Raw genomic sequence first — 126,737 nt, forward strand, 5'->3', positions numbered from 1 at the left:
TTCTTACTTTACATTTATATTTTTCAGTATTGTAACCTTAGAAACTGCTATACTGAAGTGCATCCATGTTAAAAGGAGAAGACTGTGAATGTAGTTTTCATGTAATAGAATTCTGAAAAAAATTAGTTCTGTTATTTGTTAATCATGAATTTTCCTAGTCTTAGTACAAAATTTAACAGCTAATTGACTAATAACTAAGAGAGAATTTATGGAGTTATTCTAAATTAGCAATTTGTCCTTGAATAATTTTAATACTAATTTTATGTTGTTATTAAACTAGTATTATGTATAAAGATATACACTGCAAATTTTTAAAAAATATGAACTGATTAATTGAATTGCACGTAGTGATGTGAGATTATTTCTTTTTAGGGATGATGTCATACGTGAAAGTAATGATCATATGGAACATACTTTGCGTACCCATGGTGATCCTTTCACTGTCCTTGATTCAAGAAGTGTCTTCTGAAGGTACTGTAACATATAACATTGAAGGGAGGGTGTCTAGGATATCTGACAAATACTAAGGATGCTTCAAATGCATCTTCATAAAAATACTAAGTTCTAGAACTTTATATTTATTCAGACAGGCATTATGATTCAGTTTTATCATCACTGAATATTTTCATAAATATATTTTGGTACAGCATGGTCCTCTTTTTGGAGGAAACAACACATAAATATGAATATAATACAAAATGTGTATGAACCTACTTCCTTTTCTGTAGACATATTCTACAGATCTTGTTGCCCTCGGACTGACATATTTAGCCCAAGTGATTTGTAGTATGATTCAAGGAAGAATCTAAAATTACAATATCCACATCATTTGGTTAAAAATATTTAAATACAACAGGCTCAGGGAAAGGAATGTCTATACTGTGCTAAGTGCTTTGCCATTAAATGCACTGTTATTAGCACCACCAAGGCCAATTTTGGCAATTATTTGTCTAAAACTACAGCTTTTTATTTACTCTCAAAGCTCTGTAATTGATTTCTAACTAAAGTAGCACTGTTATGAAGAAACAGAAGAACTTGCAGCCTGGGAAGTCCTGTGCTGTCACAGTTGTCAGGTAGCTATCAACTTGTTCTAGTGATAAGATTGTGTATTACTTGCTGGTAGAAAATAATATATTACTACTTGATAGGAGAAGACATAACATTTGTATATCTGAGCAGCTCATCAGGGCACAGCAGATGTCAGATTTGACCTGCAGGGCAGAGCAGTCTGACTCTGCACCCTCTATAGTTGATGAGAGCCTTCCCACTATTTTCAGCAGAAATCAAGACTCTTGCCAACAGCAACTAGAACCATTTAGGCATTTTCCTTAGAAGTAACTTCAAAACTTACAAGTCATAAACTTAAATAAATGAACCAAAAGGTGTTACTTTTTGGACTTAATTTCTTCCCATAAGGGAAGAAAGGTGCAATATATTGGGCACATATCCATAAAGGAAGATGTCTAGCTTCTCTTTTCAACTACTGTATTAAGAGCCCATTAACTCAAGTCCATTCACTTCTCCATTTATTCCCTAGTCCCACTTCATTATTTGTTAAGTAGTGGTAAGAAACATTATATCTAACTGCTGAAAATCACAATAGATATAATTATTTGTTATCCCATGGTCTTCCTTCGTACACACACACATGGAGTGTGCACTGTTAGAAATTGTCTTTGGTGTTGTGTTGTGTTACATGTTATTTCTTGTTATTTTCTTGTTGTTCCTCAATGTTTCAGCTGATTATCTAAACTCTGTTTTAGCTTGCTGATTGTTCAGCTTCTTTGTTTGTATTTAGGGGCACTTCACTTGTGGTCCCGCATGTTTCATTTCCAGAAGAAGCTGTTAGCGTGTTACGTTAGTAGTGATTTCACATAGGAAGGGGAGTTATTGCAGGGCGAATATCTGATCTGGCAGTAGAAGGTAACAAACCACTGCCGAGCTTGAATGCTTGCAGTTTGAAAGCAGACCTCCTGATATCTTGCTTAACAGCTGTAACCTGCACTATTTATTATTATTTAGCATTTTCCAACACTACAGCACTCTAGCAGTAAAGCCACTGTGGGATAAGCTTTTATGCTAGTCTGCTAATAAGTAATCTCCTAATCAACAGAAAGTACTTTATAGAAGATTGCAGGACTAGATCCCAACTGTTCCCAACCTCAGAGTTGATACCAAATTCCTCTCTGACCTCAGGGAAAAAAAAACTAATGTAGAGGGCAGGCAGATTTTGAAAACTGCCAATAAAAATGGCTCCAAGGACCTGTATTTATTATGACAGTGCTCACCAGTTTGCAAGCTAAACTGATTTTATTTGATTACTACAAAGAACATTACCAAAAGTAAAAATCAGTCAAACCTAACAGGTCTGTCAGGTACAGTTGTGCAGACGCACATCTATAATCATACGTAGGGTGAGTTAAGGTGGAGAATAAGTCTGCAAAACAATATAGTACCTGGCTGATACACTGCCTAAGTTAAATCTGCATGGGCTAGTTCGGATGCCAGAACTGCTGTGGTCATACTACTGAACCACTCCTCAGGGATTCATTAATCTTCAGGAGAAACAGGCTAAGTTAGCCTCAGCAGAACACCCCCTCTAACCTGAGTGTGTGCTGCTGGTCCTCAGGCTGGCTCAGAGCAGACCTCTGATCCGCACGCCTTCAGGAGGGGTTGCACCGGGCCCACAGTCTCTGCAAGACTGAGTGAAGAAATGGCATTCTGTAGAAAAAAAGATAAATCTTATTACTTCGCCATTCAGCATTTCCTTATGTACCATTTTGGTTTGGCAACGTTTACACCAGTGTTGTGTGATTTTAGATTTATCAAGCTGTACAGGGAGATGTGGGGAAGGGTATTCTAGAGAGCATGACTGCCACTGTGATTTTAACTGTCAACACTACATGGAGTGCTGCCCTGACTTCAAGAAATTCTGCACAGTGGGTAAGTTCCCAAAGACAGCCAGTTCCTATCTGCAAGACTTCCCCTCCCCTTTGCTCCAACTCCCTACCACACCAGTGTCTCTCCTCTGAATGCTTAAATGTCTCTTTTAGTTCACTGTGTCCTTGCTCTCCTCTCATACATGTATCGTTCTCCCCCTCAAAAACTCAGTGATAACCTCTTGCAAACCATTCAAAGAAAACTGTGCATCCACAGGTTATCACTGAGAATAGGATTTTGCTTTTCAGAAGAGCAGAGCTAGGCTAGAGGGGGGGAAATGGTTTACCTGCTGCTTGTTTTCTTCTCCTTAGTGCGTTTGTACTATATGTTTGTCTCTTATACAAAAAATGGGTAAAAGCAAATTCAGGGTTTACCAGGAAGAAATTTTGGGACATTCCAACTCAAATTTAAGAAGTGTGGAGGCTGTAGGGTCTACTCCAAAGTCAGAGGGTGTCCTTCCATGCATAGAAATTGACTCTGGATCAGAACCACATCAAGTTTGATGGAGAAGATGGTTGGATAAGTATTATTTTATATGCTTTATTTATGTGCAAAATTGTATAGCATAAATAAATACAGGTATTTCAAACTACTGAGAGTTAAAAAATATTTTCTCATGAATCACCAATGTAAAAAATATCAGTGATTTAGATAACTGCAGTTTGTTACACTACACTGTAGTTCTAGTAAGATTACAGGTGTTAAGATAAGACTTCTTAGATCCAGCAACACAGGCCGAGTGTTGTTCAAAATGCAGACACAGCACTCCCTAAAATGCCAATTCTGCTGCTTTGACACACACACTGGAAACAATTGCACTTCGGTCTTCCCCATCCTGATTTTGATTTGTGAGGGGACATCATAGCTGAAAGTACATACCGAGTTATTTTAATTATGTAGGCTATTTATTTATTGTGGACCAATTTCTAAAGTTATTTTGGCATCAACATAACATTTAATAAAATGTTTAAGGCTAGAGGAAGTCTTCCCTGTTCTACCCTAAATCACTGAATTCATGCAAGCACAGTAGGTGCCATACTTAAAGCATGCAGGCAGTCTGACTAAGGACTGTTGCCCAGTTAGTGTGTAATCGATGCTGCCTAAATTAGAGAAATGCCAGACATTGTTTATGAATAAAAACTGCCCTAACATCATAAAATAAAAACAATTCTCACCTGTGTATGTGGGATGAATCCTCTGGCATCAACAGACTCACTCCACATCCACACTGGTCAAAAGATGTTCAGAATCTGCCTATACAGTTATCTTAATTTTGTTAGACAGTGATTTAATTGTAAAATATGATTTTATGCCCTGTGTGCGACAAAGACAATGACTTCAATAGAGACTTATGTACAGAAAAGATACGGGACAAGAATAACAGGTCATACGGCAAATTCTGGAAATACCAAGTGATAGCTAATTGTTGGCTCAATTCTGAGAGATACTAAGCATCCTCAAAAAATATCCACTTCAGGTCTAACATAATCACTTCAATTTAACAGTTAACTAAGTACCTATTAAAGGTACTACTGAATGTTAATAAATATTACATTGTAATGTGATGTAAATGTTCAGGTTCAAATTTTGTCCTTGAAAAATACAGCATGCGTATTTTGCTGAAGTCTGTAACAGCTGTGCACACACTTTCCCAAACAATTCGGTAATTTTTTGATATGAAACAGAAGTACTGTAGTGACTGAAGTTGTCAGAAGTTAACCAGTAATGCAACATTAAAAGCATGTGGTTATTAATCATGTCAAAACATGGTAGATACTCCTTTAGTACTATAAATTTAGGAACTGTATTAAATAGACTGAGATAACATTTCAAAAATAGTCACTCTGTGTAACTTCGTTAACTCATTCACACAATTAAGTTGCAGTATTTGCCCAGAGACATCAGGTACACTTGGTCATGACATATTTAGGGAAATTACTTTTCAGAAATGCTCTGGTAGACACATCACTCTTGATACAAAGTAGTACCCTAATGAATACCTTTTTGAAAAACCCAACCCAGAATTTAAATACTATTCTTGAGATAACTGCTATTTGATTAGGGAAATGGAAACCTTCTATGATGGGACCTAGCTAAAGTGAATGCTGAGGTCACATTTTATTCCACTATAAATTCTAAATGGTCTCAATACACTGCAATGGCAAAGTGCAGTTCTGGTTGTATGGCCTGATCTAAACCGCACAATTACACAAACGAGTTCTGGATCAGACCAGAATAACCACCCGATTTTATGAAGCTGTTCTTTACATCAGCTTAAGCAAATGACTTCACTGTAGAAAGGTCCCAGTGTTAAATGTGAGCTAGCCAAAAATACTAATGCTCTTGTTCTGCCTTATGCAGCACTCTCCTGCAAAGGACGTTGCTTTGAAGCCTTTGAAAGAGGAAGAGAGTGTGACTGTGACGTAGACTGTGAAAGATATGGCAAATGTTGCCCAGACTACACAGAACACTGTAAAGAGGGTAAGAAATTTCTTTATCACTATTTTTTTCATAGATATATTTAAACAGAGATGCTTTGCATTATCGTAAAACATTAACCGTGCAGGCTTCTTAGAACACAAGAAGTTAGCTACTGAACAAAAAAAACAAAACAAAACCAACAAAATCTGATTTCAAATATAAATTGGCCATTTTCTCAAGCATGAACACTTTATGGACACATACTAGTAGATAAACTGGAAGCCATCACAAAGATACAAATTCTGAGGGTAAAGTTTTATTTTGCATTAGCCTCTTTTGGCACTAGCTGTATTCTAATTTACTATCAGAATTGTCACCCAGAATAATACATGTAAGGCCACATTTTGCACATGCACTTCCACTCATGCTACTTAAGTTACATCAATAATAGGATTCAAGGACAGAAGCTGGGGGGAATGAATGACATTTTGCAGTAAAAAGCCTAGTTCATCTTACAAAAAAAAGTAGTAATGAAGGAAGGTCCAACTCTCTTAAATTCCCCACCCATCCAAAAGTGGAGAATACCTACTCCATGCACTGAGATAGCACTACTTGCTTTGGGTTACTGCAGTCACTGGCAGCATAGATTGAGAGATGTCCTAGGTCCTCCCCACCTCGAATCCAAAATGGGAAGACCAGCCCAACACAGAAACCCATCCTCTGGGGCAAGAGGGAGGAATTGCAGGATCTGCCTGGTTAGAAGTGGTTACACATTCACACTGCAGCAAAAGGAATTTTAAGAAGATGCACATCTAACCTCTAGGCTGCAAATTCAGTTCAGGGAAGAATTACAGTGACCTACAGTCACTTTTGTTTATTCTGTCTTTCACTACAGAACCTGATGGGGTTTTGTTACTTGAGCACAAAGGCACAGACCTGGAGGTGCGGTTTCACCTTCATGTAGCTTTAATGACACTAGCAGTGGAATTCTAGTCTAGAAAACACTAACAGAATATCTTTAATTTCATCATGTCCTTAAACTTTCTGGTACTTACGGACCTAAATTCATTCCTGTGAACTTGGCAAATATGGCTTGGCACCGGGTTGCTGCATTCACAGACCAGACAACTTCCAAGGCAGCCAATTTCCAAAGAGTGCACTTTAAAAAACAAGATGAGTTACAGATTATCATTTGGTTCACTTTACCAAACCACTCCCAGTCCCCAAATGCTGGTATAGCCGCTTGGTTTTGTCACTCAGTTGCACAGTATTTTATATTGAAATAGACTCTGTATTCAGCAATTTTTGACTGGATGTCTAGAGGAGGATAAACATCTTGGAAGTGTCTTGAGGTGAATTTGCTGCCTTTGAGGTTGCTTAACACCTCCCCCTTTCTGCAGAGTTTGACATGCATGAATGCTCACAAAAGAAGCCGTTTCACTTGTTCTTCAGTTCAAATATAATGAAAATTTAACCAACTGCTCCTCATCTTAAGAGTTTCTTCCAGTATTTTAATTACTTAGCTTTGCTATTAATTTTTGTAAAAAAAAAACAACTATCAAAAAATCCCCCAAACCCAAACTACCACTGTACTCAGTATTTTGGTATTTTTGCTATGTGTGAGAACTGAGAAACCTGTTAAACCTCTTGGAATAATTTTGCTGTTTCTGCATCTCCTGAACACTTTGCTCTGTACAGTGAAGCTAAGTTTACAATGTATATCTAGAGAGCATTTTTATCTTTCCTATCCTCCAGAAGCCCTATATCCCCTGAATACACACACACACACACAGAGTTAAGGACTGATCAAACATTTTTGCCTCCACTACTGACTCTGAAAGCTGATTCAGCTCCCAAAGTGATTTTATTCAACAATTACAATTTCTCTCTCTTTCTCAATAAAAGCTTCAGGGTATAGTCCAACACCCAACCTTACTTGCTTTGAGTACTAGCTTGCTATGAAGGTAAATCCTTTGATACCATGGTCGTCACCTTATGAGACAAAAATGCCGCTCCTTTTGTAAAAAGCTTATTACACATACCTATGGCAGTTACCAGCTCATTTAGTTGAATAAAAAAAAATTCTGCATGTTCACTGAGCTCCATCATGCTTTTTTCACCACTAACAAGATCCTTCTACAAGGCTATGCTAGTGGGAAGAGATGGTCTCACTTCCAATTGTACCATTTGACCCAACAATTAATTTAAAAATATTTTCTGGCTCTTACTGGATGCAAGTGAAATCCCATGCAATCTTCAGAGTTGGAAATTCTGCACACAAACCTCCAGTTTCTCCTAAAACTCAGCCTACTAGATGTTAGCTTAATACTTAGACCTTGCATTGTTTCTTTGGTCCACGCCTGCTTTGTAGGTCCTGTCTCTTTCAAGGACACTATTGCTTTTAAGATGTCCCTCCAAAATGATCACTTGTGTAGAATTATCGTGCCTGAAGAACTACAATATAACTAAATCTTCAGGAGATTGTCAAAGTAAATGCTTGGCTAATATGATAGCTCCCAGAGATCCACTATAGTGAGTCAGTCCCAAGTCATCTGTAGTCAAAAAAAAAAAGCTGACAAAAAAAATTAAGACAGATTTTCAGAACGCAGAACTCCACTCAGAATTCATCTTTTCCCCACCTCAAAATTGCCATTAGCAAAGAATGCCTCACCTCAAACTTCTTGGAAAAACATTTCTCCTATCTGTGATGAAACACTTAAGGATCCAAAGGGTATTTTTGCCCTTTTCCCCTGAATAAGGCTATAAAGAATCCTATAGGTAGGAAGAAACTTAGATTTATATGGAAGATGGTCACTGAAATTTTGTAATCACTTTCTTCTTATACAGTTGACACCCAGCACCTATAAAGAAAAATGCTCCCATTAACAGATTATTTTATTTCTTTCAGCACACACAGAAAAGGCATCACCAAAAACTCCTCCAGCAAACAAATCAGCATCTAAAAGGTCATCCAAAAATGAGGAAAAGAAGCCAGAGGAAATAACGCAGCCCCATGAAGTTATGGAAGGTAGGAAAGTATATGAATGAAACAGGATGGGTGTTACCTGAAGGAACATTAAAGACCATTTTCCTGCTCTGGAAATAGAAAGCCTATGTGAGACATTACCAGACAGTTACCAAGCTTGGAACCACTCAGTTTATAAACTAATTACCTCACCTAGACCTCAGGATACTGACTTTGGAGAGTTCACTTAGCACAGATGTTAAAGTGTGGTGATGTCTCCTGCGTCCCTATTGGATTTTCACACACATCTTCCAAAAATACGTTACACACCATTGTCAGTTTTGGACAAACTCCACTGCTGAAACAGGAAGGGTGCTGTATTTTGGGACAGTGATGAATTGGCAGGACCAAGACAGGAAAATCTCCTAGCAGGTTTCTCTAGCTTTAATCAAGCCAGGCCTCATGCAGCTTCAGAAACACATAATTTATTTTTTCTGAATGGAAAATATGTTGCTTTCTTTGATATTCTGTTCCAGCATTTTAAGTGATAACTCAGGAGATCAGTTTGAACTTGAAACCTGAAGTAACAAGAATGAAATAAGACTAGAAATCAATTTTGGCCAACATTTTAACACCTACCTTTTTTTTTTTTTTTTTTAATTTTAGATTTGGAGTGCTTGCCTTTCTGCTGTGGCAATTTCCTATTAGAAAAAAATCGATATAGGGGGTTAAATGAAATAAAATTAAGGAAATACAAATAACTATTGACAGGATCCCACTTGGCTTATGGTATTTCAGACACATTGGGTGGGAGGAAAACCTGTTCTGTAACACTCAGCTCATACCACACTGTTTCTACAATATATTTACACAGGGATTATTTCTCACACTGCAGTATTGTAAGTTCTTCCATTCTGCTGGGAGACACACAGCATCAGTGCTGCTGAGAGTCATCAGGCCATGACCATCAGCAGTAGCTCAGATCTTTTTATATTTTTAGATTTGTTCAAAAGCTGAACATGGCCCCAAACCACATGATGCTGCACTTGTTTTTTTCAGGTTTTCAAGAAACAAATGCTTATTCAGTTGTAACAGTAGACAGCAACACAGCAGGAATCCTAGAAAACAAAACAAAACCTATGTGAAAACAGAACTAAAGGCAAAACTTCAGAGAGATAATACTTAGAGATTAAACTGCAGAAGCATTTACTGTTGCTTTCTACTGAATATAGCTATATTAACAATTTGACTCAAGTCAATGTAAGTATACATACAAGTAAAGAGAGTCTTAAAGCTGTAAATAACAAAGAGGAAAACCATCTGAGATATAAAGATACAGTAGGAGATGCAGTCAGGTGTCTGTATTCAGAAAGTTTCTTTTCTTCCCATTTCCCTACCTCTCTCCTTAAAGCCCAGATCACCACTGCAGACCATTTTACAGTTAAGGTCAGAGTAATAAATCAAAAGAACAGACTGAGAAGGGAAGTGTCTTATTAGAAGGACTATATTTTATAGCGTGGTTCCCCTTCCATGAAAAAGGATGGAAACACCAGGTGGCCTCACCTACAAACACCAAACCAAAACCCACAATGCTGCACTCAGAGTTGCGACAGCTGAGCCAAAAGGAGTACTTAAAACTTAGCTAAGCTGCTGCAAAGTCCTATGCAGACAAAAGGAATTCACATTTAACCCAATCCAAGTTAGTTTTGCTCTTCTAAATTATTTATCTTTTGACAGTTACCTAAGTCCATAAACTGGCATTTTACTTAGGTTTCCACATACCCTTTTTTTTCACCAGTATAAATAAATGTTTCGACCACTTTAAAGCTAATTAAGTGCAATTTTACACAGAAAGCTTTTAGAGCAAAGACCATAAAAACAACTATTGCTATTCAAAAGATAAGCAGCTCTTTCTAATTGGTATGATAAATTAATATGCAATTGGTGCATGCACTGCAATTCCAATGTCTTAATTTAATATATATTTGTTTTCTCATAGATAATGGCAGTGGACTGGAAAATAAAGCGACCAGTCCTGCTCCAACTACAAAACACCCTGATACAACCACAACAATCAAAGCAACTACATCAGGTCCAAAACCCACTTTACCGCCTACTACAAGTACTACCATAAAAGCAACAACTACCAAAGAGACCACAATGGGTCAGAAAGATGCCCCTGCGACAACAGCAGCACCAACAACCAACACAGACTCTCCCACCACCCAGAAGCCTGAAGACACAAATCCTGAAGCCACAGAGGCACCATTGACAGAGGCAGACTATCCTACCACCGCTAAGGTTGAAGATATGACTGCTGAGGCCACAGAGGAACCGATGACCGAAGCAGACTCTCCCACCACACCCAAAGCAGAAGGCACAACCCCTGAAGCCACAGAGGCGCCAACAACAAAGGCACACTCTCCCACAACTCCTAAGGTTGAAGATATGACCCCTGAGGCCACAAAGGAACTGATGACTGAAGCAGACTCCCCCACCACCCCCAAACCTGAAGAAACAACCCCTGAAGACACAAAGGTGCCAACAACCAAGGCAGACTCTCCCACCACCCCCAAACCTGAAGACACAACCCCTGAAGCCACAGAGGCACCAACGACCAAGGCAGACTCTCCCACCACCCCCAAGCCTGAAGAGACAACCCCAGAGGCACCAACGAATGAGGCAGACTCTCCCACCACCCCCAAACCTGAAGAAACAACCCCTGAAGCCACAGAGGCACCAACAACAAAGGCACACTCTCCCACCACACAAAAACCTGAAGACACAACCCCAGAGGCACTAACGACCGAGGCAGACTCTCCCACCACCCCCAAACCTGAAGACACAACCCCCGAGGCACCAACGACCAAGGCAGACTCTCCCACCACCCCCAAACCTGAAGACACAACCCCTGAAGCCACAGAGGCACCAACAACCAAGGCAGACTCTCCCACCACCCCCAAACCTGAAGACACAACCCCTGAAGCCACAGAGGCACCAACAACCAAGGCAGACTCTCCCACCACCCCCAAACCTGAAGACACAACCCCTGAAGCCACAGAGGCACCAACGACCAAGGCAGACTCTTCCACCACCCCAAAAGCTGAAGACACAACCCCTGAAGCCACAGAGGCACCAACGACCAAGGCAGACTCTCCCACCACCCCAAAAGCTGAAGACACAACCCCTGAAGCCACAGAGGCGCCAACGACCAAGGCAGACTCTCCCACCACCCCAAAAGCTGAAGACACAACCCCTGAAGCCACAGAGGCACCAACGAGCAAGGCAGACTCTCCCACCACCCCCAAACCTGAAGAGACAACCCCTGAAGCCACAGAGGCATCACTGACAGAGGCAGACTCTCCCACCACCCCAAAAGCTGAAGACACAACCCCAGAGGCCACAGAGGCATCACTGACAGAGGCAGACTCTCCCACCACTCCGAAACCTGAAGACACAACCCCAGAGGCACCAACAACCAAGGCAGACTCTCCCACCACCCCCAAGCCTGAAGAGACAACCCCTGAAGCCACAGAGGCACCAATGACCAAGGCAGACTCTCCCACCACCCCAAAAGCTGAAGACACAACCCCAGAGGCCACAGAGGCATCACTGACAGAGGCAGACTCTCCCACCACTCCGAAACCTGAAGACACAACCCCAGAGGCACCAACAACCAAGGCAGACTCTCCCACCACCCCCAAACCTGAAGACACAACCCCAGAGGCACCAACAACCAAGGCAGACTCTCCCACCACCCCCAAACCTGAAGACACAACCCCTGAAGCCACAGAGGCGCCAACGACCAAGGCAGACTCTCCCACCACCCCCAAACCTGAAGAGACAACCCCTGAAGCCACAGAGGCACCAACGACCAAGCCTGTGACTCCCACCACTCCGACACCTGAAGACAGAACCCCAGAGGCCACAGAGGCATCACTGACAGAGGCAGACTCTCCCACCACCCCAAAAGCTGAAGACACAACCCCAGAGGCACCAACAACCAAGGCAGACTCTCCCACCACCCCCAAACCTGAAGACACAACCCCAGAGGCACCAACAACCAAGGCAGACTCTCCCACCACCCTGAAACCTGAAGACACAACCCCAGAGGCACCAACAACCAAGGCAGACTCTCCCACCACCCTGAAACCTGAAGACACAACCCCTGAAGCCACAGAGGCACCAACGACCAAGCCTGTGACTCCCACCACCCCAAAAGCTGAGGAGACAACCCTGGGCGCCACAGAGGCACCAATGACCAAGGCAGACTCTCCCACCACCCCCAAACCTGAAGACACAACCCCAGAGGCACCAACGACCAAGGCTGACTCCCCCACAACCCCAAAAGCAGAAGACACAACCCCAGAGGCCACAGAGGCACCAATGACCAACGCTGACTCTCCTACCCCCCCTAAACCTGAAGACACAACCCCGGAGGCTCCAACCACCAAGGTAGACTCTCCCACTACCCCTAAACTGGAGGAGGCAGAGGCAGACTCTCCCAACACCCCTGAGGTTAAGGGGACTACCCCTGCAGCTACTGAGGCTGACACCACTGCCATACAGAAAACAACACCTCTTGAAATGACAACTACTGTCCCTGGATTAGTAACAACTGCTAAAAAAGACACAACCACTCAAAGCCGTGAGGTGGTCACAACTAGGAAGGAAACACCCATACCTGAAGCAGACACGACAGTTTCAGAAACAATAGCAGAGAAGAAAATTACAACTGCACCCAAAGTAGCAACCAGCACAACTGCAAAAGACACAACTACAGCAGTAGAAAGGATAGTGGTGACTGCAGCTAGGACTACTGAGATTGTAAGAATACCGGACAAAAAAGACAAAACAACAGCTAAAACTGTTACTACTCCTATAACCAAAGAGACAACAACTAAAATAGAAATAACCACCGTGAACAAAGACATAACTACACCCAAGAAAGACAAAACTACTGTCCTTAAAGACATTTTAACAACAAAAAGTAGGAAATACACAACTACTGTAACTACAGTTATAACAGCTAAACCAGATGACTCTCCTAAAGTTAAGGATGATATTCCCAATACAACTTCTACAGCCAAGGAAGCTGTCACTACAGGAGCTGAATCAGAAGCAACTACTGCAGACAAAAAGACTACAACAACGGCTGCAGAAAAAGAAGCAAGCCCAGCTAAACAAGACAAGACTCCCATACCAAAAGAGACTTTAACAGCTAAAAAAGAAGAAAACCCTGTGGGAACAGCAACTGTAACAACAGCAGCCACAGCAGCTACAACTCCATTGCCCAAGCCCACTGTGTTGGCAACAACTGACAAAACAGATTCAACTCCTAAACCCAGGGAGATTGTAACAACAAATAATAGAAACACAACTATGGAAACTAAGCAGACTGTAACAGCAGCAGCTAAAGAGAGCACAAGTAGTATTTGTGTTGTAGAGACAACAACAGCTGGTAAAGACATAACAACCATCAAAAAAACTAGCATCACACCTGAAAAAGAAATGGGAGATGACACTGAAAAGGCCCCTACTATTGACAAAGGAGGGGAAACTACAGTTACCAAACAGACCACTACAAGAGATAAAAAAGACACCATAGAAGAAATGCTTATTGTTTCTAAAGGGACATCCAAGCCAACTATACATTTCCAGGAGGTTACTGACACGAGAGATGAGCCTCATCCAGCTGACCCTGAAACTCTGCCAATAAAAGAGGAACCCGACACAAACAACAAGCCTTTAATACAAACTGTGGACTTGCCAATTCTAACTGGAGAAACACAAGGTAATTGCATTCCAGTAGGTACAAAAGCACCAATAACTCCACCAGAGAGCACAACAAAACATGAGAGTAAAGCACATGCAAGACCTTTCTATCTAGTGCCACAAGAACATGGCACTCCTGTCCCGATGGTCAACCATAACCACGGTGCTACAGCTGCCAGCATCCTGAATACTGGTACCTCGGTTTTCAATTGTGTTGTTAATGAAATTCTCCATGTACTTTAGAGAATGATCTTGTTTCAGTAATTGGTTTCAGTAATTGGTCCTGCTGAAAAATGTTTGCTTTAGAGGTACTACCCACTTAGGTACTGTAGAAGATGCAAACAGAAAAAAGTCAATGAAAAAGAAGATAAATTTCTAAGTCCCATGAAAACATTGCTAGGGAGGAAAACATTGCTGAATATCCACTGTTACTCATGGTACCTAACCTAGCATTTTGTAGTCACATACAAAAAATGTCACATAAGATAGACAAGAAGTCTCTTCCTTGTATTCTCTTTCCTCTGTGCTTTTTGCCACAATGTTTTTCATGTCCTCACTATTTATTTTAATCAGATATAGCCCGCAGGTTCTTGGGCATTTTTTTTTTTTTCAATCATATACTGACAGATATTTCAGAGAGAAAAAAAAAATATGTTTTTTAGATGGGAAATACTTGGAGTTTTGTCCAAAACAGGTTCATCCTTCCTTTATATTTAACTGAAAATAAATGTAAATGCTTTTTTTAAGAAATGAGGAGGGGGAAGTGAACCCACTAGCGTAGCTTGGAGAAACATCAAGTAAACATCCCAGAGTATGAAGAAATTAAATGAGGGATGTAGCATACAATGCATTTATAGGTCTTTTTCTGAATTACAAGTACTTAGGTAAGCAATAAACAAAGATATACCTAGTCATGTAAATGGCTGGTCTTGCACTCCTGGGATCAAAACACGAGAGTCAAACTCTCCAAGAATGTATCTCAAATGAGTAATTAAACCCTTTGCATGAGAAGTGCCAGGCAGACGCCTGAATGGCAGAGAGCCCCCGCCATCACCTGGCACAAGCGATCACATTTAACAGCCATAGTGCTACTGGCGGTGGGCTGGGGAGGTAACGCCATTTTTTGTGAATGTTAAACAAACCCGAGCCACTGTGTTTTGCAGAGAAAGACCTGTGCAGCGGGAAGCCGGCAGATGGCATGGTGGCCCTGCCGAACGGCACTCTGGCCGTCTTCCGAGGTAGGTAGGTCGGCCGGCCGGCCCCGGCCCTCCTCCTGCCCTGCCGCCCTCACCTGCTCCGGCCCGGCCCCAACCCCCCGGAGACCCTTCAGCGCTCCGAGGCCCTCACGAAGCGACGCCTGAGCCCGGTGGCCTTCCCCCCCCTCTGCGCCGCGCACCCGAGGGCAGGAGGGACGATCCTCGCTTCTAGCGCCTTCCTCCCTGCATCCTTCTGTCTGTCTGTCCGTCCATCCGTCGGTCCACACGCGTTTCATTGTGTCTCCTCCCACCGCGCAGGTCACTACTACTGGCTGCTGAACGGCAGGAGCCGGCCGACCACCAGCCCCCGCCGAATCAGCGACGGCTGGGGCATCCCGTCCCCCATCGACGCCGTCTTCTCCAGGTGCAACTGCGATGGCAAGACCTTCTTCATCAAGGTGGGGAGCGAGCGCGGCGGGAGGCAGCCGAGAGGGTGCGAGGGGCAGCTCAGCTGGAGGGAGGGCGCAGGTTTTGAAAGGCAGCCCCGCCGAAGAGGAGCCTTGCCGTGCTCTGGGGCCGTGTTGCTCATTTTATAGAGAAAACGGCGTTTTCCAACAGCGCGGTGGGTTTGAAACTCTGTGGGTGAAGTTCAGTGTCTCTTCCCCAGCTCCCCCCTCTCGTCTGCCTTAAGATGGTGCTTATCAGGGAAAACCTCAGTTCAGTGGGTTTTTCCCCTGTAATTGGCTAGGAGACAAAGCCTTGGCAGAGTAACAGATCCTACATATGAGCCACACTTCAAAAAAAAAAATCCAACTCTTTAAAATACGGGTATTTCATGGTGTCCTTTCCCTTGCCCAAACATGGCCTAAGTTTGTTCCTAATACATTTCCCTTCCTGAAAGAAGATTATTAAATGCACACACCTCATTACAGACATTATATGGTTATTTCCCAATTAATCATTCAGTCCTGGAATTCAAGCAGCTTTTTCTATGTGTGAGAACTTACAGATTTAGAAAGCAAACCGCTTTGTTCGGTAACCGCTCTTAACAGTTCATTTCTAAGATATTCTATCCCTACTCAAAGGCAGTGTTAAAAGATTGCAGGTGTTTTACGAAGTTGTAATATTTTTTTCCTGTTTTTAATGGATGTAGGAGTGGTTCCAGTCAGTTTTACAATGTAGTTATCAAAATGCTAGTGTTATGATTATTTTTCACATCTGTGTCGAAGCTCAATTACCAAGAATGAATTTCCTCTAAATGTCCTTTTTTCCTTAAATCATTAGGGTCCCCAATACTGGCGTTTCACTAATGGTGTTATGGATAAAGGCTATCCCAAACCTCTTGCAAACGGATTTGCAGGCCTACGTGGGAAAATAGTAGCAACCCTCCCCGTGGCAAGATACAACAACAGACCAGAATCTGTTTATTTTATCAAAAAAGGTACATCTCATATTTCAGAAGTTCACAGATGATCAAAATGTTCTTGAATTGCCTTAGGAATAAAACACTGTTTCTCTTGAGTGAAAGATGTATTTCTTTCAAAAAACAGAAAAGTAAGTGATGTCAGAGCATGCTAGGTGGTCAAAAAATAGTTGGAAGCCTTAAAAATTTGTGTTCATACTTGCAGATCTTTTAAGTGCATTTTAAAATTGACAGGACTGTAAGGGACAGAATCCAGCATTGTAGGAGACAAACATTAAAATAAGTTTTATGTGGTGGTAAAACTATTTTGGTCTCAAGTTAATTACAGAAGGGAAGGCTTTAATCTTACTAGTTCATGACTATGTATGGCAATCTCCCTCCCTATTTCATATTTTAAATTAATGTAATTTCCTTATATGAATGATGTACTGCCAACATAAGAATTGCTATCTGAATTTAAAAAGCAGAGGTTAACAAAACACAAATCCTTTTCTGGACTCTAGCCCTCCTCTCATGCAGCCTAAAATGATGGTCTTACCGTCTCCTTGATAAATCGGAATGATGGCAACAAAAACAGTTCCCCTGGAATTGTACTTAGAACAGTAACTGCAATGAGCCTGCAGGAGGCATCATTACATCTAGAAACACATGTTGGGTTTAGGGAGCAAGGCTTTATCTCAAAATGTAGGAACAGATACAAAAAGCTGAAGGCTGCCAGTTGTAGATGTATTAAAATGATGCTATTGTTCTCCTGCATGTAAGATGGATATCAATGACATTTTCATATCTGATCTAGCTGGTGGTTTGGTGGTTGTTTTTTTTTAACCAAATGAAACAAATGTCTATTTTAGATGGCAATATGCAACAGTATGTGTACAAACAAGAACCAGCCAAGAAGTGTCAAAGAAGAACCCAGGTTACCATAAGATACCCACCTTATGTCCCAAGACTTGTAATAAGGAGACGCTTTCAACGTGCAGTAAGAATGCCAACCGTTATTCAGACTGTTAGAATCAACCCGTATCCATCTGGTAACTTATGTTTATTAAGTTTCTTTTATACAACCATTTTACTCTTAGTAGTTTCTGAAACACAACATTCTGTTCCATTTTTTTAAAATATAGTACTTTTAAAGTTTTTTAATCCAACAGATCTCGCTTACTGTAGATTATACAAGCAAATGATAGCTTACAGCAGACACACTGTGACACCTCCTAAGTGAAGTTTTCTTTTGCTTGCAGGAGTTTTGCATGAGGAAATCAAAATGACTGCCTACTGGAGAGGGCTCCCGAAAGTTATTCATTCAACTGTATCACTACCCAACTACAATAAGCCAGATGGCTACGATTATTATGCCTTCTCTTACAGTAAGTTAAAGCTAATACAAGTTACTATGTATCTCAAAAAACTAGGGGATGGGGAAGAAAGAAGCCCATGTATCTCTCAGCTTTCCAAAGCATGAAGGTTACCACTTGTGGTTCTGCAAGACTGATTTTAAGAACTACTAAAAAGTCCTGAGAATTAAATTGTTGCCTGTCATCAAGAGATGTTTCTATTAAAAAAAAAATAATCAATAGTTATAGGACAACTAGCAGCAGCCAGGTACAATGATTCAAACTAGCCAGTTGCAGAAAGCATTGCTGTAAGAGTTCAGGCTTATAAAGTGACAAAAAACCTGACACTTAAATGCAGAATTGTATTAATGATAGATTGAAATCCTTTGGCCACTATACATCGATAGTTTTTTCACTGGCTTCCATGGAACTATGTTTCTGACAAAACAAAAACAGGAGGGACAAGGACCATTTTGTTTTACAGGAAAAAATTATTTATGATTCCAGATTAGGTAGATCCTTTCCCTCTAGTCAGGATCATGTAAAAGCATTCCTCAGAATTTTCTGGATGATTCAGAAAAAAAAAGCTCTAAGAACTAGCCATATCCACATACAGGATATTAAAGTAAGTCTCTACCGGTATGATCTAATTTCTAACCTTAACATAGGCCAATTCACACTCATGGACCACAGAGTTCCCACTGTAGACAGTGCAGGATTGTTTTGTTTCCAGTTCATTTGATTTCCAAATTCTTAAGACTATTTCTTGTGTTCTAGCAGTATAAGGTTATTCTTCCCTACTCCCTGTTCTTGGGACAGATTTAATTACTAGCAGTACTGTAAAACTTAGCTAAACACAAAGGACATGTAAAAAAGTTGAGGACAGAAATTCATTGTTAGCACCTCTCAACTCCATATATGTACGTGGAATGAAAAATCTGTTACTCTTGCCTAAATGAAATTAAAGGAAGGTTTTAACTTCAAGATTCTTTCCGTGTACTAAATGTAGTTTCTGGAATTTAATTCTGACATACCTTCTTTTCAGATCGGTACTACAGTTTGGATGTTGGCAGAAGAATAGCAAGACCTGTTACCGCTCTCACAGGAAAGACTGTATCCAAAGACTGGTACAACTGTCCTAGCAAGTGATGCATAGTAGAGGATTTTAAAAAAAGATGCCATTTGAATTTTGACATTTTGTCTAATTTTATTAATAAAGACATTGAAATGTGTGCACACAAATCTAAGTATAAAATGCTGCTTTAAGCTCTGGCTTCATTACACTAAAGCAACCACAGGCAAACTGGCACTTTTGTATATGCAGCTGTAATTACTTTACAGATCATTTAACTAATATTTCCTCTGTTCAGGCCTCCTCTGCCTCCCATTGCATGAGTTACACCTGCGTTGGGAAAGAAAACAAATGCATTAGTGTAAATCCTTTTCACCCTTTTAATCAACCATTGGTACATGTGATGCTTCATTCTTCTGTAAGGAATTGCTACTGCAGTGGAGCACTTCCTTTCTGGTAAAATTCAGGGCTCCCCCTCCCTCCCCTACATTACACTCCTGTCATCTAAAAGGGTGCTGTTGACTTGTGATCCTATCTCAGGCCCTGTGCTGAAAGAACAAGTACAGCATTCTTACACCATATTTGAAATCAGTTGGTCGATCCCTTTTGTTATTAAAGAAACTGTGATCAGCTAGAAAGAAAAAATCTATCCCAGGTCCACCTCCTCACCTTTTTTTTTTTTTCTTTAAAATACCAGATACCTCTATTTCAATGCTAGTATCAAGTCTTCTACAATGTTAATATAATGCCAAACTAAACACAATTCATGTAAGGATTTTTCTTAATACAGAAGTTGCAAACAATAATTTATTGTCATGGTTCAACTGTATATTGCATTACAAAAGTCTGTAATACTTCCATAAACTTTTTTTGTTGTTTTTTTTTAAATCAGTGTAAGACTTAGTGATATAACTGGAACTCTTCATGTACCAAATGGGAAACTGATATGTAATGTTAAAGATTTCTAAACTTATATCCTAACATTTTAAAAAATCTTTTAAAACCTTGCAAAGTTTAAGAGCTACTGCCATTTACTTTCTCTCCACTGATAAGAACCAAGTGCCACATAAGAAGAAAGTTTGCCTATTTAAAAAACGCTCAGACTAACATACTAAAACAAAACTACAGAGCTCCTAGGGTAACATATTGAAAGCTAGGGCAGGGATGCTGTATTAGTCAGGTATCTTACAAGCAAACACAGGCGTATAAAGTAGTACTTCATATATGGTCCCCACAGGAAGAAAGTACTAAAAACTTGTTTGAAAAAGTCTGAATTTGAGCAACCATGAACACTTACCCCTCTGTCTGTTGAACTGACGACCACGAACACCAGTTCTTAATGTTGGTGGCTGAAGTCTGACACGTCGAAACGGCTTAGGCTGATTACTGCTTGTGTCTGTGAAGAAGTGGAAATGCAAGAAAGAATGTCTGTGTATAGTACAGTTTCTCACTGTTAATGTTTACATGATTTGATACGCATTATGCTCTTGAATTTAAAATTATGGAGGTGCATCCTTACTTCATCAACATCTTCTCAGATATAAATAAAAGCCTCAAAACAAGTAAGTTTGGGACTTCTTTCATTACCTATGCTAGGTGATAAACTGGTAACTCGAGTAATTTACTTACTCTTCTTTGACGATTTAATTGAATGAAAATGTATTTTTAAATCTGACATCAAACATAACAGTGGACAGAATCACCAAAGTATCAATAACTTCTGCTCCTTGAAGCATTATTCTTACTACAGCCTACTCTAGTTACCACGGTTCAAGTAAAAATTGTTTGCCATTAAGACTATAGGCATCAAAATGTAATCTTGCTCTAAGAGTTCTGTCTTATTTTGTGTATCTTGGCTATCAGCAGTGCGTGATGCTGGTCCAAAAAGTTCCCACACTTCATGAAATGGTATGAAATAACTTTCCAGCAATTAACCTCACCTGCAGATGAACTAGAAGGAGGATCCTGACTAGTCGAAGGAAGATCTGACTCATCAGATGCTTGAACAGATTCTTCTTCTTGCTGGCTATCAATTTCTAGGCCTGCTTCTGAAGTAATTCTAGAAGAGGAAGAGGGGGAGGAAAAACATTTTAAGTGTCTTCAGATAGTTTCAAAAAGGTCACGAAAAAAAAGATCATCTTGGAGCAGAAAGATTCCTATGCAAATGCCTTTCCCCAGAAATTCTCACCTGTTTTATTGTTTTGTCATGTCCCCCCTGCCCCAATCATGAAAGATTTATATGGCTTTTAGAAAAACAACAATGTAATTTCCTTGATATGCAGCCCAACTCCAGATGCATATTCAACATACTAGTTGTCTTTCAGAGAAGGTCAGAGAAGCTATTTAGTAACGATAACTAAAAAACTTAACATGATGGTTGGTGGTGTTTATGTTTAGACAGGGGAAGAATGAAGTGGAGGGACCGCACTGACCAGTTATGCCTAAATATCGCTCATTGTTGCAATACCTAAGTTATTTGGGCTCGGTCTTCAAAAGACAAAAACCAAAAAAGCATTATAGGGCTGGAAAAAAAATTAAACATTCAATTTAGTTTAAATGCAGCTCACTTTTTGGTATACATTTTATTTACCTTGACTAGTATATAAAAACTGTTAGAAGATGATAACTGAAACTCAAAAATTGTCAAAATACCTGTTCTCTACTATCAACACACTGACTTGCTCTCCTATCAAGCTAAAAGCCTGTTCCGAACTACAGATTGTTCTGTGAACCACTTACTTCCTCTATGGATATACTTCTCATTCACTAAAGATTAGATGGTTTTGTAAGAAACAAATATGAGACCTTAACATTAGAGTACCCATCCTATGTTCTATCTACGCATAGGCAGACTATTGCAGTCCAAGTTGGTGCTGCATCAAGAAAATTGTGTGGCATATTTAACTTGCAGCATTAATATTTCATTTTCTTATGGCCAAACCTCCTACCTCCTGCAATCAGTAGATAAAAGTTTAGGTAAATTGTGAACTACACATCTTTTATTATGCAACCAATAAAAATCAAGAGTAAAATGTAGCATTAAATGATAACCTATCCCCTTTTAGATTTGTAATGTATTTGGATCATAATACAAAATGCAGCAATTATTATAAATACTAAAAATTGCACCTGCAAAGTGGAAGACAAAATAATTTGTCTATCAAATTCTTAAGAACTGCTTATTCCCCTCCCTTGTGCTACATTTTTTGTACTTGCACTGCCTTAACTGAATGACGTCATTATACATGCTTGCTTTGTAATGAGGAGTGATTTTCTCTATTAACAAACAGGAATGCTTTAGCCTTTATTCTATAAAGCCCAGTCCTTCAAACTGAGGTCTTTACCATCAGTATTTGACTACTACAGAGCCCTCTGCATTCTGAAAAAATACAGAAATCTTTTTTTTATTTTGTGACTTTTATATTAGCTATGTTAAATCAGAAGAAGAAAACCTTTGGGTTTAGATGGAAAGGTCAGATTGTACTACTTCACAAAATTACTAAATCCTGTTTGAGATGTCCTTTCTACTAGAACAGGTTAAATTGAAAATGAGTCACAGGCACACTTAGATGAAAACAAATCCTTAAAACTAATATGACATCAAGTCTTAGTGAACCAAACAAGTCATAGTTTACCCTTCAGATTCTGCCTCTGCAAAAACTTCATCCCCATCATCACCCGCTCCAGCCTCTGTAGTGGTGGACAGATTGCCAGTAGATGTTGTAACCATTGGAACAGACTGAGAAGCATGCTCTGAAGCGTCCGCTGATGCGCTTTCAGTAAAAACTGTTACTGTACAGGAAAGGTAGTTTCATAAACATCAAGTTAGTTTGAATCTCCTACAGAAAATCTATGGAAATCTTAGGCACATCAGGGAAAGGTCTCCTGAATACTCCTGATGTAGCAATAAGCACTATAACGGCAAAAATCTAACTCTCTTCTGGAACGTCAAGGTTTCCAACCTTTACTTCAGCCTGAAAACTTCTTGCCACTTACCTGGTGCTGCTACTTGTAATGGTGTTGTGGGAACGCTACGACCACCTGATTCTTCCTCATGTGCAAGGAATAGTGGGGTTTCATACATTCCTAAACCTGCAACACAAAGTTTTATTGACAATTAGAATAGCCAGCTAAAAACCAGATTAACTGTCTTCTCTGTACACTTGATGAAATCCAGTGATTTGTACATAAACATGGAGATTTTTGTTATTTTAAGCTGATCTGACTTACTACCAAAGCTAATTATAATTTATTGAAAGGTAAAACCTTGCTAAAATATTTCTATTTGTTCTACTTTCATCCTTTTCTTATGCCATTGTTTTGCTGTGAGCTTTCTTCAAAGAACAGCATACTGTTCCATGCTGACAGGGATGCAGGGGAAAGGGACTGATCCAGGACAACAGCAAAAACAATATAGACAAACTGCCTGGCCAGCTCCTAGCAGGTAAGGATATATCCCAACGATTTCTTTGCATTTGCTGTTTTCCCCTATTACGTTACTTCCGGAAAACTACAATCAACAGTAAAATTAAAGTTAAAAGCCATTCCTTCAATATTTCATTTTTCCTTAAATGAAATTTCTTGTGCCCAGTAGGCAATTTGTCCTACATAAAATTTCATCTTCTCTAGTTCACAAGCCTGTTGCTACTACCTACAGAAGCATTGTACTTTTTAAACCATATTGCAAATAGAAGTGAAGCAGCTTGAAGGAAACACCTTTTTACTTTGTTAGTCTCTCTCTGCTGACAATTAAGAGTCGCAGGTTTCCACACTTCAACAAGTACCTGAAGCAGAATTGCGTTTTACTGACTGTGTTATTTGTTTTCCACTCTAGCAACCACGGAAAAGAAAGTACAGAAATGGTTTACCTCCTTGTGATGCAAGCTGACCAAGATCAGAGTGACTTGAGCTAGTTTGTGGCATATCTTCAGGGGGTCCAAATCTGAATCTAGGAACTCCAGCTACCTGGGGGGAACTATCAAAATAAAGACTTCAGGAATTCTGCAATTTTTCTAAGGATTGGGGAGGGAACGAAAAGAAAGACAAGGCAAAAAAAAAAAAAAAAAAAAAAAAGACAAGGCAAAAAAACCCCCAGACAGCTTTCTGACCAAAACAAGAGAACAAATTATGCATGACACAAAATGAATTAATACTGACCATAAAAATCAGCTAAACTACTGCTAATTAAATAGCAATTAGTTTCTCAAAAATATTTGGACTGCATCTGAAGTTAGTATAAACAGTCCTGAAGAGAATATTCTTTACTTATTCATTGTATGAATTCTCACAATTTTAAGTGGATTGCTGAACATGTCCAGAACTGTCCCAAATCCAGAAATGGAGATAACTTTTCCTACTTTATTGTTAATATTAGGGGGCAGGGGGGGCGATGACATGGGACAGAGTGGGGAAGGAAATGAAAGAGAACAACCTTTTTTTTTTTTTCTACTTAATCTCTTCTTAAGTCAGTCACAATACTGTCCTGCTTCAGCTGGGATAGAGTTGTCTTCCTAGTAGCTGGTACAGTGCTGTTTTTGAGTTAGGTATGAGAAGAATGTTGATAACACGGATGTTTTCAGTTCTTGCTAAGTAATGTTTAGTCTGAAGTCAAGGATTTTTCAGCTTCTCATGCCCAGCCAGCAAGAAAGCTGGAGGGGCACAAGAAGCTGGAACAGGACAGAGACAGGGCAGCTGACCCAAAGTGGCCAAAGGGATATTCCATACCATGTGATGTCATGCCCAGTATATAAACTGGGGGGGAGTGGGGGTGGGGGGATCGCCGCTCGGGGACTAACTGGGTGTCCAATGGCGGGTGGTGAGCAATTGCACTGTGCATCATTTGTATATTCCAATCCTTTTATTATTACTGTTGTCATTTTATTAGTGTTATCATTATTGTTATTAGTTTCTTCTTTTCTTTCTATTAAACGATTCTTATCTCAACCCACGAGTTCTACTTTTTTTCTTTTCCCAGTTTTCTCCCCCATCCCACTGGTTGGGGGGGAAGCGAGTGAGCGGCTGCGTGGTACTTAGTTGCTGGCTGGGGTTAAACCATGACAAATACATTGGAAATGATCTGTCTCCTACTTTCCTAATTTGCTGATAAGTTTCATGATACACAGTTCAAATAATGATTACTTATCTGTAGATGCAGTCATCTATCATACTACTTAACATATTTTAGCACGTTACTCCAATTACAAGTTCATTTAATTTGAATTTATTTTCATTCCACTGAAAAACAGAAAGAAATAAGTGCTTTTTTTTTTCCTTTACATCTACTTACTGAATGGCTTCTGCAAACCCATCTGTACGATGTGGAACTACAAGAGTTGGTGTGCTTGGAACTGTTCTGTCCTCATCATCAAAGAAGTGCTGCTGCTGGAAAAATAGAGACCGATATGAGACCCTATAATGTATTTCCAGTTTCTACCAAGCCAAGTTAAAGGTTGGTTTGCTTCACCACATTGTCCAGCAAAACAAAGATAGATTTAATTCTAACAAAATTCTTGTCTAATTTCAGACATCTAAATCTGAGCTAGTTATATACATCACCCTTGCAGGCAATAAAGAAACCCAAACCAAACGAAAAACCATATACTTGCAGGGCACCCATCTTTCAAAGGATTTTTAAACATCTACTCCATGGGATCATCATACCAAAGTGCCACATCTCCCCATTGACTACAAAGGAATCTTAGGGTGACTTAGGTAGGAATCATCTGTCTCAATCTGGATTGCTGTAATGTACCTACCATAAGGGATTTTTCACATATCAAATCATCTCTTCCCCACAGATGTGTGTCCTTTGTTCCTGTATTGCCTATAAAGCCAGAAACCTCAGCAACCTCTCCTCTCATCCTTCACAAGGCATTCTCTTCATCTCCCTGTCTTCCTCCTGTATCTTTCAAACCTTTCTCTCCAAAATACTCCTAAGCTCCCTCCCGTGTGCTCAGCTACTGTCCAAGCAAAAATCAGTAGGTACTGAGACCGGTTCCAAGCGGAAATCAAATGACAGGTACATGCAAGCCAAGCAGAATCAAAAACTGAGCTGATGCCTTTGATCTCAGAGAAGATACTTTTTTAGTCAGTGAGTCTTTCTCCCCTCCCTTACTGAACTCACATTCGTTCTGTCAAATACAGTTAAAGCTGGATAAAGAGTTCAAAATTAGCTGAAGGAGACAGACAGAAAGCATAAATGAATTAGCCTTGTTCCCTTAGGATGAGGCTGAAAACATTTATATTTTTTTCCATTAATATATCCACTTTAAGGACTGATTCTAAAAGCAAGTAATTAAAACTGACTTGGACAAAACCAACTCAATCTCTTTTGAAGCGCTTTAGCTTCCTGGGACTTTTCTAGTATTTGCCTTCCATTAATACAGAAATTAACAGGACTAAGGCATTATCTGCAAGGCTAGAGAAACCATCCCATGTCTGAAGTCAGTAGCTAGACTTCTTTAAAAAACAAAATAAAACCCAAGATTTATGAATGTTCCTTCAATGCAGGTTTTTAGTAGTAGACTTTCATATACTTATGTCCTGGTTTCAGCTGGGATAGAGTTAACTGTCTTCCTAGTAGCTGGTACAGTGCTATGTTTTGAGTTCAGTATGTGAAGAATGTTGATAACACTGATGTTTTCAGTTGTTGCTCAGTAGTGTTTAGACTAATGTCAAGGATTTTTCAGCTTCTCATGCCCAGCCAGTGAGAAAGCTGGAGGGGCACAAGAAGTTGGCACAGGACACAGCCAGGGCACCTGACCCAAACTGGCCAACGGTGTATTCCATACCATGTGACGTCCCATCCAGTTTAGGAACGGGGAAGTGGAGGGGGGCAGGGATTCACCGCTCGGGGACTGGCTGGGTGTCGGTCGGCGGGTGGTGAGCAATTGCACTGTGCATCATTTGTACATTCCAATCCTTTCATTATTGCTGTTGTCATTTTATTAGTGTTATCATTATCATTATTAGTTTCTTCTTTTCTGTTCTATTAAACCGTTCTTATCTCAACCCACGGGTTTTGCTTCTTTTCCCGATTTTCTCCCCCATCCCACTGAGTGGGGGGGAGTGAGTGAGCGGCTGCGTGGTGTTTAGTTGCTGGCTGGGGTTAAACCACGACAACTTACCATCCCACCTACACCAGGAGTTAGCTGAAGTCCACGCCCCACTGACTGTCTTCGAGTCATCTGGATTCTCTTTATAGTAAAGAAAAAATGAAGTAGCGTGAATGCTTTCCTGGAATTCTAATAACATACAATTGTTCAATCAGAGCCAAGGATAGTGGCTAAATGACTAAGTGTAACAATCACATGTCAGTGTAAAACACTGCTCAGTACAGGCATCATACCTTCTTAAAGAATAGACCATGGCAGCAGCTACTCCACATATCGTATCTGCTGCCTGGTCTAACCACGAAAAAGAATCACGTAGGTTTAAATTCTGGTTAAGTGACATAACTATTTTACTCAATTTTCTACTGAGGACAGAAAACTTGAACACAGAAATATTGTGGCCACAAGCCTTAGAACAAGTCAGTGGTAAAGGATAATTTCAGTCAGGATATTTTCACAAAATTCAGGTTGTGATGTTTTTATTTAAAAACTCTATAGGTCTACGTCAAAGCATAACCATGGGCCAGGCACTAACTGTGAAAGGTTTAACTTAGAAAATGAATGGCAACAATCCTTTGCCCAATCTGCATTGGGGCAGAGACTAATAAAAACCCCTGCCGATCTGTCTGAGTTACAACCTGTTCAAGAACAGCTTTTGTAGTGGAAATATTAGCAGTCACTGACTGAAACAACACTGGTATAGTAACTTCAAGATACAAATCCATCATGACTGCCTTACTGCTTTTAATGTTCCCTGTCCGGCCATAATCTGCAGGATGAGACATGTTAAGTCAGTCTGCTCAGCTACCATTTTTAGGATGCTAAATACATGTAATCTATTTTTACAATAGGCAGAGTACTTAGGTTTTATTTAGAAGAAATCATACAGTAATTTTTTAAAAGTCTTCTGAACCACTAGTTTATACCTGTACTGGGGGACCCAGTTCTTGAGGAGGAGCGTGAATAGTTAGTCGTGGGGGCAGTGGATGTGGTGGTCTGCGTGGTGACTGTGGGGGCCGAGGGGCCTGCCTCTCTGAGGCAGATGATGGCTGCTGTTCTCTTGAACTTTCATGAGGAAAAGTGGTCTCTGCAGCACTTGTACTCCCTTCTCCTAAAACATACAGAAGTATAGGAGTAAACCCATGCTCTCCAAACTGAGTTGAAAACATGAAGGCAAGTCTTCAAATTCTGCTATCACATTAACACAGCCATTTTTACTCTTGCAAGAGTGGGGACAGCTCAGTACTGTTACTTAAAATTGCTTAAAAGAGGACTTGTGCCAGCTACATCACCACCAGCATGAAAACAAACTATTGATTATTCAAGTGCTGACTTAGAGAGAGATTAATCTACTGAGCCATCAACAGCAGTTTCCATAGCAACCAGAGCTTGCAGGGTTTTCAAAGGAATGTAGAATATATCCAGAAGAGAAAATTTCAAAAGAATCTACATTTCAGGTTAAAATGGTCTTTAGCATTTCACCTTATATTCTTACCTTTAAGTGCATATTTTAACACATGCAGAACAGCTTCTACATTTTCCCCCCTTACAGACACAGACTTTGAAGAAACATGGAATAACCATACCACTGTTTTGAGAATCTGCTGCCCTCTGGTTGCTTTCACCTCCTCCCATGCTTTCCTCAGTTTCTGTTCCAGGATCTGTACCGTCAGCACCCTAAAAAAACCCCGCATAAACATAGTATGACTTAGCACTAAACAACTTATAGGCTGTAAAGAGAATATAAAAGCAGTAAAAAAGTATTCAGAAAGTAAACAGTCAAATCTATGAAAATCTTAAAATATTTCTGTAAATATCTACAAAATCATGTAAATGTGTACAACTGTATGAAATTTCAGAAGTTTTGCTTATCTGTACATACAGAAACATGAATAATGTAGCCATCATCACTTAATAATAATAGACAATGAAATACTGAGCTTTTGAAGAAACTGCCTTACTAGCTTTGCAACTACAGTATTTGTTGCTGGCTCCCGTACTTTGCATTTTCATTCAGCTCTCTTAAACATTCAAAGTTGATTTTTCTTGTGAAAACACAGAAATTACTATCACCTGCTAGCAACCTCAATTTTCTGAATTCATACTAAGAGTTTCTCTTTCAAGTACTCAAATCTGTGCAGATACATTACAACACTAATTTATTCCAAGAAATTTAACAGGCTATTAAAAAAACGTACACATCTTACCTCAGCATCATCTGCTTCATATCCATCATTACCATCAGCACTACCAGTTCCTTCATTACTGTCATCACCTTCGTCTCCCATCCCTGTGTCTTCATCATCATCTTCGTCTTCCTCTTCCTCATCCTCATAGTCCTACGATAAGACCATAACAAAACCTTAGGGAAGTGCGGAAAGGGCAGTGGAATAATTTCACATGCTGAAGTGGTAGACTTCGCTTTGTGGTACACAGACCATGTCTGTCTGTGGATACCTTTCTGAAAATGTTCAGCATTTATTACCCACAGAGGAACTGTATGTATTTTTCGCCTGCTGTGGTAGGTTGACCTTGGCTGGCTGCCAGACACCCACCCAGCCACTCCCTCACTCTCTCCAACAGGACAAGGGTAGAAAATAAGATGGAAAAGCTTGAGGACCAAGGTAAAGACAGCCAGATCACTTACCAATTACCATTATGGGCAAAACAGACTCAACTCAGGGAAAATTAATTTAATTTGTTGACAGTTAAAAATAGAGTTGGATGGTAAGAAACAGACAAAAACTAGAACACCTTCCCCCTACCCCCTTCTTCTTCCCAGGCTTAACTTCATTCCCTCATTCCCAACTCCTCTTCCCTCTCCCCCAACCCAAGCAGAGCAGAGGGGACAAGGAATGGGAGGCTGTGGTCAGTCCATAACAGTTTCTTTCTGCTATTCCTTCGTGCTCACACTTCCCCCCTGGCTCCAGCATGGGTCCGGTCCTCTCCACAGACCGCAGTCCTTCAAGAACTATTCCAGCAGTGGGTCATTCCCACTGAAAGGCTGCCATCCTTCAGGATCAACCTGCTCCTGCATTGGCTCCTCTCCATGGGCCACAGCTCCTGGGAGTAAAGCCTCCTCCTCCATGGGCTGCAGTTTCCTTCAGGGAATATCCACTGGCAGCACCATGGTCCTCTCCACAGGCTGCAGTGGAATACCTGTTCCATTTTGGTCTCTTCCATGGGCTATAAGGAATATCTGCTCCGATGCCTGGAGCACCTCCTCCGCCTTATTCTTCTCCAACCGGGGTGTTAGCAGGATTGTTTCTTACATTTCCCCCACCCCCCCTCCTCACACTAACACTGCCATGCAGCTTTTTGCCCTTTCTTATATACGTTTCCACCAGCTGATGGGCTCAGCTGTGTCATGCAGTGGGGCCACTGCAGAGCCAGCTGCAACAGGCTGTGTCTGGCATGGGGAAGCCCCCAGCCTCTCCTCACAGATACCACCCTCTTATGTTGAAAAACCTGTGTGTTAATATTCAGAGATAGTCTAGAGGCACTGTGGAATTTTATGACTTAAAAAAAAACCCCCCCAAAACCCCCACGCAAGCTCAATTAGCAAGTATCTTTAAAACACTAGAAAGTCCAGACTACAAAAATACAGACCATTTATACAGTAAAAAAAAAATAAAATTAAATTAGTTCTGCACAGTGAGCTTTACATCTGATCAAAGATAAAATCATAAATTAAGTAGTTAATAAATAGAGTAATTCCAAGATATACGTACTTCCTGCTCGCCTTCATTTTCTTCATCATCATCATCTTCGTCATCACTATCAATTACAATGACATCATCTCTCTTGGATTGACCATCCTGAGATGAAGTAGTATTTTGTTGATCTGACTGAAGAGGTCCAAGATCTATTGGAACAGACTGAGAAGTTTCTTCACTATCCTCCATGGGAGTGTACTCTCCCTGTGTAACACCCTGTAAATATAAAGGCAAATTACCAGAAGAAAAAAAATTAAATGTGGCATACACAATTTTTAAGTGTACATCAGGAAGGTGTCCATTGTACTTCTAAGAGCTCCTAGCTCTCAATCTCAATCAAATGGAGGCCTGCACTACAACACAAGTGTTTTATCCTTCACTACCAAATCTGATTTGGGATGGGTGCCATCACTAGGGATACTGTATTCATATATGATGTATTTGAATGCACGTCCATGAAAATCTGCTGTCTGAATGTTTAGCCATCTACTCTGGATAACCAAAGAGCTGTTGCCAACACCTGCACAATAAGTAAATACAGATATATGGAGCATTGTTGACAGCTGAGGCAGCACTCTGCCCTTCACATCCAGCCAGAACAATTGCCTGGTTACTGAGAGGGGCACTCTCTGAGCACTCCACCAACACTGCAGTTACTGCCAGTGCACAAGACTGGTGATGGGACAAGAAGAGAAACAAACTCCGATGCTTACAAAAGAAACACTAGTTATCACTGTTTCTTAATAACTAACCAAGACAGGAAAGGACAAAAGACAATGCTACAGTTGATTGTTACCCATCAACTACAGACAACTAAAAGTCTCCCCGGGATCAATCAAGGAACAACCATCTCTCTTCTAAGCATGAACTCTGAGCTGCTGTTTTAGAGTTCTTTTGGTCTGGAGGAACAGTAATGCAATTCACATGATAGCCAGACACAGAGGTAGCAAATAGCTCTCTTTCCATTCAGCATGTATGTATATTCAAAACATTTGAACCAAACCTGACAAGTATGACTAGAAGCGTTCAGAAAAAAAAACACATCAGAGAGAGTCCCCCACAACTTCTTATAAACAAAAAAAAAAAAAAAATCAGGACTCTACCACATACATTTTGTAGCATTCAAGACTTTCAGTTTAGGTACGATAACTAGGTTCTGTTATTTTCTGAACAACATGTCAGTTTAATGTTGCAAATGGATGTCTGGCAGCAGGATTCAAATAATCACATTGAGTACTAGAACTATTAATTAAATAAGGTTTAAAGATACCTGTGGAATAGAAAGCACACAGCTGGGCTTTAATGGCGAGATGTTCGTCATGCCTTTTAAACATGTGAAGGATATGAGGGGAAAAATGACTGACTAAAGACTCAGTACCCACCACTGCTTAAACAAAATAGATTCCACACCTCAACATGAGGTTTTGCCAAGTGAAAGAATTACCATAACACTTTTGCTCGTTTCTGAGGTGAAAGGAGATTCATGGTTTTCACTTACATTTGGCTTTCCTAACACAGCTACAACAGGCATTTTACAGAACTAGAAAAAAACTAACTTTTTTTTCCTGTTTATCACATCATGATCCATCTAACACTAAGCTTGCTCAAGGATTTGTCAAATCTTTCTGCAAAAGAAAAAGCCAGAAACCAAAGACAGTACTCCAAAGGAGTAAGCGAAGAACTGAAAACTCAAATTCTGTTTTAAGACTATGACTCATTTAACCTTTACATTTCAGTTTCACTACATAAAACTGGGGTTAAGGATACTAGATTTCTAGATCAACCCATCAAATTAAAATTCCAAATTGCAAAGCTTCATTAACATTCTGGATTTTACTTATATAGATATGTGTAGAGTGCAACAAGAATTGAGTGTCTATCGTTGAACACAGCAAGTCTAAACTTTAAATTGTTATAAGTGGTTTCCACAGAAAATCTGCAAGATCTGATTTGAGATTTCATTTCTAAAAATCTTGAGAGTTTGAAATAAAAAAAAGATAGCTATTTCTGCTGAAATGAAGATATTTTTCTTTTCAAATATGCTTACTTCTCCAATTGAGTCTTGTGAGTCTTGATTGTATGTTTGAGCTTCTACTTCACCATCAGTGCTCTCTTCTGCCGTCACTTCCTCCTGAAAGAACATGTATTTTTCTCATTTAAAACACATCATTAGCCCTAAAGTTTGGTTCTTTAAGATGTTTGAGATTTTTTTTTAAACTTTTTTAAAAAAATTATCTTTTCCCCACAAAGTTCACGGGCAACATTTTGTTCCCCTTTTACTATCATTCCTTAGCTCTGCTTTTATCTAGCACCCCAGCTTTCTCTGCCCTGGAGAAATACAATTTCCCCATTCCAGTCCACTGGACCTGAGCATCTCTAAGTCTTTTCAGGACCAAAAAAGAACCCTCAAGGTTTCCCATTCCACCTCCAGCCTCTCAGCTCATTAAGTGGTAATGTTCTTACACAGTCTTGCCCTCTTCTGTTGTGAAACATTCCTCTCGTACAGAGTGAATAAAATATCTTGACTTCCTTAACATTTTTTGTGAGTTGCCTGCTGTGAGGTTCTGTCTCAAGTTCATTCCTTTTTTGCAGGACATCTCAATTCCCTCACACCAGTATTTCACATGCATCTCCTGTAAGCTTTTCCATGGAACTCATTTTTGCTTCCTTGGCATCTCCTCAAGTGCACTATATTTTATTCCAGAATAACTGTAGATAATGACCTTCCAGACAACATTGAAAAATGTTTTAATTTCTTCCTCCTCAATGCTAGGATATGGCCCTCTCTCTTCCATCCTACAGTTTACTAAGATTTGCATCATTCACTGCAACTGGTATAACCTCTGCCTTTTACGATACCCAAACATAATTGCTGCCTCCACAATAGATGAAAAAGTGATGTTAGAAATTAATTGACTTGCTCTGAAGTAATATACTCCCTCTTCCCATTAAAGTCTTCCAAAGGGACAGATTAAGTAGTAGCCTTTTGTGTTCTGACAAACCTCAGGTCCAACTCTCTGTACGCTTCTCAGTTTCTTTGGAAGAGGTACATCCACTGTTTCCTCTGAAATTTGGTCCGAGTTTTCCACAGCATTATCCTCCTCCTCCTCTCGCGGACGTTTAGACAGTGAAGAACTTGGGGTAGCTGAAACTTAAAAGAGTCTCTGTTATTTTCAGAACAAAAATGTACAAACAGAAAATCAAAAGGTTTGGTATTTTACTGTGGAAGATCGGCCTCTGTTTCTGCATTGAACGATAACAAGTAGAATCATATAGAATCACTTTGTGCTGTTTCCTAGGACATGAAAACATCAGCCCCTTTGGTTACAAGTCTTATGTTCTTGGACCTATATTCATGACCTGATTGAACTCAAATGTAAGCTTTGGGGCACAATTAAAATATTTTTTCCTCACATCTTTCATTCTGACAAGTTCATCTACAAGTCTAACAGAAGGAAAGATCAGCTAGGAAATCAGCTAGGAAGCAAAAAAAGCAGTTTACAAAAGTGTATTTTGGGGGAATAAACATTTTACACCAAAATCTGTACTATGGAGGGCAAACAGATGTGCAGTGTATCACATTGAGTAGCTTTAGTGTTCATCTCTATATTTTATATTACAACTTAAGTAGCTTACTCATGACTCCTAAAATCAACTTTGCTGCAACAGTACCATGGAAATAGAGGCAGTAAGGTTTAACGTATTAAACCCCAATGCTGCTCTGAATAGATAAACACATGAGTTTTTATCTTCTACTTTAAGAAATGCAGTGACAACAGCATTTCAGGGGCACCATTTCTGAAGGTTCAAGAAAGAAGCCTAACCTCAGAAGTTTGTGAAATGTGCAATAAACTAAGGGGGGAAGGGGTTAGGGAAAAGAGCAAATTCTTTTGCCTGGTTTGATAAGGGTTCAAATGGAGCTACTTAAAAGGAACTATTCAAAAAGGTAGGCTTATAAAATGAAACCAACCTGTGCCAAACACTGCTGTAGAAGTGGAAGGTCTCTCTATTTGAGAGCTCTGTACAACTTCTACAATGGTAGGGGATGGCTCCTGATTAGCAGGCTCAATCTGAGGATGACTTTGCTGAGTGGGCTGCACAAAAGCAGTTGCTTGAGTCTGCTGCTGAACAGTCAAGATGGGCTGAGAGAGAGATGTCTGAACATTAGGACTGGTGGAACGCACAGACCCACTAGTGCTTCCAAAGACTGGAACATGCTCAACAGGTCCTTCAGATTGCATAGCTGAAAGGCAAACAGTAGCACATTCAACTGTCTTCATATTATCTAGTACAGTTCACATTCATCATTTCAGAATGCCCTAAATAAGCAATTCAATGTTTTGCAGATTGAGTTAACATTGCTTATACCCATCTTCAGTTGATGAATCGTGAACTTCGTTGCAACAGAAGTGATCATGAAAGTGCAATATTGAAAGAGATACAGGGACAATAAAACTATTTGAGGTACTGTCAAACTAATAATTACTGAGATTTCAAGGCAAAGGTAGCATTTATGATTACTGTAGATCCTTATACTATACTAAAATGCTCACCTTCCTGAGTCTCCACCTGTGTTGTAGGCATAACTGTGGCTGTTGGAGTAGTGGTAGGATTAGTGACTGTAGCAGGAGTAACCATTGGACGGATACTGGCTCTTGGAGTAGACTTATTCCCAGCTATTGCAGCAGCAGTCACTTTACTTGGAGTTGACACAACAGGAGTTGGTTTAATATTAGCTGTTGGTGGATCTGAAGTGCTAGCACTGAAAAACACGATATTGGTTTCATCATGGTAGTGCAGAAAGCAGATTTTAAAAATACCAAATGTAAATATATTATCATAGCCAGAAATACTGATTTTTAAAGGTTAAAATTTAGAAGCCTGACAAGGGCATAATGAATTATCTTCCAAAATTTGTTTATAGTTCACAAAGAAAAAAAGACAGACCCACTATGCCATCAGTAGCATTTTATCCAGCTCAGAGGTTTGACAGGTTTCTTCAAAGGTAATCAACTAGAAATTTGTAAGCAGGTCAAAAGGAGCAGTACGTAGCTCATGCCATTAGCTGTGCTGGGCCTTTATTATGGTGAGTAATAAATCTTACATTAAAACTAACTGATTCACTCAATCCAGAGCAACATCACCTCTTGGTTGAGACAATGATCAGCCAAATTTTAAGAGGCATTTTTGAAAGCCTTGCTTTCAAAAGGATGCTGTCATAAAAACTGAAAGGGAGTTTGTTACCTAAACTTAGTAATACAGTAGTATTTCCCATTTTAGAGCTTAGTCATTTGACTATTTTCTCTTTTGTTAGAGTTGCCATCTATTTAGTCTTTCTCATGTTTGAGATTCTTGCACAAGTAAGATCCCCCACAAAACCAAAAAGGTTAAAGGTAATAATCAAAACTGTACAACTTCGAGAATCTTGTGGTCTGAAAACATTTTAAAAATCTTTTATGTTTTCCAGACACCATGTTCCTGGTGGTTAATATGACAATTTAACAGCTTAAAAGCTTTATTGACTAAATGTAGCTGAGAAAACAGGAGGAACGTATGTCAATCAATATCTTCAAAGTTGCTTAAGAAAAACTGTGAAAAGCCAGTGGTTTACTAAAAAGAAGAGCAACTAGATGAAGACAAACCCAAAACCCACCAACCGTAGAAACTCTGCAAAACCCCCAAACCCTTCAACTCACATTCCTCTTTCACCTGAAGCTGGAGTAGACTTGAGTGAGATTTGCCTCTGCTGTTCTGGGACCTATTAAGAACGAAACAAGTATCATGCCATGTAAACATGAAACAGAGCGAGTAATTTCGTAAAATACTTCAGCAGACAGATCTCTCTACTAACAATCATTTCTCTAACAGATTTGCTAGCATACCTGGTCAGGCTCCATGATTATTGCAAATTCTTTAAAACAAATCATACCAGTCATACCAAGCATGTAAAACAATGCAGTAATTTCTCAGGTATTTTCTGAAGCTATTGAGACAATAGCAGCTAGAACCCATTATACTGAATGCATGGATAAAAATACAAAAATAGAGAGCAGAGTGCAAACAGGTCATTGGCTAATTCACAGTGAATGATACAACTGTACGCTTGTTACCACTGGGAATTCTGACTATGGCATGAAATAAGGTTTAAATTAAGTTCTGAATCCTTACTAAAGCCAACTTGTATACTTCCAAAACCAGGGGACTTTGAATAGCGCACAGTTTGTTGGGCTCACTGATTTTTTTTTTTTTTTTTTAAATGTAGGAGTCCTATGACAAGAATTTCCATCTGCTGTTTAGGATGTTTAGAGAAAGCACCTTCACATACAGCAGTCCTGAGCATTAACTACTGTTTACACAAAAACAAACCACGTTGGACAATGGTGCTCATACTGACAGCTGTAGTTCTCATTCAGTCATGAGACGTGCAAGCTGTTTATTTCCTCTCACACAACTAGCTAAAAGAATTTTGTACCTTGTTTGTAGACTCTGGTGGCTCATCTCGCTGTTCATGGTGTCGCTCTTGTTGCTCTCTAAGCTCTCTTTCCAGACGGCAGATTCGACCTTCATACTGTGATTTGAGTGCACTCATCCGCACCTCCAATTCAGTCTTCTGCTCTTCTAATGAGCTGCTCTTTTGCTTCCACTCTTCATTTTCTTTTGTTAGCTGTTCTTTTGTACCTAATTGAATAGGAAAGAATTCAGTGTTGCCACTGTAAAGCTGCTTACTAAGGCTCTGCATGCTGAATACCTGGCTGTTTTAATAGGTTACTGAAGTATTTTGAAATCTTAAAACCATTAAGATATCAAAGGAGCTCTTAGAGGTAATTTTAACTTTCACATGCTATTTTTTCTATTTAATTGCAATTAAATAAAAATAAATGTAAAATTATATAATAACTATATATAAGTAATGAAATGAAGTAGTCACAAAAGAACAAGATGTTTTCAGCAAGTTCTTACACCATCATTCCTCATAACATCAATTAAAAATAGAGAATGCAGCATGTTTTGCACCTGTACACTTAGGGAAGGCAAAAGGGAAGGGGAGAATTACCCTAGTTGATAGAGCAGATTGACCCTACTAACAACAGAAGGATAAAAAATGGGGGTTACCATGTTGGCTGGCCAAAACTAAGCAAAACTTTTTTTAGCTCCAGTCTACAGCTAGTTATATACTTTTATCAACTCCTGAAGTAATTAAAATTTAAGTTTTAGAACAATTCCTGTAACATCTAATCTAGAAAAAACTTTTAAGTAAAATATAAAGACCTATTTTCCAAACCATCCTTTCTAAATGCTTTTCCATAGGAATAATCAGAAACCCAAACAGAAGAAAACACCTTAAGGACAGTAAAAAAATACTATAATACCAGATAACTGTGCAATTTTCTGCTTGGCTGCAAGCAAGGTCTTTCTAGTTTTCTCTTCCTTCTCGGTGATCTGTTGCCTGAGCTGTTCTTCCTGTGTAGTCTTCTCTTGCAGATCTTGATGAAAACGACCAAGTTCTGATTGTAGCTGTGTTATCTGCTCCTGAAGACTTCTAACTTCAGTTTCCTTTTCTGCTATACTCTAGAGAGAAAGAGAGAGTGCAACTATTGGCCACAACTCCCAGCTACTTTGGCAAATATATATTCCAACAAGATCCAGGGACCTAGTATTAGCTGACCACTGTATTAAGGTTAAAAGGCTTCTAACCAACAAGAGGGGAGTGCAAGCCCTCTCTGAATGCAATAGTTGAAAGAACAGCATTCTTTCCCACTTATCGATTCCAAGAAACAACACGAGACATGCTAGACACAGGATTTAATCCATGTTTGAAGTCCCTCTTTCCCAACAAGGTAGAGGCACAAATAGGTCACTTCAGATATTTCTGTGCATACATGCACGCACGCACACACACACACAGAGCAAAACACCCCCACATTCGTCACAGTTACGCATTTAAGATTGCGGCAGAGTACAGTACTCTGAAATTGTTCACTGTTCTTAACTTGTTCACTCTGTTTTTACCTTTTGTAAACTTTCAACCTGAGCCTCCAAAGCCTTTGTCTTCACTTCAGCTTGACTGAGAGTGTCTTTCAGCTCTTGTACTTCCTGGACAGAAACTTGTTCTTCTTGTTGTTCTACAAAAGACTGAGTTGATGCTTCCGCAACCATCTGAAATACGTCAAGTGGTATCAGGCTAAAGGGTACTATCTGATTAGAACGTCATTATTTCCACAAGTTGCTTTTGCATGCAAACTGATTGTTTAAAAAGTTCTGGGCGAAACCTAGGAATTCTAATGAATGCTAAAATTCTGTTAAGAATACTGCAAAATTTTAAGAGATGTGCAGCTCATGTTTTGTGGTAGTTTGAGGTAACTGCAGAATAAACTGTGATTTTCTGCTTTTCTCTTCACAGGTAAGTACTCATACAGTACTATACTAAGGGAACATGAAGATGGTTACCTAGATTATACGTGACTCTAGATGAAAACATATTTATTTAAATGCAGTTTTTCTTCATTTGCCAAGAAATTCCGTCTACCTTATCATGCTGTGCTTTCAGCTCCTCGTACTGAGTCTTGTACCTGCGCCCAATTTTCTTGACCTGTGTTATAGTTTTCACTTTTTCTTGTATGTCAGCCACTTTAGCATTTAGTTCTTTCTGCAAAGTATCCTTTTCCGTTCTTATTTTAGTTACTTCATCCTTCAGGCTCTGAACGAGATTCTGGCTTGTAGTCAAGGATGCATTAGTTCTAAATAACAAGAGATTAGAGGAAGATGCAAATGAGATGTTTGAAATAATCAATACATTTCAATATTGCTCATTTATGCAATATCACAAGCTTTATCTTTAGTGAATTGTTTTCTAGGATTTTGCAATACAAGTGAGTATTTGTAGAATAATACATTAGTTTAGAATAAGTTCAGCTAAAAGACAGCTTCCAAAACAGTTCTCACTTCATTTTACCTGCATATTATCAAGCTACAGTAGGAATACCAAAGGTTTCATAGTTACATGGAGACAGTTAAGAAATTACACTTCCAGATACAGCTTTATTTAAAATACTTTGCTTTGCAAAACACTTTTTACTAATTAACTTATACCACACCTGGCTATTTCTGCTTTAAGCCTGCCTGTTTCTTCACTCATCTGTTGTATACGCTTGGTGTTTGCCTCCTTCTCTGAAAGCAGCTTCCTATACTCTTCGAGATCAGTGTCCTTCTGTTGACTCAATAAATGCTGAAAGGTTGAGAATTGCATTTTCATAAGATGATTATACAGTTATATCCAGAAAATCTCTCTGAATTAGAGCTACTGGTTTTGCATTTTGATTTGGAATGCCTATGAATTAGAATAGCCTATTTTGAAGCTGCATAAACAATGCTTTATAACTCAAATACATTTCTTAGTTTGTCGTTGTTTTAAAGAAAATTTAGTTTTTTAGTTTGGTTGTTTTGGGTTTTTTTTCCCCAAAATCTTCTTTGAAAACATGCATTCCCCACCTGAGTCCGGGCTTTCCAGCGCTTAACATCTTCTTCCAACAGCTTTTTCTCCGCCTGCAACATTCCACTTTTCTCACTGAGTTCAGCATTAGACTCTTGGAGAGGTAGAATGTCTGCCTCAAGCTTGCGTACCTGAAAAAACACAAATGGGGATTAAACTCTCTGGATCTTATGACACTGAAGGAAATAGAATATGGTAGGCCTTGAACAATGACAGTAAGAGGGACAGAGAGAGCAAAATCAACACCCTCAGGAAGTCATGGCATAGCTTCTCTTCTGACTCTCTGCTTTTCAGTGGCCAGCTAGGGGCAGGGAGAAGGATGAGGAGCAAGAGCAGGGGATGATCCTACAGAGAGAAAAAATACCCCTACAACTTCACAATCTTAGATTCTCACTCTTTGTACTTTGGTACAGGAAACAGATTATTCATTACATGTTAGAAGCCAAGCAACACTGCACCAGATTCCATTAAAATAACTGGTGTGTAGGAATGGGAAGAGGGAGTATCTCCCTTTTAAACTCTTAATAAACGTGTTGTCTGCTTTGCATGTATTCCTGTGCCATTTTTCATTTATCTGCTGATAATATCGTTGTTACTGGTATATCTCTAGCCAAGGATAAATGCTGATTTTCAGTTTCATTTAAGCAAAACTGAACTTTAAACTTTCCAATGTTCTAGGTAGACCAATGTCTTCTAAAATTCTAAATGAAATATTTCCTCATTTGTGCATGACGTAAAGAAATAATCACAATCTAAATCACGTATTTATTGTAATTAGCAATGGTATGTCCAGACACTAACTCATCAGTTTGAATATCGAAAAATTTACATGAACCTCAGGACTAACCTTTGCTTGAATTTGTTGTAGCTCTTGTTCTAGCCTCTCCTTCTCTTCTCTCAGCATCTTGTTGGTTTCTATCAGTACATTCATGGTCTCAGTTTTTTTCATTAATTCTTCATGCTGTGCAATGGTTTTTGCTGTTACCTTTTGAAAAGATTTAACTCAGTCATTTGTTTTGCTTGCACATGCACATATACTTACTTGGATCTGGCATAACACCATCTTGGAAAGCTACCATGGCATTGATTATCTCACATGTACATTTAAAACAAGTAAATATCACTTAAGAAATGGGAGATGGGGAAAAAATTGAAAGAAATTATCTTTATTTTCCCTATTTATGTGATTTTGGAATTGCCACACTGCTTCACAGGACTCAAAACAAGATACTCCATTTGGCTATATAGCAACCCCAGTTTAAAAGCTCCTGATTCTTCCAAAACTTCATTTTTGGGCACAGGCAGCAAAGACAAAGAGTAGAACGTAGAGTACACCCCTCTCTACTTATTGAAATCATAAACAATAATATCCAACCATACCTGCACCTTCTCTCTCTCAGCATTGAGACTGTCCTGCAGTTCCTGGAGTTCCCTTTCCAGGTACTCCACTCTCTGACGGTAACGCAAACTCTCCACCTGGGCCACCTCAAATCTAGTCTCTGCAATCTCCTTTTCTCGACGTATAAATCTGCAGTAAGAAAATGAACAACACATCATGTCAATGAAAGTGCAAGACAAAGCATTTTAAGTTGAAGCATCTTATATCTGAAGGTCTACTGAGTATAGAAATTGGTTCAGAAAGTTCAAAAAGAAAATCCTAGAGAAAAATTCTTGAAAATCTACATCAAACCCCTAAAAACCACAATGAGAAAAAAATCACCTCTATGAATCTTTCTTGCCAATTACATTTGCTAAAATCTGATTTAGCTTCCTGTCATAATTGACTCTCAGTTTTTTCCTAGGAGTAGAACCTCCTCTATTAGTTACCAATGTAGTACAACCACCTCCTACCTTGCAAAAAAGCACTTAAATTTTATACATTATCCTCCAAATACAAAGTAATACAGAACTATTTAATTTGGCAACTAATTTATCATCACTGAGAGAAGGAGTCCAGAGCTAAAATTACCTAAGGATTTCTAAGATTTGTTCCTGGGATTTGCCTTCCTCATTGAGAGAAACATTCACAGCAGTTGGCATGGCTTCCTTCATAGAAGTCACCATCTTATCACTCAGACTTTCCAGCTGTTCATGTAATAATCGATTTTGTTTTTCCAAATCTTCACAGCGGGATGCAAGTTTTGAAGCTTCATCCTACAAGACAATTGTTTAATGGCTGTCAATTCTGTGGCTGAATTTCTGTTAACTGAAAAAACCCACTGAAACCATAAAAACAATAATACCTTCATCATTCTCTCTCTCTCTTCCCAGGACGCTTTGCACTCTAACAATTCAGACTCAGCTTTCCGAGCGGCTTCCTCTAGCTGCTGCCTTACTGCTGCATTCTTGGCAACTTGGTCTTTAATAGCCTGTAATGCTTCAACATCGGCAGCATGAAGCATTAATTCCCGTTCATATTTATTTTGAGCTTCAGAAGCCATCTTTGCCTGCAGAAGAATATAAAAAATAGATTGTTACCTTTAATGTTACATGTTTGACATGTACAAAGAGATTCTCAAATTCTAGACAAAATCAGTGACCGCTAATCAAAAAGAAAACCATTGGCCAAAACCTCTTCATTCTCAAATACAATAAAGATTGATAAGCTTAGAATGGTTCCCTTAAAGAAATTATTGTTTTTAGGAAAAATTAGAATTTGAAATAATTTTCTTTGAGTGGCTAGCAGGAGGACACACTCTATAGTTACTCAACAATCAAACCTCTTGCTGTAGATTCTGCACTGATAACAGGCAGGTATTAGTCCAAGAACATCCAGTGGTTACTTCTACATGTGAATGAGCAAAGATACTTACTGCATGAGGTTAAAAAGCTAAGGACAGACTATAGTCACAGTATTAGCTGAAAAAAATGGAAATGCCTGTCTACTAAGTTTTGGGCTGATTAAACAACAGCCAAAAATTTTTCTGCATCCTTTACACTGATCAGTGTTGCTGGAATTCTCACCTGCAGAAAAGTAGATTTCCTTTAAAAAGCAGTTGGTAACAATACAGTCTTATCAGGTGCTACTAAACGTCATATTGCCCCATAGTCTTAAAAGATGACAATTATGTTTCGGTTAGAAAGATATTTTCTCCATTGTCTTGTTGTGAGACTTCTTGTCGTGAGGAGTTTTTTGCTCCTCCCTCAGGAGACTGAGGTAGCAATTCATTAAAAACAGTTAATTGCATTCCCCAATAAAATTTTTTACATAATGAAACAGACCTTAGAAACAGTAAGCCATTGTATCTTCTGTTGTTTTCTTAAATGTGACACAAACTGTGCTTGCAGCACAACTTATATTCAAAGTCAGTTTAGTTGATATTACCACAACGTTTGATCAGGTAGAAAAATGAAGCATTAAATAAGCAGCTGTTTACAAAATAGAGAAAGTGCTCTTACAGCACTTCTCTTGCCTCCACAAGTCTCTGATGAGCAGCACTACCTTTAAAAAATGTTTTGAGTTCAACTGAAAAACAATGAAAAACTAACATTAAGTTTACTACCTCTGGCTAAAATAGGCAAATACTACAAACATACTTGTTCCTGGCAGTCACGTCTGGCTTGTTGTTCGTTATTTAGAGCTGCGCTGGCTCTCTGAAGAGCTTCCTGAACTTCTGACTGCACGGTTGACAGACTCTTCTTTAGTTCCGATAGCTACAGTGATGGGGTAGGGGGAACAACAAAAAAGCAAAAGAAGAACAAAACAAAGACTAAATGGCAAAGTATTTTACAGAGTATTGAATGCAGCAAGGCTTTGAATGTAGACAGTTGTGAATAGTGTAGAACTGAAGGGTGGTTATTTTATTTTTTTAAATACTAATTTTAATCTAAAGAGAAATACTTTCAAGATTTTGACTTATTAATATACAGAGCTCTTTCCTCGTAAAAATCTATTACTGTTCTTTCAGAGTTGGACCTGCAGTAATTCTAGTTGCAGCCACCTTGTTTCTTTCAACCCCAGTAAGAGCCCAAGTATAAACTAGACAAACAAGGTCATAGACCACTCTAGTTTTAAAAGATGTGCATGCTACAAATTTGGTTTTGGCTCATGTTCCAAAAGGGGTTTTCTGAAACCTCTCTCAAAGGCTTTTACTCATGTTTTTCTGCAAACTCTGCTCAAAGTTCAGGAAGATAGTGACAGCTTTAAATACACAATCACCCTAGAAAAGTTATAAGGTTAATGTACTACTCGTGTTTGGAAACCTCTCACAAATTTAGTTAGCCTTTTGTACATTCTAGAAGATTTAGTTTTGCACACTACTATACTGTGAAAACAAACTGAAGTTTAGGCAATTATGTAAAAGCACATTCTTGTGGACTCTCTACAAGGGAGTTTAAGGGAGGGGGCATTCAGCACACACCTGTTGTTCCATATTCTCCACAGCTTTACGCTTCTCCTCTTGCAGTTCTTGCTTTTCTTTCTCTGACTCCATCAGCTTCTTTTCTAGCTGTGCTTGATACTCTGAAGACTCCTTCAGACGTGCTTCAACTGTTGCACGAACTTCCTCCGTCACCTTCATTAAAAGCCACCATAAGAGATCATTTTTTTTCCCTTTAAATATGGTATTCTGATATGAAACCAGTATTTTATTACCAATTCAAAGCCAGAATAGGTATTCCTAGCACCTCATGTAAAATAACAACACTGAAAATGTTGAGAATCACAAACAGCTTTGAATTTTATTTTTTTTTCCTTCAAAGCTGCAATACCTCATGAAGTACACATAAGAAACGTTTTAGGGGACTGCACTCAAATGTGCAGTAGCCAGCATATCTTTTTATCACACACTAGAATCTGCAATATTGTTAAAGCATATCAAGCCACAATGAAGTTTTTACAGTAACAGAACACAGACAGGCAGAGAACTTGGATACTAGACAAACAGCACTCCATCATGTACTGATACTGTAACTTCCGTAGAAGATGAGAATTCTGTTTCCCCAATTTATCTTATTTTGATATGCTGAACAGCTTGAAAGAACAGGCTTCATTTGCTATTAACATGGTGGAGTGTATGACAGATCAGAAGGTCATTCTTAAGCTTTTCCCATGAATACCACATATAGAGTGTTCTTTTGCATCACTGAAGACCTTACTGATGCAGAAGGTGTAAATTTAACTGCTTTTGATTGAGAGCTAATTAATATTTTTAATCATCGATCACAGGGTTATAAGGAAGAGTTTTTAAAAGTCAATTCCCCTCTTTCAAAGGAAGACATTGGCAGAATACAGCTTTGAATCAAATTTACAATTCAACATTTTAAAACTATTCTCCAAAAAGATTTAATATTTCCATGATTAAAAGTGTTTTTAATAAAATTGTCTAAAATATGGTCTTACTACATTATCTTCTAATGCCTTCTAAAGTACCTTTAGTTTTTTTGTAATTCCTCCCATAGTCTTACAGACTGTACTGTAGTACAAAAAAAAAATCTTTCATTTTGTTTCTGTTTTTGCTCTAATAAACAATGGCAACTACTTACTTGTTTTTCCTTATTAAGGGATTCCTCTAGACTAAGAACCATGGCCCTGTACTGTTCCACATTACTAGAACTAGTCTTGAGTCTTTCTCTCAGGTCATTAACTTGTTCATCAGCTTGTCTTAGTCGACTTACAAGATCATCCACATCTTCACTTGTACTAGGCTGACCTATAATATTAGAACACATTCATTAACTGATGAAGTTTAATTCAGTTTTTCAAACCACTGTTCTGTTGAAAACTGAAGTCTTTTTAGGATAATAACATGGAAAAAACAATCACTCTCACAAAGCTTTCCTAAATAAAACTGTTAGCCCTAACCAAAATAGTGGCTTACAATAAACATTGTTGATTCAGACAAAAAAAAATTGGCTATTTAAAAACAAGTTACCTAACAGACTTAAGTTCTTTCAAATAAAAATAAAAGGGATCCTTTTTGCTTTATTTTTCCCCTTTGTCAAAGACTGCTTGGACATTAATTTAACAAATCACCCTGGTTATAATTGGTTGAATATGTGATTGTAATAATGAAGAGGTTTATTATTTAGTGTACTGTCCTCCTAAATCTAAGTTATTATGAATTATGAATTTTACCATTCTGCAGACAGCATTGTTTAACAAAGAGAAATTCAACATAGAAAACCATCTTACCTTTCCCTGGAGCCCTCTGTGATGACTGAGATGCTAGCTGAGCCTCTGTACTGTTAAGCTGCTGTTTCAACATAGCAGTTTCTTTCTGGGCATTCTTTAAAAGTTCCTTTGTGTTAATGTGACGGTTTGTCTCAGTCTCGAGTTGCCTCTTAAGATCCAGGATATGAACCTGAAAACACAAGGTTCTTAAACTTGTAATTATTCACAAATGGCACAAAGACCAAATAAGTTTATAAATTTCACGTATGAAAAACAATGCACTGTAAGCTGGCAGAAGCCACATAACTATTGCTTTATTTTCACTAAAACAAGTTTAGCATATTTATAATTATACTTACCTCTTGATTTTTGGCAAGGGAATGTCTTTGTTCCACCTCACTTTCTAGTTTCTTCTTCAGCTGAGATATCTCACGCTCTAGCTTTTCTATCTGATTATTGAGTCTTTGTTTTGTTTCCGTCTCAGACCTCTCCAGTATTCCCTGATAAAAGAGCACAATGCACTATGCTTACAATACACTTTAATAAATTTCTTCTGAATTACTGCAGCACTTCATACAAAGTTGTCACACTTCTCCCATCACAAGATAATTACTGCAGGGAGCAAGCAATAATAGGTAGATATAGAAAATTAGGAAAAGTAGCACTTACAATGTATGACTTAGTTCTGAAGGATTTTTTAATAATATTGATACAATAAGTATTATTAGAAGAAAATCTATTACCCATGCAGTCTAATTCCAGGGATTAATAAAACCCAAAAGATCTACTACAGAAATAGAATTCAGTCACATAATAAAGTGTGCAACCTTAAATATATATATAAAAATAAATATATACTCTAAGAGTCAATATACCTTATAATAGAAAACATAGAAGTATAAAAGTAAATATACCTTAAAACAATAGAAAAATAGACTACCAAGGCAGGCACTGGTATATTTTGCCTTATTAACATACAGATTTTTTCTTTTTACTTTGTTCCATGTGTTATGTTCCCATTTTATCGTGAAAACCCTTCTCATCAACTCAAAATTATCAGGACTTTGCCCAGGTAAATAGTAGAGTATCATAATTTAGGATACGAATAACAAACGTGCTTAAACGAGTTGCTCAAGTATTTTAAGTTCAGTGTCAATTTGTAACAACAACAAAAAAGAAAATCCATTTTTAAGACCCTATGCCATGATTGTTTTATTCCATTTCATGGGTATTTATTGAAAACTCTGAAAGACAGACCAAACTTGGACATAAGAATAATACCACATACCTGAATAGTTCGCAAATTAGTAAGCAGCAAGTTCTGTCCTCTTTGTTCAACTAATAAAGACTCACGTTGCTGAGTCAAACGCACATCTGACATCTTCAAGATATCTTTCTCTTTTTTTAAGTTTTCTGCTCTCACCTTTAAGACAGCAAATAATAACAAGAACTTTGTTATGAATCCCAAATCTGTCCATTAATTTTAATATTACTTTTTATGATTAGTTAATAGTGTTTTTAAAAAAGAGCTTTTAAGATTATAGATTGTAAATTAAAATTCATGCAAATTAAGCCAAGAACAGTAAGAACACAACTGTTTGACTAATCAAATTCCGTTTTCTCTGTAAACTGAAACGCCTTCGGAATGTTGTTGCATCTTCACTCTGTACTCGAGATATTTTGTGGAATGTTACAAATGGACGCACCAGATATACATGCACACAAGCTTTTACAGATTTAATAGCTGATGCACTCAAAAAGCCACACATTCAAGTTCTGACAGCTTTCAAGATAATCGTAAGAAAAACTCTCCTGCTAACGTGGAATATCTAGCAGTATAATACACTGTATTACTAACCTCTGCCACTGCCAGTTTTTCATTAGCTCCCCTCAGGTCTTGAGTCATAGTGTTAATTATCTGCTCTTGCTTCTGAGTTGTTGCTGTGAGTTTCTGGGTTCTTTCATGCAGAGATGTTATTTCTCTACGATAACTTTCAACGTTATCCTGCAGCATTTCATAACTTCCCATGGAACAACAAAGCAAAGTTTACGTTTGCCACATTAAATTGTTTAACTGCAAGAGGTATATGAACACAGCTGTATGTTTCATGTTCTTGTGCATCACTTTTCACATATGTGGCTCACTCAACTATAAGGTATATTCTTGATCCCTCCTTCACTATTTCCTTTGTGTTCTTTAACAGAATAGACAATATTAATGTTTAACTGGCAACTCTTCCTGAGCAAATGATATCAAGCAATCAACATGATTCTGTTGACAGAGAACACATAAGGCAATGAAATTAAATAACCAATTTACCGTTTGGAGGCAAACTCCAGCTGTGTGGATATCTTTGCATTTTGTGATCTCAAGTCTGTGACCTGCTCCTGAAGCTTTTCATTTTGTTCATTCAGCAACTTGTCATTCTCTGCCTTCTCTCTTTTATAGTTCTCAAAAACTTCCTGCAACTACATCAAAGAACAGACATTAAAGTGCTTACAAGAGTAAACATAGTGATAGCTTTCTACAGTGTTTATTGAAAAATATACCTGCTTAAGTGCAGCCTTAGCCTCCACAGTCTCCACTGACTCAGTCACTGACAATGGAGCAGGAGTTGATATGGCCTGAGGTAAATTTGGGCGCTTTGGAGTAGATGTAAGAGAAATCTCCTCTGGTAATACACCTGAAGCTAAAAAAAAGATAAAGGGAATTTTAAAGGCAACAATTGAATGAATACTTGCCAAAGCAGAAGATCATACAGTCACACTGAAATATGGCTAGAAAAATACTGTATTGCTAGGAAAGTCTTGGGCTCTCCTGAGTAACTCATTCTTTATACCTACAGTATGCTACCAGAACACATGTAGTCACCACTACATGTCAGTCATTATGTAGCAAGCTATTATACTGTAAAAATAATATCATGTGTCTAAATCCAAATTCACGGGTCTTCCAGTGAGTAAGGGTAAAAGTTGAATACTAGATTAACAGAAGTTACTAGTACCATTACAGCACCATTACTGAAAACTCATAACAAATGACAATTTTATTTTTTTTTTCCAATGGTGCAGAAACGTGAAGCTTACCTTGCAAGGGAATGATAGCTCCTGTGGTCTGTGCCAACAATATGCGGAACATATCACGTTGACGAACTATGGACTCAACAAGCTGCAACTGATGATGACGCGATTCACGCAGTTTTTCCAGCTCATTAAGAGCTTCCTCAAGCTGACTCTGAAGCTCAGAAATTCTGAAACCAACAACAGTTGTTTTCAGTGACACACACAGTGAGGCATACCAAGATGACACAACCCTTACATTTTGTCACAGTCCTTCAGTGTACATTTATTGCATCTTTGAAAGTTAAGCACCACTGAGGTTTTTGAGCAAAATTATAAGAAGACTGGCCTTTGGGCTTGCCATTTTGTAGATGACAAAGGAAGTAGGCCTCTTCCATGAAAAGCAGAATAGAGACAATTCTATTCACGTGAATAACTTCAAACAACAGTCAGTAGCATAAGCAGAGAATCAGGCTGCTGATTATTTATTTTAATACAGAAATACATTATCTGTGGGCTTTACAGCTAGTGAATTAGACATGCACATATGCAATTTTTTGTTCAGCTAATGGGAATGAAAACTTCTCTTTTTCGAAAAACAGCTCTGTTGTGTGAAATCACATTCACTAAAAGACCGACAATTATTTTTACTTTGGATTTTGATGAGAGGACCTATTACAAGATATATAGCTATGAAGCCATTTCAATCTAAACCTGAAGACAGTGCTGCTTAATAACAATTTGCCTTTATGAATTACATAGCTGCTCACGAGCATATGTGCACTTACATATGCAGATGCACACAATTAATAACAATCAGAAGCAAAAAACTGAAAAGTGTTTGAATAAATCCCTGTTACTATTTAGTATAAACAGTTTACAAGAAGGAACAGATAGCCTACTTTGATGATGTTGTTTCTTGCTCCTCTTTTTCTCTAGCTTCTCCCAGCTCCCGAAGAGCCACCAAGAGACGCTGATTCTGCTGCTGAAGTTCTTCAATATTTCTGTAAGAGACTAGATGTTGAGATATCACTTCAGAAGAGCTACTGATGTCAGCAGAGCTCACTTCTTCATCACGAATCACATGATTGCCTCTAGCTTCTTCAAGTTCCATTAAAAGCACACGAATCTGAAAGAGAACATTCCAGTGTAAGACTTGCACACAGACTCAAAAGTTCACTCTGAAAAACAATAATTAGAAATAAAGTACTTGGAAATTAAATATTTTTTTCCTACAATATACAAACTATTACAATCAATAAATTCTTGTAAGATAATTACATTATAGGAAAAACAGTCTGACAAAAGGAAACCACATCAAGGTCAGAAGTAGATAGTCTGTGTTCAGTTCTGCAAACAGATCACAGGACATTCCAATCAAACAAAGAAGTTATATAGCTATCTATCTTTATCTGAATTTTCCATGTCAGATGTTTAACAATATTATCCCAAAGCAGCAGCACTTCTATGCAGCTAAACTTACTCTAACTTTGTAAACAGAAATGTAAATACCATGTTGCCCTAAGGATAAGCTTTTAACATCACTAAGGCTTTTATGACAACCAAAGTCTACATGACTGTGGTTGAACACAACTTCAAAGTAAACTTCAGAAATACAGCACCATATTAATAAATAAATTGCAAATAGTACATTTAACTATAGCAACATTTGTTCTACCTGCTGTGAAAGATCTTTTACTTGTATTTCCAGTCTCTGGTTTTCTCTTTCAAGCAGAGACGCATGCTTATTGGCTTTATCGGCATCCTCCTGCAATCGTTGGATTTCCTGTGAGGATACAAACATTAAGAAACACGTAGCAATTCAACTCCGACACATTCCTTTCCAGAGAGATAATGTCATGTAGAGACATGCCTTGCGAATCAAACAGCACTTCACTACTTTGAAGTAACACTCCAAAGGATAAACTCCAAATGTTTAGGAATCAAAAGCCACACTCTTTCATGCTGTATTAGTGTATGTATTAAAGTTAATGGGAAGTGAGCACCGAAGTCTGATTTTATTTCTTTGGACAAATACTAATCTTTGTTTATAAAGAATTCTACTCTCTCAGAAAATCAGAGATTATAAGTCACCACATTTAAGCCTTCACTGTAAAAAACTGTGAAAAATGTTGGTTCTGTAAAATTCTTTGCACAGCCCACTAAATCGCAAGCTAGAAAGTTCAACAGATATTTTCCCACAATAAAAGTTGACTAAAAGATCCATTTTATACATTTATTGACAGCCATTAGGATTAAGGAATTAAAAAGACATTTTTTCCAGAAATTTACATGCACTTTTATTTTATACTGACCTTCATAGCTTGTTCAAGCTTTGCAGACAGACTAGCAACAGCTTTTTGGGAACGCTCAAATTCTTCACGCTGACGTTTTAAGATGGGTGCTTTGGCTTCTACTTCCTGCACTATTTCATCCAAATATTTATTGATTCTCTTATTCTCCAGCTTTTCCAAAAGCAACTGATCCTGAGTTTCTACGTATGCATTGTACAGCTGCAACAAAAGATTTTTTTGGTTTTGTTTGTTTGTTTGTTTTTGATACACCTGGACAGACCTCTTAAAAAGGAGCCACTGGTAAGTATACAATTCATACCTTAAAGCAGTATAATTTCATACAACTCTAAACTTGTTAATTCAGAGAAACAAGTTGGACTTTCAAAACAATGTGTTTTTAGGACTCATACCATGGCAAAGCAGTTACCCCTATTAATTTAAAAATGGGAAACTTTTATAGTTCAACTGTGTGCAATAGAAGAATTCTATGTAAAAGGGACAAATCTTACGCAAGTTTAAGACAATAGAAATATCAAAACTAGTATCACAAAAGAAAGCAGCAAGCACAGAAGAAAGTAATTTAATGGCTGGACAAAATGACCAATAATAAACAAAATGAAAATACAAATTGCATAAACAGAAGTGTAAAAAAACCATGGAATACGTACGACCTACCAACATAAGACGATTCCCCCACTCTACTCTGCTCTCATGAGACCCCACCTGGAGTACTGTGTTCAGCTCTGGGGCCCCCAGCATAAGACATGGACCTGCTTGAGTGGGTCCAGAGGAGGGCCATGAAGATGATCAGGGGGCTGGAGCACCTCCCCTATGAGAACAGGCTGGGACAGTTGAGGTTGTTTAGCCTGGAGAAGAGAAGGCTCCAAGGAGACCTTATAGCAGCCTTCCAGTAGTTAAAGGGGGCCTACAGGAAAGCTGGGGAGGGACTCTTTAACAGGGAGTGTAGTGATAGGACGGGGGGGGTAACGGATTTAAACTGAAAGAGGGTAGATTTAGGTTAGGTATTGGGAAAAAAAATTTTACTGTGAAGGTGGCAAGAACTGGAACAGGTTGCCCAGAGTGGTTGTGGATGTCCCATCCCTGGAAGTGGTCAAGGCCAGGTTGGATGGGGCTTTGAGCAACCTGGTCTAGTGGAAGGTGTCCCTGCCCACGGCAGATGGGTTGATCTTTAAGGTCCCTTCCAATCCAAACTATTCTATGATTATGTTAAATTTTTCTGCAAGTATAAGCCAAATGTGCAGCTGTACAGATTAAAAAATTATGTAAATAAGGAAAAAAAAAAAGCTCCTGCCAAAATTGCATACAGAAAATAAGTTTATGTGCACAAAAACCCCCGTATTTCAGAAAAAGAACTTAAAGACCCTACAAATGTTTTGATCTACTAAAGAAAAACTCTAAGGTACATTGAAAAAAATCCTAATAATTTAGCCAGTAAAGTCTGCCTCAAACGCAAGAAAAGATTTTGTCAACTTCAGTCAGGCATTACACCAAATCCAAGAGTCAATGAAGTCTGCACCCTTATATGATTAGCGTCTCTCTGTTGGCATTTCAAGGGCCTCAAAACCAAAGAGTTTCTTCTCACTTACCTCAGTTAATTTCATTCCAGGCTTGACTACTTTAGCTACTGCTGCAGCAGTGGGAGACATAGCTGCCAGTTCCTCCTCAGACAATATGGCTCCTGAAGATATAATCCCACCAATTACCATTAAAAAGCTGCAATAATTCCCATCATAAATATTCTTTATTAATACAAAGAATGTCTTCATTCACCTTTGTGCTTTATAACTACTGTATTTTAAATTACTATTTTAAGCCCTTAAAGTTACTGGTTTAAGAGCTTTCTGTAATCTATAATATACAGACACACGTGCAAGTGACTGGTATTACATACAATATTCCATGTCATACATTATCAGTGTCTCTTACTAGTTTAATGTGAAATGCTGAAAAGCTTTTGCTATTAGACTCTTAAAATATAGATCATTTCTGAATGTAAGCAACTGAAATAGCGGGAGCAAAGCTTAACATCAGATTTCTCAGCAAACTGCCGGGGGTTTAGAGTGGCAGAGCACTGGTTTACTTTCATAAATTAACATAGGGATACAGCAAACACACTTCATGCCTCTCCATTCCTTTGTGCTCTGCTCTCTCTTTCCTTTAGAAATTACTTATATATAGCAAACAAACTACTCTTTTTCAACATAAAAAGATAGAACTATAACAGCGAATACTGAGCAAGATTTAATGTTAGATAGAAATTTAAGGACAGAGCTTTTCTGTTGGTTTTTTCTTTTGTTGTTGTTTTTTTTTTTTTAAGAGGAAAACAAGAATAGTTTATCATCCCTACTCCCCTCTCTAGATAATAATTAAAAGCATGACGATTCAGCCTTAAGGAAATGTTTCCTCTCCCTTTTCTTTAAAAAGATGTCAGATTAACAAATGAACTTAAAAAACCATTTTGATAGAAATGCATTTTCCGGTGGGGGAAAAAAAAGTATATATTTTCATATATATATATATACACACATACACACACATGAAAAAGCTTCTAAAATTCATGATTAGAAATGACCAAAGATGAGTTAAGATGAATGCACTTACTTCCTACAGAAATTCGGCAGAGTATTTTCATGCAAGATGATAGAAAGTCTGAGGCTTTCTGTATTTTAGTTCCCAGTGTTATCCCTACCTTTGCGCTTTGTAGCGGACAGTAAGTCATTAGCATTCTCCAGCTCCTTTTCCAGTTTACTGATCTTCTCTCTCAGTTCTTTTTCCATTACAACTTTTGACTCTTCCACCTCGGCCAAATGCTCCTGGGTTGCTTTATTAGCTAAAATTAAATCAGACAAGCAGCTTGCTGTGTTGTGGTGGTTTGTTTGGGTTTTTTTTTCCTTCTAAAAAGATCAGAATTTGCATATGTACCTTAAATTTAACTTTGTATGATCTGCAGAGGTTCATGCTGATAAGAAAACTCAGTAGCATGACAGAAGCATGAACTGCTGCCTATCACCTTTGCTTAGGACAGGGCTAAAATATGAACTGTCCTTTTATCAGTGAAAAGGAATCTAAAACAAGAAACTAAAATTAAGACATACCTTGCAAAATTAAATCCTTTCATCAAAATCCAAAATAAAATTCCAGGTATATTTGAAAATAGTTCCTCCCCCAAGTAAATTCAAATAGTCACATAAAATTTTTGTTACAAAGTAACTGATATTTCCACCATCCCAAAAGCCTGATGAAGTTCCTTCCATAAACGCTCAATACTTATTTTTCAATGGATCAAGACAGTTAAAGGAGCACAACTGTTCTGTTCCATTTGCCGTTTCTTACTCACAGCTTACCTTCACCTGCTTCCTTCAGGAGCTTGTGCAGCTCTTCTACAGCTCCTGTCAGTTCATTGCTCTTTGCCTCTGAGTCATCAGCAGCACTCTAAATAAAAGCATTTTATTTACCTTTTAGTACATAGCAACTATATTTTTATAAGAAAGCTCAAACTGACCAAAAATTATGAACATGTAGTTTTTTGAGTAAAATCTAAAAGATTCACCTAGACTGGACAATTCTCTTTCCACTTGGATTAAGTCTCACCTTGATGCAAACTGCCCATCTGAGAGTAAGAAGTGTCAGACAGATTTGATACGACGAATCCAAATAAAATGTACGCCCTTTAGCTGCTTTATAGCTGGTGCTGACTTTGTTCCTTCTCTTCACTAAAGAAAATTTGGAGCAATTTTGAGTACTCAATTTTAATAACTCTGAAAAATTTGGTATTTTTAGGGAATCTTGTATAAACTTGCTTTGCTTCCAGTTAGTGATCTCACAAGTGCAAGACTGTACAATACTTTAGCAATTCCGCAAGTCCATTAGAGATAACTGAAATAAAGTTGATTCAACTTCTGCTAATCAGCGAAGTCTCAGAAATGCTCCCATGGCAGGGCACTCAATCTCAATGCTGTTAATATCAGGTCAGACAAATACATCAGAAGCTACAAGTACATAGCAAACCCTATGTTAAGTGGAAGACAAATCTTTAAGCTCCTTCAAATCAGTGATTCTATAATAAAAGCATGAATGAGTAGGAGTAAAAAAACCAACCAACCAAACCAAAACCAAATTAAAAGGTAAATGATAATGCATTATGCTCCAGAAAAGTTAGTTATTGACTTGCTGTTCAATGAAGGGACATCAGTTTACATCTAATCAGACAAGTATTAATGTAGACCTCAGAATTAAACAGGGTAGAATGTTTATGTGAGTTATCTATGCAAGAAACTCAGGAAACAGAGCTCATTAACCTATGAATCTAATATGTGTAAACTAAAGAGCAATCAGTTGTCCTCTTTAGCTGACTTTGTCTTAGTCAATACGCTACAGGATATTTTTCAGTCTTTGAGCCGACAAAACAAACAAAAATTACTTCTTTGGATGGTGCTTATTTGACACAATACATGACATTCAGCTGTGTCTTAATCAGATCGCTAACACTTGCAGTGTTATTTGAAATGAACTTCTACTAACCAAACTCAGAAAAATCTCTTGCATAGTCATATTTTACATACAAACCTTTACCTCCCAACACATCACTTTCATCCAACATGAAGCCTCAAAACAGTTAGCATAAAATTACCATTTTAACCCCAGTTTTGCTTAATTTACAAAATGATCCAAGCAACATAAGATTTCAAATGCTGCCTAAGACAGCAGCAAAGAAAACAATGTTTTGGATGTTGCACAGTGTTTTGCAATGGAAAGTAGTCTTCCCACACCCACATTTTGTGGGGAAAAAAACCCCTGAAACTGGCCTGCATTACATTTAATGCTAAGATTCATCCCCAAGTAATACTAGTATACACTTATAACAGACTCAATAAACTCACCTTATATAAATTGGATAATTTTATGTGGGCATTCAGTTCATTGTGGAATCTTTCCTCCATACTACCTTGCTGTTCTTTTGCCTAGTAAATTAAAGAAGAGACAGGGTGGGGGAGCATTCCACTATTTCTGTTTCACACATTTTGGTTTTTAATTTGTAGAAGCAACTGTAATGCTGTTTCACGTATACTTCAAGTCATCTTACCTCCTTCAGTTTATTCAAAAGGTCTTCCACATGCTTCTGAAGATTTTCATTTGACTGTTTTAAGCTGTTTACCTGTTCCTCCATTCTGGAAACCTGTTCAAAGAATAAATGAGAACACTATGTATAGATTTGTCTTTCTAGTCCAGTTTATTTTGGAAAATACCCATCTCATTGTTTTTTACTTTAAAAAACCCCAAAGTTCCAGAAAGAGCATAAATGGTTACATTTTCTAACAGTCTTTGCTCCCACGCATTCAGCTAAATGAAAAAGTGAGAGTCTCCAAATTGCTCCAATTATGCATAACCAAACAAACCCACAAGCCTCAGTGGAGCTAAGTGCCACAGAAAACCTGACCAATTGTCAGTTTTTAAAGAAGCTGCTCAGGTACTCAAACAGAAGCTCACTGAAGCTGTGTATTTTCAAAATACAGCCATTGATTCTGCCATGTATTTTGTTGCAGGAAAATAAAAATATTATCCCTCCAATCCACAAAGAATGTTAAGTCAGATGCTTCTGCCCCTTCCCCTTATTAAGATCTGTATTGCCATACATTTTAATAGCATTATACTGTTACATAGCTTTGTTATCAGCTACGCCAAACATCTAGCTTATAACTAAAATCTTTGACTTTTCTAATCCAGATAATGGTAACTGTACGTATTCCTTAAAAATCACAAGTTAAAAGAACGAACACCTCCTTATTAATTGCAAAACATTTATTTTTTTTTTAATTCGAATACAGTTATTAAAGTACTCACTTTTGTTTAATACAGTTAATCAGGAGGTATAATTTATAAGAAATGGTAAAAGCACTCAGCAATTACACTACCTCCTCCTTCTTGTTCTCCAGATTACATTTAAGCTCCAAGATTTCATTGCCTTTCTCCCTGGCAGTATGTAGAAGTTCATCTGTTTTGGCTTTCAACTCAGCATTCAGCCACGTGTTTTGATTCTGTAGTAGTTCTTTTTCTTGCTCCAACCTTTTCTCACGGTACTAAAAAGAAAATTGCATAGTGTAATTTTACCGTTTCCACAGAAAATAAAGAAGCTAATCAAAGTAGTACGATCAGAGTAGGAGTAGCAAAAATGTACTGTAATTTGGTAAATAGCACCAAATGACAGGCAGTGTCCCTTATTACATTGGTAATACTGACTTACCAGTCTCACACTACAAGAACTTCTTGAAACTTGAGTTAGTTTCCTCAAAGTTTATGTTAGCTGGGAACATTAACTAGATTAATATCTAGTTAAAGCAAATAAACTAAAGTATCAGAGTTTTCCTTCTCTTTTCTCCTTTCCTCCTCTCTTTCAGCTTTTTATGGAGTTTATTCTGCCTACAGAGAAATGGTGCAGGTTCACAAACAGTTATTTTTCTCCTTTCTACCTGCCCTCACGGACCTGGAGTCGTTCTTCCTAGTGTGCAGGAGCAGCCACCATTGCCACCAGTGAGGCTTGGACATGCTTGCCCCACTTCACGCCCCCTTGCCTTCTATAAATATATATCTTATTTCCAGTCACAGCCACCAATTTTATAATAAAATAACTTGTTATAAATAACAGGAGTACACTTAACCTACTTTCAAAGACAATAATGACAAAATGATGATTACATCACAAATTAACAACTACTTATTAGAACATTAACATGTACTATGCATATAAAGTACTACATACCTTCATGGAAACATCTGATGTTTGAAGTTCATCCAACTTTAACTGAAGTTTCACCTTTTCTGTGCTTGCTTCTGTAAGCTTTTCATTTAAGCGTTTAACATCCTCTGGAAGAGAGAAATCAGTGTTAAAAAAAGCTAATCTGATAACAGCTTTAATTGCTCAGCTTAACTAAATTGTAAAGAATGAGAATAAACAAGATATAATGTATGTGATTGTATATTGTACAGTAAGATATTGTATAACGTGTTTTTATATCTACAAAACCAACCATCAAACTGCTCTGTTTTTCTGCAATTAGCATGTAATTTCCTGCCTTGTTTCCTTTTCTCTAAATACTTTTTTCTGCTAATCCATTACTTGGCGCTGCCTATACAAACTGGATACTCCATACCAGTTCAATTGTTCAAGCATGACTTTAGCAAAATCACGTGAAATATTTTGTTAGTATCTTCTTGGCTATACCGTTTAAATGTTCAACTTCCTGAGATTGTCTTTCACTTGTTCGAACCAAATCTCTCTTTTCGGCTTCCAGTTCTTCTTTTTCTCTACTTAAATGGCTCTGAAAAAAAAAAAAACAACAGCAAAAGAGCAATAAAGAAATGTGATCAACTTTCTATAATAGTTTATAGTCACTATACCACCTTGGTACACTTACCATCACAGAGAAGCATGCTAAACCACAGTAAGTTACCCTAGCCAACTGAAAACTGGGATAAGAGGCTTTTATAGTGGGCAGCTGAATCAGTCTAAACTACATAGTATGAAAGCATGGCTGCTTCCATTTTTTCTATCATGTTGGGGTATGGAATTCAAACAAAGGCAGGTTAATGTACCTCTTTCTTCTAGTGCCTAATAGCCAACATGTTTCAATTAATGTTTTGTTTTTCCCCATAAATCACTCTGATACTAATGTCCAGCTGGCCCTTTGTGCTTAAATGTGAAATGCCACTATCACATAAGATTAGACAGCAAAGATGAGAGAAGTATCACACAGCTTGAGACCAGCATACTGAATAGGTAGTTTTCATGCCTTTGCTTTTCAATTGGCATAGACAGGTCCAGACTGCCACAAGACTCCCTCTGGTTCTAGCTGTATTTGAATGAAGATTAGAATGAAAATCATTGAACTTAAAGTAGATGAAATGAACTGAAGGCCTAATAGAAATCCAAAAGAAGCAACAGGATCTCTTCAAAACTGCATCTAATTTTAATATTCTTTGAAAGACAGCTTTGATAGTTAAGACTTCACTGAAACAGTTTTATTTGGTTAAATATAAGAGTTAAAAGAGTAACCAAAGTATGAACACATGCAAAAAATCAATAAAAAAATCAAATAAAAGTCAATATTCTTGGATCATTTATAGGCTATAGTACTGCTTCTGCCTTCTAAGGTGTCAGTACAAACCACTTCAGTTAGGCCCAGGTAAGCCCCTCTGGGGAAACAATCAGATCTGTCTTCTCATTGTGGAAAAATCACTCTAATAATGTTTTTGCTTCCTGCTCCAAAATTAGTGGTCTGCTGGATCAGTCAGTGGAAGTGACTCATCCTGCAACCCCATGACTTTTGAGCATAATGCAAGGTAAACTGTGCCAGAGTGTGGGAAAGGATGGGGGAAAAAACACAACTCTTCTTTATACCTTTGTCCAATTTTTGAGGTTCGGCTTAAAGTCACCTCACAACAGGTTTCAGCTAGAATGAAACAATCTATCCAGACTGAAATTAAAGCACCTGCTCTGACATACGTTAACCTGTAAATCAGTTTACTAAACCACCTGCATTTACTTAAAAAATCCACACAATTTTCCTGTAGGCACAGCCATATGGACATGTAAATATGTACACCAGTACATATTTGTACTGATATCGATATGGCCCAGTTTGGGAATTGATTGCATTCTTTTCTGCAATGAGACATGCGAACCAAAGCCTTTCAACTTATCGTCAGGTTCTTCCAGTACCTGAATGGCTGCACTGCGATCCTGAGCAGCTTCAAGTTCTTTATTTTTCTCATTCAGTGACTTCAACTGTTCATCTGTTGGATAAAAAGAAATAGTAGTGAGGGACCTCCACTGTAACATAATGACAGAATTCACTCTCCAGATGCCATTAAGCCAAAATTTCCCTTAACAACATAAGAAAAAATAAGAATTCAAGACTTTGCTGTGGATGGACTAGGTAGTATTGTGGCAAACTAATGCAATGCTTAGAGTAGAGGCATTTATTGTGAAGATCAATACATAACCCACTGTACTACTATTACTACAAAAATCAGAAAGCAAGGTTGTTTCTTTTTTCCATTAGAACAAAAATTCCATTAAAAAAAAGCCAACTTGAACACAAAAGCAAAACATCTCTCTACTTGCAGAAACAACAAATGTAGTTGATGGATGGATTTTGAACTCCTAATTAAAACTTAAAGCGTTTCAGCATACCATTAGACTAAGGAATGAATATCCTGTCCAATCTTCAGAATGTGCAGTTATACTTACTAAGTTTTTTAAGCTCCTCACGGAGAGTTTGACATTCTTGTGTCTCATTTACAAGTCTCTCCTGACTTTGAGCCAGACGCTTTTCTACTTCAAAGTACTGTTGTTCTGCAAAATAACAATGTTATCTCAATTTCACTTAATAAACATTTCTTTTTCTTTCTCACCTTTATCAAGGATCCTTATTAATGGACATCTTTAGTAAAGAACAGTATTTATAAAGAAAATATCTAAAAATAATAAGACTACAGTAGAATTTGGAGAAAAAAGTATTTTTGAAGGCAAAAAGATGCATTTCCACATTAAGTTAACATTGTTTAAAATACTTTTGTTAGCAAGGAAAGTGGTATGTTTCCAGCAACGATCCATAAATTAACAGCCTAACTAATTCTAATAGTTCTGTAACATTATTGATGTAGCTAGAGAACATTGTATCAGCAAATTATGCAGTGTGGTCTCATCAACTTAAAACTTCTTTTACCTGTAGCGTATTTCTATACACATACAATAAAATCCACATAACCCTAGGTATCAAGGATTTGATTTAGAAAATTTTTAATGAGCACTTCTTAAAATGAACTCTTGTGCTCTATGCTGCATATCCCATAGCACTGAAAAAAATTATTAGATCTAAATTTTGGTTATCTGAAACAGTAACTGTGTCATAGAGCTTAACTGTAAAATACTTAGTAAAAGCAGAACTATTCTGACTCTCAGGCACAGTGGGCTTCTAAGGAAGCACTGAGAAATTTTTACTTATCTTATGCTTCCTATCATATCTTACAATTTCAAAAAATGCTGCCCCTCCAGCCACATATGAGAAGAATGGACCTGAAAGAGACTAACCTGCTAAAATCTGTGGGCTACCTTAATTTACACTACACTTTATTAATTCACTTTAGCGAGATTTTTATCATGAAAGAGGCAGAAAGGTTGAAGGAAAGGTGGAAGTAAAGTTTACATCAGAAGTATGTCACCTACCCAATAAATTAACTCATATTCACAAGCCTGCCCAGTGCTTACACTCATCTACACTCTTCTCTCATCTCTACTGGTATTATTTTTCTGTGATGTAGTAAGCTCCAAATCAATATAAAAACGTTGATTCTATCAGGAACATTTTATATGGAGAGGTTATGGTCTTCAACATGGAATTTAACAGAAAAAGTATAAACCTAAGGCTATCTGAGAGTCGGGTAAACGAATCTTCCACAACTAGGAAGCATACCAATGCTTGTTAAAAACGTGATTAAAGGCTGTTCTTTAAGCCCATTTCGAATGTAGTTTTAACCCTGAATAACCCTTTGCAAAAGAAAAAAAAAAAATCAGACTCCTCTTGCCAAGCGAAAGTGAGAGAAAAAAACCCTATCAGGTCTCAATTGAAGGGTCCCTTCCCAGCCAGCGGGCATGTCCCCCACTTCACGGCCCCTTCCCAGCCAGAGGACGCACACCCCCACCTCACAGGCCCCAGGTCACCCCCCGAAAGCGTTTCGAAGACAACGACCCGTCAGGCCCAAGCCTACCTCCCTCCCTCCTCTCATCAAAAGGGACCACAACATCGCGCGGCGGCGGAGGAGGAGGGGGGGGCACCCGGCCCGACCCCAGCCCACCCGTTCGCACCCGAGCCGCCGGCCCGCTGCCTCTGCCCGAGCACCGGGACGAGCGGATACCGCGCAGCCCTTGGGCAGCGCGGCCCCCTCCGCACGGAGCAGCCCGGGGCCTGCACTGTTCCAGCTGCCCCCTCACCTCCGTTCCCGTCCTCCCAGCTTCCCCCTCCCCAGACTCACCGCTGTCCACCTTGAAGCGCTCATGCCTGGCTCGGAGCCCGTCGATCTCGCTCTGCTGATCGGCCAGGAAGCGCTCCAGCTTCCCCTGCACCGGCTTGGGCAGCTTGGAGAGCTCGGCGCGCTCCAGGACCTGCTGCAGCACAGCCGCCATCTTGGAAGCAGCCGCTGCGCTTTCCGGCCTAACCGCCACCGGCCGCGACGCGCCCAAGGGTGCAGGCGCCGCATTGACGCATGAGCGTGCAGGTGGGACGCCCCCCCGCGGAATCATGGGAAGTGTAGTTTTCCAGGCAAGGAGCGGCGCGCCACTAAGCACTTCCGTTTCCGGTAAGGCCATTCTTTCCGCCATGTTGAGTGAGGCTAGAGTTGCGGGTTGATACATGAAGGCCGCTAAAATCGAGACAGGAGTCCCGAAGGCTTCGTCTCGAAGCTCGCCACGAGGTCGCTCGCCCTTCTAAGGCGTCCTGCGCGCCCGGGAGATGCAGGAGGAGGCGTTACAGCTTCCGCCACTCAAAGCATGGCGGCGTTGGCGCTGAGCTCTCCCTCTGCGCGCCCTTTTCCCGCGCTCGCGTCTGGGTTGTTGTGCGTCATCACCCTATGCCGGGGCGCGAGTGGCGCCTGCCGGTGACGCGGGTCACCTCCGTGCTTCGCTGAGTCGGCGGCAGTGGCGGCGGCAGCGCTGAGGTGGTGGCGGCAGCGCTGAGGTGGTGGCGGCCGAGCTTCGGGACTCGGCGGCAGCCGCGGCCGTCAGGCGAGTGCGGGGAGCGCTTGGGGGTGTCCCGAGGCGGTGGGGGAGCTGCGCGGGAGCGACCGCCGAGCTGTGGGCCGGGCTCCAGTGCGGGTGCAGAGGTGCTTTTGGCCCGGCTGGGTGGGCTGAAGTGAGGTGGGTGACAGCCTTCCTCCAAGCCCTGGTCCGGAGCTTCAGCTCTGCCGTCCCTGTGCAGCTTTCTCCAGCAGACACCTTTGCGGAAACTCAGAATGCCCTTTGCTTTCTCATATTTAGTTTTTGTGAAAGTCCTCGGTGTGTTAAGCAGTTTTCAGAATAGGTCTGCGTGGAAGGGAGGGGTGTCAGTGGCAGTCCCCATGGCTTCACATGGCTACTGATAGGAGCTGCAAGGATGGCCTTTTGGATAGTCCCCAGATGCTGTACTTTTAATGCCTTAGGAATTGGAATGAAAATTGTGCGCAGCATGTTTAAGTACAAGTGTGGAATTTAGCAAGTCCCTCAAAGAGGAATGTGAATGCAAAAATGTGCACTTTACGTTCTGGCCTCTGATGAAACATGATGCAGCAAGAAATTGTTGCTTGAAGACATGCTTTTCCTAGCATTTGCTTGCATTACTTGCCATGTCATTTCAGTGGCAGGTATTTAAAATAGCTTTCTTTCAAATAAGGGTCACATACTTCCTCTAGTATAGAGAACTATGTTTTTCATTTAAAAAATCAAACTTGCAGATCATAAAGCTACTTAACTAACCTTTGTTGACAGATAAAGTATTAATCTATTCAGCATCTTTGTGTGAGACTCTTATTTTCATGTAACCGGTGTAGTATATATACTTCCTCTGACTTAATACGTTATTTGTTTTGTAGATTGAAACTACAATACTTAGTCTAAAACCTGCTGTAATGGGTAGAACTTACTTTGTTGAGGAAGCTATTGGGCAGTATCTTTCAGACCTCAGCACAAAATTAAAGCCTTATGTCACTGGCCTGTTAATAGGGCAGGTAAGTGTGTAATATCTGAAGTCTTTTCCATTTGTTCATGTTAATAGGGGAAAACCCCCTTGGCCTTAATCATCTGGGATAAGCCTATTAACATCACATTGAGCTTGTATGATGCAGGAGGGTGGTAATATGACCAGAAGAGACTTCTCCAGAGGGTTTGCAGTGTCAACCAACTACTCAAGTCTTTTAAAATCCTTTTGTGAAAGATACAACACGTAGAAAAGAGATTAAAATCATAAAAATAAAACTTATCACTAAACAAGGCATTAAGGCAAAGGCAAAAAAACCCATGAAGGAATTATTTTTGCAACAGATTACTACAGAGTTTAACAATACCTAGTATAAAGCAACCCTTGCAGTTACTATATTATGCAGTATAGTCTCAGACTTGATATCAACCTCATGGTATATTTGCTTATATTGATGTTTTTGACAGTGTTCCCCACAAAGAGACTACGTAATTCAGGCTGTCCGAACGCCTCCAAAGGAAGAGCAGAAGGAAGACAACATCAGTCCTTCAAAACTGGCATCCATCGATGAAGAATGGATAACTACGCATGCCAGTCAGGTAGCACGGTGTGAATTAATGAAGGGCTTGGGAGGAATAGAAAGGAAATAAGATCGACAAAAACTATCTCATCACTTATGTAGTCTCAAGACTTTTTCTCAAAGTAAAAGAACCTTCCTAACCATGTTAGGCACAGATATTTTAAACCAAAATATCTGTATTTTTTTCAAAGTTCATGATGAAACAGAGACTTGATAGGACTGAAGCAAGAAAGTTTTCAAGATGTGTTTAGACATTTCAGAGGAACATACAAATGAAAAACATTCTTGCTTAATTCATTTCTTCTATTGATGCGTACTTGCGTCATTAGAAAATTTTGATATATCAAGTTACATGCTTGCTAGATCTCTGATTCCTATTAATGTTCTCTCTCTCTCTTTTTTTTTTTTTTTTTTTTTAAGGTTTCTAGAATGCTCCCTGGAGGCTTATTAGTTCTAGGTGTATTTATTATTGCAACTCCAGAACTGTCAAAAGATTGTCAAAATGCTTTGCGCAAGGTAAGTAGACTTCCTGGTGGAAAGACAGGAATATCTTTAGGTGTGTAGCTGAGTAATTTTCTATCATTGACTTGAATATATATGGTTGTTTTGTTGCTTTATTTCTAAAAGCACAAATGTTCTGGTTTGAGGTATGGTTTTGAGACTGAAACATCAGAAATTGCTGTCCTATGGGACTACAGCACACCTTGTATTTGCTAACTTTCTGTTTCTTGTGATGTTTGTTACTGTAATAGCAAATCTTACTGTATTTACTGGAAGTGGACATTCGGGCTTAAGGAAGACATCTTCAAGGTTAATATTAAACTAAATCCTTGTGGCACAATTGCTAGTAGTGGTAGCATGTTAGCTTTTTTTGTCTGAATGAATGAGAGATGTTTACAGTAGTGAAAGATCTATAGCTCTGATTCCTTTAAAATGGATATCTTGTATAGAACTAGGAGTATTTGACTTAGGTTTGGGGGGTTATATTTAAAAACTACTTAGAATGTGCTACTGTCTGATAGATGTAAAATGCATTTTTTTTTCAGTATTGGGGCATCTAGTGCCACATTGGGTTTCTGTTCTGGAGATGTAGGTTCATTTTATCATTTTCATAAAGTAAGCGTGATGGATGATTTAAACATGAGTAGGTTCTAAAGCCTAAGGTCCAAGATTCAGTTTTGGCAGTGCAACACAATCACATCTCAGTTGTGATTACTGAAACTAGTAGCCGACAAAAAAAGGTGAGCTGTGTCCAGGTGATCGGTGATTGCTGAATTAAAATTTGTTTGGGTTTTTTTTTTTTAATTAATAGCTATTTTGCACAGCTGTCTTTCCTGATCCTCAACTAATAGATATAAAGCTGTAATATTTTTGTGAGGAGAAAAGCATGCAAGTTGAATATGTGAATGTGTGTTGCTTGGTTTGGTTTACAAGGAAGCTGAATTAAGATTTCACAAGCGACTTTCGCTTTGGAGTGGTTGCCTATGAGTCTTTGTTGAATGTTCTTTTAACATGACATTTTGTGACATGGAAGCTGTATTTCCTGTTTATACATAATTATGATATCGCTTGGACTTAGAACTTCAGTACAAGACTATTTTCCAGAAATTATAATGCATTATTTTTGTGAAAAAATCCATCATACTTTTTTCATCTTTAGCTAATCTTCTCAGTGGAGAAGTCCTTGACTAAAAGAAGGCTCTGGAAACCTGCTGAGGAGGAGGTCTCAGAAAGAGCAGCTCTTCAAATTTGTTCTGCTACAAGAAAGTATCCTTTATAAACAAGCTTTATTGATTGAGACTGCTATCCCCAACCTCTTTTCTGTAGTTATTTCTGAATAAATGATAAATTGCAAGGAGGAAGTTGTTTCAGTTCAGATAGGCATAGATCAGTAAGTTGAAATCATGAAGTTTTCTGATTACCCATGAGTAAGACTATTGACCCTCTTACCCTTGCAAAATTTTCGTCATTTCTTACCGTTAGGTTTGTTTGTGTGGTGGCATCAAATTATGCCTTCCCCAGTCAGTTTTGATTTGCGTAAATTTAAGATAACATCTAAAAAACTGTATAGCTTCTTGAGCTTGCTATTACCAATGATATTCTACATGGAAGTGGGGAAGTAGTGGGCATGTGGGATCTGTACTAGTGCTGCAGAAGAATGCTAGGTCTGTTGATAATGAGATAATACAAGGAGAGAAAGCAAGGTTTTTCCTTGGAGAGGTGAGAGAGACAAGGACAAATTACAAATTGGTGCATTGGTGGTTCTCCCTGTGAATACCTATTGATCTTAATATATTTGTAAGAGATGGGACAGCATCATTATGGTAGTTGGAGTTTACAGTCAAATGTTTTTCCACTTTTTTTACGCTAATGAAAGGTGAGAACTTTCTTCAGTGCATAAATTAGCTCAACAAAGAAGTTAAAGGACAAAGTTAATGGTGAATTGTTCTTACTTGGTTTTTTTGCTTTTCACTGGATCTTTTTCTTTAAGTAGCAAAGAGTAGTTTGCCGAACCTATGATGTACAAGATCCAAAGGTAAGCTCGTAACCCTGTGTGTACAGCTTTTAATGCATGACAAGCAAAGTTTCAAGAAAAAAATCTCTATTTGAGTTATACAGTGTTTTGTATAGATGCTTTGTTGCTTTTTTCTGTTCTCAGAGCTCACCTAAACCAGCAGATTGGAAATACCAGAGTGCTCTGTCTGCATCCTGGTTGGCTTTGAACTGTACAGTAAATGTTAATATTCACATTCCACTTCTTGCTACTTCACCGAACCATGACTTGGAGAAAAATACCAAGGTAACTAACTGGCTGCACCAGTTTTGTTGTTGGTCTCTACACTACTTTTTCTGTTGAAAATTAAATGAGAGAGAAAGATTTGAATAGTGTGAGTAGAGGAGTAGGACTAATCAGCGGAGAATGTTTGGCAGTTATTCCTCTTTTAAATGTAATTTGAAGTTACTATGAAGCATTCATAGTATAAAAAATGTGGATAGCTTTTCTTCTGCTGTGCTTAGTGTTGGCAGTTTCCTTTGCTCAGAATTATTTGGCAGTTGTCATGAGTATTTCAACTAAAGTCTCCTGCTTCACCTAGTGAAAGGTTACATCCAATTAGAACAGAGGTATGGGGTGCTTTTAATATGAATTGACTATCAGTAGTCTGCATCCGTCTACAAAAATCAGATCCCTGGGGTAGCACTTCAATATTTCGAAATGCTTGTTTCTTAGTGGATATATTTTGAACTTGTTGGTTTTAAGATTTAGCTCTGGAAAAACATAGACAGATTTTTCAGAGACTTTAAAACTCTCTGAGTAACTGTTGAAACATGTATGTCTATAATTTTCAGCATGATACTGTCCAACTGTTTTAGTGAAATTCTCTTACCTATTATGGGATTTTTGTGTTTTCACTTTTTTTAAAGAATGGGTTAAATCGATGGTCAAAACAGATAGAAGACAGCGTTTTTCTGATCAATGGACAAATTAAAGATGATGATACAGAACTACTGGAAGGGCAGGTGAGTACCAAATAACAAGGAATTGAACTCTATTAGATGTGTAGTTAGAACCTCCAGTGTGATAAAGCATTGACTGAGACGTCTTCTGTACAACATTTGTTGATCTAATTGGCCTATTTTGGGTAACTAATACGCTGGACTGCTTGTGTTCCCATCTTTATTGCTGCAGATTGCCTCTTCTTCTTCTGGCAATGTGAACACAATAATTATATGTGAAGTCCAACTAAAAATTTTTCTATATGCTGTGTCCTCATTAAACAACATGAGTAAGGTGTGAATGTAGGTGATAAGATTTCCAAGACCTACATATGTCTAAATGTTTAACAAAGAGTGGAAGCACCTTGTTTGGCTGATACATTCATCTCCTTTTAGTTTTGTATTTATATTCTCATGGCTGTTTTCTATATGCCATTGTTCTTTCTTAAAAGCTGTAAACTAGGACACAATTTATAGCATAGTGAGGAGACTTTGATTTAGGGAGATTTTTTTTTTTTGTTTCATGACACAAAGAATTTTTTTCCCTCAGAAAAAGTTAAGAGGAAATACTCAGTCCAGCACTCAGTTTTCTGATGTCAAGGTTCTGACACAGCTGGTAAGTATTTAGTGGTTTGTAAAGTATAACCTCGCTGTTATCGTATAAAATAGAATAAAAAATGAAATAGGATACTGAATTATTGTCTAGAAATCCAGATTACTTAATCTTAAGACTTTTTTTTTTTTTCCCCCCATGGATATTGACTGTGAAACTGATTGTGAACAGATCTGCATATTTTGTGTCTTCAGAAATTCTTGTGGTGTGATAACCACGTTGTCTAACAATTGCACAGTACAGCTGCAAGAAAAATTTGAAAAACTGGTGATAGAAGTAAAGTCCTTTAATTCATTTGATAGTAGGATACCTGGACATACCTGCGTACATTGATTTCAAGGTGACTGCATCATTCTGAAGTTCAGAATCACCCCCATGCTTCAGTTTGCCATGGCTAGCTATGGACATTTACTTGAATGCTTTCATCAGAAGCTCAGTCACTAGTTCTGGATTAAGGTACAGACCCTGGGAGCTGAATCGTAAGCTGGAGCTGTTGGGTCTGTGTCAGGAGTTTCCTCTCTACCAAAAGTTATGCTGACTTGAACCCTGAATTAGGTGCACCAGTCTAGGTCCTAAAGATCCAAGTGTGTCCAGGCATTGTTTTGTTCTTGCACAGCACAGGCCATACCGTTTTGTCAGGTAGTTCCTGGATTCTCTAAAGTCATGTTTAGCAAAACTTCCAGAAATGTATAAAATGCCATTTTAAAGACTTGGTGAGTATCTCGGCTTCTTTTGTTGTTACATTGTTCCAATGGTTAATTGCCTCAGAAAGGAAAGCTTTTTGTTTTGGCAGAGAGAGTTTATGCAGTTCATGTGGAAGTTATGCATCCCTGTGTTTCCAGGTGTTGTCTTAGAGTGCCTCATGCAGCACAGTAATTGTTTTGGTAATTAGGGTGAATATTTCTAGGCAACAGTTTGATACAGTTCTAAATTTGACCACATTTATAATTTAGTACTGACTGATGAGATGACACTCAGGATACCGCAGGTTATGCTTACTATATAGTAAACATACAAACTTCATCTTTTAAAAAAAAAAAAATCTTAAAAAGATTTATAGATTGCAATACTAATTAGCCACAATCTACTTGCCCGAAAAGTTTTAGAAGTCTCATACACACAAATATTTAAATTGCAAGAAATGGAATGTCTGGAAAAGTAAATATATTCTCCATAATGGAAAAGGAGAGAGATTTTCAGTCTTAACTAACAAAACTTAAAAAAAAAGAAAAAAATTTTTATTATGAGGGAAAACAGGCTATATGTAAACATCTTTAAGGTATGCTATTAATTTCCTAGTTCTGTTTTTTGTTACTCATGCTGCAAGTGCCTAGGTAACAAGATAAAACTGAAACGTGTTTATTTTTCAGTCCCAGGGTTCAAGTCATAGATCAACAGCTACAGTCCAGGTCTGCAGTGGTTCCATAAATCTCAAAGGTGCTGTGAAATGCAGAGCCTATGTACATAACTACAAGCCAAAAGTTAAAGAAGCTATTCAGGTAGTGAAAAGTTTTTTTTAGTTCATTAGAAACATTTTTATGAAATACAAGAAATTTGTCATACTGCTTTTTCTTTGCCAAAATGACATGGTCTAAACTGGTGTTAAGATGTTCATTCCCTTGAACATATGGATTTTTTTAGAAGCCATCTGTGTGTGTGTGATTGATTCAGTTCCTTTTTCACTTTTAGCAGGTGTGTGTCCTGTTGCTAAGGCTGTTCCATGATGAAACTTTACACAAATTGTCAAAGTGATTAGGCTGTGACAAATTTTCTTAAAATTAAGAAAAGGTTACAGACTATATTTTTGTATGTGTAGAGGGAAAATACAGATTTATTTGTTCAGTGATTTTTTTTTTCCCATTATTGAGTCAATGCCTTGTGATTATTTTTGTTTGTTTTTAATAGTAATGTCTAGAAGTTGTCAGTTCTTATTCTAACAATACTAACATTTTCCTCAGCTTTTAATTTTTGTTATTTTCTTTTTTGATTTTAATTCTTTTGATGTTAGCTTCTCTTTATTGGACTTTTTAAAATTCTCTTTAGAGTTTTTATTTTCTGGAAAAACTGTTCTTTCAACATGGGTTAAACCCTATAAGGGACTTCTTTTGTTGTTTCTTACTAGTCAAAAACTTTGCAAATGGCTTTTATATTACTGATGTTTTCGCTTTGTCCTTGCAGGCTTTGAAAAGAGATATAATAAACACATTGAGTGATCGCTGTGACATACTATTTGAAGATCTCATTATAAATGAAGGACCTCACAAAAAAAGTAGGAATTCGGAGAATAACCAGCTTACATTTGCAGTGAATTTTGGTTCTTGTAGAAAATCCTGCTAGGGTACTGAAGTTCCAGTTTGGTTAGAGCAGAATAAAAAGCATATAGCGTAATTTCTGTTTGGCAGCCTTGACTTTTTCTTAAATCATGAGAATTTTTGTCAAGTGCAGATAGGTTCTTTGGCATCCCAGTTTTCATACAAAGTTTGTGTTCAGTTCTCATGACCAGAAAATGCAATTTCAGCTTCTTTCTCACTGATCAGAAATTTTGTAATTTTTAAAAATACTGTAGTTGAAACTCCCATCACTGAAGTTCTAACTGTAACTTGCACATTTTACATTTTTGTGTGGGGTTTTTTTTTTTTTTTAATCACTGTATATGGTATTCCTATTAATATTGAAGTATGCTAAAACTTGGTAGGATTAAAAGAACCAGCTGGGCATGGCCTTCCATGTTCTTATATCACCTATGTTACAAATGCTAGTGGACATGAGCTTTGAAGTTTGATAGTTCATCTCCATTAAATTAATTATGGCATTGTATGTGGTGATTATTATGTGCAGAAGTATCCTGATTATTTTTTTCTAACTAACTGTACAAATATATAATTTGTGTTGTCTCTGCCCCTGGACTTCTTTCTCTTCATCAAAAACTATTTTACAGTCTTTGTGTCTTTTAAAGAAATAGATCTTATTTCAGCACCGTGAATAATTGCTGGATTGCATTAGCTTGAATTTAACAGAGCACCATGCAGCGGCCAGAACACAATGCAAATTGATCTGATGAAAATAAAACTTCCTATCATGATTATATTAAAAACTGAGGGGTTATATGCTGAGACCAGATCTCCTAGCTCGTGCTGCGTGATTCTTTAAACTTCTTTGAGTCACTGCAATGGTATCAAGTTATCTTCTTGTTCTTTTGTTGTTTTTTTTAAACCAAATATTATTGGTTAATTGAAATATCATTTTGAAGATCTTATATAAAAGAAAAGCCTTTTAAAAGATGTTGTCTTCGGTAGTGATTTTAGAAAAAATGGAAGAGAAATGGAAACCGGCTGATTGTGTAAGGAAAAATTATTCATGTTCAGAATTACCATTTACTTTAGGATAACGTGGTTTGTTTTGGTGTTAGCCGGCTTTATCCAACCTGCATGATTTAAACTTGTTTTCAATTGCATGCAGTTTTCCTTTTCCTCTTTAGGTGGCACCCGTACTTTGTGGCTTTATGGCATAAAGCAGCCAAATGTTTTCAATGCTTTGTGGTGTTGAAATCGTGCTGTTCTGTGTACACTCTTATGTGCAGTCTTTCCTAGAGTTCTTTTCTAGTCATTCTAAACATGAAAAAAGTTCTGTTTAACATTTTATGGTCTGTTTTGGAGGTCTCTTAGGTATTTCTGGAGAGACTAATGTAAGAATATAAATCAGTATAATAGCAGCCAAAACTTTCATAGAACAGAAACAATGAAACAAGCCATGCCTGAAAACAAGATTTTTACATGGAAACCTTGAGCAGTTCTTTTGCAATAGCTTTATCTTATGGTCAGAGATTAATAAGGAATCTTACCATAGCTGGCAAGGCTTTTATTTGGATGGTATTTTTTTCCCCCTTTTCTTTCAGGTTTTGAGAGGGAGTATTATGTCTTACCTCAAAGATTGTTTGTCCCTGTTGCTGGATCCAGTGTGATGCTCAGTGATTATAAGTTTGGTGATGAGGCCACTGGAGAAATTCAGGAACGTTTTGTTGAGATGTTGGATCAATCTGTGCAAGCTGAAGATATCCATATAGCAGAGGAAATTAACACAGGTAAATACAGTATCTGAGAACCAGGATAGACTGCGTCATGGATTACAAAAATGTTGACTAATGGCATAGGCCAGTTTTATCCAGATATGGATATGCTTAAAGTTGGCTTACTTCATATCAAGCTCTAAGGGTTTATATCAATCTAATTACAGCTTAAATATATTTGTGAAAAGTGGTAAGGGTTCTTGCAGTTTTTGTATTTGACTTGTAACAGACCTTTCTCTCTTCTCTCAGATATTTTGCTCTTTCACTGCATTATCTATGCAATCGTGGTTGCAGCTCATGAACTACAGTAGACACATAAATATATGGCTTAACAAGGTTAGCATACATTACACTGCAATTGAATTAGAGGTGATCGTATATTAGCAAATAAACTGTAAAAAAACCCTGTAAAGCTTTATATTCTGGTTACTTTTTTAGTAGTTCAACTTTGCTGGTTTAAGAGCTGAGTAGTTCTGATACTACATAGAATAAGCTAGAATAAGAAGTTGAGAGCTTTAGTCAAATCTACTGTTTTATCACTAAATATTAAAAAATACATATATAGTCTAATGTGTCTTTCAGGAAGATGTCATGCTAAAACCTGACTCTTTCAAAAATACAAAGTACCTTTCTTTGTTCTGAGTGTTTTAATTTATGTATTAAATGCAGTGCCCATAACTGAAGTTTTATGATTCACCCAAAATGGGAAGAAAATAGAGAGCGCTCTTCCTTTTCTGCTGCATGTCTTATAAGTTTATGATCTGATTATGAGACTGTTATATTTGTTTTAATACAAATATTTTGCTATAACCTAGTTACTGACTTTTTTCTGAATATTTCTGGTTTATATAATTTCCTGTCGGTGGTTTTTTTCTTCCCATACAACTTTGATTTCAATGTAGGAGTCAAACCTGTAGTTGAAATGCTTCCTAATAATACTTCCTGTGATCTTACGGAAGAGATTTCTTCCCTTTTTTGCCCCATAAATGTGAATGAGCTGCAGGTTACAGGTTTATAATAAAAAATGAAAAAAAAAAATAACGCTAATTCTCAGATAAGAACTTTGGACACTTTTTGATGTTGGCATTTAGGGACAAAAAATGGAAAATGTAGCCATGAGCTTGCTGTGTAGGGTGAACTGTGATTAATGATATTCTACTTGACCTAGTTGTTTACCTGGAGGGTTTTTTGAGTTTCGTAATTTCAGAGCTAACCATAAATTCTTATGTCTTTCTAAATTGATCAGTTTTCCCAGGCTTTAACTAAAGCTGTTAGCAGTGAATCTGACTCATTATCTCAAGAAGTAAAAGATGTACACAGCTCAAGAACCTGAACAAAACCAGGAAAGCCAGTAAAAATGTCTCTTGCATTATAAGATTAACTTTTATAATCTTAAAGCTAATTATTACTGAGCTTTAAGGAATTAGTATAACTTAGGGAAGCAAATTAATATTTCTGTAGCAGTGGAGAAAGGTGTGGGAGGGAAAGAGAAGATGATTCAGTTTAGCTTCATTGCTTGTATAAGGATGTATGATCTGGAGGTAGGAAGAAAGCATGATTTAGACTAACAGCAATACATCACAAAGATTTGATGCCATTAATAGGCATAAAATGATGTCCAGGTAGCTCACAAAATGAGTTTGTATGTTCTTGTAGCTTGCTGGTTATAGAGTTAGGAGTGTGGGATTTATTTTTCTTTTTTTAAAAAAAATGTAAATTTAAGTAAGTGCATAGCAGAGGAAAGGAAAGAAAACATACAAAGAGGATTTTGGTAAAAACTGAGACTGGCCTTGTCCCAGTGAACACCATGAAATTTGTCCATAGAATGGGTTCTGTTAATAGCGATGATGATGATAATGCTCTCAGCACAACAGTGTTAGATTCTGGTAATCATTGTTAGTCCATTAGTAACTTGTGATTTATGTATACGCTTTTATTGATGCCAGGAAGGCTGTTTTAGAAATTAGACTTGTTAACTGTGTAAGAAAAGTGTTCTGCATTGTAAAGAAAAGCATTAATTTTTGCAATTTGATTTTTATTGGTACTTTAGTATGAAGCGTGTAAGTATTGCTGTAAACGTATTTTTGTGACACAATGATTGTTTGGGGTTTCCCTTGTGTAAAGGCTTTTTCAATGCATCGTTCCAATTTGGGTAGCATTTGTTGTTTCTCAAAGCTTAGCATTGTCTTTATTAATAATAGTCAATATTCAGTAATGGTATAAAAATTGGTTTGTAGTGAATTTTGACATTAGCCTTTCTGTTTGTATCACGATTCCTGTGGTCTTAGGCACCAACCTTGAATTAAGTGGAAATGCTATCCATAGTGAAGTTCTGGGGAAAGTTTGCTGATAAAAATAATTGTTTAAAATTCAAGAACTTGAGCAGGCTTTTGAAATAATTTCTTTTTTTGTTGCTTTTTAAAACATGCACTTGAGAAGAAGAGAATCTAATCAGTACAGCCAAAAGATTTATTTTTTTAAGCAGCTTTTAGTCAAAACATATGAAATAAAGATATTTTGAGAAGGTCAGTTTCGTGTGCTTAGTATGGCCTCTGCTGCTGTCTCCTACGCTTTTGTTCTCTTGATTCCTTGTACAACTCTCCAGTGAGGTCACTACTGGGTCATGCTTTAAAATTGTTACATGGAAAATAGGAAGTAAAAACTGACCTATTTATAATTGAAAGATATAAATAGCTCTAACATTGTAGTTTCAAGGTATTTAGTGCTTTAATACAAGCAATTGATAGCTCTGCTTTTATGATTGGCGTTACTAAATCCATGCCCCTTCTTGGTACGGGGAGGGGTGGTGGTGGTGTGTTAAATACCCTGAGTGGATAAACATAAATAAGACTTCAGTAGTGGTAATCGCTCCCCTATCTTTGTTAATAAATTGAAGCATTAATGAAGAATTAAGGATTCATATAATTGGTACGAGAAAGCATCTGCTTTTAAAAATTCTTTGTGTGATTTATACTACAGCTGCATCACATGCAAGTCTTCCATAACTTAATGACAAAAATGCCTTTGGTAACTAAAGAGCTCAAGGGTGTTTCTTTCTTTTTTCTTTTTTCTTCTTTCTTTCTTTTTTTCCCCTGAGCAAGCGAGCATTGCTGCCTTGATGTGCAGCTTCAAAAGTTACCTTCAGAAACGTGCAGCAGTTCTTACGAAGGTGCAAAGAAACATAAAGTTAGAGGGCACAAACTATCCTACTTGCTCATCAAAACTAAAGCAGAAAGAAACCTGCTGGATCTAGACTTCAGAGGTGACCCAAGAAATGTGGTCAGCTTCTCTAAAAGTGATATGTTGTTTTAGGGAATTGAAAACTGTTGTAGTTTGGAGAGAATGTGGTGCTCTTACTGTGCTAGTTAAGGTACTTACTTTAAAAGCTATCTTGCAACAATTAATAATTCATTTACTGTAGTTGAAGATAACTGCTCATATTTTAGGCAGATGAGGGTGTGTTTTCCTTTGCACAGAAAAAATAATGGTGAAACTACGGCCTCATTGTGGACCAGTGGGCTTCAGAGATTTTTGATAATTTATCTTCAAAAAAGCACCCCTTGCATTGAAATGTTGTGTCCTTATTTTTATTTTACATGTATGTGCAGCTTGCAGGGAGATCTCAAAGCCATGTTTATGCTTAATGTGTGCATATATGTTTGTGTGTATATCTATGTATCTTTCTAGCCTGTTAAGTTTTGTATCAGACAGTTATTAATTGCTACTTCTGTAGTACATCCTATACAAAGTCAGTGGGTTCAGGATAAAAATGTCTAAAGACAGATCCTAAATGTCTAGCTTGAGTGCTTTTTTGTAACAACAGATCTTATGCAAGTTTGACTTAAAAAGAATTTGAAGACAGTCATGCACATGACTCACCTTAGATGACAGAAGCAACCTTTCTGATCACATATCTAGATTATACATTTCCCCCATAGCTAATGATATGATAGAGAAAGTGCTTGTCCATGAATCATTTTCGTATGAGTCATACAAGGGATGTGTCTTATTACTCAACTATATAATTTGTAATTTATAGGTGATTGACAACCCCACTCTGGGAATAGGAGATCTGTTTTCATTTAGATCAGTATTCCACGGGCTGCTAAAACTTGATATCTGGTACTGCTGTGGGTTTTTCTTCTTCATCTTCTGGACAAGAACAATCTGTTAGGCTTTTTTTCTTATCTTAGCATGCCCATTCTGTTCTTTCCAAAGACATCCAGATCTCACTGCAATAGCACAAACACTTTCTCGTACTGTATACTTGTCCAGAAGATGTCTGCAATAGTAGCTACTGAATTGTAGTCAGAACTTTTGACAAGTGATGCCTTAGCAAACTATCCTGGGAACAGGAACGCAAATTGAAGACCTTTGGCCTACCACCATCAAGTAGCCTTATCACTGAACTAGGTAGTCCAAAGCATGCTTGCTCTATGTGGGATACACGAACAAGTTCAGCTAGAGGACTTAAGATTAATTCCCTTCTTTCTCTCCTTCCCCTCTCTAACAAGCTGGATATAGCCAAGTGATTAGGGAAATCTTTGGAAAGGAAATAGATACAGATTTGAATCCCATCAGTCTGGAAATAGATTCAAGCTCTCTCTCTCACTGGCTGAGCAGTCTAAGGATTTAGTAATTGTTCCAAAGGGGAATGTGTCCTTTATGCCTGCTCTGAAAGTGTATTTTTAGCGGACCTTCAAAAAGGAATTTCTGTGCTTTGAAAAAAAGCATCTATGGCTATTGGGTAGGGAGGTGATGCTGGGCTCACTCCATGTAGCCTGAACTCTGGACAGATGGCTTGGAAGGAAAAACTTTGATCTTGAAAGGTGGTTAATGGTTCATTTTGGTGGTTCCCGCTCAGAGTAGTGAAATTCTCCTCAGGTTATGTAAAGGGTGTTGGATATGTTACTCTGGATGCAGGGTGTGGAAAATGAGTTTTGGAAGAGTAGATCCTTCCCAAATGTATTTTTTCTCTTTATTTTTTCTCTTTATTTTTTCTCTTTATTTTTTCTCTTTATTTTTTCTCTTTATTTTTTCTCTTTATTTTTTCTCTTCTCTTTATTTTTTCTCTTCCAGCCATATGGAATAGTTTAGTGCTATGCTGTTGCTATTGTACCATTTCTACTGCAATAAACTGTTTTTTCTACCATAAATGTACTTTATAAAGTTGAAAGGAAGTTCTTGGCCTTTTGCATTAATTCAACTGTAAGACACAACTGTTAGCTTTTCACCTGGTATTTACTTCTTCACTTGATTTCCATGCAGTTGATATTTGTCCAGTTACTGACAACATGGATGACACACAACAGCAACAACTGACAAAAGCAACACTGCTGTTGAAACTTCAACAAAATATGGGTATGTTACTTCCCTGATTTTTGCTATGGCAATCCAGAATTATAATGCCCCCTTTCAGTACTGTTAGCTTCCACAGCATTATTAATAAACTAGTGAGATTAATACAATACTTTTCTAAAATGAGTCCCCATTTCAGTATTGTAGGTGCAGGGTGTTTCTGGGGAAGAAAGAACCACAGCCTGCTATTGGAACAAAACCAGTGTTTGCATTCATTCAGCCTACAAGTCAATACAAAAGGCTCACGTAGCTTTATTTCTTTTTTGGAGAGCCACCACTTCTATAATTCCATACTTTAAAAAAAACCAACACAGTTGAATGGCTTTGTCAAGTAGGCATCCATAAATTGGCTAGTGACTCACAAATCTTCTTCCGAAGCTGACAAATACATATGGGCTTGGGTGCTAATTGTCAGCCTCAATAATTCAGGGAACACCAGCCACAGAACTCTTCTTTCAAATACAACTTCTCCATGATACTCCATAGTCCAGCTCTCAGATATCTGTCTGCACTTAGTACAGTTCTCTTCGCTGTGAGTTTGACTGTCTTTTCATATTAAAATACACTTCAGTCGTCAAAACAGTAACTTTTGTTTTCTATTAATGCTTAGAAGTAGAACATGGTAACTGGAAGATTAAAGAGTAGTAGCAGTAAATATGTGTTTGCTTTGGATGTCAAAATGTTTTCCCTTGAATCATCACTCAGGTGTTCTGTTTTTTTGTGTCATCTTCTCAGCTGCATCAGTAACAAACATGTTAATCAACAGGAAAAATGACTGTTGTGCTACAAAGACTTACAGAATACATGTAGTGCAACACAGACAAGAAAAAACTTAATAGTTTTTGTTTCTTAAAGCTTAAAATTTTTGTTATTTTTCCTAGCCTGATTCCTAGAATTAAGCAGTAGTGCAGAGTCAGTGCGTTATTTTATGGGCCAGGACATGGCCAAGGTACTACAGAAGTATGCGGTCATCTGGATTTCTGGAGGAATCCTGCTCTGATTAGAAATGTCATGTGGAGCTTTTATAATTTAATTATCTGACATCGTAGCTGTAGATTTAGACTTCGCAGTGGTAGATGTTTTTTGGGGTGGCTCTTATTTCTCCTCCTGCTTGCCATTCACCTGGACCCTGCCCTCCACACCCTAGCTGCTGATGACTGTGCTGCCCTTGCCACTCACTGAATGCATTTCCTTTGTTATTTTAGGTGTGGTAATAGCAGCTGCTGTTGCAGTCTTTGCATCGATCTTCTCTTTCAATTACTTCAGTGATTAAACTCAAGCAACCGGAGCTTCATGGAAGTATTGGCCAGTTACAAGATGGAAACATCTGGGTTTAATATATTAGTAATTAAGAATTGTTGCCTAAATATTGCCAGTTAGATGTGCAATATGAATTGTAATGATAGGTTCAGTTACCTTGTTCCAGCATGCACTTACTATATATCAAGTAGAATCATGCAGTTACAGTATCAAGTAGAAGGTGAATCAAGTTTACAAGAAACTAACCCTGTTGCTTTGTATAAATGAATGATAGTATTATTTTCTAGAAGAATCCCTTAAGTAAATGTAGAATTTCTTCCTACTTGCTGTTTTAATGCGAAATGCTATCACTGGTGTTTTTCAGGCTATTGGTAAGACTAGCATAGTTACCTGGTGTGACGATTCTTCCTTTAATGGTTCCTTTGCTGAGAGAACTCTTATCTCATTAAAGTTAATTGGGGAAAAATTAGATTTAATGAAGCCAGCATTTCACCATATGCATTGGTTTAGATAATATTGGTTAACTAGCATAATAGGTATACAAACAGTTTCTCGTAGTTTCAAGACTAGACCAATTCAGCCTGTAAATACCTTAGTTCAAGACCTGGAGAACTCAGAAGTCAGTAAAATGCGTAGAACTTTTGAGATGTGTATACAGCACCTTTTACTCAGTGACTCTTAAGGATTTCTCTGTCCAGCTCCAATTCAATCATCATTCTCTTGGAATATTAACTATTTCAGCAACAGCTACATCTAGGCAGCCCTTGTGGATTAACTTGTAGATAGATGCAAGTTGTCAAAACTGCTAATCAGGATTTTTAGCCTATAAACAGATAGCTCTTGATTATGAGATATTCTCCTGGGTATGTTAGGTGATAACATGATTGTTTGCTTGCCATGAGGAGAGCGGAAGGAGGGAAAAATTCTGGTAAGGTTAGTAAAGAATAATTTGTGCATGAAATGTGATGTTTACTTGGATCTGAACTACAATAGAAAAGAATTCCAGATTTTAGGGCATTTTAATACCACTGCAAATTTCTTTTTTGTATAAAGGCACTGGAACACTAAGAAAAAACATAAACATTTTGGTTGTAAAGCTTAATCAAGGATGTGCTGGGATACTTTTAATAAAAGGCAACTATGAGAAAGGTGTCCTAAATACTATTGCCTCATCTGGGTATTCCATTTTTACATGTTTGGAGAAAGAGCTGCTTTTAGTATAGTAACTATTTTGGAACACAGTGTTGATCTTTTGTGCTTAGTATTGCTCAAGTAGGGCCTCTGAGAGGAAAGTGAATGTTGTAATGGAGGCACTGTTTTCAGCTGCTGCATGTTTTATACATGCATGTTATTCTGTGCAAACAGGTGGAATCAATAGGCAAGATGGCATTATGCAGAAGCAGTTGATTCCAGGAGAGGTTGAGTGCTGTCCAGAAAAAGATTAATTTTGCAATGTGCTTCAAAATATGGTTGGTTTAAAAATTGCTCTGCTAAAGTCTATTAGAAGGAGGAACGGGAGTAATGAGAAGAAAGAAGTTTGTCTTTTGTCTCTTTTTGTCTCTCTTTTCTTTTTTTTTTTTTTCTTTTTTTTGGGGGTGTGGGAAGTATGCTTTCAGAGGTAAAATACAAAACGGTTATTCTGTAGTTGCCTGTTACTTGAAACTCAGCCATAGACGTGAAGAATGTTTGAGATGCTAAATGTCTTACACCAGAGAAGAAAATTGTCATGAAACAGTCTTCCAATAGTTCTTGTTTAGCACCTGTGGTCTAAAAATTAGAGTTTGTTTGGAGGTGTTATTCCCTAGCAAAGAACTGTTTTTCTTTCACCCCTGCAAGCTTATTCAGTGTTTAGTAAATGAACCTTTTCTTTATGGCGTTTCTACAGGCAGTCAAATTAATCCTTCAGCTTATAACTAACTAGGTATCAAGGATCTGTGGAAGTCTAATTTTCCAATTTGAGGTTGGAAGAAGGCAAAGAAGTTGCTTTGGATGAGATTTCTGCTTTAATATAGGAGACTGCATTTAACTACCATGTGCAATAAGAAAATAACCCTGTCAAAGAAAAAAATTAGTAATTTGACTTGTATCTACAGATTGAGCCTTCCAGTCATCCTGCCATGAGGAAATAGTGCATGTAGAAGAAAGCAGGTTCTCGCTTGCCTAAGAATTACAGAACTAACCAAGAGGGGATTTCATTGTTGTTTTGCTTCCCATCCTTTTTGTACTGTTAACCATTGATAACGTAAGAAAATGAGTTCTTTAAGAAAAACAAAAAGGTGTGTTTAAGAAAAAAGGAAAGCAACCTTTTAGAAGTCTATTTCTTGACTACTGCTTAACTTTTGCACAGGTTTCATATAGGTTTATCCTTTTCCTGCTACCTATGTAATCTTCTGAAGCTTTCAGTTTGTGAAAACTCCATCATGACTGAAACTGAGCTTTGTTAACTTGTATCCATGACTGCAGATATATTTTTATTTTAATATGTAAGAGTCTAGAGGAACAGTTGGGACTTCCACATCTGGAAATCTGGCTCTTCCAAGTGTAGTTCTAAAATTGATGTTATGGAAATAACTTTACAGAAACCTTATTCTCTGTGCTATGTAGTTTTAAAATGTGGTTTTAAAAAGCCTCAGTGGTGTTGTGAGGAATTATAAACCTTGTACATCTGAGGGGTAGCATTCAGCTTGCCGATAACAGACATACATCTACTAAAACTTCTGTTCTTAGTCAGCAGTGACACCGCTGATAATTAGTTCCCCCCTCTCCATTTTTATCTGCATCAGAACATTTGAGGATGCTCAGGGTCTCTGTGACTGAGTCAAAAGGAAGAGTATCCGTAGCCGACGGTAGCAGGAAGACTGCTCCCATATGCCTATTGAAGCATTTACTTTTTGTTATTCAGGAATCTTCATACAGTATTATGATGTTTGAGTCAAGTCTTGCTTTTTCTTTTGAAGGGTTTTTTTTCTGCAGAAATATGGATGACTGCTGTGATCAGAGCTTTATTTGCAACTTCATTAGTCATGAGCTTCTGTTGAGGCTTGGTATCACGTGTGTTTTCTTTTTCTTTGTTTTTTTTTAAATTACAGGTTGAAAGAAATCCTGCTTAAGCATGCTTAATCTCTCTTTTAAATTGGAGTGTCAGCTTATTTCTTACAACTAGTTATAAATGTAGTTTGTGTGGTGGTTATTGTTTGTTAGGGTTTTTTTGCTTTCAGCCTGGTTTCTCAAAGGAATGAAGCTTATGTGATCAGGCTGCTGATGTGCAGCCTAATAAATTTTGAAACAAGTTTGATAAAGAAGGAAAGTTCTTAAGAATGTTAAGTTCCCACCAGTTACGTGGAGATTTTCTGGTGTGTAGAGGACAGAAATTTTTCATGCCTCTTCTTTAAAACATATCATCAAAAAATACAAGATAAATGTTGCCTGCTACTCAAGTAACTGATTATTTTTGTGGTAGACGGAAGATAATTCATTATCTTCTACATAACCTGTTACAAGATCATCAGATTTTCATAATGTTAGGTAAATCTGCAAATGGTAGCTTTCTAAAGAGTCAACCTACTGATGCAAATGAAATGTTAAGATGAAGGTGATTTTAGCTGAGGGGTAAACATCATGCTTGGGTATGGGGAAAAAGGACTGCTCTAAGGGAAAAGCTTTATTCCACCTGGAGTTCCGTCAGAAAAACTTATGACAGTTTTGCATTCAGAAATTTACAACACAGAAATCATAACATTTTGGGAAGATGCTATTTAAATTCTTGGTGGAATAAAATCATGAATTGTTTTACAGGTTAAAGAGGATTGTACATTGTTAAGAGATGATAAGGAAGTTCATTCTTATTACTTAGGTGAGGTGAGGTTTCTAGTGGTCTGTTAAAATGTGAATCCATGGCAAAACGATATTAAAAGGAGAAATTCAGTAGTGTTTTGATAGTCCCTAAAATTGGACAAACCAAGAAGACACATGTTCTTTTTCTTTTTTTTTTTTTTTTGGCCATTATTTAAGGCAAGGCCTAAGTTGTGTTGAAATTATTTTGTCTGAAAGGGTATCTCATGAATCCTTCAGTAATGTTTTGCAGGGTTATATTTCCCAAATAATTTTGAGTAGAATTACTTTGTTGTGCAGATCTGTTGGGAAGTAGTGCAACCTTCAGCTACTCCTGTGAATTTTCCATGTGAATGAAAAGTGGAGAAAAAAATGTGTTTAAAAGAGTGGTAAGAACCTGCTTTTAATGTGTGGGTTATATCACTGCAGCAATGGTTCCCTGGTCCTGGCTGCTCAGTTTTGAATTCTTACTGATTCACGTGCAGAATTTCGCAGGGTGACATTTCCATGGTGGGATCCTGACCCGAAGCAAAACTGAAAGCTTCCACTCCAAAGTGAGCAAAATGTGAAATTATCAAAGCAAATAAAAACTGGTGAGTCATATGAGTACTAAAAAAAATCTTTAACATTTTGATAATCTCAAATGTTATCAGCAAAATTGTGTGCAGTTAAGATAGAGATATTTCTGTCCTCAGAGTAAAATTCAGCCTTCAGCTTTGCCAGTGTGCAAAAAAAGTCATTGGAACATTTCTAATGTTTTGTTGCCTTGTATCAGAACTGGAGGAGGTGGATTTTTCAGACCTACAGAGAGAGAGAGAGGAAGGTTTATAGTGAGTTTACCCTGTGTCTTCCTCTCAAACAGATTGCTAAATTGTAGTTCTCAGCAGCATCCCTTTAGCAAAACTTAAAACTTTCAGTTTAGTAAATGTCTAATGAGTGCTTACTAATATTTCACATGTTCTTAAGGTTATGTGCTACCAATATATTTCACAGTTCCAATTGGTAGGTTTGTTAAGCTTTATTCAGAGTTATTACATAAGCACAATATACTTTTTTAGCAACTTGCAGACATTTTAAATGTTACTGTTCAAAATATGGAGCAACAATGAACTGAAATTAGCTGATAATGTGCCTGTGTTAGCTGTTTGGATGACAAACTTAGAAGCGCTGAGCTAACTTCTGTATTTTCATGAATATTGAAATTTAAATGCAGAAGCCTAAAATAATGTCCTAGATACCTAAGCCATTTAGGAATGCAAGGACTTTGTGCTATTTGTTTGTCCTTAAAACTGTTGGATGAGATCTTGTTCCTACTGCAGTCGGTAGAAGTGAATCTGAGGAGCCAGGACTTGCTGTAATTCCAGAGCACGGAGATGGCTTTTTGTGTACGCAGAGGGATGGATCAGTCCTGTTCCTGTTGAAATGAAGTTCTTCCTGTGCTTTGTGGAGACAGGCATGAACCCTCAATTTTTAATTTTTTTTTTTCCTTAATTTCTTAGACATCACCAGTATTGTCTCTTGTTCTTCCTATTACTTGTGGCTGGCATAGAGATAATTACGTACAGGACTGCCAGCTGTATGTGTTTTTAAGTAAAATTCACATACTAACAGTCAAGCCATTTTTATATATGTGTATCTTACAAATAAGTCAGCAAAGACAGCCTTCTCTAAATGAGATGGGTGTTACTGAGATTGATTTACAACATACTGAAGAGGAACGGGAGATAGTGAGGACTATGGCTCTCTAATTATTCAACATCTTGCTCATCCATGTTGCCATTACCATTTCCCAGTGCTGGAAGCTCCCTTTCAGGTAGCAGCCCATACTCATTTAGGAAAGATTCCACATCCACAGCAAAAAACTCCTCATTGAATTGTTCAGAAATGCTAATGAAATTGCTCAGGAGCTCACCACCCTTATAGACAAGTAGAGTGGGAAGCACTTCGTTTGAGAAGCGGTCTCCAGCCCCCGTGTTGGAGGCCTTGATCTTGCAGAACTTCACAGTGGTGTACTCGGCCGCCAGGCAGGTCAAGCTGTTGTTGAGAGCATCACAGCCCTTGATGCCATCTTCGTAAATGTGGACGATGACGGTGGTAGTTTTACGTTCTTTCTCAATGGCTTCCAGGAACTGTTCTCCGTTCTGCAGCTCACACACGTAACCGTACTTCGGCCCAAAGCTCAGCCTCTGGTGCATATCCTGCATGCAGCGCTTGCGGTATTTTTGTAGGCAACTTTCATCTTCTTGCTCATCATGAATTAATTCATACTCCTGCATGCTCATCTGTGAATATTAAGAGAATATTATATTGATAAGTGGTAATCTGTTGGCACTGAAACAGGAAGAGACTCAGTTGTTTTCTAAAGAACATTGCATTGAAAGCTTAGCCAGAAGAGCAGTCACTCCCTGCAGTGACTCTAGAAGGTCTCATCAAGAGATGGGTGAAGGTCCTGTCTCAACACTTGCATGTCAACTTAATGGTGTTGAAGACAGTTGCCATATTTGGCGAAAACTTCTGGATCTTCCAGAGTTGGTGGGAATTTTGCCAGTGACTGTAGTGGGGTCAAAGTTTAATTCATGTGGGTTTTTGGGTTTTGGGTCCCGGCCCCCCCTTTCAGAACTGGTAAATGGTAATTAGTGACATTCAGGCTCAGAGCTCTACCCTGACTAGTAGGTTTTTAAACATGTTAACAATTTTCCATTGCCTTAACTAAGGATAGAACATTGAGGCAGGGAAGGGAGGAAGAAAGGTCAAACGGTGCTGTGTGATATGTTGTTGTGAAATATACTGCTTATTTTACTGAAGTTAGACTTTGCTTGAGAGAGGACTAGATAGATGATTGCATGTGCATTTGTTCTGTCTATATTGTGTGAGCTCTGTGAAGTTGCAAAGGGGTTGAGTCTGGCAAATTCAGGATTTTCTAGCTTATAACTGGTATGTTTTATATAGAATCAAAATTAATTTTTTGCTTTTCTTCTCTTACCTTACGGCAGAATCTCTGTCTGGTGTCTTTATCATCTTTACTGAAAGATCTGTGTGGTGAAGACATTTGTCTAAGAATTTCTTTCTTGCTCAAGGATAAGGAGTCTCTATCTTCACTTTCTAATTTAAACTTCCTCCAGTCATTGATCACGCCTTTGGGCCCTAAGAGAGATGAAGTTAGATGAGAAACTAGCTGCCACAAGAAGTTGTCTTATGAAGTTTCTGCTCTTTGCTGGTTTGTCCTTCTATGCCACAGTTTATCTGTCTGCCTCTCTTCCTTCCAGAGCGCTCTCCGGGAGTTCTGAAAACCAGAGCTTTGGGACGAATGTGTTACATTAGCCTCCAATAGAAAGAAAGAGGGTTTTTTCTAACCTGGATCACTTTGGTGGTCTGGTTCCCATCAGGATCCTGTAAAAGGATTTTGGTGAGCTACATGAGTAGTTAACAAGGATGAGGATGTCGAAACCTGTTAAAACTGACATGTTGGCCAAAGCTAGCGTTTCATAGAAGTATATTTGCATTTCTCTATAGACAGTGTATTTGAATACATAATGTGTAAGGACTTATAGTAAAACTAAGAATACAGGAAACTTGAGGGGTTGGTTTTGTTTTGGGTTTTTTTTTTTTTAAACCCATAGCTGTTCCAGTGGAAGAGTAACATGTAAGGCAAATGCTGTGATAATTCTGATTGTAATGCAGATCTTGGTCTTTGGAGCTGGTTGATTAAAGCGGTTAAATTTTGAAATGGGGAAAAAAAAATTATTTCAGTGGTGTTTTTCAAAATGAAACATTTTAATCTGTATCTTAGATTATAAAGCAAAACCAAGGAATATTTCGGTGTTTTCAGAGGTGAAGTTTATTTCTATGGAAAATGTAGAAAAGGCTAGGTAGGTAAGCAGCTCTCCCTCTCATGAGAGAGATGTGGTGTTGCCAGTTGCCAAGACTCTGCTTTGGATTAAGTTTCAACATCTTGAAGTAGTGGCTAAAGGCACTACACCCCTCAGTGGAAAGGGAAGGTGACCTAATCTTTTGCAAACAAGATTCCACAGCAGGAATTAGCCTGAACCTCTTGGCATAGTGATAACAGTACAGTAGCCTGATTTCCAAAACTATTTTGAAGCCTAGGTGTGGATGTAGTGCCCTACATTTGGATCTCTAAAAAAAACCCATATATGTAATAATCTTAGCTGTCAGCAGCAAGGCTGGTTGGGAAAGAACCCCAGAAAGAGTTATTACAAGAGCCACACTTATTATAGCACAAAGAGAAAGAAGCCCTGGGAGCACAGGGGGGGAATGATTGCCATATAATTACCTGTTGGTGAGGTGGGATGAAGTGATACCTGTCTGTAGAGCTGAATACAATGTCAGTACTCATAAAAATCATTGGTGATTGAGTGCTGAATTAAAAAGAATTGTGATTCTGAGCAAGGATGCTTTTAAAGTTTTTAAATGCTATGCTGTGTTTGCCAAAAGGATTTATAGGTTCACTTTTAGCACTGAACGTTCCTTCTATAAGAAGGAAGAAATAATTCAGCCTTTATAGTGAAACCTTATAACCTAATTCTAGCATGTGAGTGTGTCTGGGTTTTGTTGCAGTTTTCTTCTCTCTTCCCCAGAAGAAGAAATGCCATTGTTCATGACTGAAGCAATAAACCAACAAGGGATGTATTGGGCCAATGCTGTTGGTGGCTTCTTCAGGGGTCCTCTGTGTTTGCCGTTTGCTTCGGGTATGAGGAGGATTGGCACAAAGATCAGTTTGGTGTTACCTGCCCTTACATGAGGGCTGTCACTCCAAAATATATCCTCATTGGCTTTGGAGCCTATGTTTCTGTGCAAGGGGTTTGGCAAACCAATTGGATCTACTTGAATTCTGGGCTTCCCTTGTGAACAGGGACAGTTTAGATTATTTTTAGAAAAAAGATGCAGTTAGTTTCCTTGCCTGTGTGTGTCGCCTGTCCTTCAAAATCTTCTTCGAAGCTGTTGGCATTTTCTTCCATTTTCATGGCTGGAGTAGGAGATGCTGCAAGTCCAAAAAGGAGAACAGTTAATAACAGGATAGAAAAGGGATAAGCTTACAGTAGGTACAGCGCAGTGTAATTTCCTGCAGCTGTTAGGTATCACTGAAGATCAAAATACACGTGATAATTGTAGAGCTTCTCATTGTCTCATAGAAAGAAATTAGGTTATATGTCAGTCTCTTTAAAAAGATGTCTGACCAGATTCTTACTGAAAGTGCCTAGGCAAGGGTTTCTTCATTACACTGTTCTTTCTCAGTCATCAGAGAATACTGGGAACATGGTATGAAACAATGGTTGTAAAACTTTCTGCAATGGGAATGTGTAGTCACTGTTTTGGTTTTTTGTTTTTTGGTTTTTTTTAATCCCCCTTGGAAATGGGAACCTATTAATTTTCCATGTGCTGTAAGTATTTATTTTTAAGGGTTGCCTGAACTGCTCATTTCTCATATACAAGTATTTGAACCTGTTGGGCGAGACCTCTGAACATCCTGGAGTGAGACTGCTTGTACTGGTTGGGCCATGTTTGTTACGAAACAAAAAATTACGGGGGTTATAAATCAAAATCACTTTCTTGTTCCACCCGTTCTATAAATAAGGCAATCCAAGGAGCCAGACAGCAATCACAGGACAATGTGGTACAGCAGTACTCAAGCAACACCTTTTTAATCTTTTATGATGAAGGTTTTGAAGGGTGAAGTAGGACCACTCTTCTTTGAGGGAAGAGGAGAGGTTTTACTTCATGTATTCCCACCAACAAGATGAGCCCAACTAAGAGGTGCCAGAGCATTACAGAGCAGCAGGGTTTGGCCAGACCACGAAGCTTTCAGGGTCAGGCTGATGTTCTGCTGGTTGCCAAAAGTTACAGTAAATGTTCTTGGGGTCCTGCAGCTTTCTTGAGAAGGTCAATTATCTGTTTCAGGAGGATATACTGGGGGAGAAAAGTACCGATTCTTCACATGCATTTTTACTACACTGCTGACAGACACCTACGTAGCCCTCTGCATGAGCTCTGCCACCACACAGTACTGAGTCTTTTCTCATGTTGCAGATCAGTCACAAATTTAATTTTTAGTCGAAAACTGTAATTCTAACATGATAAAGTGTTACTGTCCACAGGAGTCTTAAGGCAGATGATTTGAGTGCTCCCATGTACTCTAGACTAGTTTTAGCTGTTCAGATGTTAAGGTAAGCTTTATTTGACTTCACAGTAAATCCCATCTTGAAGCAATCGCTAAGATGTTATCATGTCATGAATGCTGTATTTAGAAGGTGCTGCTGTGTTAGACTAGAGTGACGTTAGTGTTGTAGCATGTATGCACAGGAGGAAATACACCTTCATTTTTACATACCAGCATCGAAGAATAAAGTGGAATAACAGCTGAGCAAGACACAAGGGATCCAATTCTTGTGAGTATTGGGACTAAACCTGATTAGTAAATGTGCAAATAAATTGTTCCATACATGTACTCGTGGCAGTTAATCAAAACTTGTGGGAAGCACTGCAAACAAGTTTGGAAGAAAAGCAGGTAATGAATTATACTTTACTTGTATAAATGCTTTCTCTAAATAGATCTGTAGGTAGATTGTTGTCAGCGTATAGATCCAGATTACTGAATCAATTGCTATTCAATCAATTCTGAAATAGAAATATGAAGCTAATCCCTTCTCACATAGGCAAAACTAAAAATCTTTGCCATGTCAGGGATGGACAGCTATGTGGTTACACTGGGTCAAAGCCTTGTAAGTCATTCCTGTGATTTACATGGACATCTACAAAAAGCTCTTCTGTCTGCTGATGCTGAGGATTTTCTTTGTTCCATGAGGAAAGAGAGGGTTTGATTCTCTGTATGCTTTACTGTTTCGTAGCTTTTAGCCCTGAAAGGCACTAAAAATACAGCATATGAAACTTAAGCAGTCTGTTGCAGGTTTGAACCAGAAAACTGACCACACTTTTAGTGAAACGTTAGAGATGGGAACTGATTGCTTAATAAATGAAAGCTCTCTTTAAAGTTTAAGTTACTGATCTGTTGTACCTAATAAATCTGAAAAGAAGGTGAATCATAACAGCACAGAAAGCTGCGTTTCAGCATTCGTCTGCAGCGTGGCATGAGGCAACAATCCTGCCGATGCACAGACTGGTAAACTGACCATGGATCTGGGATTGAAGGAACTCCTAAAACTTAATCCTGGCCCTGCGACTGAGTCAGGTTGTGAGCCTGGAGCAAGTCACGCAAACCGTTCTCCTTTCTGCTCAGTGGATTTATAAGTATTTATTGTTCTTATCTTGGCGCTGTGAGAATTAGGCCGTCCAAGCCAGGTGTTTCCCAATTGGGCACCCGAGAACAAGAGCATATGAACATGTAAGTGCAAGGTGATCCATGAGAAGCTCAGTTATAGGATGAGCTGGCTCTCCTGTAGTACATGCTCTTCCTTTCAAGAAAGCACAGTGGAAAAAGGTGTAAGCTTTTATGTTTAGTGTGTGGGCAAAAATGGGCAACCACCTGGGTCGGAAATTCTCCCACATCTTGTGAAGGGTTTAGGTGGAGGGTTTTTTGGGGGGTGGTGAGGTGGTGTTCTTTTATATGCTGGGCAAGCAGCATTTTCCAAAGAAAAAATTAGGTTCCTAGTATTTGGAGAAACGTGAGTGCTACCAGCTCCGGAGCATGTTGTGCAAGTGCCTCCATGAGGAAATGTCAGTGCATACTGCTGAGACAGTAAAGCACATAGTGTCACAGAGCAGTTTGTAGTGACCCATCACAAGGTGACTTGGATGTAAAGTTGCCACCTTCCTGGCTTTACAGGTGCACTGAAATCTGGTGTGCCCGGCAGTGGGAACAGCTAAGCTGTCCTCTGTGCCAGACACTGCAACCCAGCAGATGGACCGCAGGGGTCGTGTTCATCTGCCCAGCTGCAAGTGGGTCCTAGTTAGTTGTCTGACAGTGCTGTCTTTTAGAACTTCGTTAAGGTCATCTGTTAATACAACCCCCTTAAACCTGAGTCAGCCTGAGAGCATCGTGGAACGCAGAGGTCAGAGGCAGCACTTAGCTGTGTGGGGATGGTTGCATTCGATAGGGATGGTGTTGCATGCTGGAGAATGTACATCCCTGGCCTTTGCAACCATCTCTTATAGAATTCTTACTGCTTTACATCTGATTTTTTTTTTTTTTTTAATGTAAATTTGCAGTCTCACAATCCTGCTAAATACTTGCTCAGGGTAAGAGCATGCAGTGTGAGCAGAATATCCTGAGAGGGTAGTCAAGTCAAACAGCAATGCAGGGTGATGCGCAGTGATGGTAAAGTGATAATAAATGTCATTACTAAAGCTATTAGTTCTAAGGAAGTACTGACAGACTTTCAGGACACCAGCTGCATTGCTACTGATCTCAAGTTTTCCCTTTGCACAATTTTAACAGCATGTGACATGCTAGATGAACAGCAATCTTTGTGGGGAAAAAAATTGCTGATTTAGAAGATATATTGCAATTTCATTAGCTTTTGTCATTGGTCTTGGCAACTGAAAGTGGCTCCTGATGTTTTTATTTGAAAAGTGCTAATGGGGAGAAAAAATTTTCCTTTTCAGGTCTGCAGATCATCAAGGTATTAGGCTGTATTTTGTAATGCATATGGTGACTTCACAAACATATTTTAAGAGATAGATTATTCTATGACTTCTTTACTTTCTTGTCTTTATGTCAGACTTCCTGAGTGAAGGAAGCAAAAATTACAGTTTCTTCATGGAGATTTGAGACCTTCCTATGTCCCAAAAGTCACTTCTTCAGCAAGAAAAAAGCCCAAACCCTAAGTATACGCCTGAAGCTACAATTTAATTTCTATGAGCTTTGGATCTGTTGTAGCTCAAGAAAAACAGTTCCTATTACTGATGCTCATCCTTCTGTTGTCATTAGACCTGATGGGCCAGTATTACTACAGGGTAGAAATGACCATTTATTAAAGTGTTTCTTTTTATCCAATATGAAAGAATGCTTTCTACTTAGTAACAAATATTTTGTGCCTTTGGCCTTTGCAGAGAGTTTTCTGTTTACCCGGAATTACTGTTTTGGGGGTTTTTTTCTTTTTTTTTTTTACTATTTTCTCTTATGCATATTGGATTTCTGAGAGAGCTCAGGAAGAAAGCATTGTACCTGTGTATTTGTAATGAAGGCTTATTTAATCCTTGTAATATATTGCAGCTTTAAATACAAAAATAGTGTCTTCAATTGGTAAATTATAGTTACAGAAGAGAGGGAAATTAAAAAAAATCTCTAAACAAACTGTAAAACTCAGGATGCATTCTGTAAAGGACAAAGCCAATAAGTAAAACTTGCTCTCTGAAGTAAGAGGTTTTGCTACTAGTCCAATAAATAAACACGAGAAATGTCTTTCTCAAACTACAAACATGCTCTAGGCACAAATTTGCTGCTGTCCATATGTGCAAATCCCAGCGAAAATGCTGTTTTCTGTCTGGGCTTACATAAGGCTATAAATCAGCAGCATGCTGCTCATCCCCAGCAATTGGTAGGACATTGCCTATGAACTGGGAAGTATGACATTTTGGGGACTTATGGAAGTGGAAGAATGAAGAGTAAAGAATCCTTGTCAGCAAGATGCGATTGCACATTTAAGTTTCAAACTATGTGTGGGTGGTTGGTGAGCCGATACATGTGCCCGGAGTGTCCCCTTAGCTCTTGCCTCTTGGGAAAAGTGTCTAAATTTTAACAGCATTTCCCTCTACCCAAGCGCTAATTTGAATCTAGCTTCTCTGCCCATTTTTCCTGGTTTCCATTTGCAGAATTCCTTCCCTGTTTATTCTTGTCCCCTCTGTCGAATGATAATGGCCACCAGACTTAACCGGTGGATGGGCAGTTTCTTAAGCAAGCAAGCCAAGACAAGGAGCAGCTCTGGATTTAAATGTTCAGGTTGCTGGAATTTGGGGGAATCAGGTAAAAGAACATGGAACTGGAACAATGCATTGTTCACCCCTACCTAGGCAGTGGAAATGTCCCAGTGTAGCAGAACTGAGTGAGTGCTCTGTGTGTGAGGCTCTGCACCTACTCTTGGGAGAGTAGGCATCCTCCTCTGCTAGCAACAGTGACGGATTTCCAAGGACCCTAATCCAGAGCTCACCAATGTCATTGAAGCTTTCTCAGGAACTTCAGTGCACTGCAGGGTGTGATCTGCAGCACTGAGCAGAAACGGTTGAGTGGGTATTTGCATGATTTACATGGTTAGGATGTGGGTGCTTCAGCCCCGGCCATGATCTGTTCCATAGCTACTATACGAAGTGCTACATTCGCAAGAGACTGTTCATTTTTCATGCCGCGTTCTGTATGTTGTGTAGTTCTTGCTTGTTTGTCAAAATGTGTATTTTCTGAATAAGAGACTGGGCAGGGCATTGGAGTGCATTGGTATCGTAAGGACCAAGTGCTTTTCAGCTCGTCCCTTTTAAAAAAAGAAAGGGGGTTGGGGGAGCGAGAGGACTATCCATCCTTGGTCATGTATGCATTTGGATTTGCAGGAGGCATTAGCATCATTACATAAGCAAAATCAATGTCAAGGTTGGAGGTCAGAATTTCAGGCTTGTTGCCAGAGCATTGCGGAGGAAGCTGAAAGCTGTAAGCACCTTTAGTGATCTCCCGATGATGACTGCCAGGCACCAAGCCAGATAGCTGCTCGTTGAAAACACTGAGTACCTGCAGCTCCCTTTGCACTCAGAGGCAATCAGGTCCCTTACATTAAAGTGGGTAAATACAGATTTAAGAGCCAGCCTTCAGAGCTGCAGTCACCTGCGTTGACCACTTGCACCAGTGTTGTGTTACCCAGCTGTGCGAAGACAGGCTTATTATATGGATAAATGGAAATTTCCTGGGCTTACCTAAAGGAAAAACATGCTGTATCATGTAGTGATTACATCACTGTGTTTGGGGAAGAAAACATCATTTGAAAACACCAGAACGGGACTGTATTTGCTTAAAGAAGAGGTCATATGATAGGAAGAAAATCTAAACCAGGATGGGTTGACGTACAAAGGTGTCAGCTTTGCTGCAAGTCACTATGATGAGAGGGTTATGGGATTGGATTATTCGCTCTATCCGCTTTAGGAGAGTTATGCTGTTCTGTATTTGTGAGATGGAAACATTTTAAATAGATGCAGTCCAATGTTTAATTTATCCTTAAGGCTTTGCCAATTAGGAAATTCCCTCTGTGACTTCCCCTGGCTTCAGCATTGTGTTAGGTTAAAAATCATAGGGTTAAAAAAAAAAATCCCTTTCTCTTCCTCTTTTTTTTTTTTTGGGTCTTTCAAAATTTGGCCTATAGTTATGCACCCAAAATTGTTCATCTTTTATGGATTGCACATTTTTTTTCTGGATTTCACTCTGAAATGGGAAATTACCTCAACATCCTTCACATCAATAAGCTTTACTTCTACCACAGTACCACTATGTTTTGTATGGAAAGGCAGAATGCAGATATTTTAAAACAGGACTTGTTTTATTATTTCAGAAAAAATACCAGTTGACATTAATAATGTCAAATTTCAGTTATCCTTAACCAAAAATATTTATTTGAAAAAGCTTAATTTTGTATATTAAGTGGTGAATGTCTTTTGAAACTCAGGAGTCGAATTTTTGGAACATGTTACGTATTTGTTGGAGTGGTTACATAGTTGTTACTATTGTGATGAATTAATCTTTTTTTTTGTTTAAATTTGTCAGGAAACCTATTGTTCATTTATTTGCTTTTTAAAAAAACTTGCATATCTCAAGTAGGGTGGAAGAGGAGGATGGTTGGATGCTAAGAAAATGTCTGTTTGAAGCGAAAGCAGAACAGTCAATGTTTTCAAATGCAGATATCTAAGGGCACAAACTTCAATCCATGTTTACCCTCAATGCCTGGCCCAATTTGTCAGATGGATTGAGCATTTCACCACAGTACTCTGAAAGTCAGGACAGAGTTTCAGTTGATGTTTAGGCACGTGCTTAATTTTTGAACTCTAAACATCTGTATGCCTGCTAGAATTGACAAGTCCTTCAGAGTTTTGGTTGGAGTTTATTGCTGTAATTAGCAAAGGCATGATGAATGGCAGAAGTCCAGGGGAGGGATTTTATAATTTTTTTCCAGCTCAACAGATGTTTGGCAGTGCATATAATCCCTGTAATTTGTCAAAAATCACTTATGTCAGAGCTGTAACTCTAGTAATGACTGGAGACAGGCGTTTAGAGAGGTTGATGGCCAGCATTTTATGGAAAAGGGAAGAAATTCAAATTTGTTGTGAGGTTAATTAAAGATCTAGAAGAAGTAGTACCCTGTAGGGACTTTGAACAGACTCTTACTGCTCCTTTCCATCAAAAAAAAAAAAAAAAAAGGGTGCCTGCGGGGGAGGGCTGGGAGGAATCAAAACTTGTCAAATTGGGAGAACATCCACCATCTGTTTTGGGGTAGGTCTTGTCCAAGAATGCCTCCTAAGGCTCTGGATATGCAAAAAATTGCCCACAGAAAACAGTTAGCAAAATAGATTTGCCTCAGAAATGGTAATATTTAATTCTGGTGTGGGTTGTTTTTTTTCTTAGCTTGGTTGAAGTTTTTTTTCAAATATGTATTTGTTACTGTAAAAATAAATCGGCAGGAATTCTTGCTTTTGCTTTCTTCCTATCTACACTTCGTTGTCATTATCTGCAAAAGGCAGGCTTGACCTAGCCAACAGGCTCCCTATAAATGCAGGGTCTACCTAAGCAGTCTTTCTCTCACATTTGAGAGAATGAAGCAATTTTAAAAATAAGTTGTTCGTGACAGCTTTCAAATTCATGTATTCTTCATTCCTGGCTTTCTCTGAGCATTAACATGCATGCCTGAGATGCGTGAAGATTTTGTTTGCTGCTTTCCCATCATTTGAAAAGTTATATTATCTTCCAGTTCTGACACTCTAACACCAAATTAGTACCTTTCTCTGCAGCTCTACTACTGGACCTACTCACCCAGGTTGGATGGAGTGCAGCATCTAATGCTTTGGGCAAGCTGGGGCAGTAGCTCTTGACAGGGAGTATTTATTAACTTCTTGGCAGTTTAATTAGATGTACACATGTCAGAGTCAGTTGTTCACATAACCTTGTTACAAAGGCATTTGACTTAAGGCACCGACAATGGGACGCTGGTTTTTCCCAACTTTATCTGGTCAATGCAGGGGGTAAGCCCTCTGGGTGGCTTTGCAGAAAATGAGTCTGTGTTGCCTTTTTCAGCTGGAGAGCCTAGCTGTGTAACATAGGTTATTGGGTTAGGCTGGGGTGAATCTCCCATCCTTCTGGCTGTTATGTTATCAAGCAGATATTCATTCTGTATTAATAGCCTTCAGCCACTCTATTAATATGGGAAGAGCCACTGCCTAAAGGTGAGATGATTCTAGTGTTCTGTGATCTCTCCTCCCAACCATCCACTAACATTTTTTATGCGTGCAGAAATAGGAATAAACAAATGTTTTTCTTCTGTCCTGACACTTACACAATAGTTACATGTGCAGCTATTGGATGCAAAATTGTTTTCATATTACAGAGCAGAAGGTGAAACTTGCTAGTTGGGGGGGATTAATTTCTGTATTTATCTTAAATGGGAAGACCCATATGTAAAAGTGATATATCTGTATTTGTCAAAAGGTAGCAAAGACATTGTTGAGGAGGGCACAGGCAATCTTGAGTTGGGTCAGTATATCCAAATTACATGAATTAGAAGAAAAAAATTTCCTCTGTTGAACTGTAAAGCTGTTGCCAGCTGGAAGTGTCAAAAAAGATATATATATATTTTTTTTTTTACTTGGCCATTTACCAAAAAATGCAGTAACTGTCTATAAAGTAATTGATTAAATGATGGATGTCCAAGTCCCATTCCCACCAGCTGCAACTTCACAGGGTGTGCTACAGGGTTGCCTGGCCCTCTTGCTTGTGATATTAGAAATAAGGTCAACGTCATCTCCACTGTATGATCCTGACATCCCTGTGGCAACTACAACTGCATGAAGTAAAAGCAATAGTAGGAATGTATTCCTCATGTTACCTTTATTAATCAGAAGATGAAAGCCAAAGCGGACAATATCGTGTGGCCGCAGAGAGCCCTGGAGGGCTGTAACTCCTACAGAGGTTATGTCGGGTCCATGGCTTCCTGGTTTATGCCTTTCCTGCACAGATCTTTTATACCCTTGGTGTCATTCCAGAGGCTTGTGTTTTTCTTTGGATCCTGTGATTGACTCTTATTTATAAATGGTGAACTTTCACCAGCTAAATTGTAAACAGCTTTACATGTGGCTTGTAAAACTGCATAAAATTAGAATTAATGTTTTCACTTCCTTTGCAGACCAAAACTAAGCAAACTGGGGTTGCAGTTGTGCAGCAACTAAGGCATTTACACAAGTTTCTCTGAATGTGTAAATAAATGTCACAATTTGGAGAAAAGGCCAGTGGTTTAAAACACATGCTTTTCCTATCCTGCCTCAAAACATAGCTCAGATAAACAGCATAGTAAATCCTTTCCCTGTGACTCGCTTTTATTTATGTAGAAACCGGAGCGCAAATTCTGGGCCAGTTTTTCTGTATAGACTTAGTTGTTTCTAAGACTCCTTCACAGGGACTGCCACGGGTCTATCATGAAATCAATTCCAAATACTTTAGCCTTCCCCATGGTCGGGCTACAGTTGTATTACCCCATAAGAAGCCAGCCCAGCTCCAGCCATCTAAGAGTGATAATTTCTTGAAAACGTCTAACATTCATCAGAGCAGAAGAAAAGAGCATTGGCATCAGCAGGAAGGGGCTGCTTGTAACAAGCAGCAGGAGGTACCAGGAAGCTTGTTTGCTTAGGGGAGAGTGGGGGGGGGAAAGAAGGGAAAGGGAAAAAAGAAAATGAAGGGAACAAAATGATCTTAAAGAAAAAGATCTTACTCTGATTCATTTAGTCTGCTTCTTATGTGCACACCAAGACAGCGCTTAAATGCCAATTTACCTCATAGGGACAGATTTAGAGCAAAGCCCAGGTGAAGCATTACTGTCACCTGTGTGATGTGAAAATGCTTATGCAAAACCCAAGAAATAACAGTTGTCACAGATACTGCGGTCCTGGTATGGGTGAAGATGCCTGAATTCCTTTGGTTCCTCAGTGCTAATCTTAAGGGTAAATGGAAAATAGATCCAACTGCGTGAGTTTCTAGTGAATAAAATAGGAAATGAGTGGTAAGTGTCTGAATACAATGATCCTCGTATTGTAGGAAGTTGCTGCAGGATTTAGGTACCTTTTGCAAAGTGTCAGAGCAGCCCCATCTCATTGCTGTTGTGGCTGACATGGTAAGATAAGCCAGGTCCTGACCTCTTCTGTTTGCAGCAGCTGGCCATAGGATCAAGAGAAGTAAAAACAAGAGATACTGAAGGTGTTCTAATGGTGGCTTTTCTCCTCCCTCCGTATTTGTTTATGGAGAAGAGCGTAACATTTGGTTAAACCTGAGCTACTGTAGGAACTTGACTGCAGCTGTGGAATTAGCTGCAGCAGACATGGGAAAGGGGATGGAGTAGCAGCCATATGTAGTGTGCTGTATTTAGGAAAGGAGAGGAATTCTGTGAGCATTAGAAGTAATGAAATCTGATTTTTCTAGGATATTTTTTTTCCTAATGATTTTGGTGTCTAAAAGCTTTTTTTGTGGCTTTCACACTTAAAGGGGCTCTCTTTGTGGATTCTCCAGTGTTAAAGAATAGAATGTGAATGCATGCAAGAGCACTCACCCTCCCTTTGGGAGAATTAGACTCAGGTGCAAAACCAGAAAGTATCATAAATCAGAGAAAAAACATGTTATTTCAGATTACCATGATGTCAGTTATTTGGATTAACATCATAAATGACTGTAACAGCATTAACTGTCCCAACAGAACAGTTCAAATGTGAATCTGTTTGTAAAAGCCTCATTTATTGATGTGATCCAACAAGGTCTCTAAAAAAAAATCAAATTATAATTCATTTAACTATTTAACAGTCGATAAACACTAGGTTGGTCTGTATGACAGCAAGTCTATATTAGTCCCTATATTTTAAATATTGTAGGAGAGTCTTGGATGATGCATCAATATTCATACTAAACAGAAGAGTATAATAAAATTCTAAAGTCCTAAAATGATTGCTACTGTATTTTAAATAAATAGCCACTTTCTAAAATGATTTATTAAGTAAGATCTGAATAAATGCATTCTAGTGTGTTGTTTACCATAGGTTGTGGATTACTGACATCTCCAAGACAACTTGGTTCAGTGGCCTGAAACCCTTTTTGGATGAACCACGGGACTTAACTAATCTTGAGAGGATGCAGGTATGGATAATAGGAAGGAACAAAAATTTGCATTCATTGGGAGAGACGGTCTCTTGAAAAGCAAAGAGTGCCTGGAGGTAGCTGTAGTGTGGGCACTGAGGAGGTCCCCAAGGTCTAAAGGCACTATATTTAGACCTTGGATGGTCAATGGCTGGCATGTTTCCTCATCTGATAGAGCCTGACTTCTCCTAACTCTTTCTGAGGGTTTACTTCATCCTGTTTGGCTTAAGGCTTAGCAAGGTTATTTTTAGCTAGGCTGTATTTTCAAATATGCCTCTTGCCTGCGACCAAATGTGAGATGTAACAAAATAAACCCAGACAGCATCCAACATGCAAGAGAATGAAGGTGCCAAATGCTGTCTTCTGGGATCTCTTCTCAAGAAAGAAATGAGGTCTCCACACGACCAGTTTTGCATGTCATTGAGGTTTCGAAGGACACCACCACCAAACTTAATGGTCAACAGCCTTGATATGCTTGGATTTAACTTAAAATTTTCAGTGAAGGTATTTCATTATTGTGTGCTTTCAAAGAGGCGAGATCCAAGGCTTTATCTCATCATTTCTTTCAAAACAGTCTCTGTTTTCTTTATTTAAAGATTTCAAAGGCCTTCCCTAAGGGATCTCTGAGAAAAGGAATAGCTAGTATCTTTACTGCTTTAAGCCTAAACAGTATCCCTGCTATAAGGAGAAATGGGAATGTGTGGTTATCTTTGAGTACTGCTGGAGGCAGCTATTTTAATAGGATTCCAGCAATTATGAAGGACAGGACTGAGCACCACAATTATTTTATTTGATAGTTTGTGTCAAAATGACAAGACTTTATTATAACATGCTTTCATCTCAAATTAAGATAAAATATTTAATTCCATGCAAAGCAACTCTCCTTAAGATATTGCATAAGTGGAATCATTTAAGCATATTTTAATTATGATGTCGTATTATGAATGACTGTTATACTACTGAAAAGGCAAGGGTATGCAAATAGAAACATTTAATTTCAAGATGCCATTTGAAGTTTTTACTTTAATGTTTTCAAAACGATGATATTGCTTTTGTGGAGGTTCTCATCAACACTGAAACAATTACCAAAAAACCAAAAAAATCAGTGAAATAGTTTTTGTTAAGAACAACTTCGATAACACATTTTCACCTGGCTCTGTGCAAGACCTGTTAGCCAGCAGCTTTTTATGAGGCTGAGAAAGACCAAGAACTGAATCTGCCACCCAGCGTGGCTGCATTTAGGCTGACATCACTGCTGCTGTTACAGTTCACAGAGCCTTATTCGGATGGCTGGCTTAGATAACAAGAGTGGTAATTTGGAAATTTTTTGGAGGGCCTTTGACCATGTGGAGTTTCGTAATGCAGCAGGTACTTTGCTTGGAGCAGCTGAGATGGCTCGTTAAAGCCCAGCTTAGCGCTCTCTGCAGGAATCACTGTTCCTGCAATGTTGCCATTCCTTCCTCTGACTGAATGCAGTGAGAAAAACTATATGGCATTTGCTCACTACAATTTCTTGTATTTTCCTTCTTTCTCTTCTATTACCTGTGGCTGTTAGAGTGGAAGAGGTTCTGGGTCATCAAAAACAGTTTCTTGGTTTGGCAGGCAAATATATGGAGCTATTTTTCAGGCTTATCATACTTCCTCTACTTGTTGCCCTCATCTTGCATGTCTGTCCAAAATGAAAATGCCCATGAAAAATTGAAATGTTTCATTTCAGATGAAAAAAAAAATTAATACAAGAGATGACATGAATTCACAAAGTCTTGTATTTGAAATAGTTGGAAGAGATTTTTTGTTTTGTTTTGTTTTGATTTTTGTTCTTTTCCCCAGAAAGTGCTGTTCCCCTAATTTTGGCCAACTCTGTGTAAAAGGAACTAGGCCTTAAGCCTTATTGTTTCTAAGACTATTCATATTAGACATATAACTAATGATTAGAAATTGGTTTAGATATGATTAATAGAATGCAGGTGCTTATAAAATAATATGCATAAGCTGATTTTTTGTCCTATGTGTCTCCCCCTCCATGGCTGGCTTGAAACCCAGTCAAGCTGAATCAACAGAAGAAGGATCATACATCTTAGACCTAAGACATGGGAGTAAGTGATGAACTTTAGAACAAGATAAATTAATAGAATAGCCTGAGTGATTTTCAGAAATTCAAAGGTAATATTTGATGTGTAAGAAGATAAGTGATTGTGGTGACTAAAGACCTTCTGCCTATGACCACTAATTTCAGAAGAACTGGGACACGAGAATTGATGAGATAAGATGATGAATGATAATGACATGGGAACAGAGACTGACTGGAAAATTACAAAGACTTTGAACTGGGACAATGGGTGGTAAAAAGGTATATAAGATTGGGAAATTTTTGGAAGGTTGCCATCCACTGCGGTGGTGGCCCAACTCTGAGATGTTAATAAAGCAAACTCAGAGAAACTCACGTTTGAAAATTCTTTAACGCTCTGCTTATATCTGGTATTGGGTAGACCCCCATTTCTCTCTTTCATTCTATGTTCTTCTACTCCTAGTTCTTTGATATCTTCCTTCCAGTAAGCAGCAGAATAGGAATTGCTTTGTACTTGGATATTGACGGTGAAAATTGCTCTACAGCTTTCATTCGAACTCCGTAGGCATGGAACATTAAAGGCAAAAACTGTGGTGTATGCTCATTGTAACATAATGGAGTTCTCTGTGTTGATTTGTAGCATGTTCCAGCTTACATTTAAATCTGTGAGAAACATTTCACTGTATTGGGACTCAGGCTAAATCTTTGTGCTCCTTCAAGGAATTCAGAACTAAGGTTATAATTCAATCTAACTGTGGTTAGCCATATGCCTTAAAATGAAGCCTATTATGTGGTTTAAGATGGGATAGCACTGAAAGCTAGTTACCAGACTTCCCAGCTGACTTCCCTGCATCCTTTTGCCATGTTAAACGTATCAAATCACGGGCGCAACCTGATTTTTTTCTTTCCTCTCCTTGCTCACTAGTGTCTAACTAGAGTGCTGTACAGTCTCTGGAGAGTTTTCTGTCCACAGGTGGCTTGTGGAATATGGATTTGTTATTCTGATTTTATACCACTGGCTATCTGAAAGTGGTCTAAGAAGACAATAGGTCTAAAAGATGGGGTGGAAATATAAGGGTGATGTAGTTTTTTCATAAGTTCTTGCATCTTGTGCATTTAAGACTATTCTGGAGTTGCACAGCTTTTGCATATAATGAGAATCACAGCCTCCTGTAACTGCAGTTAGTTGCACAACTGAGCTGACTAATCCCTGTAATCCAGTCTAGTGCAATATTTATTGAGAATTATTTCCCCACTGAGGTGGGGCTACTGATTGTATTGGTCAGGCCCTTTTTTCTGAATTGGTCCTCTCTTTGCTTTTTTTTTGGAGGGCTGGAAAGGGGCAGAGGTGCCCTTTAATAATGTAATTCACTCAGGAAAAAACTTTGCAGCTGAGATGAGGATATCTCAACTATCAAACCATGAGCATTTTGAAGATGTAAAATACCTGTAGGGTTTTTGCACTTTGTAAATTAGGAATAAGGGAACCCTGTGATGGCTTCAAGATCCATTGCTGCTAGTCATGAGTTCCCTTTATCACTGGAAACCAGTAGTTGCATATACTAGCATATAGCAATCATCTTTAGCTATGCAATTTTCTCTCAAGTTGTATTATTTTGAATATTGTCTTTCATTCCCTAATGCATTTCCCCATGATTTTAGCTGTGCTGTAATTAGAATTGCTAGGGTTAGACACTAATATTTGTAACAGAGATCAGCTTGAAATCCCATTCTGAAATAGGATGAAGTATTCACATATAATTCTAGCAATCTGGTATATATCAGCTCCAGAAGACTGACTTTATGTTCAAACCGTTCCCCTCTGTCAAAAAAATTTCAGGTACTTGCAGAAAACTTGTAAAGCTGTTGACTGTGAAGATCATATTGTTTGTGTAAGCAGGTTGGAAGCAAGAATCCAAAATGTAATGTTGCCCCAAGGTTTCTTAACCACTTAGACCTGTACAATTCACAACGTGCTCATCTGGGGATCTCAGCTGTAGAAAGCAATCTCTCAGTATCAAAAAATGGGGGGTTAGTGGACTGTTATATATACTAAGGTTTTTTTTGCTTATTTTATGGTTATTTTCTAAGGACTGACATATATATATATATATAAAAAAATATGGCTGCTGTTCTGCCCACTGCCAAATCCAAATCTGAGTACAAATGACAAAGACGTGCCATGGAGAAGAGCAAAATACTGATAAGTAAGTAAAGCAGTCTCTGCATCTCCACTGAACTGTGTGGATCTGAGGATTTTTTCCATTGCTGTCAATGGCAGATTGCCCTCAAAGTAGGTAGGCTTACCAGCTAGATGGGGACATTTTCTTCATCTTTTCAGGTAACACGTCATTTATACCTTTAGTTACGTACTGGTAACCTGCCTAAAATTAATGCTGTCACACCAGCTACAGAGCAAAATTTCTTGTCCGGTACATTTGGTTTATTATTCTTTCACACCAATACTTATACTTACCAAAACATTCTTTTGCAAGAAAACAGTTCTGAGCCTGAAATTAGATGCCTGGGTAAGAAGGATTTATTCTAAAGTTAGGATTTAGAGTTTCTTGGAAGCTCGGAAAATGATGGACCCAGACCTGAAAATTTTCTGGGGATTATCCCAGACATTTGAGCCCTTCACTCACTCTTCACCAGAGCACAGAATTCCATCCCAGTAGAGGCAGAAGAAATGGCGTGTTTATATTCTCTTGCAGATTCTTATATACAGGTTAGTATTCAAAGACAGGTTACAAAAGAGCAGAAATCCCATTTTGAATTAAATCAATGACAAAATCAAATAAAGAGAGAGAGGATTCTATGCAAGGGATATAAAAGCTCTGTTAAATTAGGTATCAGTGTCGCTTCCGATAGTCTGGGCACACACCGTCAGCAGCAGCTCAGGAATCAGATTTCTAATATATTTCCTCTTTCCCAAAATGACTCCATCTGGAGTGAAGCATCACTTACTGTCCATGCTAGAGCAAAACCTGTATTTATTTAAAGCGCGAAAAATGACAGTTCTCATAGCTTGTTATTCTCAGCTTAATCAAAACAGCCTGCCAAATTCATAACTGGAAATCTGGCATTAGTTTTTATCTCAACAGCTACATATCAGCCTGATGCCAAAGGTGAGGTTCTTCTGAGAGACTGTATCAGTTAAGTTTATCTATTAGAACGTTGAATACACAGCTAATAAATTTTAGCAGCTGTGGCCATCTTTGAAACACCATATTTTACTCCCCTACTAAAATAAAGCTTGAAAGGCAATCCACATATAAATCACTCTACCTGAGAGAATCAGTTGCTCAGCTCTGCTTTTGCCGAGTGCTGACAAATGTCCTTGGTGGTTTCCAGGAGAGAAACTGGATTACAACTGACCACAGATAGACCTGGTCTCAGATTTACATCTCTGTGTAATGATGACCCTTGCAGAAATAGCTTTGGACAGGTAATAGGATTATCATAAGGGAATTAGAAAATTCTGTTCATTAGTTTGAGCCAATGAAATTGCAGACTAGATAGAGGTTTAAAGGATTTACTGCATACATATAATTGGGAAGGGAGAAAAACAACTGAGCCTGAAGAAGAGATGCAGATGGCACCTTGGTATTGCAAAGCAGGTTGTAATAAAAATGCTGAAGATACATAGATGGATTATAAGCACGGTATAAGAAACCGTTACTGTATGCACAAAAGCTACCCTTACAACCCTGATGGCCTTTTAAATATTTCTGAATTGTGATAGGATTCCTGTTTATATAAAGGATGAAGCTATTCATGGAAATGATGCTAATATTTAAATAAATCACCCAGTCATACCTTGCTACTCATTAATTTAAAAAATTAAGTACTTACAGAGTGCAAATGAAAAAAGGGGGAGAGAGTGTTTTATTCTATGGAAAACTATAAATGTCTTTTGTGGCATTAAGAAACATTAAATTCAGAGCAGCTTTAAATGGAAGACTTGTATTTAAACATCTGCAGCTGTGGCTCTTACATGTAGTTGAATGCTTTGCAACCAAGAAGGTCCCATCTCTCACCCACACTGTTGCTCAGACAAGCTTACGGGGGGTGGCTCTGTGGAAATACTGACAAGTAATGAATGCCAACAGAGGTGGTGAAGGGAAGGGGACCCTGGCTTCGGTGTCCATGCCCATGCATCTCCTTGTGAGGCAGTGTGGAAATGACCCAAGTGCAGTGAGGTACCTTGAGAGTCCTCCTCCCCTCGAGCTCGTGTCTGATTTTGGTTGTGCAGTCAAGGAGAACTGGGAAATGCTGCCACTGATGCCCATGGGATGGTGGGAACTGCTCTGCTTGAAGCTGTTTGCTCTCTATTGTGGCACATTTCTTTTGGAATACTTCCTCTCTATTCAGACCCTGAATTTGCTGGTGGGTATATCCCACTCTAAGTTTCATAATGTCTGCTGGAATAAAGCTAATCCCAAAAGTTAGTGTGAACTGCATTCCTTTTATGGTCTGCACTATTTCAGTCCATCATTTTGTTTCAGCTCATTCAAAGTGCTTATGCAGCAGTAATGGAGTTAGTTTATTGCTGCACCAAAATCAGTAAATTTGATGCAGTTAAAAAAGCCACGTATAGAGGGAGAACGTGCTACATAGGTGCAATGTGAGGGTTACTGCATAGACTAAGCAAGACTTACAGGGTAGCAAGACCCTTTGGAAACCTGGCTCTGAAGGGGTTGCTGGAGTGGCCATCTGGTAGCTTAGGTTAACCAAGGTTTTGTGTAATTTGTGACTAATACTAGTGATAGTAATGACCAGCTTTCAGTCAACTGCCAGTCCTGCTTTTATCCACCTAGGAGTGACCCTTGATAAAACTGAAAGCTCACCAGAGATCTCAGTCCTCATTAAACCAGCCTTCTTTAAGCCCCATCCTCTTGAGCCCAGAAAGTCTGGCACAAGGAAGACTCTGTCTCGCAATGGAGGAGGATCAGGTTAGGGAACATTTAAACAAATTACTCAAGTCCATGGGACATGGGGTGCACCCACAAGTGCCGAGGGAGCTGGCCCATATCATTGTGAGGCCACTGCCACTTATCTCATCACTGGAGAGGCACATCTGGAGTGCTGTGTCCAGTCATGGGTTCCCCAGTACAGGAGAGGCCAAAAGAGCTGGGTGTGCTCAGCTTGGGGAGGAGAAGGCTCAAGGGGGATCTTATCAATGTTTATGATTATCTGATGGGTGGGTGTAAAGAAAAGAGAGACAGAATCTGGGCAGTGGTGCCCGGTGACAGGACAAGAGGCAACGGACATAAACTGAAAGACAGGAAATTCCTATGAACATAAGAAAATGCTTTTTTACCACGAAGGTGGTTGAACACTGGCAAAGGAGAAATTATGGAGCCTCCATCCTTGGAGATACTCAAACCCCACTGGTTAGTCCTGGGCACCCTGCTCTAGTTGACCCTGCTTGAGTGGAGGGGTTGGGCTTGGACCATCTCCAGAGGTGCCTCCAACCTCAGCTATTCTGTCATTATTTATTTAAGTTGTTAACAGTGTAACAGTTGTTTAAGGATCAGTTGCAAATTACTGAAAGATGGGGTCACTGTTTCCTTAAAAATAAGGTTGTAGAGAAGAGCAACAGAAATAAGTTTTCCCCTGTATCAGTAAATTCAATTTCTTATTAAAGGTTGGTTCATCCTTAGAAATCATATTGTAAATGTGTTGGGGACCTGCCAGAATTCTTCACTGAGATTATTGCCATGGAAGACAAAGCTATGCATTATTGTAGGCTTTTCTATGTCTCAAAATTTAAGTTGCAGACAGCTGACACAGTGGCTGTCTATCTGGTATAGATGCCAAGTAGAGAATGCAGGAACGTTCCCAGGAGGAAATGCTGGGGCTCCTAATGTAGGTTTGATGGGATATTATCCTGGTAACAGCAGCACTGAGAGTAAGGAGCACAGATCTCAAGCACGGTGCCCCAATTTTTAAAAAAATCACAGTTTTGAGAAGCTGAAATTACAATATTTCCTTTTACAATCAGGCATTCCAGTTCAGTGACATTTTTTTCCCCAACTTCTAGCAGTTATGTAAAAGTTTATATACATTTGTTCTTTGTTTGCTTGCCTGTTTTTGTTTCCTGTTTGATTATGTCTCTATTTGCTAATCCTGCCCTGAGGTATTTCCTACCTGACATGCACTAGCTGTCAGAGATTTCAGGTGCTTCATTTCTCTCACTTCCTTATGCAATATTTAAACGTCTTTTATGAGATAGTTGTTAATTTTTAATGGAGGATCCCATTAAATTGGGAAGCTCACTTAGCTCTGTTCCAAAGGGCAAAACAAGAAATTTCGTACCATTTGAAAACATATAATATCCCTGTTTTCAGACAGCATCATGTAGACAGAATTCAATTTAGCAATGAAGTAGCTGATGGAGCTTTTCCAGGGCCCAACAGGAGGAGGACGTATGTATAGGAAAGAGAGCAAGCAGGGGATTTCTAAATACAAGCTTTTCAACTTCCAGTTCTTTGAAGATAAGGGGTCACATTAGATTTGAGACTGCTTTGTATTTGAGTATGATACTGAATATCATTCTTTCTAAATGTTTAACCTTCTACTTTTATCTGTTTCATCCATTTTTACAACTTCAGACTGTGGGCATTAATTTCCTTCTGTGTGACAGCATTATTTTAGTGGAAGGCCTGGATACGACTTAACTCCATCACTCAGTCTTAACTTCATCACCCTCTAGCTTTTCCCTACTGCAAGTCACAGGCACGTAAAAAACATTAAAAAAAAATCCCAGTATACCTTGTGGAGGTAGCCTTTTAAATTAGCACGGCCAAAAAGCTTTTTGAGGCCTAAAAATGCCATTTTGAAACAATTTACAGCCTGCTGCAACTGGTAAGTTTTCTTAAATGTTTACGTTTTCTCTTTTTTTTCTTTCCTCCTTACTTTTGATGAGATATCACTTCTACAGTTTTAGGTTAAAACATGCCCTTAATGTCTTTAATTTAAAATTACCTTTTCTCTGCTAGCGAGATGTAGTGTACGTGCCACAATTTCAGAAAAATATCTATTTTAGAAATTGATTACTAGTGTTATTTTGTGATAGTTTTATATCTAATGATGAAGAATTTGTACTTGCAAGAATATTTACAAAATTACAGTTGTTCATCATTGGCTTAAAAAGCCCTTTGTTGCAAAAAGGTGGATTAAATCTTGGCATGGAAACTGATCCTAAGCCAATTAGGAAAACTCTGTTTGTTTGCATCCTTGTCATTAACTTAAGGAAGATTAAAATAAAGAGCAGGAAGAGAAGCAATGTGTTTCCTGTGTCCCGTTCATCGCAGAGCTGCTGTAGTGTCTTGCCCTGTTGCAGTTCTGAGGCATAGCAAACCTTAAAATTTTGGTCTGTTTAGTTATTTTTTCACTGAAGAGATCAGAACAGCCTCCTGCAACTGGATGGTAGTACTGAAGGTGCCGGGGGAGAGCCCAGATCTGTCTGTCCTCACGCTGTCAGGGTGAGCCTTGTCCCCTCTTCCCACTGCCCAGCCATGCACTGCTCTTTCATATTTTTGCATTTTGTGTCATAGTTTCTGTCTTGTTTTTTCTCGTGGTGTGGCCTGAGTCTCCGTCACACAGAGAGAGACGGTTCTGCACCTGTTGGCAGTACCCTGTCTTTGAAGAGGGACGAGGAGAAGCCATATTCCCAACTGGCCATCCTCCAGCACCGTGACATCTGCTCCTTCCTCCTGGTTGCCCATCCTTACGTACTTCATGTGACCCCAGGGCCAGGGCTGGACCACTGTCTCAGCCTTGGCAAGGAGGATCTCAAACATTGGCATGCAGTCGAGGCACACATGTTTGCCTGCTGTCCTGGGGGCCCAGGACCACCTGCAGTGTGTGAGGTTGTGATCCGGATTGGTTCAAGCATTGGGGGGGTGCTTTTGTGAGTCATTCCCTTGGTATTAGTAGTCCTTTGTATGTTGAATTAAGTCTGTTTACAGGCAAAATCTGTTCCACTGAAGGATGACACAGAACTGATGAAAGCCATTTTGGTGAGGGATGTAACTGCTTCTGAAGTTCATTATTGCAACCAGAGAAAGGATCCTTATCCTTATCCATATCCTACTTCAGTGTAATGACTTTGTCTTACAGAGAGGTGCACAAAGCTTTTTGAAATTGTTTTGCATGCACGTTTGGCCTTTCTTTAGTACTCTATTTTGCTCCATTACATGTTGCCCATAGAGGTCGGTGTTTGCCTTTAAAAAGGAGAGCCGTATGCCTGAAGCACTGTAATATCTTTCACATAACACGCAGCTGGCTTTCATATCTGCTTCTACCCATTTCCCTCAGTAAATAACGTTACATTGATCTCTTTTGAGGTTCTAAAGATGTGACTGAGAAGGAAAATGTTAGCATGTATTTTGGTACATCATTAAGTTTTGCTATCTTTAACACATTTTAAAAGATCAAACATGGTATTTAAAAAAACCTCAACAACCTGACATTTCATAAAATATTTCCATAGCTGAAAGAGGAATAGAGGATGATTCAGAGTGAGAACTGTATCTGTAGTTATCATCTTACATATATTTTATGCAGTCATTTTCTGGCTGAAAACATGAAATGTTTTCAGTGATGTGCTTGTAGAACGAAACCCTCCCTCTTTATCCTGAGACCCATCCACCATTATTTGTCAATGGTAGTAACAGTTGTGGCTGTATGAGAGTAATTACATGAATTAGTTGCCTGAGATTATGGAAGATACTTTGGGAAATAAAGTCTGTAGAGTGGTTTTGAGTGAGCTCTGGGTGAGGAAAGTATAAAAACAGTCACTCAAAAAACAATGACTGCAGGTTGTATTTTGCAAGGACTGTCTTCTCAAATGTTCTTTACATGAACTGTAGCTAATGTTACCTAAACATGTTTAAAAAATATTACTTTGAATTAGTTTCTCTATGTTTTCACATGGAAAGTGAGGTAAGAATCACATGGATTGCACCATGCTTCGTTATCATCTCAACTGTATTTGTCAACTACCCCTAGGTTGTGTGCACTGCAGTTTACTTAACTGTCTAAATGCTTTTTAAGCAGAACTGTTAAATGAATTTACTGGTTGGATAAAAATCTTAGATTATCATATCAAGACATGGAAACTTTGTTTACTAAAATAAGCATTTCTTAGCTTCATTAGTTGTGACGGTTAGGAATGATTTTGAGCAGTATGCCTGGCTGCAAAATAGTCTGGATTCTTGTGTTTCACGCCTGTTGATAAAAGAAAAACTACCATTAATAGTTCTGTGTGTTCTTCTAATTAAGTTGCCCTAATCCCTCTTTGAAGAGTGACCATTCTTCTACAGAAATCAAAACAATTGATTTAATTCAATAGTACTTAGTATTCCATTCATTGTGAAGTTTATATGAACGATAGATTATTAATGAAATGTTTGCAGAAAGCATGGTGCAACTAGTGCTTTTGGAAATGTATTAGTGGAAATGTTCAGCTGAAAGTGCTTATACATCTGCTCTGATATTCTTTTTCCCTCCTTAAAAAGTGTTTTCCCTCTCCATTTGCACCCAGGTGTGTGTGTCCCAACTTTGGGTTTTTTTTTAAATTAAGCACATGGGACAATGTGATGCATGACTTTCTCAATTTATGTCTACGCAAACGAAGATTGCTTCTTTTCAGATTTTCTTCTTTCAGACCTATAGCCAGAAGGGAGCACTCTTACCTAAGGCATAGTAGTGTTCCCCTCACCCCTTAGTTTCTGCTGGCTTGATGTATGTAGGCAGCAAATTCTTTCACCAGAACAATGGGTAAAGGGTGAGTCTAGGAACTGTTCAACAACACACTTGCAGTCTCTATACTAATTTGTTGCCACGTAGTAAGACTTTTCTGTCTCTTTCATTACTGGTGGTAGCCTTTGCTTGCTAAAATTGAATGGCAATTCAGAGTAAGATGAAACAATTCTCCTATTGTCTTCTCGTAGGGATTTGCCATATATGTTTTTCCAAAACAGTGATAGATGTCCCTCATATTGCCACTCCTCAACATGATCATAGAGTGGTTTCAGTTGGAAGGGATCTTAAAGATCATCTAGTTCCACCTTTCCTGCCATGGGCAGGGACATCTTTCACTAGATCAGGTTGCTCAAACCCTCATCCAGCCTGATCTTGAATACTTACAGGGATGGGACATCCACAACTACTCTGGGTGACCTGTTCCAGTGTCTGACCACACTCACAGTTAAGAATTTCTTCCTAATATCTAATCTAAATCTACCCTCTTTCATCTTAAAACCATTAGCCCTTGTCCTGTCACCACAGGCCCTGGTAAAAATCTCTCTCCATCTTTCTTCTAAGCCTCCTTTAATTATTGAAAGGCTGCAATAAGGTCTCCCCAGATCCTTCTCTTCTCCAGGCTAAGCAACCCCAACTCTCTCAACCTTTCTTCATAGGACAGGTGTTCCAGCCCTCTGACCATTTTTGTGGTCTTCTCTGGACTTGCTCCAACAGGTCCATGTCCTTCTTGTACTGGGGACCCCAGAGCTGGATGCAGTACTCCAGGTGGGATCTCACCAGAACAACTCCCTCAACCTGCTGTCCATGCTGCTTTTGATGCAGCCCAGGACACATTTGGCTTTCTGGGCTGCGAGTGCATATTGCCAGCTCATGTGCAATTTGCCACCCACCAGTACCCCCACGTCCTTCTCCGCTTTCAATCCCTTCATGCCCCAGCCCATATTGACATTGGGGATTGCCCAATCCAGGTGCAGGACCTTGCACTTGGCATTGTTGAACTTCATGAGGTTTGCAGGGGCCCACTCCTGAAGCCTGTCAAGGTCCCTCTGGATGGCATCCCTTCCCTCGAGCAAATCATCTGCACCACTCAGCTTGATGTCACCCACAAACTTGCTGAGGGTGCACTCAGTCCCACTGTTTGTGTTGTTGATGAAGATGTTAAATAGTACTGGTCCCAGTATGGACCCTTGAGGGACATCACCTGTTACTGGTTTCTATTTGGACATTGAGCCATTGACTGCAACTCTCTGGATGCGGCCATCCAGCAAATTCTTTATCCATCAAATAGTCCATTCATCAAACCCCTATCTTTCCAATTTAGAGAGGAGGATGTTGTGTGGGCCTGTGTCAAAGGCCTTGCAGAAGTCAAGATAGATCACATCAGCTACTCTTCCCTTATCCAGCAATACAGTCACTCCATTGTAAAAGACCATCAGATTAGTCAGGCATGATTTGCCCTTGATGAAGCCATGTTGGCTGTCTCTAATCACCTCCCTGCCTTCCATATGCCTTGACATATCTTCCAGGAGGATTGGTTCCGTGATCTTACCAGGCATAGAAGTAAGGCTTAGTGGTCAGTAGTTCCCAGAGTCCTTTTTACTCTTTTTAAAAATGGGGGTGGTGTTTCTCTTTCTCCAGTCACTGGGGAATTTGCCTGACTGCCATGACTTTTCAAATACGATGGAGAGTGACTTAGTGACTACATCTGCCAGTTCCCTCAGGATCCTGGGATGCATCTCATTGGGTCCCATGGACTTGTGTATGTTCATGTTCCTCAGATGGTCTTGAACCTGATCAATATGGTATCATCTAGGATGTTACCAACTTGGGAGTCCCACTGTGTTTGCCATGGGCTAGGTGTAGAGGATGGATTACAGAAATCTGTTGTAAACATGCGTAACATGATTAAAGTATTTTGGTGGAGAAAGGGGTCAGGTTCAAAACTGAATCTAGTCAACTGACCCATCAGTCACCCCATTATTCAAAAGCTTTCAGCAGTCAAGTGCAGACAGCTTGCATGTGTTTGTTTTCCTTCCCAGGGATTAACCAGATCTTCATGCATGGTTCAGTGAAGGCTTTAAAAGCAAGTAGGAAGTTTTCCTCTAGCAGAATCCAGGCAACGCAGGTAATCTCATGTAGCTGTTGACGTACCATGTAGACAATTATTAAGATGACAGCTAGCTGCAGGCAGTAAGTAAGTGGGTGTCTGAATACAGGATGTCAGAGTTCCCGGTCCAAAGAGTTTGCAACTGAAACAGCTGTTTCCTAGTGCTAGGCTACCTGGCTCCCCTTACTTTGGATGACGTCTTCAAGAATCAGAGTATGCATGGGTCATATGGTGGAGAGCCACGCTGGCTGTATGGTTAGTCACCCGCTGAGCAATGTCACTGGGACCCCAGAAAAGGTCTTTCAGACCTCTCTCCTATTTGCCTGTTTTGAAGAAACCCCAAACAAAACATTTCTAATAGCGAGAGAAATGCAGTGCTTGCTGGTCTCCTTAAGCTCCTTCTCAGATTTCTCTCCAATGGCCAGCTGCTCCTCCAAAGTTTGTTTAAAGTTGAATGTCATGGGCAGCAGTGAAACTCTAATTGCCTGTGATAATGTTGTGGGGTTTTTGCAGTTTATCAAGGGCATCTTTTTGGCAGATCTTCCAAGAATATACCACAGGAATGTCAGACTGCTTGTACTGGCTTTCTGCGTACAGGGGCTGGGTGGGAGGTCTGTGTACAAGGGCTATGGTTATAACATGGAAATAGTAAATTATTATAAAACCAGGGGGAAGGAAAAAAAAAAGCAGAAGTGACCAGGGCAGACACACAAAGGAGGTGGGCAGTTATTCATAGGTCCTGATATAACACTGGACGTCATAAAGTGATGCAGATCCAATGAATTTGGAGCAAAATGGCGAAATAAGCTGGCAATGCACACAGGTATTTAATCAGCATATCACAGAAAGATATTTGGAAGGAACCCTTCATTGGTCATCAGGTTTACTCCCCTGCGTCATGGAAGAGTTTAATTATGCTAAGCCACTCCTCCTCAGATGGAGGCCAAGTAGTCATTATGTCCAGCGAAGACGTTTCTTGGCAGCTTTGCTGCACTGTCCATGTCTTAGAAACAAAAGCACTGTAGCGTAATGTTGTTGAACTCTGGAAAATGACAGTAAAAAATGACATAATTTGGGCTCCATGGTTACCGCTTCTCAGTAACTTCCCCCTAAGTATTTTCAGGGGATAAGTAAACTTGTAATTTTGTTTCCTGAACAGGAGTCCTGGAAAATGTCCTCCGGGAGTTGAAATTCTGTGCTTTTTCTGTCTTAGCCTTTTACTAAACAAGGTCTGTCTCAGATGCATATATACTTCTATATATATAGGGCAACATAAAACATATATATATATATGTCACCTGTATATGTTCATGTTCCACACACATTTAAACATGGCAGATTGTGAGTTCTTGAGTTGTTTCTGCTTCCTTGGAGGAACTGAAAAATTACAGAAAAAGTTTAATCCATTGAAAATTACTTTTCCAATCAATATTTGTCCTTTTGGTGCAGTGGATTATCTGAACAGACTGTGCCTTATTCATGTGTGTTCCTAGATAAGATTTTGCAAAGAATTTTTGTGATTTTACATCCTTTGTGCACACTTTGCTTTGGGTATTTGAGATTCAAATTTCTTTTTTGCGGATGTGATTGGGTAAACAAATCTGATTCCTCTTTGATTGCATGAGTGTAAGTTCCCCTTTAGGAAGACACAGCACAGGGTATGTTTGCTGGCTAATGCCAGCAAACTTCTGGCAACTGGGAGCATAGTGAGGCGTCACCTGGGCCCAACATCGTGATGCTGGTACAACTCTTCTTCTATGCAAAGAAACAGAAAAAAGACACACAAAGCTTTCCAACTAAGTATGCTCCACAAGGGTCTGCTGTGAAGGACACTCAGAATAACCATGTTCAAACCAGTCATTTTTCTTCATTCAAATAACCATACCTCTCTTCTTGATTTTTAAATCTGTTATGGCAAATGCCAGGCATTTTTCTGTGTACTTAAGTCCTCTGCTTCTGTGCTATGAAATTAGTGCAGATTGAGTGGATGTTAAAAATAAACTCTGGCCCTAAATCATACTTTCCAAATGATGTTTTTCTATATCTTTTCAAGATAATAGTGATCAATTGATCTATTACATTCAACAGAAGCAGGTGTTTTAGGCGCTTTTTCCCCACACTATGATCAAAACAGAAGCCTTAGAGCATAAAGACTTTAAAAATTAAAGCTAAGTGTATTGGTTTATCAATTAATTTTTCATTGTCTCAGCAGAGAAGAACTTAAAACCAAAACATCTTAAGAAATGTAATTTAAAAAATCTTTCTTTTTTAATAAACTATGTTCTCATGAATAGACAGGGATCTCCTCAAAATACTTTTAAACTTGACTGTGTCAACTAAGCTTTCTTAGCAATGACAGTAACATTTCATGATGCTTCTGGGCTAGTGATGGCTGTTGGATTGATTTACAGCATTTCTTGGACATTTTGTGAAATGACATTAGAATAAAATCAACACTTTCATCTGCAAAATCTATTATTGGCTCTTGGCTTCTAGGTCTTATTTTTCTATTTAGAAGGTTTTAAAAAGCAGTAGTAGGATGCTGTCCCTATCAACTGGAGAGTAGAAAATAAAGGTGTATCTACACAGACAATAATATCTCTGGATTTGCTGAGAATGAGTAAGTTTAAACCTGCTCAGGTTAACTTGGGCACAAGTCCTATATATCGTATGGTCAAAGAAAGGAGTTTGCATCTCTCTGTATCTGTCAGCCGTACTGTGAGTGAGGTTAACAGATCACTCCTGCTGTCATTGCAGTCCATGGCGAGGCATCTGAGGGAGTCTATGGGATCAAGCAGAATTCATCTGAGTTTGAACAGACCGAAGTGGGTAGTGTAAGAGAGGGTGTTTTGCACACAAGGCATGAGATTTATGCTAGTGCTTTATTATATATACCTTTTACAAATATTTGTGTGGCTTCAGGCTCATTTCCTCTGAGCCATACTTGTCTCATGTTGGTGAAGAGGTGGGACTTGGGATGATGGAACCATTAAGATACATAATGAGAAGCATTATGTGCTGTTTATGAGACATATTTGAAAATAAGTGTTTGGTAGTCACTGCGTCTAACTTAGTCTGGGTTACCACTTACACCAGCTCACAGTCTGATCCAATGTTGCCAAGGATGTTTCTGAACCCTTGGTTAGTGACAACCATCCTGCTAAAAAGTGATTTGTGACACCAGCAAATCAGACTTCAGTCTTAGGTCATGCAAATACTTTCCTACATGAATTGTGAGGAAACAATATAAAATATATTATATAAAATATATTTAAAAAATGTAATGAAAAATGTAGTAAACATGAGGAAAAATTTTTTTTTTCTGTGTAAAAGCTGAGGAAGAAGAGAGAGTTTTCACAGATATGTTATTGAACCTAAGCAGTGTTGTAAAATAAGAATTGCTAGGCCTGGCGTTGACTTGCACTTGTCCATTTTATGCTAAACTGAATGCGTATTTTCCATCTTGAAGCTGCAAATGCATTAGTGCTGTGCTGTGGTATTATGGGACGTCTACAGCTCCCTCAACTGCAGACAATCGCATGAGAGGCTCAACTACCATGAGGACTGCGCAAGTCATTTATTGTAATCTTGGTAATGTGCTAATGATAATCTTCTGCTTACATCAATAAGCTCTTATCTTGTTTTGCTTAAGTCACCTTTCCCTCCTTGCAAAAGGAATTTTTTTTTTTCAGATTCTTAGTTATCATCTCTGGCTTAAACCAGATGCTTAAGCCCTTCTGTAAGTGTTGAGGTCACCCATACCAGATTCTCCCACAAGACTGAGGTTTAAAAGTAGTTGTAGCTCAAGACATGACAGTACAAAGACAGTCTGGAGTAAGATGATGTGCTAAGTTTGCTTTCTAAGGATAAAGAACAGATCATGAGGTTCCATGCTATAAACTTAAGCTTCAAGCATGTTTCCTTCATTTATGTTCCGTTTTCCCTTCCTGTAGCACATCGGTGTCCAAATTCCCATTCCTGTACCATCCAAGGGAACTCTTGGGCATCTATTAAGTTTTGGTATAACGACAGAGCCAGAGATGGAGAAGAGACTTGGCTGATAGCCTTTGCACTAGCATCCAGACATCTGTAGCCTTTTTTGAGGACTTGGTTTGATGTTACTATGATGGCAGCTCCTGAGTTCTTGGTCTGGTCTTACTATCTGCCTGGGCTCAGTACCCTGTCAGCCCTCTACTGCTACTCTAGGCAGCAGAACCCAGTCATCTCTGCTTTGTGCTCTCTTTGTTGCAGCAGACAATCATTTTCGTGTTCTAGTTGCTGCATTGCAGCTCCGCTCTTTTCTGAGTGAAAACTTCTTATGGACTTTCTTGGGGTGAATTGTTTCTCATCAGAGTGACTGTCTTCTGGGTAGCTTTTCTCTCCTTCACAAGGGTCTTGGATATTCCTTTTACTAACCCCTTTTCATGGATATGCAACGTCTCCTTTTTTCATAATAGCAAAAACTATAGGGCAAATTTGTGTTAGGAGAAGACAGTTTTGGGATTTTATTCACGAAATGTTGGAGCACAAGAGGTTATTTCAATTAGAATGAGAAACTGGCACAACAACCACGTGCTGGATGTTATCTTGTATAAATGTATTGCTTTTAATCTAAGAGAAAAGGAGGCAAGATATAATTAAGTTTTGCTTTGGGAATTCAAAGTGCATGGTTCTTTGTAGAGAGCACAATAATTGATCAAGCAATAACACTACGATTTTGATCAGTCCAAGCAATCTCAGCATAGTCTTTGGCTTTGCTCGGGTACTACTAAAGTAATGGGCTAATTGACTTCATTTGACTCACTGGTATGTCAGATTCACAAACTTAAAAAGATATGAACGGGCTATACATAGTCCCCTGGCCTTTTCTGATTTCTTTGGGTGTTTGTATTACCTCATTTGACTTTTGAAAGAGTGCCTTTATTGAACCTGCCAATCATTGCCTGAGGAGGAGGATTCTTGCCTAGTCTGGCATGGTGTTAATGGCACTGAGCCCTAAAAGCACTATAATCTGGCAGATTCTGAATTTTAAGGGAAAGAGATTGCTTTCTGTGTCCTGGGGCTTTCACTTTCTCTGTTATTTGAATGAATGCATTTCTTAAATCATACTTGTGTTGGCTCCCATTCTTGCCTGATTTATGTGATGTTAACATGTCTGTGCTGAAGGCTCTTTCCTTTTTCCATAAGCCTCTAAGGGTTTGGTTTGGATCTTTTCTATACCAGCACTGCAGCCTAATCAAAATTATGTTTTACAATATTGCCATTCTAAAAACTTCTATGTTAAATAATACAAAACCAGCTACTTTATTTTCACTGGCTGTGGAGGACACTTACATTTCTATGTGAGAATTTATGTTTGTGAATGTCTCTCACAAAGTTTTATTTCCTGAACAGTGGGAACAGTGGGAGTGGCATGCTCCTCTGCTCAGAAATCCTCCCCTGAGCCATTGCAGCAGGCTGTGTTCAGCTGCAGAATATATCGAGACATTTTATTTAGATGAACGGTTACATGCTGGGTCTGAGGAAAGAGAATGATTTGACATAAATTTCTGAACATAGCCTTGGTTACCTATCTTATTTAAAAAGCTAAGGTCATGCATATCAAGAATGTTTTATAGATTTTTATAAATGCACCTGTCAATATCTGACAGAGGTCCTTCTAACACGACTTTCTGAAGAGGTTGTAGAAATGCAGCTTGGAATCAGTCTTGGCACTATTTCTTCCATTATCAATTGCATTACAATGCATCCAAGGAAATGCTGAGAAATATTGCTGTGGTCATTATAATTTTATCAATTGTGATTGCTTGGCTAATCACCCTGAGTATTTCAATCTCAGTTTCTCTTCCACAAAAAAAGATGCTCACTATCCAGCACAAGGGAAAGGGTCTGGAGCACTTTTCATATATACTTATATACTTTTTGCTTATATTTCTGTGTATCTGATCTTGCCAGGTTGGATCAGATATGCAGATCTCTTGCCCAGAGAGCTTAAAATAAAAATAGACAAGACAGAAGGACATACATGGTCAAGACTCTCTTTTAGCTTGGAGTAGGATCCCCAGGTGTGATGGCGTTGTCTATTTTGGCAACCTTTTATCTGACGCTGGCTTGCTCAGGAAAAGTTGGACCCTTGCCCACCTCAAGATTTAGATATTAAGAGGAGTTGCCTTTTTAAATTTCTGTGCTGTGTATGATCTATGTGGCTGTTGTGTGTTGTTCGTAAGTCGAGAACCTGAAGCCTATGATGTAAGCAATAGGAATTTGCTTCTAAAATGGCAGTCTGGTTAGGACATACCAAAGAATATAAGATGTTTGTGTAATATTGGTGCTGACTGCCCATCAAAATCCACTGATCTTGCCACCTAACTCCCTTAGCCTCCTTTGAGAAATCCCAGTCTATGTAATCGAATGGATGAATTAAAAGTTCATCATCATCAGCTGCTAGATGAGAGGGGAACATGCTTAATGCTTCACATCATTGATCTCTTACAAGAAATAGTGATTCATGCAGTACAGCTGAACTCCAGAGTACCCTAAGTAAAGTAAATACATTCAGAGAAATCTCACCAGGATATGCACGTGTATTTTTCTGTGTGAAGAAGTTGAATATGTAAAACATTGTACAGCCATGCTGCGGTGCTCTGAAGGGAGAAGTCCAGGGAGGTGGGGGTTTAATGTCGCACTGTTCCTTTACTGCACTTCTAACAGGAGCAAGAGGAAAGTGTCAAGTCACATTTCAGCTGCTTTCACAGTTAACGATCAAAGGGCTTCCGAAGAGTGTATCAGCTGAACAGGAGGTATCAGCATCACCTTGGATTGGGTGTGCTGGGAGCCTGCAAATGTTTTATTGAAGGAGAGAGAAAACTGTGTAAACTTTTGGTTTATATGAGACAGTGATCATTTTTCTCTCAAGACAAATATCAATGAAATTATGCTGCAGAGATGTAGTCCTTACAAGTAATGGGACTTCTAAGTAGCAAGTGAAAGGTAGCTAATGAGGAAATACTGTGCAGATGATGCAAGTACCTCAAAGGAGGTTGAAAGGGAAATGAAGGCTTAAGGTGAAATGAATGTATCTTGCTCTTTCCAGATGTAATAAAAAATCGCAGGTTTACAAGCAATTGAAAATAGAGTAAATGCTTTAAAAAGACATCATCTTCCTCCTCCATTCTCTTTGCATCGTGGCAACAGGTAGAGAGAGTGATGCTGCAAGGGAACACCTGCTGCTTGCAATGATCTCCAACAGCCCCTGGGGTCATTAGTAACTGGTTTAAATTATAGCAGGATGCTGTGAGTTATGTTACACAACTGAACAGGCACATCTGGCCTGGGCTTAGGGGACCACGAAGATGGCTTAAAGCTTCTTCTACATCATTACCCCTCTCCAAGTTAAATACATCCCACAGCTGTTACTGAAGATAGAGGTCATTATCTTTTCCTGTATTTTTTCTGTCTTTAGAGTTTGTTGTGTAGTGTCATAAAATGAAATAGTTGAAGCAGGGGCTTGTTGGAAGGAGGCTTTCTCTCATTTTTACTGACCTTCCCCTAACCTCTCACTGGTAGGGTTTGAGAATGTTTTCCAAACCGATAGATAAAACTCTATCTAGTAATGGAAAAAACTCATTACCATGTTCCAGTGGTTTAAGTCTGATCTCCTTCCAGCCCTGTATTTTGGCTTCTCTCTACTCCAGTAAGAAAACAAGTAGATGAAGGAAGTAGAACTGGCTGTCTTCTCCAGTTTCAAGGCTTTTTCTGTATACACTTGCATATTTCAACAGGTTGTTCCAATATAAATATTTAAAGAAAAAGGACGGAAACCCCAAGCTGGAGTGGATAGCAGTTTCCAGAGCTGCTTCAGAGAATGTCTGTGTCAGGACAGCGCTTGACTGCAAAGGAGGAGGGTACAGCATGTTATCGAAAGATAGAAGATAATTGCTAGGCAAAACATAAACCAGTCTGGAGCTCATGTCTGCCGTCCTGATATCCAGACAGTAGGAAAACAGGCTTGGTGTCAGACCGCGGGGGGCTGATGGAGAAGGGGTGGGAGGAAACCCGCAAAACCGCAGTCCTTCCTCCCTGCTCCTCAAAATGTCAAACACCAGAATGTTTTTTCCTTGCCTTTCTGTACCACATGCATACAGAAAAATGTGAGTACCTTAGAGCACATCACGGTACAGTCATGCCTGCGTGGCTCATCTGCCTGGCTGTGATGCATCAGGCTGCAGTTAGTAACGGAGAGCATGGGGACGAGAAGGGGGACAGCCATATCTGCAGCATCTTTCCCTGGACAGCCCTCCCAGCTGAGCCTGTCGGAGGGTTTAAAATTGCCTGAACTATTATAAACTCTGTGGGGAAGAGCTACTTTCCAGATAAGAAAATTAGAAACAGTTAGTCCCGTAATCCTTGCATGTGAATGTTGGAGCAGATATTGCCAATGATCAATAAAGGCTGATAATGTAACTTTATACTTACAGCTGAAGAGTACCCCAATAAAGAAACTTTCTCTTTCGCTCACTTGTAAAGCCTCGGCACAGTGGTTTAGGATTCCAGTCTGAGGAAAAATAGAGATTTCTATTTTTGTTTCTCTTCTTACCGACCTGCTATGACTTCAGTCTCTGAAATAAAACAAACGCTTGTGCTCTGAAAACATCTTTTGTTTTGGTTTGGTTTGTTTTGGTTTGGTTTTCTTTTTGAAGAAAAAGTACTTTAATCTCCTAGGTTACCTGAGCTGATACCAAAAAAGCCAAAGAAACTCTCTAAGACTCAATTTTTAAGTTTTAGAAAGCAGGCATTCTTTATTGCAGCGCTGGGTGCACAGGGGATCACTCCACCTATCATGCACACCGTCAGGCCTAATTGTGCAGGTTAAGTACATGTTCTACATACATATTCACTAGATTTCTGAGAAATGTTATACATATTCATTAGTTTTCTGGGAAACTATTAGCATATGCAAATGTCCTTTACGCAGGCGCATTGAAGGTCTCTGGTGGTCTTCAGGAGTCCTCTGGTGGTTTTCCGTAGTCTTCCTCACTTGTCCACTACTTGACCCTTCTCAGATGATTCTGCGCAGTGTGATCTTCTGCGTTTGATACATCTTATCCTAAAGAATGCTTGTTAGTGCTTGTATTATCTATGCTTACATTTTGACATAATTCACATGGATACTTCTAAACTAAGTTACCTAAAAGGGTTAAAGTCCTTATCTTCTTCAGTGGGGGCTCGTCCGGGATGGTCTAGAAACTGCAAGGTCATCCAAAAGCAATTTCTCACACATTTTGCAACATACAGAACCCCCCCATCCACCACTGATCAGCAAACAATCGGGCAAAGAAACAGCAACGCCATTATACTCAGAAAAACGTCCTGCATCAGAGCATATGTAAAATTTAGTATCTTCAGAAAATTCAGTGCAACCATTTTAGCTGTGAATCCAGTCTTGCATGCCAGATGGATTCCTGAAGAAACATTATGAACATATAATTTGTTAAAATAAGGAGATTTAATTGTCTTTTCTCTCCCCCTTCTAGAAGGCTAATTGTGAACTTCTGAAATTGAAGCAACACTTTTGTTTTTCCTGCTGGAAAACCCCTAATCCAGTCCACGCTCGCTACGTTAGTTGCTCCAATCTGTATGCTGTATGGACTTTACAGGTCCTGTTTCCATAGAGTTGGGCAGAAGAGAGACGTGGTTCAGCAAGGTAACTGAAACTTGCAAAAAGAGCTTTTTCTGAGTTAAAAGTTCAATGCTTTTTGTTGAAATGAAAACATTAAAAAGTGATTTTGGCTTAACTCTGTGCTACATGAAGAGGTCTTATTTAATTTTGAAATTACTGATGCCTTTGGATAAACTTTTAATTTTAACTTTAACCACTTTAAAAAAAATTCTTAAAGATTTTGCTGTGTTTGAAGTGAAACTTTTCAGTTAAAAATGTCCAAATGGCTTTGAACTTTCTAACTACTTTCCCCCACCAAGTGCATATAATTGACAAATAAACCCAAAATTCTGGGCATTTTTAAATCCTCACCTCACTCTAAAGTTATTTTATATTCTGTTTCTTGGGGGAAACTGAGGAGGGTGGAATTCATGTTGCTGTGCGTACAGTCTATAAATGTTTTTTGGCCAAACGTATTCCGTATTGACTTCCTTTTAATTCGGTCTGACATTTGAGGTCTGACCTTCTCCAAGGAGACCTGCTGGCTGCTGTGCCTAAGGGGCACGGGGAAGCAGGAGGGACACATATAGGTGTGCATCATGAGCCCAGAAGGCAGACCTTCTGGATGGCTGATGCTTCAACTGTGAGCACCGCATCTCCCTGTGCTGCATAAGCCTCACTGCAGGTCCAATTCAGCCCCAAATAGATGGAATTTTGATGAGATCAATGAAATTATGCAAATTTGCAAGGGATGTGACTGTAGTCCATAGACTAAGAGACACTGTTTCATAAGTAAACTAATTCATGACAGTCGTCAGACCTCACTACCACCAGCCATGAACTTGTTCATATACAGACAGTGATTGATGCAATTGCCTTGATGTTGTGGCAGATGGATATTTGCAAGAGCTGGCTGCCAACTGTTGTTGAATTACATCATGTAGTAAAGGGTGATCCGTGTTTTCATGTCATGATACAAACCAACCAATCTCTGTTGCACAAGTAGGCACTTTAAAATATGTGGGTTCAAAATGGTATAAGCAAAGCACGTTTAGAGTGATTGCTTTTCTCCAACAAAAGCAATTCTCTAAATTCTCCTTACCTACTACGATATCATTGCTATTAATAGGGAAAATGGTAAATCCTTTTGCTTCAGATGTAGGTGCCATTAGTTAGCTATGCCGTGTCTACCAACAGCATGCCTCTTCACTTCCCTGCATCTTGCTGGCCAGTACAAAGTTCCTCCACGTTGATAAGTCAATGTCTACCTGTACTCTGTTCCAGGCTTGAAATGAAAGGATTTACCATTTTAAGTGCCAAATGGGGCTTGCAAAAACTCTAGGCCCTGTTGTTCACTATGTTTAATACTTAATGTCACCCTTAAAACATGTTGCCTAGTGTCTAGGAAGAGATTCCTGTGGTGAAAAGATGGCTTCTTCAGCTGTTCTTTCTTCCTTTGTCCCCTTATTTTCCTCCTGGACTCATCATTACAGTGTCAAAGCACCTCTTCAGCGACGGAGCTCTGAAACCTGGTAGATGTGTCACACTCATTTGCTGATACATATGCTAGTTTTGGTTTCTTCTCCTTGCTAGCTGCAGTGCTCTTCTTCACAGTGTGTCCTTTAGCATGGTATGAATGCATGTAGCTACTTAACAGTGAAAAAATGAATCACAACCTATTGTAGTATTTTTTTACTCATTTTGGTTTTTTTCCAGGTTACCGATTCATTCAAGCAGAACAAATTTCCATGGTAAAATTTCAGGTGTCAAAATATCCACCCCAAGAACTCAATGCTTGATTATCTTGGCTTCTGTAATTTCCTTTTCAAATGTTTTGACTGGACCATTTACTGATTACTTATTTTCAGAGAATGGGGACTTATTTGAATTCCTGGAATTAGTAGGGTGATACGTAAAGTATCTCTCCAAATTTTCAAAAGGATCTAGTGTAAGCAAGCCAGGTGGTGACCACTAACAGGTTTTAAAGAGGATAGCTTTGAACTCATTAATTTCAGAGGAACAGTATATCCAGAGGCAGAAGAGGACATAACAAGCAGGTGGACCTTACTGTAGTAGTGATTAATAAAATAGATTGAGTTAATGCAATCATTAATGTTTATGTATGGACTACTCAGTCCAACTTGTTTGTCTTACTGTGGCACAGCAGATAATTTGTTCCCTGTTCAGCAATAGTTCTAGTAAATGTTTTACTGTTGCTCATTTTGCTTTATAAATTACCTGGCAAGTGATGTTATTAAAAACCCCCAAACTTATAAATAAGTGATAGTAGAAGGGTAACTGATGGAGAGGCAGGGGAAAATCTGTTATGAAATGTTTGATGAAACTAATTTTAATCCATGTGTGCTTTAACATTTTCATGATCAGATTTCTGATTGCCCAGAGAGATGTTTCGCAGTGCCAAGTCCTAGCCTTGTTAGTCCCACAGGGATGCAACTGAGTAATCTCCGATGCTTCCTAGTTGTATCTCCTGTGGCCCAATGACTTTCTGGCTTTTGCAATGTAAGCCTTAGTGGCTAATAGGTGTCCCTTAGGACTTCCAGGTCTAACTTTAGTCTTAGCTTTAAGCATAGCTAGGTGAGCTACTCCTTAATAAAACTTAAGTTATTAATAAAATTTAACTTATTTATTCCTTTTGATTTCAGACCTCTTTTTTGTTTTGGGGGGTGGGTGTTTGTTCGTAGTCAAGGCAGGCTGAACAAGGTCCATCAATCATCACAGTTGTCATCAGGAGGATTACAGACATAATGCAGGTGCTTCTGTTCTTCTTTTCTGACACCGTGTTCCTAACCTGAAACCTGACCTCAATCATGGCTTACAGTAACACCTTCAGCAAATGAAATCTTAAACTCAAGGTGCTGGGTTCCCTTTTGTTACCTTCTACCTGTTCTGTATTAATGTATTTTATGCATTATGAGTGTAAC

At 38.8% G+C, this 126,737-nt stretch overlaps 4 protein-coding genes across 7 annotated transcripts; 2 read left to right on the top strand and 2 right to left on the bottom strand.

Moving 5' to 3' along the window:
- The first annotated feature begins 374 nt into the window (after nt 1-374).
- PRG4 (proteoglycan 4) lies at nt 375-19,234 on the top strand. Its single transcript, XM_052800364.1, has 11 exons — nt 375-471; nt 2,821-2,943; nt 5,302-5,421; nt 8,270-8,389; nt 10,326-14,120; nt 15,265-15,339; nt 15,616-15,755; nt 16,582-16,738; nt 17,572-17,751; nt 17,962-18,087; nt 19,100-19,234. Exons 1-11 carry the CDS (start codon nt 375-377, stop codon nt 19,201-19,203), a joined length of 5,037 nt encoding a protein of 1,678 aa, XP_052656324.1. The 3' UTR covers nt 19,204-19,234.
- A 7-nt stretch (nt 19,235-19,241) lies between these two features.
- On the bottom strand, nt 19,242-63,177 carry TPR (translocated promoter region, nuclear basket protein). Of its 3 annotated transcripts, none has more exons than XM_052801500.1 (51): nt 62,962-63,177; nt 61,178-61,282; nt 60,647-60,720; nt 59,150-59,246; nt 58,688-58,791; nt 57,843-58,007; nt 57,014-57,106; nt 56,811-56,891; nt 55,275-55,362; nt 54,620-54,760; nt 53,517-53,608; nt 51,931-52,128; nt 51,294-51,401; nt 50,518-50,744; nt 49,643-49,806; nt 49,106-49,245; nt 48,876-49,024; nt 48,414-48,576; nt 47,844-47,978; nt 46,915-47,055; nt 46,577-46,745; nt 45,928-46,094; nt 44,805-44,957; nt 43,981-44,097; nt 42,687-42,890; nt 42,413-42,597; nt 41,824-41,971; nt 41,291-41,428; nt 40,443-40,574; nt 40,049-40,179; nt 39,481-39,691; nt 38,964-39,110; nt 38,324-38,522; nt 37,426-37,631; nt 36,650-36,711; nt 35,507-35,715; nt 34,924-35,196; nt 33,956-34,104; nt 33,001-33,084; nt 30,969-31,169; nt 29,445-29,576; nt 28,824-28,914; nt 28,164-28,348; nt 27,253-27,321; nt 25,413-25,504; nt 23,995-24,101; nt 23,123-23,218; nt 22,762-22,918; nt 21,067-21,185; nt 20,424-20,522; nt 19,242-19,456 (listed from the first exon to the last, which is right to left on the bottom strand). In XM_052801500.1, exons 1-51 carry the CDS (start codon nt 63,110-63,112, stop codon nt 19,401-19,403), a joined length of 7,104 nt encoding a protein of 2,367 aa, XP_052657460.1. In that variant the 5' UTR covers nt 63,113-63,177; the 3' UTR covers nt 19,242-19,400. The 3 variants fall into 3 exon arrangements, with proteins under 3 accessions (XP_052657460.1, XP_052657459.1, XP_052657461.1); XM_052801499.1 differs by having other exon boundaries at nt 25,413-25,507; XM_052801501.1 differs by lacking the exons at nt 60,647-60,720; nt 61,178-61,282; nt 62,962-63,177 and adding an exon at nt 59,698-59,760 and having other exon boundaries at nt 25,413-25,507.
- Nucleotides 63,178-63,723: 546 nt separating this feature from the next.
- On the top strand, nt 63,724-83,446 carry ODR4 (odr-4 GPCR localization factor homolog). Of its 2 annotated transcripts, none has more exons than XM_052801502.1 (14): nt 63,724-63,979; nt 64,552-64,686; nt 65,123-65,254; nt 65,656-65,751; nt 66,896-67,002; nt 67,735-67,771; nt 67,895-68,035; nt 68,659-68,754; nt 69,281-69,346; nt 70,714-70,842; nt 71,522-71,612; nt 73,239-73,424; nt 78,678-78,770; nt 79,973-83,446. In XM_052801502.1, exons 2-14 carry the CDS (start codon nt 64,588-64,590, stop codon nt 80,038-80,040), a joined length of 1,341 nt encoding a protein of 446 aa, XP_052657462.1. In that variant the 5' UTR covers nt 63,724-63,979; nt 64,552-64,587; the 3' UTR covers nt 80,041-83,446. The 2 variants fall into 2 exon arrangements, with proteins under 2 accessions (XP_052657462.1, XP_052657463.1); XM_052801503.1 differs by having other exon boundaries at nt 63,725-63,841.
- A 2,062-nt stretch (nt 83,447-85,508) lies between these two features.
- Nucleotides 85,509-105,661, bottom strand: PDC (phosducin). Its single transcript, XM_052801505.1, has 4 exons — nt 105,545-105,661; nt 88,780-88,860; nt 86,842-87,002; nt 85,509-86,140 (listed from the first exon to the last, which is right to left on the bottom strand). Exons 2-4 carry the CDS (start codon nt 88,841-88,843, stop codon nt 85,607-85,609), a joined length of 759 nt encoding a protein of 252 aa, XP_052657465.1. The 5' UTR covers nt 88,844-88,860; nt 105,545-105,661; the 3' UTR covers nt 85,509-85,606.
- Between the last annotated feature and the right edge of the window lie 21,076 nt (nt 105,662-126,737).

The sequence above is a fragment of the Harpia harpyja genome, chromosome 11 (assembly GCF_026419915.1).
Source record: "Harpia harpyja isolate bHarHar1 chromosome 11, bHarHar1 primary haplotype, whole genome shotgun sequence".
Taxonomy (NCBI): domain Eukaryota; kingdom Metazoa; phylum Chordata; class Aves; order Accipitriformes; family Accipitridae; genus Harpia; species Harpia harpyja.

What these genes read in the sequence shown, in the direction of transcription:
- PRG4 (XM_052800364.1), top strand. Translation starts at nt 375, where the DNA reads ATGATGTCATACGTGAAAGTAATGATCATATGGAACATACTTTGCGTA. An exon ending in CAAGAAATTCTGCACAGTGG is followed by an intron (nt 2,944 to 5,301) that starts GTAAGTTCCCAA and finishes TGCCTTATGCAG; the next exon opens with CACTCTCCTGCAAAGGACGT. An exon ending in GCCCCATGAAGTTATGGAAG is followed by an intron (nt 8,390 to 10,325) that starts GTAGGAAAGTAT and finishes GTTTTCTCATAG; the next exon opens with ATAATGGCAGTGGACTGGAA.
- TPR (XM_052801499.1), bottom strand. Translation starts at nt 63,112, where the DNA reads ATGGCGGCTGTGCTGCAGCAGGTCCTGGAGCGCGCCGAGCTCTCCAAG. An exon ending in ATCGCAGTGCAGCCATTCAG is followed by an intron (nt 59,247 to 60,646) that starts GTACTGGAAGAA and finishes TTTTTTTTTCAG; the next exon opens with AGCCATTTAAGTAGAGAAAA. An exon ending in CAAATCTTAGAAATCCTTAG is followed by an intron (nt 41,972 to 42,412) that starts GTAATTTTAGCT and finishes TTCTTACTGCAG; the next exon opens with ATTTATACGTCGAGAAAAGG.
- ODR4 (XM_052801502.1), top strand. Translation starts at nt 64,588, where the DNA reads ATGGGTAGAACTTACTTTGTTGAGGAAGCTATTGGGCAGTATCTTTCA. An exon ending in CTGGCCTGTTAATAGGGCAG is followed by an intron (nt 64,687 to 65,122) that starts GTAAGTGTGTAA and finishes TGTTTTTGACAG; the next exon opens with TGTTCCCCACAAAGAGACTA. An exon ending in TGAAGGACCTCACAAAAAAA is followed by an intron (nt 71,613 to 73,238) that starts GTAGGAATTCGG and finishes CTTTTCTTTCAG; the next exon opens with GTTTTGAGAGGGAGTATTAT.
- PDC (XM_052801505.1), bottom strand. Translation starts at nt 88,843, where the DNA reads ATGAAAATGGAAGAAAATGCCAACAGCTTCGAAGAAGATTTTGAAGGA. An exon ending in AGGACAGGCGACACACACAG is followed by an intron (nt 87,003 to 88,779) that starts GCAAGGAAACTA and finishes CATCTCTCTTAG; the next exon opens with GGCCCAAAGGCGTGATCAAT. An exon ending in GACAGAGATTCTGCCGTAAG is followed by an intron (nt 86,141 to 86,841) that starts GTAAGAGAAGAA and finishes TAATATTCACAG; the next exon opens with ATGAGCATGCAGGAGTATGA.